Source organism: Nomascus leucogenys, chromosome 11 (assembly GCF_006542625.1).
Source record: "Nomascus leucogenys isolate Asia chromosome 11, Asia_NLE_v1, whole genome shotgun sequence".
NCBI lineage: Eukaryota > Metazoa > Chordata > Mammalia > Primates > Hylobatidae > Nomascus > Nomascus leucogenys.
Window position 1 is genome coordinate 56,319,905 of NC_044391.1, and position 142,808 is coordinate 56,462,712.

At 45.6% G+C, this 142,808-nt stretch overlaps 4 protein-coding genes across 7 annotated transcripts in view; 2 read left to right on the forward strand and 2 right to left on the reverse strand.

The window, feature by feature from the left end:
* The first annotated feature begins 19,235 nt into the window (after window positions 1-19,235).
* On the forward strand, window positions 19,236-28,688 carry PPP1R1A (protein phosphatase 1 regulatory inhibitor subunit 1A). Its single transcript, XM_030822500.1, has 7 exons — window positions 19,236-19,500; window positions 23,594-23,654; window positions 24,665-24,702; window positions 25,140-25,203; window positions 25,804-25,959; window positions 26,889-26,995; window positions 27,547-28,688. The coding sequence occupies exons 1-7, from the start codon at window positions 19,417-19,419 to the stop codon at window positions 27,550-27,552; spliced, it is 516 nt and encodes a 171-aa protein (XP_030678360.1). The 5' UTR covers window positions 19,236-19,416; the 3' UTR covers window positions 27,553-28,688.
* An 8-nt stretch (window positions 28,689-28,696) lies between these two features.
* Window positions 28,697-58,371, reverse strand: PDE1B (phosphodiesterase 1B). Of its 2 annotated transcripts, XM_003252868.3 has the most exons (16): window positions 58,160-58,371; window positions 57,947-58,072; window positions 40,885-40,998; window positions 38,561-38,743; window positions 38,315-38,381; window positions 37,569-37,685; window positions 35,172-35,312; window positions 34,667-34,767; window positions 34,435-34,560; window positions 34,206-34,307; window positions 32,709-32,829; window positions 32,295-32,376; window positions 31,830-31,938; window positions 31,228-31,358; window positions 30,589-30,709; window positions 28,697-30,080 (listed from the first exon to the last, which is right to left on the reverse strand). In XM_003252868.3, exons 2-15 carry the CDS (start codon window positions 58,057-58,059, stop codon window positions 30,606-30,608), a joined length of 1,611 nt encoding a protein of 536 aa, XP_003252916.1. In that variant the 5' UTR covers window positions 58,060-58,072; window positions 58,160-58,371; the 3' UTR covers window positions 28,697-30,080; window positions 30,589-30,605. The 2 variants fall into 2 exon arrangements, with proteins under 2 accessions (XP_003252916.1, XP_003252917.1); XM_003252869.3 differs by lacking the exons at window positions 57,947-58,072; window positions 58,160-58,371 and adding an exon at window positions 46,296-46,480.
* A 2,108-nt stretch (window positions 58,372-60,479) lies between these two features.
* Window positions 60,480-111,489, reverse strand: NCKAP1L (NCK associated protein 1 like). Of its 2 annotated transcripts, none has more exons than XM_030822501.1 (31): window positions 111,309-111,489; window positions 109,738-109,848; window positions 108,617-108,709; window positions 101,394-101,450; window positions 100,772-100,914; window positions 99,544-99,634; window positions 99,318-99,455; window positions 96,450-96,498; window positions 96,197-96,353; window positions 92,017-92,073; window positions 91,333-91,429; window positions 90,682-90,791; window positions 90,386-90,518; window positions 89,572-89,653; window positions 89,332-89,390; window positions 88,973-89,118; window positions 87,460-87,592; window positions 87,037-87,156; window positions 84,740-84,885; window positions 84,323-84,454; window positions 81,534-81,752; window positions 79,905-80,035; window positions 76,899-76,996; window positions 76,674-76,767; window positions 76,433-76,515; window positions 76,009-76,089; window positions 72,735-72,828; window positions 71,682-71,798; window positions 70,877-70,986; window positions 68,951-69,040; window positions 60,480-65,350 (listed from the first exon to the last, which is right to left on the reverse strand). In XM_030822501.1, exons 1-31 carry the CDS (start codon window positions 111,408-111,410, stop codon window positions 65,231-65,233), a joined length of 3,393 nt encoding a protein of 1,130 aa, XP_030678361.1. In that variant the 5' UTR covers window positions 111,411-111,489; the 3' UTR covers window positions 60,480-65,230. The 2 variants fall into 2 exon arrangements, with proteins under 2 accessions (XP_030678361.1, XP_030678362.1); XM_030822502.1 differs by lacking the exon at window positions 111,309-111,489 and adding an exon at window positions 110,364-110,415.
* A 22,678-nt stretch (window positions 111,490-134,167) lies between these two features.
* GTSF1 (gametocyte specific factor 1) overlaps window positions 134,168-142,808 on the forward strand; it is a 17,649-nt gene continuing 9,008 nt past the window's right edge. The window contains exons 1-3 of one of the 2 annotated variants that reach the window (XM_003252871.4): window positions 134,168-134,219; window positions 136,491-136,535; window positions 142,559-142,659. In XM_003252871.4, the coding sequence (XP_003252919.1) occupies window positions 134,174-134,219; window positions 136,491-136,535; window positions 142,559-142,659 (192 nt within the window). In that variant the 5' untranslated portion in view covers window positions 134,168-134,173. Of the gene's footprint in view, window positions 134,220-135,152; window positions 136,009-136,490; window positions 136,536-142,558; window positions 142,660-142,808 lie in introns of those variants that run through there. The other variant, XM_003252872.4, reaches the window with a different exon arrangement.

Genomic DNA, 142,808 nt, shown 5'->3' on the forward strand with positions numbered 1-142,808 from the left:
GCTCCTGTGCACACCTCATGCCCCTACAGTCTACCATCTGCACCCATCCAGCCTCCACAACTGCTCTCCAAAGAGTCACAAACATCAACAAATCCTGTGATGGCCTCTGTAGAACTGGACACAATTACCCCTTCTAGAAACTTCTCCTCACTAACTTTCCGGACCCTGCCCTCTCCTAGTTCTCCAAGTTCCCTATTCCTTTCCCAGCACATTTTTGGACTACACTCTGTGCTCCCAGCGTCTCATCCTGTAGCCTCTTGTCTTCTCTCCATCCTCTTCCTCTACACCCTCATCTGCCTAAACTTCTGCTTCACCACAGAGTGGATGACTCCCATTCCCCCACTCGACAAACACTCCCCATGTGCTTACTGTGTGCCAGGCGCATCTACCTAATATGTGCCAATCTCCTCCCAACCCTGGCCAGTTCTCACTGTAACAGCACATGAGATTCAATGGGTAAAGAAGAGCATGGGAAAAATGAAGGTTTCTGTCTTACAGATGAAGGGAAGCTGTCACTCAAGGGCAGGTAGGATGGCAGGAAGGGAAATACCTCTGATCTCTGGTGTCCTACCTCCAGGACACATAAAAAGATGTGCTCAGAAGATCAACAGAGCAAATGACCTACTGCAATGCAGAGCTGGTCTGTCCTGGCCCAGGAAAATCTGGAAATACGTTCAGACCTGGAGGCAGATAAAATAATCTATTTCCTCCCTTTGCTTTCTCCTAGTATAGAAAGTTGCCACATGTCCACTTTCCCTAGTTTACCCACCTTCCCCCCAGTGGAAGAACACACAACTCCACCAAAAACATCTCCCAGGCTAGATCGAAAGTTCTATTATGGGTCTTTCTCAAGATATAGCTTAAGATAAGGCAAAAATTATTTTCAAAATGACAGAAGAGGGAAGGTAGGAGCCTGTGGAATTCAGGGGAAAAAAATTGGAGGGAAGTTTCCTGAGTGGGTGATATTAGGAACATGGAAGTGTCTTGCAGATTAAGAAGCCCCAGATTCATTCTTTTGATCCTCCAGTTCAGTTTCTGTATTGACAGAAAAGGATATGAGAGTTGTTACCCAGTGAGGATCAAAGCATCCATCTTATTAATGGCTGGACAGCTGTGCCACAGCCCACAGCGCAGGGCTGTCTGTGGAAACTGGATCGGAGACCTCAGGCTAAAGGGCCCCTGCCCACATTCCGAACCCCAACTGACTCACTGAATGAACAGAAACAGGGCTGGAGAAGCCACTATCAGGCTCTCATCTGTAAGATCAACTACTCTTCCCCAGGGAGGAGTAAGGAAGGAATAGAAAGGTAGGCTGGGAAGTATTCCCTCCAACCTGCTCTTCTTGTTGGGAGGAGATAGGAAAGAACGCCCCCAACACAGAGTCACATTAAGAGAGAGAGCTTTCTCTCTTCTGAAGCCTTTGTGCTTAACAGGTGAGCCTGAGATCTGCGATCAGCCACAGCTGTGATTGGAGGGGTGAGGGAGAGAAGACCAGCAGCACATCAGAGTGGTCTTCTACCCTGCAGCTATTTGGCCATTTGTGGCCTTAAAAAGTGGCCTTACCATATGCCCACTGATTTAATATACAGTAGCTCCCACTATGTGGCAGGCCCTAGTTGCAAATGCTTTATACATATTTACCAATTTAGCCCTTGCAAAAGACTTAAAAAGTTTGTTATCTCTATTTTCAGATGAAAAAAATTAAAGTACAGCTCCTCACCACAGTTCTTTCCTCCTGAAATTGGTGGCTTGACAAGTTTACTGTTGGTACCCAAGCCTCTGAATTGAGTTCAAATAGGATACAAATTAACTCCAAGACTGTACCGTTCCCTAGACTCTATTTCCTCTCTCCAATCTGCTCAGTCGCGTTATTCAGTAGAGTTCACTTGAGGGTTACAAATAAGTACTATGTAGCAGCATAAAAGATCAAATAATTCCACACCAGCAAAAAAAAAAAAAGTCCTAAATTTGAACATAAACCCTCTTCTAATTTTTCTTTCTTTCTTTCTTGTTTTTTTTTTTTTTTTTTTTTTAGGCAGCATCTCATTCTGTCATTCTGTCACCCAAGCTGGAATGCAGTGGCACAATCTCTGCTCACTGCAACCTCTGCCTCATGGGCTCAAGCGATCCTCCTAATTTCAAAAGGAACAAAGAACAAAATTGAAATACACTCTTTCAATGCAAGAAAAGTAAAGTCCAAAATTCCTCCCCTCCCAATGTTTTACTCATCCTTAGCCCAGAGTCTCATTCAAAAGTCATCTAGGTATGTCCATTTGTCTAGACATCTCCATTGTTAAAGAAAATTCATTTCCCAGCCAGGCATGGTGGCTCTCGCCTGTAATCCCAACACTTTAGGAGGCCAAAGTGGTAGGATCACTTGAGGCCAGGAGTTTAAGAGCAGCCTGAGCAACACAGCAAGACCCCCATCCTTATTTAAAAAAAAAAAAAAAAAAAAAAAATATATATATATATATATATAAAACTAGCTGGGCATGGTGGTGCACACATGTAGTCCCAGCTACTTGGGTGGCTGACACAGAAGGGTCGCTTGAGCCCAGGAGTTCAATGCTGCTGTGAGCTATGATTGCGCCACTACCCTCCAGCCCAGGGTGACAGAGCAAGGCTATGTCTCTAAATAAATAAATAGAAAATCCATTCCCAAAAACTCATTCTCTGTCTCCCCCAACCAGCTGCCAGGCTCTGCCTGGGCCTTCAAACATGAAAAACTTTGTGACCTGTTGGGATGGGGTGGAGAGAGTGGTTTTGTTTTCTTTTTTCTTTTTCTTCTCTTTTTTCTCAGACGGAGTCTCTCTCTGTCACCAGGCTGGAGTGCAGTGGCGCGATCTCAGCTCACTGCAACCTCCACCTCCTGGGTTCAAGCAATTCTCCAGCCTCAGCCTCCCGAGTAGTTAGGACTACAGGCACGGGCCACCATTCCCAGCTAATTTTTGCATTTTTAGTAGAGACGGGGTTTCACCATGTTAGCCAGGATGGTCTCAATCTCTTGACCTCGTGATCCGCACGCCTGGGCCTCCCAAAGTGCTGAGATTACAGGCGTGAGCCACCGCGCCCAGCCTGGGAGTGGTTTTTGTCATTTTTGTTGCTCCAGCTGTTTGGTAGAATAAGATCTGGAAGGGAAAGGGGGGGTACACAAACTCTCCCTATCACTTTAGTTTCCCAATGTAGAGATAGGGTTAGGTACCTGCATCTCCATCCTCTCTCTGGCCTGGGGTGAGCCACCACCTAGACCTCTAAGGTGTGACTACGGGAAGGATCGTGCTGAAGCCTCACAAATCTGTAGAGGATGAGGAGGACACAGAGCCACCAGCATGGGGCATGTTCCCTGGGAGTCAGGGGAAAGGCTGCTATGCCTGGAGGCAGGGGACTAGCTACATCCTGGTCTTTTTCGCCCTGAAATGCGAGTAGCTCCTCTAGCATCTACAAGGTTGACTTAATCCAACCCCAAGGAGCTCATGGTTCCCTCCTTTTCAAAGTTAGAGTAACTAGGATACATGAAATACCACGAACCAGCTCCGCACCAACCAAACTCAAAAACACAAGCACATTCTCAGGCCCCAGAGCAATTACGTGCCCAGGCCCTAGTTCGTGGTTTTTTGTGGTGCTTTTAAGGGTTTTTTTTTTTTTTTTTTTTTTTTTGCAGGGGTAGAAGGTGGAAGAAAAAAAACCTTTTACACAGGTTCAAGGTGCAGGAGAAAGATGTCATGGAGGGCCAGTGCTCAGCCGCAGTGCCTCAGGTGTACCTGGCTCTATGCGGGTTCTCCAGCCACACTTCTGCTGCTGCTTGTGGGCCTCATCTCATCTGTACTCCTCCTACATGTCATTATCAGTGAGCAGCTCATGGCGGCATAGCGGGAGGAATTTGTCTTCCTTAGCCAGGGAAGGTTCAGTTGCAACGGAAGAGGGGATGGCAAGGCATCTCCATGTCGGTCTCCTCCTCAAGGCTCAAAAGACACATGGGGCACTTGAGCTGTGCAGGAATCCCATGGCTAATGCCAGCATCATGCTGTGGCAGAAACTAAGTGGTATCTGCAAGAAGAGTGAAAGCCTTGACTTCACAAGTGGGAGAAATCTCTCGTGGAGTGACTAATGTTGGCATTAAGTTTGCCTTCAGAGGTTGGGGTCATGTATACTGCCTCTTCTCTCAAAGTGGGGGCTTAGGATATTTCTATCATCTTATGATATTTAGAAGTTTAAGCTTGATTCAATCATACCACAATGTATACATATATTAAAACATCACATTGTACCCCTTAAATATATACAACTATGATTTGCCAATTAAAAAATTAAAAATGTTTGGAAAACAGACTCTCAGACGTGACTAGATCTATTTATTTCAACATGAATTCCCTTTAGAGTGTATTTCATCTTTTCAGTAATTCTGTGGCATGCTTCCTCAGGACATGGGCAATAACAGCCCCCAAACCCCCATTAAAAAACAAAAAACAAAAAAAAAACCTGCCTTCCTTTGAAACTTACCTAATAGTGTTTCACCACTAAACTTCCTGGTCGTCTTCCCTCACTCTGTGCAAGTGACTGGGTCAACGCTCCCTCTAGCGGCCTCAAACTGTTTTGCATCGTTGTTAAATCTCTCCGGGCCCCATTCACCCTCCCTGATCTAGAAATAAATAAATATTCTGCTCTCTTCTAGTTCCATCCTTGAAACTATTTAGGCATGGAGCCATTTCCCTTCTCTTTTAATGTATCTCAAGCATGGGCTCTATGAACTCAAACTTTCTCCTGAGAAAATCTCATCTTTTCTCCCAACTCAATCAACAGAACGGCCCTCTTTTTTCTTTTCCCTTTCTGTCTGACTTTTCTCACTATAAGACCAAGACTTGTACCTTATATGAACCCCACATTTCCTTGATTCTTAGGAAAATATGATTTCTAAAGAGTTTTCCAGGTACAGGACTTGTTCATTTCTCCCGTACTCTTCAAGTTTATAGTAATTCCATGGAGTTTTTCTTCACTTTCACCCAGTGACATTTCTTCCACATAAAGGATCCCATTATTTTTATCTGTATGAAGTTGACCACACCTCTGTGGTTAATCCCACGGTGGGACTCTGAAATCTGAAACCCTGGCTGGAGCTTCATAAATGTACAAGCCCAAGCCACTTTGAGACTACATGGTAGGAAAGAATCCCAGGAGCCTGTGATCAGGCCATAAACAAAATCCCTCCCGAGTCTTCCTGCCACCCTAAATGCAGTTCAAAACAAAGCAGACATTGGGACCTGCATCTGTGAGTGAGAAAAAAGAACAAGAGAAACATGTTAAATGAAAACTAGGAAAAAAAGTGAACAACGACATAAAAGAAACCAAACTAGACAATCAGTTGGACAGCCAACCTAGCATCACCTACTAAATATTAGCACACATCATCCAAAGCCAGAATTTCACAGCCTTATGCTGTGTACCCAAGTGGAATTGGAATAATTTCATTCCAGCCTCAGCTGCACCCACGCAGCTGCAGGTCAGAGTTACCTTTAGAGCGTTTGCTGTTAGAATCCACTGTATTTGGGTCCCCCAAGGCCAGTCTTTGGCTTCACCATCACAGCTCCAGGGAGGGCCACCAGCACGTCATCCCTCTGCCCCTCTGAGTCTGGCCAATGGAGAAGGTGTCCAGAGAACAGGGAGCAAAAAGGAAACCAAAGCATCGGTTGTATTAACAGCCAGAAAAGTGCCAGGGAACCCACAGCACTCTGACTTCTCTGGCAAGGCTGAGCTGGAGAATGCTATCGAGACAAAAGCCCAAAAGGGGCCTTCTCTCTGTCCTGCTGCCTGAGCCACTAAACAGTGAGAGAAACAGCAGGCATCCCCCAGGGGAGAGGTAGGAAGGTGAAGTCTTGTCCAAGTGTGCACCCTCGTGAGAGAGGGCAGGAGAGAAAGAGGCAAAGCTATTGAGGAACATTCCTGTTGATGCATTAACTCCACCCCCTGGTGAAACGTGGTATAATAAATGTTCTGTCTCACCAGCTGTCATAGCATCTCACCCTGCGGGAAGGAGCAGTCACCCAGAAGAGAGCCTTTCATCTTGTATTAATTTTCTAATTACAAATTACCACAAATTTACCAGCTTAAAACAACACAAATTAATTATTTTACAGTTCTGTAGTTCAGGAGTTCCAGATGGGTCTCACTGGGCTAAAATCAAGGCATGTCAGCAGGCAGGGCTGCGTTCCTTTCTGGAGCCTCTAGGGGAGAATTTATTTACTTGCCCTTTCCAGCTTCTAAAGGCTGTCCACAGTCTTTGGCCCATGGCCCCATTCCTCCATTTGCAAAGCCAGCCCCATCCGGCCAAGGCTTCTCACCCTGCCATCAATCTAGTTCTCTCTTTGGAGTCCTTTGTCCATATTTGCGGATGCTTGAGATTACACCGGGCCCACCCAGATAATCTAGGAGAATTTCCCTATTTTAAGACCAGCTGATTAGCAACCTCAGTTCAATCTGCAACCTTAATTCTCTGTTGTCAATGTAACCCAACACACTCACAGATTCTGTGATTTCCGATGTGGACATCTTTGTGGGGCCATTAGTTATTCTGCTCCCACACATCTCCCATGGGATTAGCCACCACTCACATTCCCCCTTAAGCCACAGGAATCAGTCACCAAAGGCCTTGAAACCATTCAGGTCAGCACCAAGTTCTATTCCTTGTCCTGATTCCTCTTGTAGAAAGGTGGGCAACCAAGATCCTCGGGTCCTGTCTCTCTGTTGACCACAGTCACTTCCAGGACCAAGCCAAAGCTTTCAGATATATTTGTCATCCAGAAACCCAACCCTGTTTGGCTCTGTCAGCCCCAAATCTAGCCCAATTCTCTCTGCCCAGTCTTTCTCTGCCCAGTCTCTCTCTGCCAAATCCTTTTACTATACCCTCTAGAACTCCTAATCGGTGGTCAGTAAATTCCTTGATATTCCCAATGTCTTGTTTTGAATTTTCTCTCTGTTGCTTAATCTCCCTTTTTTCTTCTTTCTTCTCCCATCTTTCAACCGATATTGCCTAATCTAAAATAACATTTTAAGGCCAGGTGTGGTGGCTCATGCCTGTAATTCTAGAGCTTTGGAAGGCCAAGGTGGGAGGATCGCTTGAGACCAGGTTTTCAAGACCAGACGAGGCAACATAGCAAGACCCTGTCTCTAAAATAAAAACAATTAGCTAGGCATGGTGGCACGTGCCTGTAGCCCCAGCTACTTCAGAGGCTGAGGCGGGAGGATCATGTAAGCCCAGGAATTCAAGGCTGCAGTGAGCTACAGTCATGCCACTGTACTCCAGCCTAGGTGAGAGAGTAAGAACCTGTCCTTTAAAAAATAATAATAATAATAATAATTTCAGATTTTCTGAGACTCTAACAACCTCTATTACACTCTCAAGTGGAAACTGCTTTCTCCTTTAGCCATCAACTGCCTCAGAATCAGAAGGTGGGAAGAAGGATTTTCCTCCTTGTTCTCTGCTGCCGCTTCTAAACCATTCCTCTTCTGTTCTAAAATCTCCCCTTCTTTGGAGCTCAGAATACATGCTGCCCCCTCCTACCAACCCCTCTCCCTTATAGGGAGCCTCTAACCTCAGCACCTGGTCTTCCTCTTCCCACTTGCTCCTGTCCTCATTTTTGAGGATGGTCAGTGTTCATGCCGATGACCCCCCCAACACTCTGGCTTCTCAGTCCTTAACCTTTGTACCTCAGCCTACGCGTCACTACAGCCACTTCCGAAATCCTAAATTCAAGAATTCCACCCTCTGTCCACCACTTCCTGCCCTTCCATCTCCATTACAGTAGAAGTCCAGTTGGAACAAGTCTTTGACCTGATCCGGACCTCCAATTCGCTGATCCTGCCATTTTTTCCATGTAGCTAATAACTGCATTTCCCAAGCTTCCTTACAGACAGATGTGGCCGTGTGACCAGGTTTCGGCCAGGAGGATATGAACAAATGCAATAAGGGCAAATTACGGGTGGTGTCCTCGACAGAAAGAGTGTGTCCTCCCTTTCTCCTTTCTAAATCCTTCATGCTGACTGGAATGAGATAAAGGCATAGGAGCTAGAGCAGCCTTCTTAGGCCACTAAATGGAAGCTACATGTTGAAAAGAAAGGGTAACAAGATAGAATGTCCAGAATATTGTGAAGCCACCATATTATCTCTGTTTAACTTCTGTTCTGTTGAAGCCGTCCCATTACAATCTTGTTACTACCCCCGAACTAATGCCTTAATAGGCCTATTCACCTCATCGTCCTGTCTCGTTAAGTATCACCTCCATATACTTAATTACTCTAACCAAAAACCTAAGAGTCAATCTTGATTTCTGCCTTTCCCTCAATCCCCACAATCAATTCACCAACAAGCCTATAGATTCTATCTCTGAAATATGTCCTGACTTCTCCCCTCTCTCCCCATCTCTCTGCCACCACCCTGTTTCCACTTCCATTGTTGACCACCCGAACCTCTGCAATGGCTTTCTGAGTAACCTCGCTGCCTCCACTCTCAGCCCGTACAATCCAGGCTCCATCAGTAATTAGACAAGTGGTGTTTTCAAAGTATATATCAGATCATGTCTGCTTCTTAAAATTATCAGGTGGTTCCCATTACACTTCAAATAAAATCCAAACTCTCTACCAGGGGTCTACAAGGCCCTGTGTGGTCTGGCTTCCAAATATCCCCCTAACCTCATCTCATTCTGCTCTCCTGCCCAATACAGCATGACCATGCTGGCGCCCTTCACGGTCCTTGGACACACCAGCCTCTTTCCCAGTTTCATCCTTGTTCACTCTGCTTAGAATCCTCTTCCTCTTGCTGTCTGCTTAGCTGACTCCCTCTCACCCTTCAGGTCTTGATTCAAATGTCGTCTTATCAGAGAGCTTCCCTGGCCACTCCCACCCATCCTCCCCCCAGTTACTTCTGCCCCCTCGCCTTGTTTATTCCCCTCATTGCATTTCCTATGCTCTGAAATTTTCCTATTTATACATTTATTTACTAGTTTATATACTTTTTTACCTCACAAAAATGTAAGCTCCGTGAAACCTGGGAACGTATCAATCATTATTATTCACTATTTTCTCTCCAGTACCTTAAACAGTAATTACTGGGCAAAGAGTTGAAGTTCAATGAATGAATTTGAATTGAATTCATGAGTGAATTGAATAAACAAATGAATGAGAGATCAGCAAAATTAGCTACTTTTTTTTCTAGAAAACAGCAAGTAAGGAACAGCAAGAGGCTAGAAGGGTTCACTCTGACACCCACCCCCGTGTGAGGAAGGGAACAAAGTCCTCCCCTCTAATGGAAATGGGCACAGGGAAGGGGCAGCAGATAAGGGTCTCCCTTTCCCAGAGTGGTTAGAAGAAAACGATGCTAGGAGGGGCTGAGAAGCCTTCTTGCTCAAAAGCCCAGTGCTCTCCCCCCTCACCTCTACAGGATTCCTGCAGAAGTGAGGAGAAGGTCACCTGCCCACAGAACCTAACCCGGCATCAGAGGAAGCCTGAAGTGAAGAAGCCTGAAGCTATAGCACAGAAAGGCCTTCTGAACATGAACACATGTTCAGGTAGGGGGACTCCAAAATGGGGACTTTCTCTTATTGCGGGTGGGAAAGGGTCTTATCAAAAAAAGAATGTCCCCCTTCACTCCCAAACTTCCTACACAGAATATGGAGTTCCATCACAGGGAGGTAGGAAGAGGGCCAGGACAGCCTCCATAGAGCCCCTCACAAGTCCTCCCTCGCCCAAGGAGACAAAACAGTTGAGGCCTCAGATTATGGGGCTCTCCACGAGCAAAGCACTGATTCTTTCTACTGCCAGCTCCTTCTCTCCTGTCTCAGGGGCCCTTTTCTTTCAAGTGGAATCACAGAATCTTTCACTTATAGACTGATGCATAATTTCAGAACAACCCAGGATCCCGAAGCATTGATTTGGAAAGAGCCCCCGGACAGCTTCTGCCTGGATCCCTCCACCAGCAGAAGAACTCCTTCTGCATGAGGCAGCTTCCTCCAGGCCCTGGTGGCTCAGATGGGGCCTTCTGCCTCCCTGCCAGTCAAACTTGTCTCCCTCTAACTTGTTCAGCCTGGTGGAGCAGCACAGGTAAGTGGGTTCTTATTTCCACAGGACAACCCTTAAAACATCTAAAGACGATCATTCTAATAATAAATAATATCATTTAATGAAAACTAACCAGGAACTGTGCTAAGAGTTTTGTGTATATTATCCCATTCAATACTTGAAACATCTCTAAGATGTAGGAATTATTATTATTCCTACTTCTTCGATAAGGAAATAAGCTCAGAGAAGTAAAGCAACCAGCCCAAGGTCACTGGAGTATTGGAATAATCAGGATTTGTTCCAAGGCCGGACTGACTCCATCTAAAGCCCATGCTCTCACTCCTTCTGTTATGCCAAGCTCACCCACTCAACTACACAACATTGAATCTTCTCTTCTCCCAGCTAAACAACATCGAATCCTTCAAGTGTTGCTTCTCTGAAGAGTTCAAGGCTCCCATCCCCCTCCATTTCTTCCAATAACCTCTAAGTTCAATAAAATCCTTGCAGCCCCAGAGCCTCAGACCCTCTTCCTGGAAACTGGGAGAGGAAAAGGAAGCTATTCTTCTGCTAAGGTGTCTCCCCAAGGGTCCCCCAAGACCCCAGTCTCCCCTTAGTCTCCAAATACTGCCCTAGCAGCACCACTCTTTGCTACCCTCTCTCCGCCTCCCTTGCTAATTTCACCTCCCTTGTCCACCAAAAATGTGTCAGTCTGCTTCCCCCTTATTCTCACATTATTCTTCCCTGAAGTCCTACTCAACTTTAAATTAAAAAAAAAAAAGAAGGCCTAACTCCAATTCGCCCTCCTCTGCAAACTTTCTCTACTTCCTTCAGGCTGCCCCTTCCTCAATGCTCCCAAAGTCCTTATTTCTGCCTCTACGACAGCAGTTACTATTTTGCAGCTCTTAGTGTCTGTTCACAAGTCTCCCTCACCAGCTGGGCTTCTCCAGGGCAGAGAGTATGGCTTTGATCTCTGCACTCATTGCAGCATAGGTGCTTAGTACCCGGCTGTTAGCATCAAATGCAGACTGATTCATTTTTGATACTTCAAAAAGGAAGAATGGTAGTTAGACTGCAGAGAGCCAGGAAGCGGGGCTAATGCCAGGGAACTGATTGAGATGCCATGAGAGCTGAGCCCCAGCACCTGGGGGATATGTGGCCTCTGGAGATTGAATGAAATAATCTAGCACCAATGAGTCCAAGGAGGGAAGCAGGGTTTTAAGCAGGATCTGCTGCCCTCTGCTGGCCATTCCACCTCTGGGATGGAATGTTTGTTTTGTGTCCAGCTTTCCCTGACAAAGAGAAGCAAAGTTGCTAGTGTAGACTTAGAGCCTGACACCCCTCCCTCCTGGCACAGTCTTAAACCCAGTTCCTTTTGTAAAAGGATATAAAAGTATAATTTCCAGGCGCCAAGATACAACAAAGGAAATTTCAAACCGAGGCACCAAATCATATGAAAAATTTTAAAAACTAGTTTCTAACCCCCTCAGCCAGATCAAGAATATAAAAGAGGGTCGTAGCATGGAGGGGAGGGAGGATTCTGCGAGGAGGCAATGTATGGAGAAAACTGTGCTGTTAGCCCCATCCCCTCCCTCCCAAGGAAGGAGAGAGGCGCCTACTCCCTTACAGCAAACCCAGTGAGATGCCTGCACGGGTTACCCGAAGAGCTGAGAATGTGGCCCCCAGCATTAGGAACAGAGTGTTCTGGAGTCTGGGTACTTCCCAGAAGTTTAGAAGGAGAGAGAGGACTGGGGACATGTGGGCATTCCAGCAGAGCTGCTGCTGAGACACCTTGCACCACACGGTTTGCCTAATCAGGGCAGAACCAGCTACGGGCCCCTGAGAAGAAGACCGGTGCATTCCCCTGGATCCATCTTGGATCCTGTGCAATAGGGCTACCTCAATGAACAAAAGGACCCCAGCAGCTGAGGAAGGAGTCTCAACTCCTGGGACACAGGTGAGGTGAACCCTGAGGACCCAGGAAAACCCCCGTCAGAGAATAATCACCAGAGAACACAGAGAAAAGGTCTGAGGGTGGTACCAGCTGGTGGAGGAGGCTGAGTACCCACTGATCTCAAAACTGATCTACCCCTGCCAGTCGGCTCTGCACCACCCCGCCCCTCACCAACACACCTCACTCTGAAACAGCTTCTAGTGAGGGCGGGGGAAAGGCCGGGCTGGGGGCAGAGCAGGAGGGAGAGCAGGACACAGAGGCAGAGCAGACCCAGCCACTCACTCCCTGCTTTCCCACACAAGCTTCTGACTGAAGCAGGGCCCAGCAACCTGGAGAAGTGACGCTAAATGCTTTCAGGTTTTGATTCATATATTGGCCTGGTTGTTGTAATTTCTGAAGAGAGACTATCCCTCACCTGAGAGCGAGCAGCAAGGTTCAGAGGCTTTCCTGGGTTTTCGCCCAGAAGCAAGGAAAACTTTACCCCTGTCCACCCCTGCAATAAAGTATAAAGGAATGCTGGGAAACAAGAAGTATCATGAAACCAAAATGCATCTTGGACTATGTAAGCAAAATGCAACTTCATTTTTTCATCATACGACAAGTTGTGATTGTTCATCACACATGTTACAGTCTCCCCTTCCACTGGGACTAAATTACAGGGACCCAAGGTTTTCCCTTCCAAGTCCTCCTCTCAGCCTTCTTTTCTCCAGTCTAGAACACTGCTGCTCCCATCTCTTCCCCCTCTTCACCACCAGTAGCCTCCTCTTTAAGGCCTCTTGAGACCAGCCCAACCCCAACCAGGGATTCTCAACACATCCTCCTCTTCTTGGGGAGGGGAGAGAGACAGAAGGCTACTGGCCTCCTATGCCTGCTCTGGCAGGACCCCCTATCCTAATCCTAGAGCACTCACCATCTCCCTGCCCTGTCACGCACTCTCACGATCTGTAGTGGGTTGATTAGTGTCTCCCAAAAGTTCATGTCCACCCAAAATCTCAGAATACAGAAATAAGTTCTTTGCTAATGTAATTAATTACAATTTCAAGATGAAATAATACTGGATTTGGGGTGGGCCCTAAATTCAATGACTGCGGTCCTTGTTAGAAGAGGAGAGAACACAGACACACAAGAGGGAAGAAGGACCGGGCGCAGTGGCTCACGCCTGTAATCCCAACACTTTAGGAGGCCAAGGTGGGTGGATCACCTGAGGTCAGGGGTTTGAGACCAGCCTGACAAACATGGTGAAAACCTGTCTCTCCTAAAAATACAAAATATAGCCAGGCGTGGTGGAGCATGCCTGTGGTCTCAGCTACTTGGGAGGCTGAGGGGGGCAGATCATGTGAACTGGAAGGCAGAGATTGCCGCGAGCTGAGATCACACCACTGCACTCACTCCTGCCTGGGCCACAGAGCAAGACCCTTTCTCAAAAAAAAAAAAAAAAAAAAAGAGGGAAGAAGGCTGCATGAAGATAGAGGCAGAAATCAGAGTTATGCTGCCATAAGCCAAGGAATACCAGAGCCACTAAAAGCTGAAAGAGGCACACGGAATTCTTCCCTAAAGTCTATGGCACTACTGATACCTTGAATTCAGACTCCTAGCCTCCGGAATTGTGAGAGAATTAATTTCTGTTCTTTAAGCCACCCAGTTAGTGGCACTTTGTTACAGCAGTCCTAGGGACTTCTCACTTCTCACCCCATGCTCCAGCCACAGCAACAAGCAATGGCTAACCCTTGGCAAGAGGAATGCAAGGTTTGGGCTGGGGCTGGGGCCCGGTACCCTCTGCCAAGCCTGCGAGGACCGGGGAAGGAGGGCTGGGCTGTAACTTTCAAATGACCCCCCTATACACACTCCCCTGCTGAGCAGCCCCAAGAGAAAAGCAGGCATCTGCTCCCCGGTCACCTAGAGGAACATGTCCAGAGCCCAAGGGGCCCTTGCCCTCCCATTCCTGGAAATCTACCCTCATCCCGTCCTGTGGCTGGGGAATTTTCCATCCTCCCACCCGCAAGTCAAAGTCATTAGATTTAATCATTAACAGGGCGGGTGTTAATTAGCAAAACAGGATGATTGTCCATGCTGATGAGGACACAGCTGGACATCAAGAATAGCTGATCCAACAAGGCTGGGGAGAAGCAGGACCTGGCTGAAAAGAGGCAGGAGCTGTGCTTCTGTAGACAACTTCCCTCCAAATTCTGAAAGCACTGAAATCCCCATTCTTCAGCCCTTTTTTTTTTCAAGAATCAAAGGAGAAAACAGTTGCAAGTGTTTAAGGGGCACTAAGCACATTATGGACATTATCTCATCCTACCTCTCACTATATATTATTAGTATAGGGATACCTATTGTTAATCCAGTTTTAAGGGTGAGAACGTTGAGGCTCAGAGACGTTAAGCACCTTGCCCAAAGTTACAAAGCTGCTAAGTGGCAGAGCTAGGATTTGGCCTTAGGCAGACTTCTCCAGAGGCTGGGTGTTTAACCACAATGCTGACAGGAGTTAGTGTGGAGGGGCAGAAGAGGGTCTCTGCAGTCAGAGGTCACGCTGACCTCCTTCCTGATGGCCCCGATTCTGTAGCATATTGTGCTTCCACTTTTGTAACTCGTGGCTGATCATGACTCACCCACCACTGCCCTGGCTCCTGCTAGGCCATAAGCTGTGTGTCAGTGGACAGACTATCTCTTTTATGCTCCACTGTATCCCCAGCACTTAGCATAATATCTGACACATAGGAATATCCAATAAATATTCGTTAAAAGAATAAATTTAACCTTTTAGAGGGTTGGGGATAGAAGGGGCTAGCTAGAAGCTAGCTACTAGCTAGGTATTGGGTCTTCTGGACTGCTGATGATCATAGTGTTAAAATGCATCTCCGAGACCATCCTGGCCAACATGGGAAAACCCCGTCTCTACTAAAAATACAAAAATTAGCTGGAGGTGGTGGCATGTGCCTGAAATCCCAGCTACTCGGGAGGCTGAAGCAGGAGAATCGCTTGAACCAGAGAGTCGGAGGTTGCATGAGCTGAGATCGCGCCACTGCACTCCAGCCTGGCTACAGAGTGAGACTGTCTCAAAAAAAAAAAAAAAGTGCATCTCAAGAGGTCATCTAGCCATGACCTTGCTTTAGGTTCAGCCATTACCCTGCCATAGCCACCAAATCTGGTTTACTGAGGAAAGTGCTGGCCTCGCTTCTGGTCCTTGGAAGAGCTGTTCCTCCCCATTGCCTTGATTTCTCCTCTCTAGCCTGAAGGGTTCAACTGGCTGTTCTTGAAGTCTCTTTCACCCTACCAGTGGATTTGGGGGTTCATGAAGAGGCAAAGCACTTTGAAAATGAGCATCCCCTCTGTTTGAATCACCAGCTCTGGCCCCATTCCCAAGACTGCCAGCTGCAGGGGAGGGGTGTGCACTCAAGCCTGACAGAATTGCAACTCTGGGCTTTTCTCACAGGCAAACCAGGATTTACACAGTCAGAGGAGGCTGGACTTCCAAGTCATCCCCTAGGAGGCCACCCATCTACTCCAATGCTGCTTCTGGGGCTCACGAGAAGCTCTGGAAATTTCTTGTAGGGGAGTCTTCTAGACGGGCTCAAACCCCCGCAGGACACACAGTCTCACTGCCCGGGACCCACATCTATTTTCCAGATGAAGGCTCACTCCCCACCTGGCCTCCCTCTGTCTTCACAAGGGTTGGCTCCTAAAGGCTCTTGGTCATTTCCAAAGGAGCAAAGCCACCCTAAAAGACAACGATTCACCCCCCATGGGGATTTTCAGAGCATATGCCTCAAACTCTGAGATGATTCCAAGAGTTTCCAGAAACGTTTGAGAAACTGTAGCATGTTGGCATGAGCATATGGCTTCCTGGGGGACCACTTGGATGGGGTCGCTGCTCCTTTGGGTGTATAACAGCAGTCTTTGCCCTTATCTCCTCAGAGCTGTGTGTATGAAAAGCATGTGTGCATCATGTTTTCAACAAGCCGGAGTGTGCCTCTGCCACACTGGCCAGGCAGGGAGAAAGGCAAAGATACAGATAAGGTCCTGGGGCTCCTGGGTTCTAACCCTGTTTCTGAGACATCCTGGCTGTGTGACAGGAGCACCCTCACTCAGAATAACAGAATATTAGAGCAGAAGAAATGTGCATAGTCACCTGGTCCCCTTCATTTTGAAGATAAGGAAACTGAGTCTGGTTGGGGGTTGGGGAGCAACCCCCGAGTCACCCAGAGAGTTGGTAGCAGATGGAGGAATTGAACCCTGACCTTTCATATCCTGGCCCAGGTGGCCCATCTTAGCAACACCTCTCTATACCACCCTCCCCTCGAGAAGCAAAATAAACACCCTAATACCTGCCCTCCCTCCTGGGTGGTTGTGAGGGTTAGGGGGGGTGAGAAGGGTGGATAGATAAAAGCAGAAAGTGCTGAGAGCGACAAAGAGCAGCCCCATTAACGCAGAGTCCAGCGCCGAAAATAGGGGAGGGTGAGAGTCATTAAGTGACTGCATCACCCAGTCACATCCCTGTAACTTTAAATATTTCATGGAGCCAGCAGTGCACCACATACAGCTACTGCTCCTCCAGCCCAGGCTGTGACTGCAGCAGGGCTGTGAACACAGGCGCCGAACATAGAAACATGCAAGCTGAGGGAAGGAGTTGGGATGAGGTAGGCTCTAACTCTTACTCACTCTAGGAAAGCTTCCAAGAGCAGGCGTCAGGCCCTTTGCAGTGCCCCAGGCCTGTGTGTGAGCAACCCATACCTTCATACACCCACCGGCCCAACAGGCACTCACATAGCTATGGACATAAATAAAAGTCAGAACGACAATAAACACGCACCTTCACAGACAGACCCACTCCAGCTTACCCGGCACCAAAGGCTGCACCCAGCCACACTCCACCTCCCTGCTACCCATAAATGCTTCGCCCACTTTCCCCAGTCTCCTCCTCCCAAAGCCAGTACTGGGAGCCATCCCTCTTCCCCCTCCCTCCTCTCTCTTCCACTGCCTCTACCCCAGCACCAGCTGCTGCCAGGACCCCTCTTCCCACGCAGCCCCTCATCAGCTATCTCTCCAGAGCTCAAGCTCTCTTGGTCTCTCTCCTTACCCGTGGCTTTCAGGACAAAGGACTCTGAGAATCTGGGACTTGAGAAGGCAACATAAGGGTGGGTGAGAGACTTGGGGAGGAATTTCCATGACCAGACCAAAGTTTGAGGGAGAGCAGGGAATACGAAAGAGGACTAGGCAGCCTGGATGTCTGGGGTGGGGGTGGACAGGTAACCACTCTGAGAGGTGACCACCCCTCAACTCTGCCGTCCTGCCAGGAGATAACAATAAAACCAGCAGCTACAATTAACCGAGACCTTCTATGCACCAGGTACTCTACCCGAGATGATACTCAACCCTAGAGGTGGGATCCTCTGTCTGTTTTACAAATGAGATGGAGGCTCATGAGAGAAGCCTGAGTCCCCAGACATAGGGATGCGGGAATCCTGGCTTCACATCCCACGGTCCTGGTAGAATGGGATGGGGAATAGACAAGTCACCTATTTAGAGGATATTTGGGATCCTGCTCTGTGGATGTGTGGTTAGGAGGTGGGGTGAGTAGGAAGGAGGCCAGAGCAAGCAACTGGGCCCTAATGGGCCAGGTATCTCCCTAGCCCCCAACCCTTGTCTTCTCTGCTTCAGGGCCTTCACGATCTCTTTCTCCACTGTCACTTCTTGTGGGGGGATCTGCGCAAAGGTTGGGAATGGAGACAGGGAAGCCCAACCAGCTGTTTTCCATCTGGCCCTGCCACACCAGAGAGCAAAGGGGCCCTGCAAGTGCAGGCTGGGTGTAAGGAGTCAATCCTGGAGTCCAAGTGACAGCAAAACAGGGGCCAGTTAACATGCAGACAGAGGTCCAGCTGGCCCACTGGGTCCCCATAACCCCAGCCTTACCCTGAGAAAACTGAGCCTGACGTGTAAAAAGATATGGCTGGGGGGAGGGCAGGACAAGTTATTTTGGGACGTTAGAGGGGAAGGGGCCTTGTGAAATCAAGGTCCGGGAAGGGCTGCCCAGGTGAGGAGGCAACTGAGGGTTGAGGCTGACACCTTAGAGGAGAAGATGATCATACGGTTCTCCAAGAACTAGGCATGAATCTGTATGGAACTTGCCAGTCGCTTGGTTTAAGGCTAAAGAGACAGACCCCTTCCCCTCTTCCAGGACTCCCTGTGCCCTCCTCCCCATCCCCAGTTCTTCTCTCCACCTTCTCCTCCCGAAAAGATGCATCCAACCCTACCCCTCCCCAGTGCCCAGCACATCCCCTCCCCCGTCTAGTGATCCCCAGTCCTTAGACCGAGCACACCAACTCCTGTGAATATCCTGTCTCCCTCACTGGCTCATATTGACTGGCATCTTAGTCTTCCACCAAACTAGTCAGTTCTTCCCATAGTCTAACCTCTATTCCTTCAGTTACAGCAGCTCGTTTTCAGTATCCTGCCAATAGTGAAATTGGAAACCAACCCTATCCGTAAACAAGCCACCCCACCAAAGGAGTTTCTCTCTCCATCCGCAGGCATTTTCCCCTTGCAGGCCTTTCACCTACTTTACCATCCCCTAATTTAGCAAGCAGAAAGTGAACTCGATTTCACAAGCAGGATTGGCTCCCCACCCTCGTTAGTCCTTTTGCCGAGTCCCAGATGGTCTTCTCTCCCCAAGCCCTCCACCCACTCCCACAGGCACTTCAGGAGACACGCGCCCTCCGGAGACCCTCTGAAGTCTTCAGTTTCCTCTCCCTGGCACTGAGGAAACACAGGACGGGTGTGCAGACTTCGTATTTCCCTCCAAGTTTTTACCTCCGCCTAGTGTTTTCCTTTCAAGGGAAAGTCCCTCTCGAAGTCTAACCTTAATCCCTCCTGCTGCATGCCTAAATCCCCTTTCCATCTTTTCTCTATAATACAACCCCCTTTAAAATCATAAATGCAATCTTCCTCTCGCGTTTACAGTCTCCTCTCCTGCAGCGCCCCTCTACTTTCCTAGCCCCGATAAGCTGCTCCGGCTAGGAGAAGTTCTTCCTAGCCACTCCCCACCCCAACGCCCTGCCCAAAACTCCGAGGACACAGGAATCTGCCTGAGCTGTCCACTACGACGGCTCCCGGGCCACGCCCGGACTCGGCGGCCCGCGGGGCGGTGACCCCCGCAGACGCCGGTGCAGCCACGACGGGGTTAAGATTCCGGGCTGGGGGAGGGGAGGGGGCCGGGAGGGGCGGGTGCGGAGCCAATCGGCGGCGGCAGAGTCCCCGGAGCCGCGAGCTGGGAGCGCTGTGCTGGGAGCCGGGAGCCGAGCGCGCCGGGCTGGGGCCGGGGCCGGAGCGGAGCGGAGAGGGAGCGCGCCCGCCCCAGCCCCGAGTCCCGCCGCCTTCCCTCCCGCCGCAGCGCGGGCCCAGCGGCCGCCGCCCCAGCCATGGAGCAAGACAACAGCCCCCGAAAGATCCAGTTCACGGTCCCGCTGCTGGAGCCGCACCTTGACCCCGAGGCGGCGGAGCAGGTGCGGAGCAGGGCGGGGCGGCAGGGCACTCGCCCAGCCAAGGACGAGGGACCCCTGGACTGGTGGGACCCAGGATCCCTGCCTAGTCCTCCCTTAGCAGTGCGCCCTTTTGAGGACGAACGCTCAGTTTGCTGGGCGCGGGTGGGGGGGGGGGGTCTTCTGTCCCCTCCCCCACCGTCGGAGCCACATCTCGAATCTGTGCTTCTTTGAGACTGACCGAAGGAAGAGCGCCTCCACTCGGTGCCTGGCCCCGCGACAGTCGCTCTCTTCCTCCCCAGCCCTGGGGGAGGGGGCCTGCTTGAGGACACGACCCCTCCCTCCTTAAACAACCCTGCATCCCCCACCCAGTCAACCCACACTAGAGTTTCTGAGCTTGGTGGTGGCGCTGAAGGGAATCAGCAGCAGTGCGGGAGGGGCCTGGGGAGGGGGTCGGTAATGGAGAGGAAGCCTAGAAGGAGGGGAGTTGGAAGAGGAGAAACAGCTCTCCCTGTCCCCTCCTAACTGGGGGCCACCTTGCTGGGCTCCGAAAGTGATAACAGGAAGGGACTGAGGGCTGGGGCTCCAGGGAGAGGGGAGACGGGTGGTCGAGTTGTAGGCTGAGGCTCCCTTCTTCAAGTCTCCGCACATGGCCCTTATTCCCAACTCCTGCCCTTTGGAGTGGGGAGTCCAGGTGGGACTGAGCCAGCAGCACTGGGAGGCCAGAGGTGGAGTCTTTCCAGGGGCTGGGGTCTGAGCTGAACAATATGCAAGGGAGAAGCACTGTGACAGCCTTGGCTCAAGGGGTGGGAGTCCAGGGCCCTGGCCCAGCCTCCTAGCCTGGTCTATTTTTAGCTCAGAGCAGCCTGGCAGAGGGGGCAGTGTATGAGAGTGTGTGAGCAAGTGTATGCCTCGGTGAGAGTGAGCGGTGAGAGTGAGCGTATGTGTGGAGAGGGTGGCCACCCGTGGTCCTTACTACTGCTTGTTTGCCAAATATTTGCTTATTTGCCTATTGCTCCATCTCTGTAATCTCTGTCCATTTGCCTAGACATTCCCATTCCTAAAGAATATCAGTTTCCCACAAGGTCAGTTCTCTGTTTCTCCCAACAAGCTGCCAGGCTCTGGCTGGCCACCCCCCACCTGAAAAAAACTTTGTGACCTCTTGGGATGAGGTGGAGAGAGTGTTTTTTGTCATTTTTGTTGCTCCAGCTGTTTGGTAGAGTAAGGTCTGATGTGAAGGGAGGGGGGCAGGGGTACACACTCTCCCTACCACTTCAGCTTCCCAATGTGGAGATAGGGTTAAGTACCTGCCTCTCCGTCCTCTCTCTGGCCTGGGGTGAGCCACCGCCTCAGAGCTCTAAGGTGTGACTATGGGAAGGATCTTGGTGAAGCCTCACAAATCTGTAGAGGATGAGGAGGACGGAGAGCCATCAGCATGGGTTGTGTTCCCTGGGAGTCAGGGGAAAGGCTGCTATGCCTGGAGGCAGAGCATCAGCCAGGATAACCTCAGACCCAGGAAAAAGGGCTCAAGAGTCTGGACTGTGGAGGTTGGGGATGCAGTTCCAAGGAGAACTGCCTCCCACTGGCACAGACAGGGCCTGACACCTGTATCTGTTGGGTGTTGGAGGAGGCAGGTGTAGTAGGTGGGTAGGGAGGAGGAGGGGGAAGGCCAGCCGGTTCAGAAATCTAGGAGACAAGGGAGGGGCACAAGGCAATCCTGAGGAGTCAGAGGGAAAAAAGAGAGCCAGGACTTGGGCCTACTTTCACTAATCTTCAGAATTTGTGTCTCTTAGGCCTGAAATTCTTCCTGTGGCCTAACCTCAGCCCCTCCTGCTGTGTTAGGCAAAAAGCTCCAGGCTTGGCAGGTGCTCCTAACCCAGACCAACATGGGAGGGCAAAAGGAGTTGGAAGCTCTGAGTTATACAGCACAGAGTGGCAGGCGGTGGAGGGGTGCCCACAGCTTCCAGATTCTTGGCATGACTGCTTTGGAAAGAAATCGAGGCGAAGTTATCACATGCTCCTGACAGCTAGGATTTGGGATAGGTATGAGAAAAAGAAAAGAGACCATCTACTTATTTCCCACTGGTTCAGGTGCCTGGGAGATACCTCGGGAAGTCTGACTTTCCTCCTATCTACTGTAAGGATATCACAATTCCCAAGGACTCTGAGTGCTTAGAAACCTTGCCCAAAGCAAAGGCATAGGTTAAGAAGTGACTTGTCCAAGACCAGACAGCCCTGCTGCCCTCTGTCATACTTGCAGTCTCTTTCTTGGGCACCCCACTCTGATGTTATCTCAACCCACTGATCACCACTCCACCCTCCCTGTCTCTTTCCTTCTTCTACCACCACCACACCCTGCCCCTCCAGGATGGAAAGAAGTAGAGGAGTCTTCTAGTTAAAGGATGGCCCCCACCCCATATACATGAAACAGATGGTCCCCAGCCCATGTGTATCAGGAATGTCCAGAGACGACTCACAGTTAATGTCTGTGCGGCTCATCCCTGTGCACACTCACACACATACACAAAGGACTGGTACTGCGGGGACCTTGAAATGTCACCAGAAACAGATGCCACTGAATTCTCCTGGGAAAATGATGCCCTGCCCCCACATACCCCCATTCTGTGCATCCTGTTTCTTCTTTGGAAAGAGTTCCCCCCTCAGGCTTAAACAGCCCATCTTACCATAGCCAGTACCCCCCGCTTTTCTGGGCATAGACAGGGGCAGTGTTCACCTCCGTCATCCCCACCACGGCCAGTGGTGATGATTCTAAATAATGGACATGCAAAGATAAGGGTTTGATCATTCAGTGTCCTCGCCCTACTCCTCTCAGCCCGGGATAATTTTAGCCCTTTTCCCAGCCCCATTTGCTTCCCTCCCCACTGCTAACCTAGAGGGTCATCCTCTAACCCCCATCCTTCCACTTGCTTCCAGGCCTCTAAAGCCTCCAGAGAAAGGGGAAAAACTACACCTCCCAGGAGTCCTTGAACTGACTTCAACAACAATCAACTTTATTGGCAGCATGACAAAAGAACAACAGTGGTGGGGAAAGGGGGCTCAGAGGCAGGGCAGTCAGTCAGCTTTATATGTTAATTTCTTAGACTAGGACCTGGAGCCTAGGATAAGATTTTTCAGCTAAGCTTTGGTCCCTGACCAGGGTCCTGCCTAGGGCTCCTCCTTGTATTGATATTGTATTTACCATGACAAGGATTCCCCCAACCCTATTTCTTGACAAATCAGAAAGGCAATGTATCCAAGGATAGAGAGGACATTAGGGAGTGAGGGGCACAGGCCAGAGGAGATGCACACTCAGATCCTCCTCTGTGCTGTCCTCCCAGGCTGGGGGGCGCTTGAAAAGGATGCTCTCTCCAGGCGCTGTCCCACAAAATGTTAACGTCTGCTTGGGGAGTGGGTTAGAACACTGAGAGAAAGCCCTGTGCCCTCTTAAGTTATTTCTGACCATTGATCCAGGATGGACGGAAGGACAGCAAGCCAGAGATCAATGCATCAGAGCAGATATGCTTAGATGGAGAGCTGGGGCCAGGACCAGGGGGAGGTGGAGAGACAGAACAGGGGAATGGGGGCATGCAGGGAGGGGAGGTGGTCTTCCGGATCCTTAGGATTAGCTCTCCCCAGAGGAGGAGGAGGAGCCCAGGGATGTTCACCCTGGTTCACCAGTGTAACATGGCATTTTTTTTTTCAACTTTTTTTTTAGATTCAGAGGGGTACATGTGCAAGTTTGTTACAAAGGTTTATTACATGGTGCTGAAGTCTGGGGTATGATTGACCCAGAGAGTAAACATAGTACCCAATAGGTAGTTTTTCAGCCCTTGCCCTCCTCCCTCCCTGTCTTGTATTTCCCAGTGTCTATTGTTCCTATCTTTATGTCCATGAGTACTCAATGTTTAGCTCCCACTTATAAGTGAGAACATGCAGTATTTGGTTTTCTGTTTCTGCATAAGTTTGCTTAGGATAATGGCCTCCAGCTGCATTAACATGGCATTTTTTGAAGTGTGTTAAGTAGGCTAGCCTGGATTATGTTACTGAGTGATTTTGGGTGGGACTTTGATGCTTCCACATGTACTTGACCTCTTCCCCATTTCCCACCTTCCCTCAGATTCGGAGGCGCCGCCCCACCCCTGCCACCCTCGTGCTGACCAGTGACCAGTCATCCCCAGGTAAGCCAAGGGATAGGTTGCTGAAGGGCGTGGGGGCCACTATGGCAGTGAGTCCCAATGAGAAGATGAGTACTAGATGGAAGAAGAACCGCTCTGAGAAGGCGGGGATGTCCTCAGTCCTGAAGGCAGGAAGGTGGTGGCTAGATTGCAGAATATCCTTTGCTTTTGGAAAGATGGAGCAGCACTAGGAAAGGGGGGGAGACCACCTGGCTCCTAAGCCCCCCAGGAGTTGGGGTGGTCAACCGAGTGCTGGTCGCTGCGACAACAGCCTTCCAGGTTTCTCCAGCAACTGAGATGCTGCCACCCCCACCCCCAGAGGCAGTGTCAGCTGCGAGGGGGAGGGACCGCCTCCACCAGCTCTTCACAGCCCCCAGAAGGGGAGGGGAAGGTTAGAAGCAGCTCAGGGAGCAGCTGAGATTCTGGTCACCAGCATCCCCATCAAGGTCTGGGGAGAAAACGAGTTCTCAGAGAATGGTAGAGAGCTTGACAGGAGTGTGGAAGAGAGGGGGTCAGGCTAAGAAGCGAGGCTGGGGTTCAGGATGCCAGGGTCTCCAGCTTGCCTCCAGCTATACCTTCCAGACCCTGCACAGAATAAATTGACTGTTCTCTATCACTGTTCCCTCCTATGCAGGGCTTAGTTCTGGCTGACCCTGGGGTGGGGAATGATTGGAAAGAGAAAGAGACATGGATACTTCAGAGGAAGAAAAAAAGCAAAAAGACTACAGATCCTGCCTTTGGGGATCTCCAGGTCTGAGGCAAAGATGCAGACGCAGATTGACCACAGAGCCAAGGACAGGACTAGATGCAGGGGGATGGAGGCAGCGGAAGCACAGGAGAGGAGCTTCGGGGAGGAGATCTGGGGCAGCCATGAGGGCCAAGGGCCTGGGGGCAGATGTGAGGGACAGATCAGGAGGAGCGTGGCTGCAGAATCCCCTCCCCTGAGAAGTCAGCTCTATGGGGATCCCTGGTTTCCTGTCCTTATCACCCTCTCCTTTCCCTGTTCCCTTCAGAGATAGATGAAGACCGGATCCCCAACCCACATCTCAAGGTGAGCTGGCCCATCCCACTAAGCCCAGCCCAAAGAACCCCCACATTCGTTAGGGGATTATTCCTTAAAACCCTGCCGCCCATCTCTAGGATCTTTTTGACTCCCACTTCCCTGTACCTCTATCCCCCAAATGTGCATGAGTGAACATATACACATGCACCACACACACACACACTCACACAGACACACACACTCTCATACACACACACTTACACACTCACAGTCTCCTTGCTCACCATTGTCAAGGTGGTTGAGGAAGCAGGAGTTTTCTTCCCCCACTTTTTGAAGCTCGCACCTACCCCAGGCTCCAATCCGAAAGCCTGGCAAGGCAGAGGAGGAAGGCAAGGGGGGCTGGAGGGCATGGGGGGTTAGAGGGCAGAGGGGAGCTGGAGAGCAAGGGGGGATTGGCACCCATCTGTGCTCTGTGCCCTTCACAGTCCACTTTGGCAATGTCTCCACGGCAACGGAAGAAGATGACAAGGCTCACACCCACAATGAAAGGTTTGCGAGACCCCTCCCATCCCTTTTTCTCTTCTGTGCCTGAAGCTGAAGAGGAGACCGAATGCCCTCTGGAAGGGAGGTCGTTAAATCTGCCTTTATTATGGTAGAACTGTTGCTAGAGGAACTGAGGCTGAAATCCCAGTTTTGCCACTGACTAGCTGGGTGACCTGGGAGAAACTGCTTACCTTACTGAGCCTTGAATACTACCTCATTATGGCAGATAAAATAATATATGTGAACTCACCGGCACAGTGCACAACACGTACAAGATACCCAAATTTTTCTTGAATCCAAATTGAGCCTTTCCACCTTCCCCCAGGGAAGAGCACGTATCCCAGCAAGTGAGGAGTATCCCTTGTTCTTAAAGGCCCTTCTCCTATGCCTCCCTTATCTGTGAAAAAGAGTACTTTTTATGGTCTAGTTTTCATTCCTCCTTATTGCCAGCTAATGTCCCCTCCTTGTTCAGATCTCAGTGGATGGGAAAGTCAAACACCCAGCAATGTGTGCTGAGCCTTTAGTGGGGCTGTTGAATCTGGGGGCCCACAGGGGAGACGCTAGGCAGTCGTATCCAGTGTTCCCTCCCTTTCTCTGTGTCCCCAGAGCTCCAGATGATGGTTGAACATCACCTGGGGCAACAGCAGCAAGGAGAGGAGCCTGAGGGGGCCGCTGAGAGCACAGGAACCCAGGAGTCCCGCCCACCTGGGATCCCAGACACAGAAGTGGAGTCAAGGCTGGGCACCTCTGGGACAGCAAAAAGTATGTTCAGGCTGGGGAGGGCCCCAGGCATCCTATTTCCCAGTCCAGCAGGAGGCAAGCCTTACCCACTGTGGGGAGGGGAAAGAGTTGGAGCCTGGGAGAGGCCTAGTAGTAGGCAAAAACTGTCTCAAGGATATGGATCTGTTTGCATGTTTGGCATACATTTGAATCTTCACTTTTCCTTACTGAGTGACACCAAGCCCTCCCAACTTGAACCTCAGAGCCCCACTGTGGCTACGTGGGGGAAACCCACCTTCATGGGAACAGCAATCACAGACTAGAATCCTGGCTCTGCCACTTGCTACCTTACCAGCCGAGAGGCCTTGAACGACTTAACCTCAGGGTATAAAATGATAATGAGGGTGCCTGTTGCACTGGGTTGTGTGTGACTATTAAATGAGACTGGCTCTTGGCACAGCACCTCACACATACAGAACATGCAATAAGTGGAAGCTGGTAGCAGTACGCTATGTCCCTTATCCTAGATATATTCCAGAATTCAGAACGCTTCCAATTTTATGAAGATATAGTACATAAACTGTGTATCGCATAGTATTCCCGGCAGAGAACCCTACAATCAAACACATAATATTTCTGCAATCCAGTGAATGGTCTCACTAAGCAGAATAAAGACTAAAAATAGCCTCCTATGAGTTCATGTCAGGTTTAGACACATACTGAGTTTTGTTTTTTAAACTGTTTGTAGAGGGTGTATTCTTTCCAATTTGATTGAAGATTTTTTAAAAGTGAACCTATAGTAGTAATTGTGATCAAAGAAAACCCTGTTGGTCTTGCCTGATTGCACCCAACTTGGTCCTGGGGCCCTCTCAGGGGCCACTGGGGTGTGGATGCAGTGAGGAGAAGCAGTTCCCTCCCCAACACCTTTATGAATGCCACCTCTTCCTCCCACCCCTATTTTCCCTCCCCAGAGCCTGCAGAATCCATCCCTAAAACTCAGGAGAGAGGCAGTAAGGAACCCAGCACAAAGGAAGCCTCAACCCATACACAACCATTGGATTCCAAGGGGGCCAACTCGGTAAGACCCCAGGGCTGGGCTGCCAGGTCACAGGAGAGGAGGCTAATATTGTCGACAAAGGCAAGGGGCTAATATTTGGAGTCTAGGAAAAGGAAAACAAAGAACCAGCTTCAGTCCCTAAAAAGTTATTCTTTATGGTAAAAGGACTTGTCTCTCCTCTGACAGACAAAAAGAAATGGATAGCTGCAGCAAGAAGGATTGAGATTAGACTTTGTGTAGGACTTCTGGCACCTGGAATGAGTGAGAGCAGTAGGCCATGGACTTTTTGATAAAGGGGATTTGGAACCCAAAGGGAGATCCTCACCTGCCCAGCTGAAGTGGGCAGTGGCTCTCCCTGCCTGGAGGATGCATTGATGAGATAACTTCCTGAGCTCTGATTTCATAATCCACAGCCCCCTGCATAGACTGGACACAGGAAGCACTGCTCTCAGACATCAGAACAAGCTTTCTGAGACATTAGATGTTGACAAATGGGATGGCCAGAAGGGGAAGGGACAAAATGACCCTCTGGCCTCTCACCTTCTCTTTCTGTCCCCTTTCCCCCATAACAGGTCTGAGAGAGGAGGAGGTATCTTGGGATCAAGACTGCAGTTTGGGAATGCATGGACACTGGATTTGTTTCTTACTCCTTCACTTTTGGGGAAAATCTCTTGTTTTTAAAAAGTGATAAATTTGGTGTTAGGTCCTTGGCACTTTCCTTCTTTCCCAACTGGGAGAATCCTTTCTCCCTGCCTTCTTGCCCTGCCCTCTCCGTAGCCCCCACCCTCCTGCCAAGCTGCCTCTGGGAAGGCAGAAACAGGAGCTAGGCAGAAGCCTTGAGCAGGGAAGAGTTCTTCCGTTAGCCCTGACTTCACTTGCTGTGGGAAGAGAGATGAGGGTCAGATAGATGGGAGGACTGATTTCCAGGGTGCCAAGAAGGAAGAAAAGCCCCAGGTTCTCTTTTCTTATTGAGGAACTATCCGACCACCTCACAGGCCTGCCCTGCAGCTGGAAGACTCGGCGCTGTAAGGCTTGTGCTGTGTCCAGCTGTGACTGTGCGGTGGGCTCCATCTGCTGGACAAAAGGGGAACTGCACCATGGCACTTGGCCCATGGGAAAGAGGGTGTGGTGGTGTGCGGATACCTCCTCGCCTGCCCTCCAAGCCTCAGCTGCCTTCCTTTTGGATTCCCAAGCTTCAGGATGTGTTCCCTCTTCCAGCTGTGGGACCGCTGTCCCTTATTTCAACCCGTTAGCAACAATGGATAGAGAACACAGTGGCTATTAATGAAGAGGCCCATGCTGGAGACTGGAAGGGTTCCCTTGTCCTAGACACTGAGGGGCCCAGATAAGACAAAAACCAAGCATAAGAGAAGAAACTGTCTCAGATCCACGGCCAGGCCTCTCTCCTGCTGCTGTTTTTGATTTTCCCAGGTAGTGGGAGAGAGGAAAGGAGGGAAGGCAAGATTCTTTCCCCCTCCCTGCTGAAGCATGTGGTACAGAGGAAAGAGCAGAGCCTGAGAAGCGTCAGGTCCCACTTCTGCCATGCAGCTACTGTGAGCCCTCAGGGCCTCCTCCTGGGCCTCAGCTTGCCCAGATACATACCTAAATATATATATATATATATGAGGGAGAACGCCTCACCCAGATTTTATCACGCTGGAAAGAGTGTATGTATGTGAAGATGCTTGGTCAACTTGCACCCAGTGAACACACACAGTCAGGCCTGGTCTCCCTTCTTTATTGTTCTCTGGCTATAGCAGGGGTCTGGGAGACCAAGGGCAGGGGTGAGTCACATGCGTCTCTGCCCTACTCGGGGTGGGGTAGGGTGGAAGTACCAGGGTAGCAGGTCTAGGAGACCATGGATGTGGATTTCGCATGAACAGGGCCCACTGTACAAATGCATGGTTGGTATTTACAAGAAAGAAGGAGGGCAGTCACCTGGACTTTGGCCTTTCCTGGGGCAAGGTGGGGGCAAGGAGGAGCCTGAGGAGAGGAAGGGGCACCGCGCCTGGCTGGGTTCTCTCCAGAGGACAGGAAGGCAGCAGCCCTGAGCCCCTCGTCCATCTGCCTTTCACCCACTACCCCTCACTTGTCTCAGGGGAGGAGCTTCTTAGTGCCTGCAGCTGGGCCAGCTCTGGGACGTGGACGGGAGGGGACAGATCCTCTCTTTTAGCAACGCAGGATTACTCACCCTCCCCAGGCACCCTTGACCCTAACCCAGCTGGTGTCGATACATTCTGAAGGTGCTTTGCTGGGGAGATCCTCAAAGCACTTTACAGACATTGGTCGGATGAAGCCTCCCAGCCCCAGGGGAGAGGAAGGAAGCAAAGGGCTCGGGACTCAGCCAGGGCAGGCGACAAGCCCCAGGGGCCCAGACCAGTCCCAAGGAAGGTCCCAGGAAAGGCCTCCCGCAGCCCCTGGTCACAATGGCTCCTTTTTCCCCAGTCACTCTATCAGAAAGGGAGAGAAGGAAGATTGCAGAGGATCAGGCTGGAGATGGGGCTGAAGCAGCGCAATTCTGGGGTGAAGAGGATGTCCTACCCACCCCATTCCCAGGTCCTAGAAAGGTACCATACCCTGGAGGAACCCACTCCCCTCCCCACACATAGGGCTCTGAAAACCCCCAGCTTTCTATCCTACTCCAGCCCTTCCCAGGGGAGGAAAAGGGGGACCCAGACCTGCCAGCTAAGATCTGGGGTGGGGGGCCGAGGGAACCCCCAAAATGTATTGCTTAGAAACTTGGAGGCAAAAAGGATGGGGGAGGTCCCAGGGGGCTGGCATCTCTGACCCTTCCCCAAGGCCCTGGGAAGCCTCCAGGAAGCTCCCCGCTCCCTGGCAGCCACCTGGCCATGAAGAGAATCCAGAGGCTGAGGGATGGGCACAGTGACCACTGGGAGCCTGAAGTTCCCCAGTCTTGCTGCCGGGACATTAAAGTGCACCCCAATGGGTGTCAGGTGGGGAGGGGCCCTTCCCCAACCCCAAATCTCTGGCATTTGGCCTTCAGGTGGGTTGTTTCTTCCACGACCACGCTCCCTTGGAGCAGATGGGGGAGCCAGTCCTGATGGATGGTGCTGATGACATCAAACACTTTGGACTCAATGAAGACCTGGGGAAAGAGGGAGAAACTTCAGTGCCCTGAGCTTTGCCTTCACCTCCAACCTGACCTTCCTTCTCCAAGTCCTGATCCCCACTCAGTCCCGAGTAGAGTTGTGCAAAAAATGCCCTTCAGAAGGGTGCCTAGCCAAGGGGGTGAATAGGGGCTGAAGTCGAAGTCACGTTCAGCTGCCCTCACTAAGCCATGTGCCCTGGCTGGGCTCCTTTTCCCTCACCCTCCCTAAGGTTAGCTGTCACCTGGCATGGGCCCACCCTGTTCTGCTGCTGTTCTGAGAAACGACCTCCTTTGTTCCTACAGGGAGGGACGGGGGGACAGAAGAGGGTGGGAGGATTTCCCTGCTCTACCCACACTTTGGCTCCATTCTATGTCTTCGCTCCCCCCATTTTACTGCTCAAAAGAGGGAGAGAGAATGTCGCATCCACTGGAGCCCAGAGACGACCCAACAAAAATGCCACGATAGACACCAGCTCTCCTACACCCTCCACCACAGCAGGCTCACCTGGGCCAGCCCCAGGGCTAATCCAGATTCCCATTTTGGTTGTGTTCATCTTCGGCAGAGGATGGGGGGGCCTCTTCTTCACAGGGGGACAGCTCGTCAATGGACATCTGGTTGGTGATGCCTGTAGAGGAGCATAAAGGAAGTATTAGGCCAAGAAGTATTCTTCCCCAGAACCCAAGGAGTATGTGGAGAAATGTAAGGGATTCTCATCCATCAACCTGCCTTCAAGCTGAACTACATTCAACCCATCCCCACTTGGGAAGAGCCTCTCTAGCCTGGCTGAAACTCAGAACCCTCAACACCACCCTACCACCCCCTCACACAGGAAGAGATTTCCCAGCCAGGGCCACCAAATCAGCCAAATCTACAGGGGCACCATTTACAGGGACCACAGTTGCACAGGGACCCTTGGGCTGTGGAATATCCGACTGTCTCTATCATCTCTACAGCCCCCATTCTTAGAACATTCCAGGCCACTCGGCCAGTCTTTCCTGTGATTTAACTGGTCTGATCAGCTCCATTCCTAACTCAAGGAGTCCAGCGAAGGGTTTCCCCAGGGGCTTAAGAAAAACGGACCTCCTAGTGCTCCATGATCCACTCACACAAGTTCTCACCCCTACCCTCTGCCACGGCACCCACCACTTGCCGCCCGTTCCTTCCATTTCTGCTTGTTCTCCTGAATACGCTTGACCCAGGTGGAACGAAAGCTGACCACATCAGGGTTGGGGTCTCCCACTTCCACATCCAGAGAGGGTTGGCGCCACTGAAAGCTAGAAGCAGAACCCCCCAACAACCCCAAGAGGTAAGCCCCAGCCCACTCCAGAACCACCTTAGCCCTGGGAGTGCAGGACATGGAAGACCAGGAGAAGGTTCCGGGAACTTTGTCTTCCTCTTTTCCTCTACTAGATATTCCCCAAGTCCCCGTCCCTCTCCCCATCATTTCACCCCTCCTTCTCCACATCTTCCCTCCTGGTAGAAGGAAAATTAAAACAAGATTAGCCAGAAGGCAGAAAGACAGCTAATGGAAGAAACAAAAATGTGATGAAGGGGAGCATAGGTACAGGTCACACCCTTCTGATCCCATTCTTCTGCCCCTGACGGCAGAGGGACTCCCAAGCTTGAAGCAGCCTGCCTCCCCACCACCCCACCGTGGCTGTGAGTCGGTCCTCTCTGTGAGTCCAAATCCCTCCCTACCACTGCCTTCCTGAATCAGGATATCTGGCTACCCCAGCCACCCTCACCTGGGCTGGTTTTTAGACTTGGAGTCCTCATCCGCCAGGGGCTGAACACTCTTCTCTGCCACGTCAGTCAGCACAGAGAATGTGGGCTCCACAATGAAGTCGATGAACCCTGCAGCGGAGGAGCAATGCCACGGAGATGTCTTACTATTATCTGGAGGGCTAGGCAGAGCATGCAGCTGGCATGGCCAGGACCCCGGGCTGCTTAGGAAAGAGGGTGGAGAGGTAACCTGGAGCTGAAAACTTCCCAGTGCAGGGCAGGCTTTGGGATGATGTCTTGGTGCCCCAGAGAGCTCCTCCCTGCCATTGCAGCCTCCTGGCCCCCTATCCCAGGACCCCATGCTCTAGCACAGTAGGCTTTCCTCTACAGGAAGAATGGTTTGGGGGGTTGAGGACTTGGAGCAATCCTGACCCAGGCAGCATCTTTTCCCCTTCCCAGTCCTCCCCTTCCTGCAGGAGGACACTCACCTATCTGAGACTGTGCCACTAGAGTGGAAGTGCGGTCACAGAGTGGAGAAAAGGGCAGGCCCAACTCTGCCTCCTTGTCACCCTAGAGGAGAGAACAGGGTAGGAAAGCTGGAGAGGATACCTCAGACCTACCAGATCTGGGGTACAGGTGGCAGGTGGCGGGGGTAGGGGGTTGTTGTGTGAAATTTCTGCACCGTTGACCTGGAAATTAGTAATATGCAAATGAAATATATGCAAATGAAATGCAACTATTGTTAGGCTTTTAGGATAATGGGATTTTACTCCAAGGATTTGGGATCCGGTCAGAGACTACAGGTAGCAAAAGAAGGATGTGGAATAGGAGTGGGGAGCTTGGAGGGCAAAAGGGGAGAGAAGGCCCCCATAGGCACAGGGAAGGCAAAGATGCCATGCTACCTGACGGAAGAATTCCTCCATGAGGGCCTTGGTCCAACGGCTGTGGACCAACCACTGCTTGGTTGGGTGGCTGATGTCAGCAGCATGGAGCAGTAGAGACAGGGCCTTGGGCTTGTCAATCCTGGTTGGGGCAGATGGCAAGGGAAGGGAGACTGATCTTTTAGGAAAAGGAAGTTAGGACCATTCCCTAACTTCCCATGCACACCCTATCACATAACTTCTTCCTTTTTTTTTTTTTTTTTTTTTTTTTTGAGACAGGGTCTCACTCTGTTGCCCGGGCTGGAGTGCAGTGACACAATCTCAGCTCACTGCAACCTCTGTCACCTGGGTTCAAGTGATTCTCCCACCTCAGCCTTCCGAATAGCTGGGACTACAGGCGTGCATGCCACCACACCCAGCTAATTTTTGTATTTTTTTGGTAGAGACAGGGTTTCACCGTGTTGGCCAGGCTGGTCTCAAATTCCTGACCTCAAGCTATCCACCTGCCTCGGCCTCCCAAAGTGCTGGAATTATAGGCATGAGCCACCACGCCCGGCCTCACATAACTTCAAACACCCTCCAAAGCTACACACACACACACACACACACCCCACACACAGACACACGCACACTTATATATGTTTAGGTAGCAGCACAGGTTAGTAGCTGAGAGCCAAGGTTCTTAGAATCAAAGGGCCTGGGTTCACATCTATACCTACCACATGTTAGCTGTGTGACACTGAGCAAGTAACTTAAAATTTCCATATTTCATTTTCTTCAACTCTAAAATGGAAATAACAACCCTACCACATATCGAGTGGTTCTGAGAATTAAGTGACAAACAACAAATAAGTATTCAGGAGATATTGTCTAGCACATAATAAGTGCTCAGTAGATATTATTTAGCATAGTAGTAATTATTATTATACCCTCAACAATGACCCGCTGTGACACTGCATCCCACACATAAACACCATACACAGAGATTAACACACACCTTCAGGACACACACACACACACAGTCCACTCTCACACACATTTATACATTCCCACTCACTTTTAAGCAACATTAGATGTAATTATGGCATTTGTTCTATGCATTTTTTTAAACCTCATATGACTCTCCCAATAGCCCTATGAGACTAGGAACTAGGGGCAAGCTGTTGTTGGGGGAGGCCTATCATTTTCACCATTTCAGAGGTAATAAAACTGGGGCAGAAGGGTTGAATGAATTTCCCAACATTCCAGAGTAAGCCTGTCCCAGAGCTGTGATGAGAACCCCCATCTTAGATTCCCAGCCCAAAGCACTCTCCAGTGGATCAGCTACCAAGGCTGTGAGTAAACGTAAGGACACACACACACACACACTCTTACACAGAGATGCAGTCTGATACCTGAAGCCAGTGGAGTCTCTACAGCCAGGTAAAGACCTGGCACACCAACTACCCTTGTGTATACCCCTCAGTTCACACACCCCTCCCTCTGGCCTGGCCCCAGCCACACCCCACCAGATGCCACCTCTCCAGCTGTTGCAAGGCTGTCTTCATGGTCTTCACTTGCTGGAAGTGGCAGGACATGTCTGTGGCCAACACCATCTCAATGACCAGGGCCCGGAGCTCTCTGAGTGGACATAAAAAGATAAGCAATCAGCCCCCTCAACGCTGCTGGGCAGGAGGTCCAGGAAGTGGAAAATGGAGTTTGTGGCAAGGGAGTCTCTTAGGGATGCCAAGTACTGGCTTCTGCTCACACAAACTCATCCTTGGTGAGGTTGATGAAAATGTTCATCTCATCATCCTGCATCAATCGGAAAACAGAGCTGATGTGGTGATTCTCCAGCACTGAACGATCATTGTACAGGATGGCACATTCCGACCTACAAAGCCAAAGGTCATCATGGCCACCCCCTGTAAGGAGGGACTCTGGCAACCTCTCCACCTCCGCTTGGCCCCTCCTGCCCCTGCCACATCCCCGCCCCTCACTTGGTCTGGATGTGGAAGCTGTTGGTAGTGCCCGTGTGCTCATAATCATGGATAGCTGCAGCAAAGATGATGGCCAGGAGCTCAATCTCCGACAGGCAGTGCTACAGGAGGAAAGAGAAAGAATGAGAGAGGGGTGACGCCTGCTGGTCACTGCCCAAGAACCTCCACACACAGGCTAGATCACTCATCCCATCCCTTCCATGCTTCCAGGCCAGCTCTTGGTTAATGCAGCCAGGTTTCTCAGCTCCTGGAATGGCCAAGGACCTTCCTCCATCAGAACCTGCAACATTCCCACTGCATCCCAGCACATGTCCCTAGCACTGTCCAACAACTTTTAGTCTACCTGGGAATTCTCTAGAGTGAGTTAATCCAGTTTGACTCTGTAAAGGCTTTGGAGTGCCCAAGAAGAACCAGAGGAGAAATGGAAATGGAAGTACAGTCTAGACCTCCCAGTTCTGTAGCCATAGGCCCTGAATCACAGAAGAATCATCTCCAGGGCACCTACCACCATCCCTGTGCGGAGCAAGAAGCAATGGACTGTCTGGGTAACATCGGCTGCGTGGATCTGGTTGTGGTAAGGATTCTTGTACTTCCCGTAGCCTGTCTCCAAGGCATCCAGGAAACTCATCAAAAACACAGTGGGAATCTGCGGGGGGTTGGGGGAAATGGAGATATATCAGGGATCCGCAGGAATGGTGGTGACTACAGACCAAGATCAACAACTTTCTTTAGAAGGCAGTGTGGCATAGGGAGAGAGCACAGGACTAGTTAGGTGAATCTGGCTCATATCCTGCCTCTACCACCTGCTGGCTGTGCAACCTTGGACAAGTCACATGCCTCTCTGTGCCTCAGATACTTAATTGCAGAATGAAGATAATACCACCTACCTGGAAATTAATGAGATAAGTACAAGGCATTTAGTAAATGCTCTCTAAAGAATAGCTATAATTATTATTATTTCCCTGGAGATTTCCAAGAAAATGAAAGAAAACTTCCCTCCTACCTTCCAAACACCCCACTCCATCCCCAAACCCAAAACCATGAAGAAGGGCTCGGAAGTAAGGGAATGAAGAAGATGACCTAGAGAGGACTCTTCCAGCCAAATGTGGGTTACCCTCTCCTTTGAGAAGCCCTCCCTGACCACCTACCCTCGACATGCACCAGTACCCGCACCCTCAGTCCCACAGAACACACACAAAAGCACCAGGAGCCAGAGCTCTGTCCAGCTACTCTGCATTCGGTCCCTGTCTCTGTGTATGCCCTTAGGGTGTCTGCCTCCTTCAAAAGGCTCAAGACTCCCAGAGGACAGGACTGGTGATCTGTCCCTGAATCTGTTGAGGCTAGGAGGGGACGAAGGTTCAGGACTCGGGAGGTTTCTGTAGAGATGAGCAATACAGTGACAGCGACACAGAAGAAGCACCACTAGTCAGTCAGACCCTAACATCCCCCACCCGCACCCCTGGAGGGCTGTGCCCCAAATTCAGGAAATTTTAAAGGACTGTTTCCATGACAACTGCCCTTGCTTTTGCGTTGCCATGGTGTCCCTGGAGGGAAGGGAAGAAAAATGGAGGAGTAGGGGAGGGGCTAAGTGCCCAGGAAGAGAATGTGGAGTTTGAGAAGGGCAGCTGCTACTGGCCCTACCATCAGAGAAAACTAAAACAAGAAGCACCCCCTCCTTCCTCTAACTGCCTTGGAGCAAAGCAGACTGGGACTGGGCCAAACCTCACCCAAAACAGCTACTCTTGAGGTCCCCCAAACCCAGTCCTTCCAGGTAAGGAGGCAGAGTTTAGGAGAATCTAGTGACTGAAGTCTGAGAGCCAGTTTGGGGAAACATGAGCTGGGAAAAGTCTTAGGAAAAAGAGAGCCCTACTATTCTCTGTCCTGGAAAGGGCAGGATTGGAAAGAAGAAAGTAAAATTGCAGAACAGGCTTCCAGAAGGCCCTTAAGAAAATTTCAACTGAGCATCTCAGGAAAGTTTTGGAAACTCCCTGGGGAGTTGTTGTAAAAGGAGGAGTCAAGGGTGAAGGAAGGGCTCACATGCACAAATAATTTGTTCTGGTGAAGTGGGGGCAGAGGATGGATGGAATGACCTCCCGAAGCTGGCCTGGGAGGGGACCCTCCACCTGGACTCCTTTGACCACCTCTCTCTATGGCCCTTCAGATCATCCACATTTCCCTTCACCTTTAACATCTACTGCTCCCCAAAGTGCTGACCCAATATCCCCATTATGGCTCTTCAACCTCTCTCACCCTCTACTTCCAAATGTGATTTGTCCATGTGAAAGTGTTTTGTTTTTTTCCTGGCACTTTTTCCCTCCCAAAAGATGCTCCCTCCCGGTACAGGATCTAGGAAGGACTTTAATCTCATATAATTCTTCCCATCCAGACAAGCTGAAGAGCAAATGAAGTTCACACACCGTCCCCCTGTCATACAAGCCCACCCCAGCCCTGTCAAGAGCTGACCTTCTCCATATAATTCCTTGCACAGAGACCAGAACTGGGGGACAGGGGAAGGAGTGGCCAATTTTATCCAGGAAACACATGGATTCTAGTCCCAAAGGGCACTGGCTGACAGCATGTGAACCCCAGGCCTCCAGTGTCCACACTGCAAGTCAGCCTAGAGAGGACAAGCTGGGGGGAAAAAGCGAAGCGGGAGAGAGCAGAATCCCAGGCTAGATGGTTACAGACCTAGAGTCTCCCCCTAGAAAGCAATTAATGAAGTCTGGAACTAAGACTGCAGCGAGAGAAAGAAAGGCTAGGCTGGGCGTGGGTGTGGGGAGACTTCCCTGATGTTGAGACTGAGTGAGGGGATCTATGGAATCTGTTTGTTGGGAGGCTTTTAGAACAGGCATGAGAGGAGTGGAGAATCCTGCCTGGAGGTAGAGGTAGGATGCTGCCCAACCTTGAAGCGGCTGATGAGGTTATGCCGAGTCAGCAACTCAAAAACAATGGTCCTCAGGGCATGGTCATCTGCTGCCCGGTTCAAGGAAAAGACATCAAAGCACCAGAGATCCAGGTTCTGTGGAAAAACAATAGAGTATGTTGCTTTCCAGCAGCAGCAAGGGTTGAAGTTAGACTTCAAGAAGGACTTCCCATGAGTACAAAGTCTTGGTAAATAGGAAAGCAAAGAGATGGTGAAGTGTGCCTCTTTCTTCCCATATCTCTCTCAGTACGGGAGAGACAGGAAGGCAGGCGTTTGCTCCTATACTGGGCAAAAGCAGTTTTGATGAATGTGGGAACAACAGTTAAAAGGGAAGGCAGGCTGGGCGCAGTGGCTCACGCCTGTAATCCCAATACTTTGGGAGGCCGAGGTGGGCAGAACACTTGAGGTCAAGAGTTCAAGACCAGCCTGGCCAACATGATGAAACCCCATCTCCACTAAAACTACAAAAATTAGCTGGGCGTGGTGGCAGCCACCTGCAATCCCAGCTACTCAGGAGGCTGAGGCAGGAGAATCACTTGCAGGGAGGCAGAGGCTGCAGTGAGCCGAGATCACGTCACTGCACTCCAACCTGAGTGACAAGAGCGAGACTCCATCTCAAAAAAAAAAAAGGGCAGGCAAAAATCATGCCATAAACAGGGTCTAGAAGTCCCAGTGGCTATTCCATCCCCTAACCTTCTCCTCTTTCCCAAAAACCCAGAGATCACCTTGAGACAGTTGAGAACCGCAGTAGAGTAAGTGGGGCCCACAGAGGTGTATGTTCTCCGGAACATCCTAAGAGAGAACAATGAGAAGAAGCTCACATATGAAGGTCTGGGAGTGGAGGTCTGGCCAGCTGGGGATGTGGGGATGAGCCATGGGATCATACGGCTGGTGGTCATGGAAGACCAGGGTGGCTGGGAAAGAGGGGCACAGCTAAAGGCAGAGGGAGGCTGAGTGTGGGCGAGCCTCACCGTTCCACGAAGATCCCAGCCTGCACAGCGTGCACAATGCTTCGGAACTTGGGCTTCTCCTCTGCTCGGCGGCCTTTGGCCCGGGCCTGCTGGGTGAAGGTGGAGGCCAGCCAGTCCCGCACCTCCGAAGGCACCGCATCTGACCGCAGCTCCTGCAGCTCGTCCTCCGTGTCCAAGATTTGCCTGAGACCCCAGAAGGGGAGTCACAGAGGAAAGACAGCAGGTGCTTCCACAGCCTAGAGACCCTGTACCCAGCCATACCCCACATTTAGTAACTCTCATGCCAGCTCTCTGTCTTCAACCCTGTTTCCTTTCTTTTTCTATATCTTTTTATTTCTTTATCTAACATCTCCAATAATGAAACAGGTCTCTATGTGAGGTAGTGAGCAACCCAACTATGGGAGTGTTTAAGCAGGAAATGGAATGCATCTTTCAGGGATGCTATAGAGCAGCACCATCCAATAGAAATAAAATGCAAGCTGCATATATGAAATTTTAAATTGTCTAGTAGGCCACATTAAAAAGGAAAAGAGAAACAGGTGAAATTCACTTTAATGATAATTTTTTTTTTTTTTGAGACGGAGTCTCACTCCGTTGCCCAGGCCGGAGTGCAGTGGCGCGATCTTGGCTCACTGCAACCTCCGCCTCCCGGGTTCAAGCGATTCTCCTGCCTCAGCCTCCTGAGTAGCTGGGATTACAGGTGCCCACCACCACCCCAGGCTGGTCTTAAACTCCTGACCTCAGTTGATCCATGGGCCTCGGCCTCCCAAAGTGCTGGGATTATAGGCGTGAGCCACCGTGCCCAGCAATAAATTTTATTTTACCTAATACCGCCAAAATATCACTTCGACATGAAACCAACTGTGTGTGTGTGTGTGTGTTTGTGTGTGTGTGTGTGTGTGTGTGTGTGTGTATTTTTAGACAGGGTTTCATTTTATCACCCAGACTGGAGTGCAGTGGTGTGATCACAGCTCACTGCAACCTCAACCTCCCCAGATTCAGGTGATCCTCCCCTCTCAGCCTCCCAAGTAGCGGGGACTACAGGTGCACGCCACCATGCCCAGCTAATTCTTTAATTTTTTGTAGAGACAGGGTTTCATCATGTTGCCCAGGCTGGTCTCGAATTCCTGGGCTCAAGCAATCAGCCTGCCTCAACTTGCCAAAGTGCTGGGATTACAGGCATGAGCCATCACGCCCAGCCTTATAAAATATATTAATGAGATATCAGCTGGGCGCAGTAGCTCATGCCTGTAATCCCAGGACTTTGGGAGGCCAAGGCGGGCAGATCACCTGAGGTTGGGAGTTCGAGACCAGCCTGACCAACATGGAGAAACCCCATCTCTACTAAAAATGCAAAAATTAGCTGGGTGTAGTGGCACATGCCTGTAATCCCAGCTACTCAGGAGGCTGAGGCAGGAGAATTGCTTGAACCCCGGAGGCGGAGGTTGCAGTGAGCCAAGATCGCACCATTGCCCTTCAGCCTGGGCAACAAGAGTAAACTTTGTCTCAAAACAAAAACAAAAAAAAACCATATATATATATATATATGAATATCTTACATTCTTTTTTGTAAGTCTTTGAAATCCGTCATGTATTTTACGTACACATCTCAGTTCATACTTGCCACATTTGAGGTGCTCAATAGCCACCCAGAATGGTGGCTCCCATGTTGGGCAGCACACATCTAGAGGTATTCCACAGTGGAACAGATGAGCTTTAAGGTCCCTTCCAACTCTGAAGCAGTCTTCTGTCCTTCTTGATATCTGCGTTTGTCTCTATCTCTGCATCTCTATGTCTGCCTCTGCTTCTTTATCTCTTACCACTATTTCTCCCTGGATACCTGGAGCTCTTTATTTATTTATTTATTTATTTATTTATTTATTTTTGAGACAGAGTCTTGCTCTGTCACCCAGGCTGGAGTGCAGCAGCTCAATCTCAGCTCACTGCAACCTCTGCCTCCTGGGCTCAAGCCTCCTGGGCTCAAGCCATCCTTCCACCTCAGCCTCCCGAGTAGCTAGAACTACAAGAGCATGCCACCATGCCTGGCTAATTTCTTTTTTTTTTTTGTATTTTTTGTAGAAACAGGGTCTCACCATGTTGCCCAGGCTGGTCTCAAACTCCTGGGCTCAAAGAATCCACCCACCTTGGCCTCCAAAGTGCTAGGATTACAGGTGTGAGCCACTACCTAGAGCTCTTTATATCTGGTCCACCCTCTCTCTTTCTTCCGGTCTCTGTCCATGCCACATGTGTCTATCTTTGTCTTAACCCCTCTCTCTGGAACACTATGTCTGACATCTTTCTCCTTCTCTGTCAGTCTCTCTCACCGTGTCTCATCTATGTAGACGGCTTCCAGCAGAGAAGCTGTGTACTCCAGATTTTTCTTCAGCTCCTCAATGTTTATCTCCCCATTCTCCAACTGCTTCACCATGTAGCGCAGTCTGCAGGGAGCAGATACAGAGAGGCTGCTTAGGCACAGCTACCTTATCATGAGAACAGGATACTCCCTAATAAGGTACATTTTACAGAGACATCCTCAGTCTTTCGTAAATAGTTAGTCATTCTAACATTAATAATAATAGCAGCTAATGTTTCTTTTTTAATCTCAGGCTATTTGCCACTGCCTGTATTGTTTATCTACACCCAAAGTTTAGTGCCAGGTTTTCCTGACTCCACCATCCCCACCACCATCTGACTTCTCCAAACGCGCTCTTTAGTCAGTGTTTAGTCTTGTTTAAAATACCAGGGCCCAGCAGAATTAGGCAGGTACAAGCCCCTGGAGGGATGTTTTTAGGATGATCTGTTTCATAGCCTGAATAACCAAGAGTTGAAACTGCTTATTTCCCCCATGGGAGAGGGCTTTGGGATCAATAGCAATCAAGATAGCCCCCAAGAGTATTTCATTGTCTCTTGGTCATGGTGTGGGGGGTGGGGGTTACATGTCCACAGCCCCTCTGTGCCTGGCAGGGATGGCAAAAGCACAGAACAAAGACAAATCTGAATGCTTTCGCCTGGCCTCTCTCCACGCAGGCAAAGCTAATGGATTATGATTCCAGAATCCATCAACCAGGACAAAGCCGGGTTAACCCCTGCCTTTCCAGTCTTACACCAGAGAGAACCTCTGACAGAGTTACTGTACCCACTCCCTGCCTCTGTCCCCACTGAAGCTTCTTCCAGGATAAAAGTGGTGGGGTGAGCCCAGGGATCTCATTCACTGGATGCTTTGCCTGAAGGAACCTCATGTTTTACACTTATTAATTCTGGGGTTTGTTGATTAACTGGGAGACTTCTTAGAAGCCTGGTGAGTTCAGCCCAGGCAGTCACAAAGCAAACAAAGCTCTTCAGATGGTGATTTTAATGAAAGCAGTTAAACATTCCTTTCTCTCCTTTCCCTCACCCTGCCCCACCCACCTAAAACCAACCCAGGGCTGAAATGGTGGCCATCATAATTCCCCACTGAGAGGGGCTTCAAAAACCCAAGGTCACCCTATGAGTCAGGGAGGAGAAGAGAATGAGTCAGGGATCAGAGGCTGAAATTAGCATCAATTCCCAGGGATGCCGGGGGAGGGAGAACAATGGCGTTCCTGAACAGAAGTAGCTCTAGAATCCCGGGGTCTCGGCAGCTTTGGAATGGGGTGCCCAAAATAGCCAGCCCCAGGAAGCATCACAGGCCAGTCCTCACCTCAGGGCCTAGCAGTCCTGGATGACACGTCTGAGAGCAAATGGGACAGAAGGGAAAGTGATAAAGAAGTTGGAGGACGGCACTGCAGCCTCCTTGGTTGGCTATCCTCAAATCTCACTTTCAGCCTTCCTGCTGCACCATCTCCATGTGGAAACAGCAGGTTGTTTAACAAGTAAGAGGATGATTTTAGTAAAGCTCAGCCCCAGCTCCAGCTTCATTAGGGAGGAGGAATAGAGGCGAGATATCATAAAAGGCTTTCCCAGCTAAATGAGCTGGAAAGGGGCTATGAGCCAGTGTCTCCCAGAGTACCCCACCCAGAGATCACAGAACAAAGACGTATGCTTTGCCTTTGGTGCCCAGGCACAAGCTGGGGCTTTCCCTCTGCCGATCAGTCCCCATAGCCAGGGACCCTCAAATCTGGGGACATAAGACCCAAAAAGGAAGGAGGGCCTCTTCTTCTGCCTATAGTTTTCTCTCCCCCAGATTCCCACCCCAGCCTTCTGCTTCATTCGGCCCTTTTTACAAAAACTTTCCCCAGGGGTCAATGCCCATCACCAAAGTCCTTCCAGTTCCCTTCTCGACCCACCTTTTGAAACCCACATCCCAGCACTGGCTCCCAAAGTGAGCAGCCACACCCACGGCACTCATTTGCATATATTTGCATAATCGCTAACAATGCTGCCAGCTCTACATTTTTAAAAGCGCTTTCTCCTACATTATCTCATTTTATCCTCACAATGGGCCTATGAAGGAGGGAGGCGGGGAAGGAATTGCCATTTCCATTTACAATGCAGAAACCAAGGCTCAGGAGGCAGCTTTGGTGAGATGTATCCAGCAGCAGCACCAGTCTGGGAGGCAGGAATCCTGCATTCAAAGCTAGTACTTCCTGCTGTGAGCCTTTGAACAAGTCACTAACTCTTAATCAGTACTTTTTAAAATGTGGTCTGTAGCCCACTAGCATCAGAATCACCTTGGATCCGTGTAAACAATATAGATCCTAGGTCTCATTCCACAGCTGCTGAATCAGCATTTCTGAGGATACAGTCCAGGGATCTGCTTTTTTTTTTTTTTTACTTTGAGACAGGATCTCACTTTGTCGCCCAGGCTGGAGTGCATTGGCACAACTGCCTCCACCTCCCGGGCTTAATCAATCCTCCTGCCTCAGCCTCCTGAGTAGCTCGGACTACAGGCATGTGCTACCATGCCCGGCTAATTTTTTTTTATTTTTTGTAGAGATGAGGTCCTGCTATGTTGCCCAGGTTGTTCTCAAACTTCTGGCCTCAAGTGATCCTCCCACCTCATCCTCCCAAAGTGCTGGGATTACAGACACGAGCCACTGCACCCAGCCTGCTTTTTTTTTTTTTTTTTTAAGGGACAAGGTCACCCAGATCATAGCTCTGGACTTCCTGCAGAAGAACAGTGAGGTGAGGACTTTGAGTGGGTCTGGGGAGGTCTTAACTCCAAAAGACTTTACAATAAGAGAAGGTCCTGCCAGGCCAGAATGTATGGGTGTGGGGGGTGTTTTTTGACTTCGGGAGGGTACAGTTCAGCACCTGGATCCTTTCAGCCACTTTAGTCCAGATCCTCTTCTTAGACTTCTCATTTGTCATATTTATTCTTTAATCTTCCTTTCCCTCCCTCCCCACCTCCTTCTGGTGTCTGGATCATGTTTGGTTCAACAGATTTCAACAGAAGCTATACAAGAGCTCCTGGACAAGATCTAGAAGTGGCATGATCATAGCTCACTGTAACCTCAAGCTCCTGGGCTTAAGCAATCCTCAGCTTGAGGCCTCCCAAAGTGTTAGCATTACAGGTGTGAGCCACAGTTCCCAGCCCAATCTGCATTTTAAAAACACCCCAGGTTATTCTAATATACACTAAACTTTGAGAATGTTTATCTTAGAGCCTCAACTTGTTCATCTATAAAATGGTAAGGATGCTAATAAACATTTCACAGGGCTAGTAATAAGAGGATTAAGTGATATAATACATTAAAAGGCCTGGCACATACAAAAGGTCTCCATAAATGTAATTTGAATAGGAATTGACTGATCAACATCAAATCATGGTGGTCCTAACCCAGCTCACACCACACTCCCTTCAAGTCCAACAAGTACCTTTTCTCTCCCAAGTCCAGATGGAGAAGACTGAGTTGGTTTGGATTGAGGCTGGTAATTAGGAAGCCCCCTAACAGAGGGAATGGGAGAAAGATAATAGCCATGATCTTTCCTTTACAATTACAAACTTCATTTAATCTTCACAAGCTCCTTATGATGGAGGTTAAGTGACTTGTCTAAGGTCACACAACTCATCCATCTCAGGCAGGTTGCCAAGGCCTACAACTCAAGCTAATGGAACCTAACCGTGTCCCCAAACAATGAAGCTGTTAAGGCAGAACAAACCTAATCATGCAGTTAGCTTAGAGAGAGGCTGGAACCCATTCCACCATAGCTTCTGCAGTCTCAGCCCGTCCAACCTTAATTAATTCTGTCGGTTGGCCCATAGGAGACTGTGAGTGTCTTGATGACGCTGACAGTGGCTTGTTTATCTTGGCCTCCATCCTCAGAGCACACAGAACGTGCTCAGTAAAAGTTCATTAAATAAATAAAACGGAAAGGGGAAAATTAATCAGGTGTGAGGCTATCTCCCAGAGCTCACAATGGAGATTTCTGAGCCAGGGTTTCTAAAAATAACAGTGAGCCTGAGAAGAGTAAGGTTGTAGGTTGACTTCAAGCACAGGCTTCCCTCCGAGTTTCTCCTCCCTCACTTACAGATCTTGTCCAGGAGCTCTTGTATAGCTTCTGTTGAAATCTGAACCAAACACAATCCAGACACCAGAAGGAGGCAGGGAGGGAGGGGAAAAAAGATTAAAGAATAAATTTGACAAATGAGAAGTCTAAGAAGAGGACCTGGACTCAAGCAGCTGAAAGGATCCAGGTGCTGAACTGCACCCTCCTGAAGTCAAATAACCCACCCCGCACACACACCCCATACTTTCTGGCCTGCCAGGACCCGCTCTTATTCTAAAGTCCTTTAGAGTTAGGATCTCCCCAGACCACTCAAAGTCCTCACCTCACTGTTCTTCTGCAGGAAGTCCTTCTATCCCACCAACATCAGTTTTAATCCAAGCCCTCTGTTTCAGCCATCACGGAATCTGGCACAGTAAAAGTACCTTTCCCTGTAGAACAGGATGCTCAACCCTGTCCAGTCCTCACCTGGCCCCAATGAAAACTGGCAGCTTCCCCCAACTTTCCTTCCACCTCCATCTCTGCCCGTTTCACCACCACTTCCTTCTGCTTTACCTTCAGTCCCTGCATGATTGGAAAAGCCTCAGATCCCTACTCCTGGAAGTCCACAGTCTCTCCTAGCTCTAAGCAGCCGTTGGGAGGAAAAGACTCTGGCAGTTATAACCCCAACACCTCAGAAGAGCTCAGCTTCTCCAGCTTCTACAGTTCATTTCTTTGGTTCACCATGGCTGGTGTTCTGGGGATTTCCAAAGTCCCCTGCCTCTGCTTCCAGCACCCACATTCCCAAAAAGATCACCATAAGTAGGGGGCTTAGGACAGGGAAGCCAGAGAAGGACTTCCTGCAGAAGAACAGTGAGATGAAGACTTTGAGTGGGTCTGGGGAGATCCTAACTCTGAAGGACTTTAGAATAAGATGGGGGATGGGAGTCAGGAGAAGAATTCTATTTCCAGTTTGGGTTCTTAAGACCAGATGAAATTTCAAAGGAATGTGAGGTCCTAAGGATGTTGGGAGTCGGGAAGGAGAGAAAAGGAAGAAACACTGATAAGTCACCTGCCATAGTCAAGAAGAAGCGATTTTAAAAAGGGAGGGGGGGATGGAAATGGGAGGAGAATAAGGTAAAGGGCAAGATGCACAGAGTAAAAGGTGAAGTTGGCACGCACACACACACACACACACACGCACAAAACATATGGGGGACTGCCAGGTCTTTATCTCTCCACTTCACTAAACTACAACTGGTGGATCCATGAGCAACCTGTCCTGTCCTCTCCCTCCTCCCCCCTTTCTCTTCTCATCCCTGGCACCTACCTGAGGATGGGGCCCTGGAGGTGGCTCCTCTGAACAGGAACAGGGTTTGCCATGGGAATCAAAGTTTCCTGCTTCAGAGTATCAGAATCCTGACCCCGGGAGCCCCAGGGCCCCCAAGGGGGGACAACTTCCTCTTTGGCCCCTGCCTTCCTCCTCCAGGTCCCAGTAGAACTGAGCAACTGACCAGAGAGAACTTTGGGGAGGGGCCTGGCTGCAGGAAGAAGAGAGTGGGGAGGCAGAGACCCAGCCTACCGGAACTGGGTGAGAGGGGAGGCTGCGGGAAAAGTTTCACATCTGAATCAGACGGAAAACAAGAATCTGTTCTCAGAAGAGGCCCAGAAAGGACAGAAATAGCACAGGCCAGGCCCTTGCTCTGAGGAGGTGGGGCTCCTCTTTTGGGAAAAAGGGGGTTAGCAAGAGGCTTAAGGGTGCAGGGACAGGGAACCATCCTGAATCTGTCACGGAGAGGAAGTCTGTAGCGGGAGGGGAAGGTGCCCTGCAAGAACCCCCAAAAGGAGCTAAGCAGATTCAGCTCCCTCTCAGGGTCTTTTTCTGGGGCCATTCGTCAAAACGAGCTTTAACCCACCTCACAGAATGGAAGCAAGACAGGGGGATGAACTTCCCACAGAATATAAGAAACTGTAGGGAGGGGCTTCCTGAAGCTAGGTGTCAGGGGATCCTTATCCAGAGACCGGCTCAACAGGGAGGGAAGGGCCTTGCTGACCCGCAAGCAGAGAATGCAAGTCAAGAGAACTCGCTCATAGAAACCAAGGGGTTGGGCAAATTAACACCCCCAGCCCCAGTTTTCTCATTTGTAAAATGGAAATTGGGGAATAACCATGAATTAACCAGAGAGAGGTCAATCCGGCTCAGAGGTAAGGAGAAGCCATGAGATGGCCCAGGAGGGGCCAAAAGAGGCCCCCAGAAGGGGTCTGAGGACCAGGACCCCCTCTCCCGCCTTCAGACTTTGCTTTCGCAAAGGTTGGGGAGGGAAGAACCCAGCCTCTGCAGCTCCAAGTGGACGTGCGCACACAGTCCCAGCCCGCCTCCTGATTGGCTGGGAGATGACATCACCAATACATGTACGCTGGGGCCATGATTGGTCGGCTGAGGAGCTGGGCGGGGCTAAGGAGAAGGGCCGGCGGGCGAAGCCGAACGCATTGGGGAAAAGAGTTCAGGGATCTGCAGTCTCTTAGATGTAGGTCTATGGCTGAGGGTGATGTGGTAAAGAGGAGAAGGAACTAATGGGGTTGAGCATGTCAGCAGAAAGGGAAAAGAGAAGACACAGGCCAAGAGCTAGGATTTTATGACAGGAAGTTTTCCCTTTACCCCTACCCGTCAAAAGCAGGAAGAAATTAAAATACCTTGTCATTATGCCAAAGCCTTGAAGAATTAGAAATAAATGAAGTTTGGGAACCTGCTGTTTCTCAGCTCCACTGAGTACTGGGACAAGTGGAAGTGGGCTTCGATCTCAACAAGAGGAGTGGAAGTCAAATATGTTAAGGCTGTTCTCTAGTGAACACCTGGTAGCCGTGATGAAGCAGGGCTGCTGCGGATCTTGGGAGAGAAGAAACCCACTTTCTCTGTACCCATCTCTTTCTCTCTGTGTCCCACCACCACCCTCCCCACAATGACCACAAGCTGATGAGTATTTTTAGACAGAAAGGACTAGACCCAGTGTCAGAGACCCTGAATGCCACCCAGGAGATGAGGACAGGTCATTTGGCATGTTCTGTGGACATGCTTGCGTTGCAGGATGGGGCTGGGAGTGGGGGCAGATGGCAGCACACAGCCTGAAATACTAATAACCTCCAACCCAGGCCAGCTTCCCTGCCTCGTCTTGTACCCTCACTCCAGACCCTGCCACTCTAGCCAAGTAAGTGCTAACCTCAACTCTCCTAATGAAAAGTAAAGATTTCTTAGACTACAAAAGCCTCGAAGAGGATATCTTGTCCATTCCTCTCCTCTCTTATCCATTAGAACCAAAGCTGGTTGGACGAATGGCTGCTCACCACTTCAGCCCACGTATGCATGCTGCATACTTTGCCCTAGCCTGTTATTATTATTTACTCTTCCTAATAAGGAGGGATAATGATCAATCATCATCCCTTCCTGAGGAAAAATTTCAAACATAGACACTTACCCACACATATACACACACCCCACACTCTACCTCTAAGGAGACTGTCACCTGGCTGGCAGGCAGGACATAAATGTGATGACCTCAACAAAGGGTCCAGTATGGATTTTCCTTTAGCGCTTAAATGTAGTTTAAAAACAGAAAGGAACCCAAGTCTAATGCCTGCCCAGCCTGCAGTGAAGAATAAGGTTGAGGTAGGAAACAAAGGATGGGAGACTCTGCCTCTGGTAAGAGAAAAGGGGTGGGGGTGGGTGGGGGTAAAGGGATGGATGCTTGGAAAGGAATTCACTGGCTGACTTCAAAGCCCTAAAAGCTCAGAAATTGAAAGAACCAAGGAAATCATCTAATTCCAATAGAAAGAGGGCGTAAGTTTAAAATCAGGAGACTTTTCTGGCTAGCTCAGTTGAAAAGAAAAAACTGAATTTAAAAAGAAATCACAAACTTTTGCCTAGATTTTATTACTATGTGTGACCTTGGGAAAGTCACTCTGAGCTTCAGTTTCCTGGTCTATAAAGTGGGTAAATAATACATGCTTCACAGAATTTTCACAAGGACCTAATGAGATATGGTATGAGAACACCTTGGGAACCCTAAAGTGATACATGAATGTGAAGGATAATTATTTAGTCCAAATCTTTAGTTAGTTCAGCAAATATTCATTGAGTCATTCATAAACAAAGTCCCATATGCCCACTCTTACAGCCAGGACCCCTGACTTTCCACCCAGGCCTCAGATGGCACCTGGCTATTTGTGGGAAAGCTCTAGTCTCCCTGATGCCACCACTCTGGACATTTAGGGCTTCTCTCTGGCTTCTTATTCCAGAGGCCCTGGGGAGGCAGTGGAGGCAGAGGCTGCAGAGTATGTAGAGCATGAAGCTCCAGAAACCAAGAACAACCAGCTCTCCACCTCACCCGAGCATTCCCACTCCCCCACTCCCCTGGCTTCTGGCTTCCATTGCTATACAGACAGCCCCAGTTCTGGCAGCTGGCTGGGCATTGTGGCGGGGGTGGCTCCACAGATAAAAATAGCCCCCCGGTGGCAAAGCTGGGTTGCCATCCTGGGAGGCACTGTTGACATGGCAGCAGTGGTGAGAGAGCCCTCAGCACTGGACAGAGGAGCTACGGGTGGGGGTGGGATGAGGAAAGGGAATGGGGCAGGGCCTAGGGAAGGTTGGAAGATAGTGGGGGAAGGGCAGAAACCAGGAGGGTGGAGGGAGATGAGGAAGAGGGGTAGGAGGTATTAAGGGGGCAGGGAGGAAAGGAAAGGAGATTTGAAAGGTGCTGCATTAGAGAAGCTGGGAACACACTGAAGAAGTGGGAGCGACTGCTTTCAGACTCCTCCTGTGCCTGTGCCTTCTGACCAGAAGCCGTTTCTAACAGGTGTTCCTAGCAACAACCCAGCACAACTCAGATCACACGAGGAAGGGAATAATCTAAGCTTGAGCCTCAGCCCAGACCAATAAGAACCCAGGTGTCCCAGCTCCCAGCCAAGAACACAAATGAGTCACCTTTCCATCAGACTTCAGCCCTTGAGAGAGGGAGGAATTGGGAGGGGTGGGTGAGAAGGTCAGAGGAAGGCAAACTGAAGAGGAGGCTCCCAGTACCCAGTCCAGAAGAACTCTTTCTCTGGTTCATTTGTCCACCCCTCTTCTCCCTCCCTACACCATTTGATTTTGCTCATTAACCACCTCCACATGGACCACCCCACCAGCCCTCCAAACCACATCCCAACAGCTGTTCCCAGCAGATGCCCTGCTTCCATGGGGCCTAACAGATGTTGAAGGTAGTCTGGGATGGGAAAGTAAATTAAAAGCTTGGCAAGAGTCTGACTGCAAGTGTGATGAGGGCAGCATGAGATTATGGATCAGCAGGATTTGGGTCTGGTCCCAGCACTGCCCCAATTTTACTATCTCTGGGGATCTGTTCCTCCTCTGTAGCCTTTATGGTTCTCAGATTCAGGAACTGGGTTGGAGACACTGGGGAAGTAAGATGCTTGGGCCTCAATTTCCCAGTGCCAGAGTTCATCCTTTCTGACTGGCTCACTGCTTCCCCAAATCAGCTCTAACCCAGTGCTTAAAGGAGAAGGGTAGATTTTTTCTTTATCAGAGAAAGGCCACAGTCTAACCTCCATGAACTTTCCAGGAAGTTCTCCTGCATATCTGTCTGCAATTTATTTCACTGCAATTTAAAAAACAACAGCAAATTTTCTTGGCATTTCAAAGAAGAGCAGAAAGGGAGAGAACAGGAGGGACCAAGAAGTCTTTGAGGTGTCTAGTGCAATTTGACTTATTATACATCTTCCAGATTGGAATTTCTAAAGCAATTGCTTAGTAGAGAGATGCTCACGGTTTAGGAAGTTTGGCAATACTGTTGGCATGTGTGTTCACTCAGTCCAGGCCACAAGAAGTTTCCAAACAAGGTGGGCACAGAGGAGAGAACTAGAGACATGGTGCCAAGCAGATATGCAAGAGCGGATAAACAGGGGAGCAGGGAAGCCAACAAATAGGAATAAAAGGAAAAACTTCCCCCAGGTCCTGCCTGCCAGAGAATCACTCAGCCTCTCCCCACAACCAGCCCCCAGCCCCCAGCCCTCAACCCCCCACCAGCCAAGTTCCCTTCCCAACCTAAATGGTGCCAACACCAGCTGGCAGCCTAATCACCCCACTGTAGCCACCATAATTATTTGCAAATCTGACTTCTCACTGCAGCTGTGGAATCAACTGACCTGGAAGTCTGGCTCTACCCAACAGCAACACCTGAAGCACCCCCTTTCTAGCTCTTCTCCATGCCCTATGCCCCCAGGCTTTACCCCAAAAACAACCTGACCCTTTTTCCACCAAGCCTTCCTCTCTACCAAAACCCCAACACAGCTCCCTCAGTGCACCTTTGCCAGGTCTGAGTGCTGAAGTGGAATCTGAACCTGGTGTTTTCTTCTCAGACAGCGATAAGCTCCATAGATGCAACCCCAGCTGAGGGGAGAGGAGCAGTTGCAGGATTGGGGGATACTAGGGCAGAGGGGCAAGAGCAGGGGCACTAGGGACCTCCCTGCATTGAATGGATAACAAGTTGATTTTATCCTTTTCCCTTCTCAGTCACTCTTTTTTTCCCTGCTCAATTCCCATCTATGCCCCTTCCCAAAGGAACGAAGGAATGGTCCTCCAGTTCTCTCAGACCATGTAGTCTTGCTCCCTTAGGGGACAATTTCATTATCTAACAACTTCCATTCTCCCCAGTTGTCTCAACTCCACCCCACCTGCTGCCCTGGTTTTGCCCCTCTTTCTCTGCTGCTATCCTGAAGATAGTTGGAAAATAGCTACTCAACTTCCGTGCCTGAGAAAAATCAGCCCCTTGAGATTCAAAGGCAATTACTTGGCTTCCTCCCCAGAGGGACTAGGAGGATGAGGTCACTGAGAAGGCAAAAGACACGCCTTGCAGAAGACAGGAGTCGGGGCTGGACTCCTAAGGCCCCAGAGGGCACCTATAGCCAGCTTATCCTGTACCATCACCACAGCAACCCCTCGGTGAGGGAGGGAGCCACGGGGATTTTCTGACTCCTAGCCAAGATGAGGGAGGAGAAGTACTGATGGCAAGAGCAAAAGGGTAAGTCAAAAGGAATGGGACAGAGAGAGGAAGTGGGACAAGGGAGAAGAGCAAAAGGGAGCCTCACAGCGAAAGAGAACCCAGAGAAAGATGAGGCAAAGGAGAAGATGGAATAATCAAAGAAGAGAAAATGAGAGAGAGCAGAGGAGTTGGACACAAATTCCCAGGGATTCCTTTAAAGACTCAAAAAGAGAGGGAAGACCTGTTTTCAAGGTTTGCTGCTCCTCCATCCCAGTCTGAAGGTGGCAGAAAGATTTTTTTTAAAAAAAGGTCAGGGGAATCTGGGAGGTAGGGAAGCTACCATTCCTTTGATTTCAGGAACTCCCAGGCAGGATGTAGTTATAGATGTGCAGGCTTCTTTCCTACTGAGCATCTCACCTGGCCTTCTAGTCCAATGCATCCCCAACCTCTTTCACCTTCCTCTGGGCAAAAGTGGCAAATGCAACCTCAAATGTGGAATCCTCTGCCTTTTTTCAAACCACCTCCTGAGGCTCCTGGACAAGCAGAGTGATGTTTGGATTCTAAGAGACTTCAGTGATTTTCTAAAATAGGATGTGGTATACCCGATGATACTCTCAGGCCTAGGGACTTGGGATAAATGTCAGAAGGGAATTCCCAATGTTCATAGAACCCACCTATGGCAGCCCCTGGGCTTCCCACACTCACCATGTCTCAGAACTGCAATTGTTCCATCCACTTCCAGTTTGACCACTGGGAAAAAACGATAAGGAGGAAGTTCCTCTCCTTTCTTTTGACCTCAGTGGCCCACATCCTTCATAATATTGCCTTCCTCTAGCCCCACCTATCCTTCTGGTCTCTAAGTTCAGACACATGCCTTCACTCCTTCCAGATAACCATCAACAAGACTCCTTCAATCACGGCTCAAACCTATTCAGTAATTCATATTCCTACCTCTTGAATCTTTGTCTCCCTCATCCCAGCCAATAGTTGCCCATCCATTCCCATTTCCCTGCCTCTTCACAAAGCAAGCTCTCCCATGATGAAAAAGACCTTCAGGCTTTATCATTTAAAAGTTACTGTTACATGATGATATTAAATGAAGAACTGAGACTCAGAGAGACTATGTGACTTAAAGATTACACAGTGGTAATTGTTAGAGCAGAATGTGAACTCGAACTCAAGTCTCCCAAAATTCCCCATGCCCTTCCGCTACCACCACTCTGCCTCCCTACTTCCTTCCCTCCAGCCACCTATCCTGACCAGAGGTTTGTGAAGTTCTTCCTTGGGGCTGAATTTGATCCCCTACCTCTGCACCTTCCCTTCAACTTAAGGCAGGAATTTTCTACCCTCTACCTTCCCAGAGATACCACACAGTCCTCATTCAAGACAAAGCTGATGGAGGAAATAGAGACAGGAGACATTTGATGGAAAAGTGGGGTATGAAACCGAGGGAGGAGAGATTCCCTTTGCTATGGCTGGAAGCAGAGGAGGAAGGACTAATCCACTGAGGATAGCACTAAAAAACTATCCCCACCAAGGCATGAGAAAAATGGCACTCCTTTTTCTCCAGAGGTCCAGGGAACCATAGTTTATGCTGCAATCTTCACAGCAGCTCCACATCCACGGACAGAAAAAGGAGAATGGCAGCATGATTTTCAAAACTGGTAAGAACCATAGAAGATCACTCCATGGAGCATATAAAAAAGAGGGCAAAAGCCAGAGTTAAATCAATGAGGCACCCAGCCTCAGCTTCTTCCTCCCATCCACTGGATCTCCCCAGGAATGTCAAAAAATCTCAGTGTCACAAATACATACACAAGATCACACATAGGTATTATCCCATTACCTACAAACACACATACATCATCTCATAACTAGGACAATTTCAGGTATTCAGGTAAGTGCACACCTTCCCAACATATTTATTATTACACATGCCACTTATAAAAACAGACACATCTTCATGGAGCTCTGTCCCCAGGATACATATCAACCTTTACCCAAACACATATGTATACATGTCAGGCAGGCATTCACAATTTCGTCCTAACATATTTCATTCACACAATCCAAACGCCACAGTTTCTGGATCCTCTCTGTAACTCCTTCAGTTCCAGGCTCTGTCCTGAGGTCCCTAAACCCCATACCTTTTAAGCATCACCCTCTCAAAAAAACAACATCATCATCATCTCCCTTACCTCCACCTCCATTTCCTACTCCTCCCCCCGCCACTCAACAAACACGGAGGTATACACGCACCACAGAATCAGAGACAGAACTGGACCTCGTAACATATGTACATGTATTCACTATTTCATTTGTTCATTCCTTTATTTAACAGCATTTACTGAGTGCCTGTTATGTTCAAGGTATCACACTAGACTCTGATGAAACAAAGCAAAAATAATCCCCAGTGGGGTCCCTGCTCCAGCTCATCTATGATGACCTTGAACCACAGCATAGAACACTGAGCCTAGGCTTTGAGGGTCCTGAGTGCGTACCATGTGGGGAAAGAAGAAGAGAAAGGGACTATGTCTATACTGTCCCAAAGGAAGGGGGAAGTTCTATCTGTAAAATGTAAAATTCCCAGAGAAACTGGAGCAGAGAAAAGAGAGTGATGTTTGTACCATCTTGAGAAAAAGAGAACGCATATTTATGCTTTTCCTATGTATATAACCCCCCTAAAGAAAAAATGAGGCAGAAACCCAGAGTGGTAGAATTTCATCACTTGGGTGGGTGTAGCAAAACAGGGAATACAGAGCCCCCTGCCTCTCTACACCACTTGATGGAGTTGAAGCAGATTACAAGCTCTGTAGGAACAGGGACTATGTCTGTTTCGTCCACCACGGACTGTATCCTCGGCATCCAGCATGCCACCTGGTCCATAGAAGGCACTCAAGAAATAGTTGTTGGATAAATAAATGAGCTGAGGATGGCAAACCAATGTCCGCTCATCATTTTTCTTGATTCACAAAAGACACAGAAAATCATTTCTATCTCTTCTGGTCTTCTTCCTGTTCCCTAAAGCCCTCTGATCTCAGAGAAGGGTGGACAGCCAAGTCAAATACTTCCTCTTAGGGTGAGAGATGCTGAAAATCATCCTGGCTGACTCATCATCTCCAGATGGCCTCTTTCACCCTCTCTCATGCCTCAGTTTATGAGTTTGCTTAATTAGAGAAATTGTCCTGAAGATAGAGGTAAAATCACACAGTTAAGAGATTCTCTTCAGCTCATATGATCCAGATTAGATTCTGAATTTATTTTTGACATGGTCTTAGTGTGGGAAACAGAATTCTTGGATGCTCTTCCCAATAAAAAATTGCCCTGCACGAGTATATTAGTGTGGGCTTTTTATCCAGAGTCAAAAACACCAGGCCTAGTCTCTCTGTAGAAAGTCTGGATGTCCTAATTAGAAATTAAAATGGTAGAGGGTGGGAAATACGATGTGTTGAGTAGAAGAATCTAGATAGATAGTTAGATAAATACATACAAGTATATATGCCATGTTTCCATTTCCACGCAGTACCCAGTCCTAAGATAATCATGTCTATTTCCTATTTCCAGACTTAGCAACCCCTTCCCACCTTGACCAAAAGGGCAGGGGGATCTTTATTTCCACTTAAAAGGGGGAACATCTCCTTTCTCACCTATTCAGAAACCATCCCATTGAGACAGTTGGGAAACTCCCACCTCTTACCCAGCAAAGCCCTAAATCCTCTTATTTCCCTTCATCTGACAGTCAAAGCCTCCCCAATATTCAAAAAGGCAAAATCCAGTAGGCCATCAACATAGATCAAGTTGGCATCTACCTTGATATCAAGGTCTTTCTCTGCTTTAAGGACATGAGACTGGGAATCTATTCCTGCCAATTAATAATCAGGAGATTGTACTTTTTTGGGTAAGTTATATTACATGTAGCTAGCTTTATTTTTTACTCGTAAATTTATTGTACAAAGCTAGCATTCTTAAGGACCAGACTGCTGAAGTGAGTGAAGACCAGAATGATCTAATCAACAAGAATAGGGATCCTTGTCCATCCTAATCTCATGTAAGGACATCTCAGCTAAGGCACTCTGGAGAGATAGCTGCCTCTACTCCCTTCTCTTCCCAGGTTTCATGCCTCCCTCTGGGAATCCTCTTCTCTCACCACTGAGCACTTCTCACACTAAAGGAAGAAACAATAATTCATTTTCAGGAAACGCTTTTGGTTAGAAATGTGTGGGAGATAGTGAAACTAGTAATACTCACTCTTTTGCAGGGCCCTGTTACCTGGAATAGAGGCAAGGTAAGTATGATGAGCCACTAGTGTTAAGGGAGCCATCCTGAATTCTCCCATTTATGGACATGGGGCCCTTCTTTACCTTTCAACTACTTCCTTATCTGCCCCTTTCCCCAGCTCATTTACCATTAACACAGCGTCATTTTCTGTCAAGAATCACACAGTGCTCCTCCCAACAAAAGAATCACACAGTGCTCCTCCCAACAAAAAATCAATTCAATCTGGTTTTCCATTTCTTCATCCCAGAACTCATTCCAAGGCTGCGCTTCATAGAGCCCAGCAAATTGGATTGGCCAGAGGCAGCCAAGGAGGAGGATTGAGAAGTACATTTGGATTCCAAGCCTTGTTGCCCACTATGCCTCAGTTCTCCCTAAGGCCTCTCCAAGTAGCTAGTGTATAAATCAGATCCATCTGCCATAAAAAGGTGTCATCTTATCACCATAGGTGAAGTATTTAAAGAACAATACAACATAAGCATCTATCCATCCCCTACCCCCATCTCTCCCTCTCCCAGAACCCAGAAATAGAAAGCTTCGGTGCTCACTATGGAGAACATTGAGGAGGAACTGGGTTCAGGGCTATGTTTACTGTGTTTCCCCTCTAAACATCCATAGTCTCCTATCTGTTTCCTCTTTCCTGGGGCCATGGATTCATCTCGGAGAGAGGGACATCTTCTCTTGTTCCCTAATTAAGAATCAACAGACTGAGGAGACTTCCCAATGGCAGCAGCTGACTGGGAGATAAACATGGTGCATGGCTTGTCTTTGACCCAATCCTCTTTTTTTTCTAAGGAGCAGGGGAAAAGTTCCTTTCCTTCCCTGGGACTGGAGTATCAGATACCTGAGTTCTTCCTTCCCCCATTTATTCCTCCCCACATGCCCTGGTACTGCAACAATAGGAAAAGATGCCCAAATGTGCTTGGAGATCCTGGAAGACCCTACATTTAAAAAAAGGCTTCGATTAAGCCAGTTACCTTGCCTTTGTCAATCAATATTTCTTCACCATCATCACCTCTTTCAGCTTCCAGGTGGGGGCTCCAACACCCCTCCAGATTGCAGGTGGGTCCCCTCATCATTAATACATAGAGTGAGTTTCCAGGCCCCAAGAGATGAGCAGCTCAGGCATGGGATGCCCCCCACCCCACTCCCTGTGCAGGAGGCAGAAACTACCAATCCCAACTGAGATACATATGACCCACAGGTTGGCACAAGTATTCCCATGCAGTAGATCTACAGCTGTGTGCAATCACTCCACATACCTCTGCGACCCACGGTCACTCATGCACACACGTGTCATGTGGCTCACATCTGCACAACTCTGCACATGGATATGTGTGAGTCAGCCTGGCACCTCTACTGCCCTCCTGCAGCCCTGCCACACTGCATATACTGTGCTGCCTCTAAGCGCTGCGTGTGTCAGCCTGGGGTCCACAGGCACAGGCACATCGTTACCTTTGCAACTCCTAAGCCCGCTCCAACTGGCCGGCTTGCTCTGCACATGCCTTGCACATGTGGCCTGGCCACGCGTGTCAGGGACGTGCTTCCTCGCACCTGCCAACATGTGTGCCAAAGAGAATCTACCAGCCCACAGCCCCGCTCCAGTTATCCCCCCTCCTCCTCCTGCTCAGGATCCCTAAGGTCCCTTCCCCCCATTCCCGGGCCAGGGACTTACAGAGACCGAAGCTTAATCCACATCTTCTTGCTGGGGGCTGACTTCAGCTCCAGGGGTGACGGGCAATCCGACTCCTCCAGCATCTCCGGAGGACTGCGGGGGGACAGCTCCATGCTCAGCCACGGTCTACGGAACAGAGGGAGGAGACAGCACCTCGGCTCAGCTCCAGCCCCAGCCGAGAGACCCTCAGCCCCCATCCCAGGCCCTTCCCACCTGCGGCTGGCGTGGACCAGCCAGGCCGGTGTCTCTAGGCTCGGCCCAAGCTGGCAGAGCTGCAGCTCCTGCGGCTCCTCCTCTCCCGCTGCCCAGCCGAGCTTTGGGCTCCCAGTCCAAGCTCTCCGCACCGCCGCTGCTGCTGCCGCTACCGCCGCCGCCGCCGCGCGCTGCCAGAGCCGCCTCCTCGCCTCTCTCCTCCTCCCCCGGCCGGGTTCCCCCCTCCCTCCGCTCTCCCTCCCTTCTCCTCAGCCTGCCCGCCAGTCTCTCACTCCTCACAGCCACTCCTCCCCCTCCCAAAGGAACGATTGGAAGCCGGGGGCACACAGAGACAGAAGCGCCCAAGGGCGAGCGCACGCACACAAGCGCCGGGGACGAGTGGCTGCGTGTGCCCTGTACTGGCGGATGTGAGTGCGTGTTTACAGAGTGCAGCGGAGGCGGCGGGCAGGACTTCGGTGTGGGTGGTTGTGTGGGTTCTCTCCGTGTGTTTTGAGTTGCTGTGTATGTGGTTGTGGTTCCATGTATCCACGTGTGCCTAGCTGCCTATGTGTACCGTGTGTGAGTGCGGGGTAGGGGATGAGCACACATCTTTCCCTGCTAGACCTGGACTCGGAACCCAGTCAGACCAGACCCCACCTGTGCTCCTGTCTTGGTAAAGTTCAGGGTGTGCCCTGAGCTGTGATGGCATCCCACACTTGGCCTCAGGTCCGTCAGCTTGATCTTCCCCACCTGTCTCCAAGACTGTGGCCTTCCCCATGGTACTTCTGCCTGCCTGCCTAGCAGATAGGAATTTCTTCCAAGTTCAAAGCTCTCCAGAGCAGGCAGCACCACATCTTTTTTTGTTGTTGCTTTGGTTTTTTTTTTTTTTTTTGAGAAGGAGTCTCTGTCTCCCAGGCTGGAGTGCAGTGGCGCGATCTCGGCTCACTGCAACCTCCGCCTCCCCAGTTCCAGCGATTCTCCTGCCTCAGCCTCCCGAGTAGCTGGGACTACAGGGGCGGGCCACCACGCTGGCTAATTTTTGTATTTTTTAGTAGAGATGGGGTTTCACCATATTAGCCAGGCTGGTCTCAAACTCCTGACCTCGTGATCCACCCACTTCGGCCTCCCAAAGTGGTGGGATTACAGGTGTGAGCCACTGCACCCGGCTTAACATCTTCTTCTTTGACTAGGTAATAACTCTACACAGCCAGGAAAGCATTCCTGATATCAAAACCCCTCCTGAAGCACTTCCAGCTCATTTTTTCTGTTCTGTCTTCAGAGAAAGAAATCTAGGAGCTAAAGGCCCAGCACAAAACAGCCTAGCTGGTTAATAAACATGTGTGGAAGGAGTGAACTGGAATTTGAACTCAAGACCTTGTAAAAGGGCAAAGCCTCCTCCATCCAACCGAGTCCTACCTAGGACTCGCAGGAACCATCTCTCTTGCTCCATATTGCTCTCTCCCTTAATGACCACCTGCTTTGGCACTGGGGAAACTCCTATGTCAACAGAAAGTGGAGATATATTCACTAACTGCTAAATCCAAAACAGGCCACTAATCCAGGATCCCAGAATGTGAATTTTAATTTCAAAAAATTCTGGAGGTTAGAAGGAGGAGTGATCAGGAGAAGGTATTTACTCTGTTCTAAATACTGAGTGGAGGCTCCCCCTCTCCCAGTCAAAGAAGGAGAAAAGAAGTGAAATGGAAGGGCGAAGAAGCGGATGGACGGTCACAGCTAAGACTCCTAACATAAAAGAATTGCCAAGTTAGGTCAGCATTTAGATTCAGCAGAAGTATCAGCAGAACCAGCTCCCGGAAAGTGCAGAAGCAGAAAGAGATGGCAGAGTCAGAGATGGAGAAAAAAGTGGAAGGAATAATGGGACTTCCCACCCTCTGTGCATCTACCTTTAGCACACATCCCCCTTTTCCCTTCTTGCTGGAAGAACAGACCCAGCCAAGAAATGGCCGCATCTGAGACCCTAGTCACACTCCTACACAGTCCATTTCTGAAAATTTGGGAGCAATCTCCTCCTTATCAACTGAAAATGAAATGGGCTGGAAACTACAAAAGAATTGCAAATTAGGATGGTGCTAAAGAGTTCTAATTAGTAAATTAGGATTAGAGCTAAGGAGTTTCCAATTTTAGGCAGATCTTTAAACTAGAATAGGTGGGAAAGAGGCAAGACGTACATCCAGAGGGCTCTCTCAACATTTCTTGTTAACACAGTGGCACATCCTGCTCTCCCAAGACCCCCTGCTCCTGATTCATTTTAAGGCTAATTCACACACACACACACACACACACACAAAGTTATTCATGAAAGAGACATTAGAATTCATCTACTCTAATTCCCTTCATTGAATAAATGGGAAAACTTCATAGACAACACAGTTTGATGGAAAAAGTAAAAATAAAAATAAATGAGAACTAAACTAACCCAGAAAAATTATATGGTCCCACAGAGAGTAAGTGATAAAACCAGAGCCAAGTCTACCAGCCTTTTTCACTCTGTGGTTCCTTTCACTTTCTTTAGTCACCAATCCTGGTGTTTAGTCTCAACCTCATTCCTCTTGTTGCAATACAATCCCATTTCTACCTTGCTGCATCTCTAAAGAGATAAGAATTGGGTATACTTGTTCCACTCAGAGGCTCAAAAGACAACTATTCTCTCCCTGTCTTTTCCTCTTGTCATCAACCCCCACCTTTCCCAGGCTCCTTCTCATTCCTCTCCTTTTCAGCTTCTAAACTGCCCCCTACCCCTAGGAGGCTCTGCCTCCTCACTCCCCTAACCCCACAATCCTTTCCAACAAGCTTTGAGTTTGATAGAGACCAAAAATGATGCTTTGGCAGTAGGTGACGGATGGATGTGATCTGCCTCCTACGGGAATGCTATTTAAAGGGGCAGCCTCACAATCCTCTCCTTCCAAAGTGACAAGAGAAAAGTCTGCTCCTCAATCTCTCCAGAGCTGCAAACTCAGCTCAAGTTAACTTCTGACTTCCTCAACCTGCAACCTGGCCTGCTGCTCCTGCTTCCTATTCAAGTGGGAGGGAGAGTACTTGACAACTCATTGAGGTGTGGGGGCTGAAGGGGGATTCATCTTCATCTCCTTTGATGACAGGTACTTAGGAGAAGCAGGAGGCCCTGTGGGGAGGAGGACTGGAAGAACACTCTTCCCCCAACCGCGTGAGTGCATTTCAGCCATGTGCCAGCTTCTTCTCAAAGTCAAACTTTGTTGGAGAAGAACTGATATAAGCATGAGGACCTAAGGTTAAGGAAGTCTTGTCCCTAGCTGGGACCTCCCTCCCTCCTGGATCCTGGTATTCACAGCAGAGCTGTTCTCTTCCTGCAAAGAAAAGTGCTACAGGGCATCATCCCCTTGGCCAGGCCCTGGACCTTCTGCACCCTTTTTTTTTTTTTTTTTTGAGACAGGGTCTGGCTCTGTCGCCCAGACTGGAGTGCAATGGCATCATCTTGGCTCACTGCAACCTCTGCCTCCCAGACTCAAGCGACCCTCCCCACTTCAGCCTTCCAAGTGTCTAGGACTACAAGCAAGAGCCACTATGCCCAGCTAATTTTTGTAATTTTGTAGAGACAGAGTTCGCCATGTTGACCAGGCTGGTCTCAACCTCCTTAGCTCAAGAGATCCACTGCCCTCGGCCTCCCAAAGTGTTGGGATTACAGGCAACAGCCACCATGCCCAGCTAATTTTTTGTATTTTTGTAGAGATGGGGTTTCACTATGTTGCCCAGAGTGGTCTCAAACTCCTGGGTTCAAGCGATCTGCCTGCCTCCCAAAGTGCTGGGATTACAGGGGTGAGCCACCACACCCAGTTCCTTCTGCACTTTGAAGTTGGCCCACCTGCCAACTGGATTGAACACCGTGGCAGGGGAGGCAGTGTTTCTACTGTCCAAACAAAAGGGAGCACCTTTGCAAGTATCTTGCCCCAGGCCTTGTGGGAGGGATAATTCCATCTCATTGCTGCAAGCAAGTTAATGGAGATTTTAATGAAAACACTACATTAATGAAAATGCTGAGGCTAGAACCTACTCTGAGCCTGTAAGACAAACAATTGGGGTGAGATTTCTGATATCCATTCTTTAGTTCCTTTGGGCCTAAGTAAAGCAAACTTACAACCTGGGACACAACTTATTGTGTCCCAGGTTGTAAGAGGACAGAGACCCTCCTGGTAAAGGAAGCAAATTGCCTGAAATGCTGATGGGTCCTGTTACTTCTCTGTCCCTTCACCTCTGGACATTCACTTTTTGCTTCTGGTGGTAAAGGCCATCATGTCCTCACCTTCTCCAATTTGCTCCTTCTAAGGTCTCTGGATTCTAAAACCCAAGTCTTCCCTTGTGAAGGGGCAGACCGGGCAAGTAGAAAAGGTCTAGGACTGAACATCATCAGACTTGGGTCCCAGTTCTAGTTCTACTGCTAAACATGTGACCTTCATTAAGTCATTTAATATTTCTAAATCTGTTTTCTGACCTGAAATAGGAAAGCCTTCCCTGGCTACCTTGCAGAATTGCTATAAGGATGTGAAAGCACTTTGAAAAAGTATAAGTGGTAGAGAAATATGTGTGTATAATTATATGTTTACAAAAAGATATATCAAATGACAAAATTTTAGAAATAGAGAATATATCTGTGTTACCAGGAGCTAGAGATGGGGAAGGGGGTTGTGGGAGGGGAAAATTGCTATAAAAGAGCAATACGAGGGATCCTTGTGGTGATGGAACTGTTCTCTATCTTTTTTTTAATTATTATTTATTTTTTGAGAGAGAGTCTCACTCTGTCACTCAGCCTGGAGTGCTGTGGCAGGATCTCAGCTTACTGCAACCTCCGCCTCCCAGGATCAAGTGATTCTGCTGCCTCAGCCTCCTGAATAGTGGGACTACAGGCACGCACCACCACGCCTTGCTAGTTTTTGTATTTTTAGTACAGACAGTGTTTTGCTATATTGGCCAGGCTGCTCTCAAACCCCTGACCTCAGGTGATCCACCTGCCTTGGCCTCCCAAAGTGCTGGGATTACAGGCGTGAGCCACTGCACCCGGCCTGTTCTGTATCTTGACTGTAGTGGCAGATACACAAACCTACAAATGATAAAGCTGTATAGAAATAGATAACACACATATGTGCACACACACAGAGAGAGAAATGAACATAAGCAAAACTGGGGAGGGAAATCTGAACAAGATCAGTAGATTATATCAATGTCAGTTATCCTGGTTGTGGCAGTATACTATAGTTTTGCTAGATGTTACCATTCAGTGAAACTGTGTAAAGGAAAATAGAATTTCTCTGTATTATTTCTTACAAGTGCAGGTAGATTAACTATCTCAATAAAATTTTCAGTTTTAAAAAAAGGCATTCTGTCTACCCTCCATCCCCCCGCAGCAACTTGTCTTGCTGTCCTCTGGGAGGCTCCTTTTAAGCAGTTCTACATGCAGATGCAGATGGAGGAGGGATCTCTATCCCCTCAAGCAGAAAAATATAAGCATATAGCATAGTTGTTCAGATACTTCTGAGCCTTCTCTTCCTCATCAACTTTACTCTCAGTCTCATAAGCCTGACACTGAATCACCCTTTAGAACATAAGTCCTTCCCATAGCAAGGAAGGAGGATTAGCTGATGCACGAAGCAGGATTCTCTATCGCTTCCTTCCTAAAGAGCAGACAATTGTTGCTAAGAAAAATTTGTATGTTGATTATGAGTGCCAAGTTAAGAAAGTATTGACTAAGCCTGGGTCTCAAGAAATAAAAAGCAAACACATGTACAAAACCCCAAAACAGCTATCAAATAGGCTTAATGAAGGCTGAATCGTTTTTGCTGAAAACCAACAACTGCTTCCCTTTCATCATGAAAGTATGGACATGACCCTAATTAATCAACTAGCTAATTATATTTGTCAATTCCAACCACTCTAGACCTGTGACATATATGATCTGTTTCTCCACTTCTCCCTGGCAGTGGGTGCACAGAAGTGATGCATGGGGGCCACTATTTCCTGCCAAGGAGTTAAGTAAACCTAGTTTAGTGCTATCTTGAATGCCCCAGGCTCTGTGACACTTGAAATTCTAATTAGCGCAGAAAAGGGCTAAGTTGAAACAGCTTGTACTCCCTCAAGGATACCCACTCTCAGGGCCGTACAACCTAATGAGGTCTGTGAAACTGAAGATCCAGAAGAGAAATCCCTGCCTGGAGCAACAGCTGTACCCAGGCTGACAAAAGGATTTGGGGTTAAATTAGTCCCTCCCAATAAAAGGCAGAGTACCCCCAAATGGTACAGGAGTGAAAAACCCACCTGAGTCTGCGCCAATCATGTGACCCAGAATTGATGGAGACTAACTGACCCTCTGCTCTGGGTTGTGGAGATATCAAAGCAGGAGAAGTTAAAGCAAGAGAGAACTTGTAACAATGTAGTAGAGCAGATGGGCCGTGAACATCTCTGAAGGGCACTTCCTCCTTGCCCCAGTAGGAAACGCAGTCAAGCTGGGGGCAAAGGAAGAGACCCAATGACTCCTCTCGAAGAGCCCCACAAAGGAAAAGAGGGGCTCTTTTGCTGCTACTCTGCAGTAGGAGCAGGCTGAATGTTTGCTGAACACATTTGAAAAAGGAAGAAAGAAGATAATGGTCTTAATGAATGTGCAGGAGACAATAGCAGCTCCAGTGGGAGGATTATAAGCTCATTACGGTTTAATATGATGATTGATCATCTCTGCCCGCCAGCATTTTCCTAAGAATAGTGATGAAGGTCGGAGAGGCCCATGCCTGTCAGAGCTCAAGCTCAAGTCACCAGAAGATAGAAAATATACTTGTACATTAGTCCTTTTCTCATTGTAAAATTCACACATGTGGCCCCATGCCCTAACTTTTTCCATAAACTGTCCTCCATGCCCCCAGCCTGCCTCACTGCTCTACGATTTCTCAGCCCTGGATTATTCTTCCACAGATCTGTTGATCAACTCTGGCTCCTGACCCTCTCCTTAGTGACCCCACCCCATTCCCACCCCTTGAGAAAGTGAACACAGCTTCCACTATGGCAAGGGTTTAGGAAGGTCCAAAGGGCTCTTCAGTGGGTACTGGCAGGCACTCAGTGGCTTCCGTTTAGGTGGAAGGCCCGGGACACCTCCCGATAGGCATTTCGAAGCAGGACATAAGGGAAACAGGACTCCAGCATGTCCAGGGTCAGGAAGGATGACTCCTCCACCACCTGGAAGAGATCGGGCCAAGAGATGAGAACCTCAGGTAGGGCATTTGTCTGTGACACCCTGTTCCTTTTGCATAGTTCCCAGGCCCTCTGAGGCCCTAAGAGTTACAAGTGAACAGGGTTCCAAATCACACCCCCCTCTTCCTCCCTCACTTGGTTTGGCTCCAAGAAGGCAATGTGGCATCTTCAGCTCCATTATCATTGACCCTGACCCCCTCATCAGGACTATGTGAAGGGCGCAGAAGCAGAAGGCAGGAGAGAACCACTTTCCTAGTGGCAGCAAAACCCATTCTCTCCCATTCTAGATGCTAAATCACATGTGGGTGGGCAGCATACAGATGCAGGTAAAGATGTATAAAAGTGCTAATTACAAAGCTTTGCAGCGAGAGAAACAAACACCACTGCAGGCCATGGAAGGGGGCCTGGAATTCACATGGGTCCTCTTGTGTTGGGCCTCAGTCTCCTCCCTCTCTCAGTACAGTGCTTAGGGAACAGTAAGGATGCTGCATAAAGGAGCAGGCATGATTAATTAGTTTAATTAGAAGCCTGTGTGCTGCGGTAATCCCAGCAGCCCCCACAGCCAAGCAGGAAGATAGATCAAGATGCCTGGAGAAGAATGAGAGTGGGGGTGGGGGTGGAGAGGGGGAGGTGGGTGGACAGGGCATGTTCATGAAGAGCAGCATAGCCTAGTGGTGGACTGGAGGGTCCCCATCCCTGAGGAAGGAGCAGGGTGTATTTCCTTCAGTGCCTTGCTTATCCAAGAGGTAATGAGACTAAAAAACACACTCTGGAGAGGTGTCCCATATCCTCTGGCAATTCACACAGATGGGTTCTCCACAATATATCTGGTACTCCAAGTCCTGAAAATTCACTAAGGAAAGAGCATCTACCATATCCACTCTAACGTGTTTCTCTCTCTGAAGTCCTTTCAAGTTTTAAAACATGTAAGATTTTCCTATTCTCAAACACATCCACACACAACAGCTGCAAAAGAGTGGAAACTGCAGGCTGAAGGCAGGGAAACCTGCTGGTAAAACTGTAGCCCTGATGGTAGGTCAAATATCAAAACATTTCTTGCTAGGCAAGACTTTCAAACCTTCAGCTGGGAAAGAGATGAGCTGTCTTCTCCAAGGTGCTACCCTCAGGTACCGGGAAATGAATAATGACTTCAAGCAAATCCACTGGCCCAAGACTTTCTATTCTCCATAAAGCACAAGAAAATAACAGGGCTCCCAAGTGGCAGAAGTTTACAGGAGTGGAACCAGCCCTAGAGGGATGGCCAAGAAACCTGGGTTCCAGTCCCAAATCTGCCATATATTTTAGGGGAGACCTTGATTGTCATCTTTCCCTCCCTGTTCTTCAGTTTCCTCATCTATGACTTGTAAGTACTGGACTAATTGCCAGGATCTGGTCTGGTTCTGGCATTTAGGATTCCACGATTCTGTAAGAGCCATGTCTTTCCCCAGGAAACCTGTGCCAGGAACAGACTGGCAACACTGAGGTGCGGGCACGGCCCAGGCTTGACGGCCAAAACAGAAAGACCCCGGGGACAGAAGTGCTGGTCAGAATTTGAGGCTACATGAGTAGCCTCTTAACTCAGAATACAGCTCCTTCACCTTCAGTCATTTCCAATTTCTCTGTGGAAACATTTGCATTTAAATTGCTTTGCAGCAACTAGTCCCTCTAGTTTCTCCCTCCAACAAAAAGTACCTGATCCTAGCTCTGTTCCTGTCACTCTGTTGGCCTCACTGGAAGGCCACAGGGGCAAACACTTTCCACATTTTGGGGTGCTGGAAGGGGTCTAAGCAGAAGGAGGTAAGAATACAGGTGGGTAATACAGAATCACCTCCAACCTGACAGGGGTGAAAACTACCCGAGGAAGTGAAGAGTCATGCCAAAATCATCCAGAACCTAAAATGAGCAGCAGACAGCAGGAACTAACATTTGCTGAGCATCTACTATGTACTAGGCACTTTCACGCATAATATCTTATGAACGCTAACCACTCTGTCATAAGGATTCTTACCCACTTCAATGGATAGAGAGCCGAAGTCTCAGAAGAGTTCATTGCCTTGCCAGGGCCATGCTGCTGCTGTATGTATTGTGCCCCACATTGCCCACCACCACTGGCACTGCCCTTACTCTGCCGTCATCTACCTCCTCTGCCCTCTTGCCTCACCACACACATCCCACACAAATACATCCACCCCCATGTCCATTCTCCTCTCTCTCATAATCTTTAACCAGCCCAGCCTAGGCCTTTTTCTAGCTGGAGAAACTAAGGCATAAATACCACTCAGTGCCTGTGTATTTCAAGAAGGAGACCTGGAGGGAATCCCAGGAATCCCTGGCCCCTAGCATTTCTGGGCCTGGGACAAGAATACAGATGGAGGTCCGCATACCACATGACTAATTAAATCAAGCTAACAAACTAGTATATTCTAGCTTTCAACCTTCACAATGTACCTTTGTAGTCTTATGGAAGCCCAGGTTTGAATTAAGAATTTTTGAACTCCTCCAAGTTCTGCACCAGAACAGGGTGAAGGGAAGAAACAAGCTTCCAGCCCAGTCCCCCTTCTCCTCCCACCCTCAGTTAGAGGGATTTTCTGTGCACTTGTAGACTTCCTCATCTGCATATCTAAACTCCAGCCATACGTCCCTTGGGCACTAGAGGTATATCCACCAGTAGGACGGTCCACCTCAGTAGGAAGAAGTTTAACACAGGCCCTACAAGTGGGCTGAAGCTGCTTAGCAAAGTATTTTGGAGCCCCAGATATCTCTCCTATGGGCCTCAAGGTGGGGTACAGGCTCCACCCCTTCCCATTCACCAGAGGAGGGCCCCAGAACACTCTACTAGAGGAAGGCCCAAGAAGGGCCTTTTAAACACTGGGCCCAGGGCAAGAGCCCTTCCTGTCCATATCTAAGTGCATTACTAACATGGAGAATCAGAGCAAAAGAGTGAGTAAGAGTGTTGAAGAGGGAAACAGGGTCATGAGGAAAAAAACTTTTAAAGTTAACTGAGTCAGAGTTCCCAAAACTTTCTGCCAGAGTAGAGAGAAGCCCACAGCTTGGGAAGCAAGGAGAAGAGACAGCAGGAGCTCCCTGATTCATGGCCCACCAGGCTCCCTGCCTTACAGCCTTTTAACTAAAATCCTTTCCCTCCTCTGAGACCCCACCCCTCAACCTCTGAGTTCAGCTCTGTGTTATCCAGCACTCTTTTCATAGTACTCTTAAAAACAAGAATGCAGTGGTAGAAAATTGTCAAGTAAGACTAAACATGTACTGGACAGGTAATTACCAATAAGGGGCACAGCTGCCCTATCAGGTCAGATTCAGAACATTGCAGGACATGGGCCCAGCCAGCTTAGGGGCCAGGAAGGCCCTGTCTTGCAGAAGTCCTTGAAGACTCTACTCTGGGATTATAGGACAAGTTTAGAATGTTAATCAGAATGTGAGGACTAGACTCAGAGGGTTATGCAGAATTAAGTCCTTAGTTAATGCTTTTGGGTGACAAGAATGGCAAGGATGCAAACACCTTGAAGAGGAGTCTCCCTCTGGCCCTTCCGCTCCTTGTTCTCAGACCAACTTAAATAAGATACTTACCAAGCGCATGAGCAGAGAAACGGATTCTCGATTTCTGGTTTTAAGCTTGTCAGTCTCTTGGCCCAGCTGCAAGAGGCTGACAGAGGCCACCTGTAAGGGAAGAATTTGTAAAGCAGATTTTTATAGAGGTCAGTATCAAACGGCTTCAGGCTGCAGGAAGTTAAGAAAAGATCAAGGAGGAGAGTTAAGAAGTGCTAGAATGTTCCTGAAGACTCAGAGTGGGAAAGTGGCAAATCTCCTAGGTTTCAGAGATACATGCTGCCTATAAGCCAGCCTGGATCTCACTGACCTCCCAGTGCAGACAACAGGTTGCCAGGAGCGCTAGGGGAGAGATTGCAAGGGGCAGGGAAACAACCTAGAGCAAAGGAGGTGATGTATGCCAGGAGATTAACCTCTCTTTTCCTAGGCAGCCTCCAGACACCACTGTCATCAGGCTGTTTACGGCTGACTCCCCATCTGACTAGAGGCAGTGAGCCTCTGATTCAGACACAGCGCTGGCTCGTGGTATTCTCCCGTCAATTCCCAAATGGCTGTCATCTCCATCATCCCCAAACCCCCAGAGGATCAAAGAAGAAACATGATTCATTGTATCCCAGGCCCAGGTGACCTGCATTTAGCAAACAAAGAGGATAAAAGGGAAGGCAAGGGTGGGGGATTCCCTTCTCACCCATTCTCAGAGATCTGGTGTGAATCCTCTTTGCATTTAAGATGCTCAGAGCCAGGTCTATCTGGTTGGGTGCCTCAGCTTAAATAGAGACACACCAACCAAGCTTATGATCCCTGACATGTACTTCTCAGGATGAGGGTATAATTCCTGAGAGAACAATATGATCCGCTGTGTTTCCTCCTGGAAGGAGACAGATGAGGCCCTGGTTCTTATATCGGGACCATACTTTGCAAAGAAATAAGCTCTCTTGTTACTGAGAATGCTCAAGCAGGCAGAGGGGAATGGACCATGTATCAGAAGTATATGAACAAAATTCCTCCGTGGAGGATTTAGAATGGAAAATTCTAGGGCCTATTGTATTTGTTCTGAGTTTTCCCAGAGGCAAAACTCAGATCCATGGTGAGAGTTACAGGAAGTCAAATTTTGGCTAAGATTTTTAACATTTTTTTCAAAGAAATTGGATATGACCTACAGTGGAATCTGCTGCCTAGTTTTAAGCTCCAGTCCCTAGAAATCTAGACCATTGGTTCTAGTGAGATCCCCAGACAAGCACCATCAAGATTACCTGGGAACAGAAATGCACATTATTCAGCCCCACCCTAATCTACTAAGGTAGAAACTCTCCAGGTGATTCTGATTTACATTAAAGCTTGAGAAGTGGTCATTGATCATTTGTCTGTACAGAGTTAGAAAGGGCCTTAGAGATGATAAAACTCAGTGTCTCTGCAACTTGAATGTGCATCTGATCTCCCAGAGGCCTTATTAAAAACACAGAGGCCTAGATTTACCCTACAATATTCTAACTCAGTAGGTCTGGTGTAAAGATCAGGAATATGTATTTTAACAAGCTCCCCAAGATACTCTGATGCATAACAAGGTGCATGGATTCGGTTTAATCTGAATTCATGGGTTCAGTTTAATCTCACTGTTTTATATTTGAAAATACCGAGGCCCCAAAATCTTGGCACTTCAGAGGTCACACAACTACTTAATGGCAGATCAAAAATCAGAAAACTCAGATTTTCTGACTCTTTGTCCAACGATCTTTCCAAATATTCAAGCAGAGGCTGAAACACCAGCTGTTAGGAAATTTAGAAGAAACTCTTGCTTTTCATATAGTAGCTTCTCACTCTTTACTGAATGAATTAGGTGGGAAGTTAGACTCAAAAGCCTGTTCAACCATAATTGTCTACAGATTTAAGGCAAACCAATTCCAGCCCTTTGCAATCTTCCATTCTTTATAACCTGGACCCACTCACCACTAGAAATTCCTTGAGGTGAGTTTCAATGTTCTTGTTGTAGAGCGTGAAGAGGGCAGCAGACACCTGGATGATGGCTTTGGTCAAGCAATGAATATTGTTGTTGTAACCTAGGTTATTATTGATATAGATGGAGAGAAAAAAAAGGAAATGACAAAGTAAGCCACTCCAGGATGACCCAAATTGGTAATTTCTCATGTTTTCAGGCTGAGCCACCAGTATTTGACACCAAAAGGATGAGAAGGCATTTTGAGATTAGAGGCAGGATATTCCTATGAAATCTTATTGAAATCGAATTACGCATAGTTCATTCTCTCATTCTCAAGGGTTTTGTTTTGTTTTGTTTTTCAGGATAGGGGGTGTTTTCTTCCTCTTTTTTTTTTTTTTTTTTTAAAGACAGGGTCTTGCTCTGTCACCATGCTGGAGTGCAGTGGCACAATCATGGCTCACTGCATCCTTGACCCCTTGGGCTCAAGCCATCCTCCTACCTCAGCCTCCCAGGTAGCTGGGACTACAGGCCACCCTGCCTGGCTAGTTTGTTTATTTTTGTAGAAACAGGGTTTCACCACGTTGCCTAGGCTGGGCTGGAACTCATGGGCTCAAGTGATCTGCCTACCTCACCTTGGCCTCCCAAAGTGCTAGGATTACAGGCGTGAGCCACCATGTCCAGCCTTCAAGTGCTTTTTGAAATAGAACTTTACACCCAAGTCAGAAGTCTATATTTTCCAGTGTCTCTTGTCTCCTCTGTCTACCCCAGAACACTAACTTGAATAGCACTGGTCTCTCAAACCTACCCCTTACTTACCATCCTTCTCAATGCTATAAAAGGAAGAAGGGTCAGGGGCAAGGAGTGGGAGGGAAACTGCCAGAAAGATCAAGAGCAGGCAGGCCACCTTATATTCCTCCTCAGGAGATGAAGTATCTGGTGAGAGGGAAAAAGGAAAAGAGGAAAAGTGAATAAAGTCAGCAAACAGGAGTTATCTGTTACAGGGGTCCTACTTCACAGAATTGCTGCGAGGATCACAGGAGAAAATATCTATGAAAACACTTTATAAAGCCCTATGGGCAAGTTATTACTTAATTTTCCTGAAGAAACAGGACTAGCATCCACCTATAGTGAAGGGCCTGAGTCCTGGAGGCCTCCCTGGCAACAGGGCAGAACTTTCAGCCAAGGGCTCTGCTGATGCACAATGCAACCCTAGGATGCCTGTCCACTGCCTGATAGGGTGGAGAGGCAGGAAGAAGAGGAAAGGTTCTCACCCACCATGAGAAAAGAAGAAGGGTAAGTCTGGCCATTTTGAAAGGCCTTAATAATCCTAGCCCCTTGGTTCATCCTGTTCTGAGTGTGTATAGGTGTGAATGTAATCAGAGGAAATGTGTAATGGAAAATATAAGTGTTAAGTGTGAGATGGGAAGAAATAAACAGTGTCAAGGTGATTATGTGGAGGGAGAAATCACAAAATCACTATGGGGAATTTGGGTGCTATACCACACAACCCACTATTTTGTATTGTTCTCTCATTGTTTCATTTGCATTAATCTTATTTTCCCAACCAGATTGTAAATGCCTTTGAGCACTTGCAGAGCACCAAACAGACTCTCACTTAGTACTTTTTAGCTGATTGGTAGATCAACTAGTTGGAACCTGAGGATGTAGATCAACTAGTTGAAACCTGAGGACAAATCTAAATTGCCTGTGTAAGTATTTTCTGAAGGTTAGGGTTCTTCCTTCACTCCCAGCTTATATCCTCTGAATATATAATCTCAAATAAAGGCTTCTTTGACACTGACATTTTTCCACCCAAAATAAGGCCCAAGCCCTCCTTTCCCAAATCTTGCCCCCTTTCCCCAATCTTACCAGCTTTCAGATTAGCAATGGCAGCCACCAAGGCTGGGTCAATGTCACAGCCCACACCTGCAGCAGATGCCAGCTCGAAGATACTCAGGGTCACCTGGAGAGAAGAAAATAACATTCTAGAGAAGATTCACGGGACATAATGGCTTGACAGAGGGAATGCGCAGCCAGGACTCTTGGATCACAGATTTAATTCTTTTTATTTTTTTAAAAGATACTTTTATATATATGTAGAGAAAGAGAGAGAGTCTCACTATTTTGTCCAGGCTGGTTTCAAACTCCTAGGCTCAAGAAATCCTCCTGCCTCAGCCTCCCGAAGTGCTGGGATTACAGGCATGAGCCACAGTGCCCAGCTAATCATAGATTTTAAACTTCTGGTTTATTGTTATCTTTTCTATATATTCCCTTCATAGCTCTCCCTATCCTACAGGGAAAATAACCCTTTGGGACACTCCATCGTACACATTTACTTTTTCAACTTCATTTTCCTAAATACTTCCTTTATTCGATGCTGCCAGGATAATTTATTCACTGTCCCCAAACTACAACTTCCTCTCCCATACTCTGGTTCAGGTGCTTCCCTCTTTTGAGGGTCCTTTTTTCTGCTCTATTTGTATCTATGTTACGTCCATCCCTTAGATCTCATCTTCTCTGTGAAGCACTACCTGATTACTTCAGCCCAAACCCAGCTCTTCCCTCCTTACATTGGTACCACTGACTTAGCATTGATCACACACAGCATCTGGTGTTAGTTATCTTTTTAGATAGAATGCAAGACTCATCTCCTTATCTTGCCAAATAGATAGCTTTTTAAAACCTCATGGCATAGTGAAGGGAGAAAAAAGCTTTGGAGTGAGATAGATCTGGGTTCAAGTCCTAGCAACACCACTTATTAAGTGTGTGACCTTGACTAAAAGTTACTTAACCTCTTTGATCCCTCGTTTTCCCATCTATAAAACTGGCATAATAACATTTACCTCACATAGTTGTGAATATTAAATTAGACCACACATGTAAAGCATCGACCCTAGAGACTAACAGAGAAAATGTGATGCCTTTACATCCTCTTCTTTTATCTTTTTTTTTTTTTCTTTGAGACGGAGTCTCGCTTTGTCACCCAGGCTGGAGTGCAGTGGCATGATCTCGGCTCACTGCAAGCTCTGCCTCCCGGGTTCACGCCATTCTCCTGCCTCAGCATCCTGAGTAGCTGGGACTACAGGTGCCCGCCACCACGCCTGGCTAATTTTTTTGTATTTTTAGTAGAGACGGGGTTTCACCGTGTTAGCCAGGATGGTCTTGATCTCCTAACCTCGTGATCCACCCACCTCGGCCTCCCAAAGTGCTGGGATTACAGGCGTGAGCCACTGCGCCCGGCCTTCCTTTATCTTAAAGTCAGGAGTTTTGCATTTCTCTTTATCTTCTCTAGTGTTTAACATAACGCTGAGCACATAGAAGGCATTCAATAAATACTGATTGATTGACACCTGAATCTCTCATTGTACTTATAATCAGGTTCTCAGAACACAGCCCCTACTCCCATACTAAGTACCTAGACCCTTTTTAGATTAAAAAAAATGTTTTTTGAAAGAACAAGGATAATTGTTTTAATACTGGACAACTAAGTACCTTATCCAAGTAATCCCACAGACTGGCCAGAACAATGGCTCATGCCTGTAATCCCAGCACTTTGGGAGGCCAAGGTGGGCGGATCACTTGAGTCCAGGAGTTGGAGATAAGCGTGGCCCACCTGGTGAAACCCTGTCTTTACTAAAAATACAAAAATTAACCAGGTGTGGTGGCATGAACCTGAAGTTCCAGGAAGAACTCGGGAGGCTGATGCATGAGAATTGCCTGAATCCAGGAGGTAGAGGTTGCAGTGAACTGAGATTGCACCACTGCACTCCAGCCTGGGCAACACAGCGAGACTCTGTCTCAAGAAAAAAAAAAAAGAATCCCACAGACATACCAACATACATACACTTTGCCTGTGGTACTGATACAGAAGCCAAATCTTTGCCACCTTCTGTTCTGCCCTTATTTAAATCCCCTACTACCTAAATGACTGTTTGTGGAACCACGGCCTTGGAGATAAGGAACCTGGTTCATGAGGTTTTCTGGAGGAAGAAAGGGATGGTTGAAGGGATTTTATCTTTTCTTCTTCTAATCTTCTTGCTCCTCTGAGGCAGTAACAGCATCTCTGATGGACAGTCCATCCTCCCTCTCTGCCCCTACCTGCTTATTTTCACAGGCAGGCAGAGCCTAAAGATTGGAGCTACCCAGGAGATATCAGCTAGACAAGCTCCTGACAGCCTAGAGCATTTGGACCAACATCAGCAAGTGCCAGAAACCCAGGCTCAGCTTAAAATCAAAGATCTTTCAAGAGGGGCAGCTATCCCAGTGAAACACTACCCCCTCACTGCCCCCACAGTCACTTGCCCCTCAAGATTTTAGGCAGATAGAGGGGGAAATTTCACAACTCTTTTGATCTCAAAGTAAGGAAGATTTTCTTAACACAGAACTTTAATTCTTCCTGCTAACCAGTTTCCTGTTATCACAGACCACTCTCCGTTAAAGGAATCAATTATAAGAGAAGGAGCCTGCCCTATGCATTTGAAGGATTCTATTCCTAGGCTTTAGTTGTATTTCCTGCCATAGCATACTTCTTAGTTCCAGATGATTCAAAAGACGAGATGACTCAAAGGTGGGAGATGGGTGGGAAATGGATGCTTAACTTATATTGTCTGCGGAAGCCCTTCTTCCTCTCACCATCTCCTGTAGTAAATGGGGGTCTGAGGCAGATGATACAGACATAGAGGAACCAGAAAGCTTAAGGATGGGAGGAAGAAAAGGCCAGGAAAATAAAAGACTGAGGGCAGACAGGGTGGGTGGGAATGAAAGGAACAAATCTTCCCACAAACAGTACCTAACCTCAAGACTAAAGAGCGGACTTGTTTGCACATAGTTTATCTAATTTGCACAGTGCTCATGTCAGGTGAAAACCTACAGATGCTATCCTAGGTCTTACCCCTCCCCCTCCAGTAATGTCTCCCCAACCCTCACAGTGTCTCCCAGCCTCCCACTTCTCTCCATCCCCCTACATCTTGCCAGCTCTGCTCTTTCTCTCCAAGAATATTCATCTGACCAGTTTTCCTATTCAAACCCTCGCCCTTATCCCTATGGTGTTCTTCAGAACCCGCTCTCCCTTACAAGATCCTAGCTACCTCCTTTTCAACAACAAAAGTCTCCTAATTAGATTCTACTTTGCACTCCCCCATACCTTGATGTCTGTGTCTGGAGTGACAAACTCCTTCAAGCACTCAATGGGACCCATAAGAAATGGGCAATGGGAGGAGAAAACCTGGAGGAAAGAGAAGATAAATGAGTCCACAAGACCATGACCAATGCCTTCAAAAATAGGTAGAAATAAAAAAAAAAAAAAGGAGGGGCACTCAGCTTAGATAAGAACCTAGCCAGCTTTCCAAGCCATCCCTCTCCTTATGCCTCTAGGTTTCCTAAGCTCATTTATTCCTAGGCATCTTCTAGGATCTCTGCCAAACTACGCTCCCTCTTCTCAATGCTCACCAACCCCTTCTGAAGCAGAAGTTAAAACTGATTCCCACAATACTTCCACAAATTCTCATACAAACCCCACCCACAGAGGTATCTGTGACTCTGTGACAGACCCCTCCCCACCAACTCACCTCCCGAAGTCCCTCTTGGGCCATGGCCCTGAAACTGAGGATAACCCCAATGATGGTCATGCGCTTTAGCACATTTTCAGCCCCTGAGGAGAAAGAAGGGTGTTAGAAAAGATAATTTAGAGAGGGATTGGTGATGATTTTGATGCTACAGACCCAGCCTAGCCTCCAGATTCCTGAAAACCCTGTCATCTGCAATGTGATTCCACAGCTCCTTCTCACTATAGGGGAAGAGGATGCTTACCTGTCAGCTGGGGCAGCAGGGAAGCCATCAAGTCCGGCTTGCTAAAGTTGGATCTGATCTGAACAAGTATGTCCATGTTTTCCACCACCAGCTTCTGCAGTCCAGGAACACAGAGACAATAAGCAGGAAAAGAAGAGACCAATGTTACATCTTCCCCCCAGTCTCCTATACCCACCCTCTTTCCTCAAGGTAGGATCTTTTCCCCAAGGGATTGTTTCCATATACCTTCAGCTCCACAATCTGAGATGTCACATGCCACATCAGGTTTTCACTCAGGAACTTCATGCCATAGGGGCCCAGGAGTTCAGCCAAGGCCCGCATCTCTGGAACAGAATTACAGAGGCCCCAGATGGGACTCAGAAGGCACTGGAGTATTTGTACAACAGCTATAGGGTAATTTGAATATTTAAAATGTTTTCCAGAAAGGAAAGAAAATGAGAAGTCAAGGAGCAAAAATGGCCTAAAATCCTACATTCAAGTGACAAGTCTGGCAAGTCCGTGGGACATTTACCCTCTCTCCACTGGTACTCACACCGAGACTTACCACAAATGATAACTAATTACTTTACTTTCCTATAAGAATCTATACTTTCCCGTATTCCTTTATATGACACTTGGGTTTTACTCTTGCTGTACTAGCTATACTAGTTTTATTAGACGTAAGACCTTAAGTCAGTCTTACCTCTCTGACTTAAGGAAAAGTCAACCTCTCTGAGCCTGGTTTACTTCTCTGTAAAATGAGGATATGAATATCTGCCATGAACAACTCACAGAATTGATGTGAGAGTAAATAAGATACATTATAAAAACTTTGGAAAATATATGGATAAAGGATTATTATGATGATGTTATGAGTCCTCTGAATTATGTGGCATAGGAAGGATCATCATGGTTTTACAGACAAGGGGATTAAGTGCTTGTCCAAGGCCACTTAACCACAGCAGGGGCTGGTACTGGAAGCCTAGTGCAATGTCTTACTGCCCCTTACTGCATCCCAGCAGATACAACTATTTCCTCATCTAAGATCTGATGTTTTTTGTATGTTTTTCCCTTTACTTCCCTTACTTAGTGTCCCACTGGCCAAATTTCCCTCTCCTTGAGTTACCTTTTCTTTTTTCATAATCAACACACATCCCCCAGAGTCTCAGTTCTTTATTCCTCTAAATCCTTCTTTTCTCTAGTCAGTCCCAGTGCTTTATCCCTTGCCACCCAGCCTGCTCTGGCCCTTTGTGAATTAAATAAAACCTGCCTGGGGAAATCCCATGTTAGAAACACTAGTGACAAATCCAGATAGGAAGGAGCTCTAGCTATGATCTCTGGCTGTGGGCCATCCCAGCAGGGAAAACCATGAAAGACCAGAAGTAACAACAACAAGAGAACAGTAGAAGAAAGGCAAGTTTAATATCGCTAATAAAAGTTCAGAGAGAAATGGAAGTCAAGGCTCCACACTCAAGTCTTTCAAGGCAGGACCAGTGATCTCCATTTTCATCAATGTCAGAGGAAATGGAACTGGTCACAGCCACTGACACAGAGTCTTGTCCACAGTAGATGTTAGACATTTTTAGAGTCAACCTGTTTTAATAGGAAGAACTGAGCTGAGAATTATGAAAGGATTTCCGGACCGATCAACTTGGATAATGCCGCAATGGCTGACAGAGAGGAAGAAGAGCTGAATCGCCCTCTGTAGCTGACGGAGAGGAGACACACTGATCTACCAGTTTGGATCTGCCAAAGCTCCTTACTCCAGTCTTCTCTACCCCCAGCTAGCAACCCTAGGGCATCCTTCTCTTTCCATCTATCTATTTTTGCAGTAGCATTGCCCCATCACTATGGCAACCCAGGGAAATTGGGGTGGGGGTGGTAGAAGGGGGAATCAGCATTACCTCCTGCTGCTTGTCATTTGTCAGCCAGACCTAAAGCTGACTTTAGAGGCTGCCTACAGTTTGTGGGTAGAGTTGATGAGAAGGGGACATCTGAAACCTGCAGCAGGTAAAGCGTAGGGTCAGCTTACTGATGGAGGCGGGATGATGGGAAGGAGGCAGAACTGGAAAACAGAGCTGTATACTTTGGCTTTCTTAGCACCCCCCAAAGAAGAAGACTGGAGAGGACAGCATCGCTGGAACATCTTCTCCCTGTCCCAGATACTATGCAGCATCCCCGATTTATATGGAGGTGAGAGGAAGGAGAAAGAAGTAGGATAGTTCATGAATTAGTTGGTAAAAACAAATCTATTAAAAAGGATCTGTATGGTTTCAAACCCTCTTGAGAAAGGGAAAGGCTTCCCATCTCATTCACTACACACTCCTTACCTGCCTCCCCCTGAGACACAAAAGCACTTCTAGACACTGGAAGGCAGCACTGTACAGTGCTTAAGCCCCCAGGTCCTGGAGTTTGACTGCCTGGAGTTGAACTCCAAGTCCTACTATTTATGAATGTGTGGACTTAGGCAAGTTCCTTAAACTCTCTGTGTCCCAGTGTCCTCTTCTGAAAAACGGGAATAAGTGTATCTATTATACCTCAAGGCTGTTATGAGGATTAAGTGAGTTAATATGTATAAACACTTAGAACTTAGCCCACAATAAATGCCATGTATCATCTCATCATCGTTATTATTAAACATCAGCAATCCAAACACTGGCTAAGACTCTAAAATGTATCCCTAAAGCATAAGACGCTGGCTGGGCATGGTGGCTCATGCCTGTAATCCCAGCACTTTGGGAGGCTGAGGCGGGCAGATCACGAGGTCAGCAGATCAAGACCATCCTGGCTAACATGGTGAAACCCCATCTCTACTAAAAATATATATATATATAAAAAATTAGTCCGGCATGGTGGCATGTGCCTGTAGTCCCAGCTATTCGAGAGGCTGAGGCGGGAGAATTGCTTGAACCCGGGAGGCGGAGGTTGCAGTGAGCCAAGGTCGTGCTGCTGCACTCCACCCTGGGCAACAGAGCGAGACTCCATCTCAAAAAAAAAAGAAGAAAGAGAAGAAGAAGATGCCATGACAGCAGACCACTATTTAATAATTCCAAACAGGAGAATGTCCTCCTTACACTTTATCCCTTACCCTTTACTATTACGTTGATGCAAAAGTAACTGTGGTTTTTGCAATGAAAAGTAATTGCAAAAATTACTTTTGCACCAACCTAAATACATGTCCTAGTCTTTTCTTCTCTGTGCATTGAAGGAAGGGCTCAGCTCCTTGACAAGAAGACCAGGCCCTGAGCTCACCAGAGATGTCAGAGAACTCCTCTGCACTGAAGTTCCGCTCCCCTTCTCTGGGCAGGCTGACGAAGGCCTGCATGGCTGGGGAGAGGATGATGGTCCCACTGCTTGCCTGTCTAAGCAGACTTTCCAAGTACCTACAGGGTTGGCCAAGAAAACATAGATTAGGGTCCAATCCCTTCTCCCTACCAGCATTCCCTACTACTACCACTGAGCTCAGAAAGAAAAACTCTGCAAAAGACTGGGGTAGGGAGAAGAAACTCAAAGAAGATGGCACAATGTTCTAATTAACACCCCAAGCTGTTGGATCAAAAACAACTGGCAGTACTGGAATTCCACTTCGCCTCTAACCTGGAGGGTATTTTGCTATACCGTCAAATGCAATAGCATGCACTCCCTTCCCTCAACCACTGCTCTTTTCCAACAGCTGTATTCCCCTCACCCTTACCCTCTGTCAGGTAAGACAGGCTCAACCTGGCAAGAAAAAAGTCACTACTTAATTAGACTCCTTTGAAATATACTCTCAAACCTCCTGGGCAAAGAGGTACCTGTGAGTACAGGTCATCAGTCTCCAAATATTTCCTCCTGACCTCTGGGCAAACTTAAAGGAGCTGGGCTGCAGCCAATGTGGGCTGAGGAGGGCTTGACCAACCTGCCTCTCCCAGGCACGTGCTCTGGGTCTGTATCTAATAGACATCACAAGCTAACTGCCAGTGGGCCAAACCCAGTCGAACTTTTTTTTTTCCTTTGAATTTATGCTGAAACAGCTGACGGGGAAAGAGGGGCTGAATCACCTTCTCTGGTACCTATGGAAAATTCTTTGTCAAAATTTTGAAACAGATTTTTACATAAAAAATAAGGATTTAGTAGGGTAGCAATCAGGTGGAGCTAAGCAGTGGCTGTTCCCTTTAGAGGGGTATTCTCTCTCCAACTCCTCAAAGTCTCTGCCTGGCCCATGTGGCACATCCATTTACCTTTCCTGCCTGGCCCCAACTGGCATTTGCATTTGCAAACTTTGTTTCCCCTTGTTCTGGGGGGTTCTTTGCAGCCTGTCCCCTACTGAGCAGATTTTGGGTTAAGAGCGCCACCCAGTGGCTTGGGGAGGTAGGAATCCAGCTCTTTTCCATTCCTTAGCATGTCAAAGGAAACAGTGCTGATTCCCACCTTCTCCAGTTGCCGGGAGGAGGCCCCCTTCTCTATTAAGAACAATAGTCACATCTGGGGACAAGGAGACGTTCCAGAGAGATGGTAGTAGGCAGATGGTTTTCAGAAGGAGAAGTGAGGGCAAAAAGAGAAATAAGAGAACTTTGGAAAGAGGAAGAGAGATCATTTGAAATTGAAACAGTAAGAATCCAAAAAAGAAAGGTTAAGAATTGGATATTAGAGGGAAAAGGTCAAATAACTGCAGGGTAGGCCAAAGGATGTTCCATTGAAGGTGAGAAGGAAACTTCATGGTGGACAGAAGGGGATCTGGGCTTGTCTCAGGTTATTGCTCCATTCCTCAAGGAGAAGCAACCCTCCATTTGGGAGTCTATGACCCTGGGAGCTAAAATGCTCGGGCCCTCAGGTCCTACTGTGTAAAGGAAAAAGTGCCAACACAAAGTGAGGCAGTGGGAAAGCCTAAGCAACACTGACCAGTTTGTGTAGAGAGTGGTGATTGTCTGTTCCCCACAGGAATCCAGTGGTTGTGTCTGCTGCAGGAGGGCGTTGCGGATGACTCTGGAAGCATCTGCACCCAAAAACTGGGCCAGTGACTGTATGAAACCAATGTATGCTTTGACTCCTGCCAACAGCTCAGAAGGCCGTACGATCTCCTGGGTCGTGGCATTGTAACCAGCCAGCCACACAATGGCTCTAGGTGATTAAAAAAAAAAAATTAGAATTACAATCATAATGGCAAATACAGCAACAATTATTGAGTGTATATTGTATTCCAGGTGCTGTGCTAGGATTTTACTACACATATTATCTCATGTAAACCTCATAGTAACCTAATAAGCTAGAGACAGTTATTATCCTCATTTTTATAGATGAGGAAACTGAGACACAGAGATAATAAATCATTGCTGAAGACCACACAGCTGGCAGTGGCAGAGCTGGGACTTGATTCCAGTAACATTTGATCCCTAATTACTGTGCTTTTCTTCCTCCTCTGGAGAAATAGCTCAGGTATTAGAAGACCTGGGCTCTCTAATTCCATCTAACTCTGCCTGAGAGTTCACACCCTCTGCATTCCCAGTGCCAGTATTTATCTTTTCTCCTTGAAAAGAATTAGTTCCGATCACTGTCAGAAACGGAAAACCATGCTTAGAAATCCTTGGAGGTATAGTAGAATCCTGAGTAGCCATGGCACGCCAGGGCTGAATAGAGATCATGCATGGCTGGCATGCAGCTATAGGCAACATTAGAGAGGGTAGAATAACTATCCACACTATATTATTGTAGGGGCACACCAGCAAGACCCCTCACCACTGGACCCCCAACTCCTTTCAAAATACCTTCCCCAGGTATGTGAGATTTCACAATTAGAGTCAGTCCTCTGACTAAGGACTTTTTTCCTTGTTAAAATGTAAACCACAGAGGAAAGAGGAGTTTTTTGTTTGTTTTGTGTTTTTTGGCAAAATGCTTATGGCAGGGGGAGGGGATGGGAAAGTGGGGGCTGGTCTGCTCCGCAAATGAAAGGGAAAAGGCTCTCAAGTACCACTTGAGGGCAAATAATACAGAAGGGACAGACTAAGGGCAAGACTAATCTAATTTAGAGTTAACACTGAGGCCAAACCTCTAGGCCAACCCTAGGGCTTTGGGAACAACGATGTCAGTGAAGCAAGTATCAGAGATTATTCGGGTAAAACTTGATGTCACACTCATGCTGCTCCAGGGCCTGGAAACCACCACCAGCATCTGAAGGCTTGCACATGGGCCATTATCAAACTGTCATCTTCCTGACATTGTGTATGCAACTGAGACACTTTCTTCCTTATAGTTAATGTGTATGTAATGAAAACAAACTAATTTAACTTCACCCAAGCAAAAACCTCAATTGAAAAATAAATTTGCTTCTCTGACAATCAAAACATAGATTCATAACTGGTTTCCCTGCTTCTGTCCTTGCCCCCGCTAATGTAGCCAGAGTAAAATATTGAGTCAAGTCTAATTACTACAGCTTTGCACAAAAACCGCCAAGGCTCCCCATCTCCCATCTCACTCAGAATAAAAGCCAAAGTCCTTACAATGACATATAAGCACATACACTATCTGCCACTTTTCTGACCTCCCTCACCTTACATCCTACCAGTCTCTCCCAGGCTCATAGTGCTGCAGACACACTGTCTTCCTCCATGTCCCTCGAACCTAGAAGGCATGTTCGAGCCTCAGAGCCTTTGCACTTGCTGTTTCCTCTACCTAGAATGCTCTTTCCCCAATAGTCACGTGCCTGGCTTTCTCAGTGTCCTCACAGGTTTACTTAAATGTTACTTTCTCAAAGAGGCCTTTCCTGGCCACTCCATCTAAAACTGCAACACCTACTTCTGCCACCACCACCACCAGCACCAGCACCGCACATACTTCCTATCTCCCTTTCCCGCTTTATTTTTCTGCTTGGCCCTTATCACTATCTAATCTACTATGTATTCTGCTTTCTCATTTTGTTTATCTATCTTCTCCACTAGAAGTAAGCATGGAGGCAGAGGTTTTTATTTGTTTTGTATATTGCTGTATAAACAGCTTTTAGAATACTCCTGACACATAGCAGGTGTTCAATAAATATTTGTTGAATGAATGAATAAGCTACATACTCCGAAAGAAAACACAGAAGTGTTGAGACTTATAATAATTCTTCCTCCCATTCACCCACTTGCAGACTGTAGTGCCCAATTCCAGTGTGCCTCTTACTTTACGGGGCAATGGAGTGAGGGGCAAAGTGGAGGCAAGGGATGTATTTTATTAAAGCCTAACATATGTCAGGAGCTTTGCACTCATTACTAACTTTAATTCTCTACCAATTCTCAATTACGGGTAATTCTCAATTATTCCATAAGTAAGGTAAATACCATTATCCTTACTTTACAAGGAAGGAAACTGGTTCAAATAAGTTGGACAACCTGCTCCAATGTCTTAGCTAATCACCAGATTGTCAACACAGGTCTGCTCACTGCAAAGGCCTTGCTAATTCTACTAAACCAGTGGTTTCAATTTTGGGTGTTCATCAAAACCACCTATAGAGGTTTGGGGTTCCTTTTGTTTGCTTTTAATAGAGATGCTTGGGACCTATGCTAGACTGACTGCATCAGAATCTCCACCGTGTGGCATGACCACCAGGATGAATGTAATGGGACCCAACTTTGAAGACCAGCATACTATACATAGAGGTATATGGTATGGTATGAGGACTACTGTCCAAACAGAGGACAAGGAAAGAGTGATACCTGTTGAGTCTGGCCTCCAGGTGGCTGCTGAGGTACTCAGAAGGGAAGATAGCATGTTCAAACACGGAGAAACTGTATACATGATTCATTGTCACTGCCAATTCTGTCAAGTTTTGGTGTAGCTTGTCCATGCTAGAAAGTAAAATGAGCCTGGATTACAGGTCTGGCACTGTCTGCTAATGTCTAGGAAGGACGTGTTGGGCCCATGACCCAGTTTCTAGGGATACTCAGCCTAGAAGAGTACACATTGATGTAGACTTCAAAGGCAAAGTAGGAAATTCACATTTAAGTGCTTTTCCATGCCCCTCATTCCCCACCATGACTTGTGCTCTTTTTTTTCTGCATCACCTTCCCTCTTTCCTTTCCTGCCTTCTTTGATGCAGTACCCAGCTGGCCGTCTAGGGCCCAGGTCCTCACTTGGTGACAATGCTGCGGTTCTTCCGGTGACTCTCAGCTCCTGGCTTGTCCCTCTCGGGCTCTCCTTTTCTGGGAGTCTGCCTCTGCTTCATGGTTTTCTTGTTCTTGGCTTTGCTGATTGTAGTGGCACAGTGCTTAGGTAGAAGCTTCAGAAACAAACACAGGTAAATGGAGAAAGGAGACTTGTTGCTAAAACGGCATCTGACAGTTATAAAAAGGTTGTTGTCCATTGTTGTCTGTTATTTTATCTTTCTGCCTTCCTCTCTCTTTCCTTCCATGCACCTCTTTCTTTAATGGGGGCCTATTCAGAATGTGCTCACCTCTTTCAGTTGTCATAAATATCTCTGCGTGTACAGGCTCTAAGTCTCAAGATGACAGTGTCTTTCGGGGATCAGAACCTCACTCCCACACCCACATCCTGAGAGAACCTTTCTTAATGGAAAAACTCAAGTATAAAGAACAAGATCTAAAAGTCTCACTCAATTGTCCTTTGCAGGGTCTTCCAACATGGGGAAACAGTTATTTTTTGCTAGATGGAACAATTATCTCATGTACTACATCCCTTCCTATTCTATCTCATGAGACAATTACCCACATCACCACAGCCCTCCAAAGATTTGGAGTTCACAATGCAGCCAGCATTGTCTTTCCACTTTTTTTTTTAACATCATATTTCTTGCTAATTAGCTTAAACGTCAACCCGGCATCTCTTGTCTTCACTCAGACATCCTAGTCAGGCATCTCCTTCAAGGTGACTGGAATTCTCTCCATTTACTCCAGAGCTGCTGAGCATGAGCAGGGCATGTCTGGAAGCTCTTCAGTTGAAATCACTCTGAGAGCAGCATAAGAGCCACACAAGGAAACCAGTTTTGTTACTTTATAGTCACGCCTTCTTTTTTTAAATCCAAACTCTTGGCTGTTTCAAAAAACTCAAGTCCACCTTGATGGAAAAAGATGTGTCAACCCTGAGATTATGCAAAAGATTCTGAAAGCAGTTCCAAAATATGTAATTCCACTAGTAATGGCAATGCCACTAATTATTTAACTCAGAATGTTAACTTTAGAAAGCCTATACTCATTTGGCTGCAAAAGTTCTGGTATGTGTGAAAATTATTCACATCAAGTTTTAGTCATCCCTGAGACAGCATAGAGCAAATCTCTTTACCAGTGTTCTTGCATGTAGTAGTCATTCATATTGACTGATGAGCTCTTCTTGGCTTTCTCAGCCTTTTGGCTGAGATTAAGCGTATTGAGTAATGAATACACCTGCAATTATACTCATTTGCATATCTTCTTGCATTAATTATTTAAATTTCTTTCAAACATGTATTTGTACTCCCTTTTCTCTTAAACTGGGACATTCCCCAAGGGCAGGAATTGTGTACCTTCCTTCTGGGTCCCCACCCAAAAACCCAGCACAGGGCTTTGTGCCCAGTAAGTACCAACTAATATAACAGGTAACATTTATTGAGCGCTGTATATCAAATATTAAATGTACTCTATTTCATCCTTATGACACTTCTGTGAAGAAAGTATTTTTATCCCCATTGTATGGAATTTGCATATGAAAAATAAAAAGGTTAAGTAATAATGTAACTGTGCATCTGTATACACACACACACACGCACACGTGCACACACACACACACACACATACACACACTCCCCATTACCAAGCCTGACTCAAAACCAGGAAAGGTGGGTAGTCTGGAAAACCCAAAAGACTCCCAGGCAACAGCAAAACAAGCTTCTCATTTTCAAATTTTCTGAAATTTAGGTTGAACTAATTATGACGAGGTGCTAAGAGTCAGTCAAGGGAGGAGAGGGGAAAAATAAGAAGAAAAAGGCAAGAAAGCAGCCTTGAGGATAAACACAGAAGAGGTGCCTCAAAATGTCCAGATAGCCACAGATTAGGATGCAGATAGATAGAAAGATGAGACAAGACAGGTGACCTGGGGGCCACTGTCCTTAGTATGTGTATGCAGGGCAAAGAGATGAGGGGTAAATTAGAAAGTTAACTCATCTCTCAGAACTCTTCAAGTGAGAGCACAGATTTTGTTGGAGTGCAGCTGTTCAAATAAGAGTATTTTTAGACACCTCTATCCAGTCCTAAGGGAGGAAAGACTGAAGGGACTACACTAAGAAAAGAATTCTGCCATAAACTCAAGTACAGAAAGGCCCTAGCCCTACTTCAGAGAAAGAGTTACTGAGCTTGGCATCTGAGAGGGAAACAAAGTTAGAGGGGAAGGCACTGAGGGCCGGCAGAGGGAAGAGTGAAATAGAGAGGGCTGAGCCTACCTGCTCGCTCAGGTTTCGCTGCTCAGCACAGATCTCCAGGACGCAATTGCTGGTCTGCTTGGCCAACTCTTCCAGGAAGGAGTTGCAGTGGTGAAGACCATGGTTCTTCAGGTGGGGGTACTATGGGAAAGAGGGACCAAAAAAGGGACTGTCATCACCAGCACGGCCACTTCTTCCTCGCAATACTGCTCTCATCCCTTGCCTGAATCTTACAGAAGATTCCTACCCATTCCTACGGAAGAAGAAACTGAGGCCCAGAGACAGGATACATTCTACATCAAGCTGAGATATTTAGAGACTCATATCATACATCTGTGTTTATACCCTTTCTGGGATCAAAATCAATCCTTGGAATTGTGTTTTGGGTGATAAGGATGAGATGTGACTAGAAAGATGACAGGGTCTGGAGATCAGGATACCTACCTCCTCTGGGCACATCTCATGAGTGCAGTGGACAAAGTGAGCACAAATCAGGGGGAAAGCAATGGCGTAACGCAACATGGTAGGTTCCTCCAAGGTCATGGCAAACATCTTCTCAAAGATACGGAGATGAAAGCTGCAGAGAAATGGGAAGACTTTAAATCAGGATTTAGATCTTGTTAGTAAAGTGGTGAGTGAAAAATAAAGGAAAAGAAAAATAGAGTTTAAGAGCTAGTCCCTTTGAGGTGGAGTGAATATTCATTTTTTCAAAAAACATTTACCGATATTTGCCACTCCCTCCTTAATTTCCCTAACCCTTAAGATAGAAGGGAACCCAAGAAACTTTATCCTTCCAGACTTTTATAAAGGACCCCAGGCAAGTGTAATGATAATCTTCTTCCCTTTCCTTGCACAAAATTTGCTATTCTTCCCTTAGAACCTTGGCATGATTTGGGCCATTCCCCCTAATTTAGAAGTCCTTCAGTAGTGTTAATTCACATTCCTCTCAAAATTTAACACTCAGGCTCCAGAAAATCTTCTCAAATTAATCCCATGAGACTGATCTTTCCTCAACCCATGTCCTCTCAACTTCATGTACTCTTTTACACTTTCTTACATTTGCAAGTATTATGTTGATATCCTTTTCACCTATAGGTATTATATCTCCCCAACTACATTGCTTACAGAAGGCAGAGACAGCACATTGTATTTTGTTGAATGAATGAATAAGCTACATACTCCTTGTTTAATCCTTCAAAGGGTGGAATTATGTACAACAGTGGTCACCTAGAAACGTCCAGTGCTATCTAAGGAAGACAAAATCATTCAGCTCATTCTCCAAAGTCCCTATTCTCTAGGTCTCTCACTTATTTTCACTCCTGTCCACTAAAACTCAAAGTTTTTCCTGTTTCTTTTAAATCACAATGTTCCTAGAGTAAAAAAAAAAAAAAAAAAAAAAAAAAAAAAAAAAAAAAAACTGAAGAAGTTTCCAAAGAGAGGAGATTGAAACTAGACATAGGGGCTAACTACCCCAGAGAAGGGAAGACTATGTAAAATCCAAATGGCTTTCCGCAGAAGAACAAAAGGGAATACGGAACAAAAGGGAATCAACTTCAAATTCCTGTCACTTAAGATTATTGGTAAAAAGCTGACACAAGTGAGCTGTGGAGTTTAGGCACCTTAGGGAGATCTCAAAAAAAGTAACACTTCCCAATTGTCTAGGGGAATGACAGTTCTCCACAGAGGACAGGCAAGAGAGCAAATGAATTGATAAAGAGCTCTAGTTCAGAGCTTGGTGGCTCTTGCCTGTAATCCCAGCTACTCAGGAGGCTGAGGTAGGAGGACTGCTTGAGGCCAGGAGTTCAAGACCAGCCTGGGCAACATAGTGAGACCTGTCTCTCTGGAAAAAAAAAAAAAAACTTAAAAAAAATTCCTTGAAGTAAGTGGCATAATGGAGAAAAAAATGAAAAAAGGAAACAATAAAACTTTTTAAAGAGCGCTCTGAACCAAGACATACCAGAAAGTAGACAGATCAGAAGTTTCCACCAGCAGTTTTTCTACTGAGTCCAGCATTCGGGAGTGGAAGACAATGAGGTTCATCACCTTGGCTAGGTCAGGGTTCTCATGCAGGTGCAGAGGGGCCTTAGCCACGCTAGTGTACGCCTGCAGTTGGAGTTGGGAAAGGTGGAGAAAAATAAGATGAATGAAAAGGGCCCCCAGCCTTGGAATTACACTTTGGCCTGAATCTGTCTTGTCCAATTGGCAGTTTTCAAAGTTGACTCACTCCATAAAGCAAATTTAGGAGATAAAAAGAGAAGGGATTGTGGGGGAGGAAGAATCTGAGGCTGGGAATCTTTAATAGGAACAGATCATTACCTGTAGGCGGAACCAGTCCAGCCTCAATCCTGAGAATTCAAATTTCTCTCCATTATCAACTGCAAGAAAAACAGAAGTATAAAAGGAAACAATAAACAGCACACCAATATCCAACTGCATAGAATGGTAGATCCTCTTCAAAAATATCTTGTCCTACTTCCTGGCTCAAAGGTCAATATTTCCAGATAAAAGATGTTCATCCTCACATATGTCCTGCCTCCCCCACCTCCCTCCAGTTACCTTGTTTGAGATTCAGAGAGGAGAGGGTACTGACGAATGAGGACATGATGATGGACTCCTCCTCTGGACACACAGACAAGTTCTAAAAGAGGAGCTGCAGTTACTGTCAAGTGGGCATAGGTTCCCCAGGACAGAAACTAGGACCATGAGGCTCAGTCAGCATGTAAAGGTAGAAAGAATTGCTAAGTGCCAAAAACAGAGAGAAAATGCCAAGCAAGAGATGGAGGAAACTTCCTGGGTTCCCTGCCTTCTAACATCCAATTTCTTTTTATTTTTCTCCCCTATTTCTATGTAATTTCACTTAGTGGGGAAAAAAAGACTGCTGAGATTATTAGTCCTTTCTTTTTCTTTTAACAAATATGAAGGGCAGATTGGACCTTTTTTTGTTTGTTTGTTTTGGTTTTTTCTTTTGAGATGGAGTCTTGCTCTGTCGCCCAGGCTGGAGTGCAGTGGCGCGATCTTGGCTCACTGCAAGCTCTGCCTCTCGGGTTCACTCCATTCTCCTGCCTCAGCCTCCCGAGTAGCTGGGACTACAGGTGCCTGCCACCATGCCCAGCGAATTTTTTTTGCATTTTTAGTAGAGACGGGGTTTCACCGTGTTAGCCAGGATGGTCTCGATCTCCTGACCTCGTGATCCGCCCGCCTCGGCCTCCCAAAGTGCTGGGATTACAGGCATGAGCCACCGTGCCTGGCCTAGATTGGACCTTTTGACACCCAATTTACAGAGCATGAGATTCAGCCAGAGTGGTTTCAATAGGAAAATCACTAGGGATCATCCTGAAATTTCCAAAGTATAATCAATTAAACATCATACCTGAATGATGTCACTGAGCACAAGAGCATCAAATCTTGCCAAGTACTGAAGGTGGTATTGCTGTATCACTTTGATGTGTCTTCGGACCAGAGACCTAATCCCCTCCAACAAGAAAAGAAGCTCTGCAATGCTCCTATAAAGTTTAGGATGAGAACAGAGATGAATAAGACTAGAAATATGAACTGAGACAAACACAGTGATAACAGGGCAGAAACTGAGACCTCCTGAGGTCATCTGATGCCTCCCTGTCCCCAGTCCCTCTAAGGACAAGGTTCTTAGCCATGTCGAGTACTAACGAGTCAGCATAGTCCTCAGGTGTCTTTGTCTTGGTGACATTCTCTGTGTGGCGAACCAGCCAGGTGACTTCATCACGAATGAAGGACAGGGCCATGAAAGCAAAAAGAGCCTATGGAGAGGGTAGAGACTATTAGAATTTTCAACTTTAAAAATGGATTTCAAAGCACAGAGAAAACTACCCTGATAATATAGGTATGGATGTAATTGTGTAGCCACAACCGTGTCAATAATAAACATTCAGACTCACCGAAAAACCTCAACTATATAACACACGATCAGACAGGTACACATGTTGACACTGGATCACAGTTAGTACCCTTCTCTCCCTATCAAATTAAGTTTTAGAAATATTTACTGGGCATTTATGTGGTTTGAAACAAAAAAACAAGCTCTGTCTCCAATTAGTTCACACTCAAATAGAGGATAAGACAAGTATAAAAGTAGCTATAATACACGACATACTATGTATAGTGCCAAAAAAAGAGATACAAAAGGTTTTGGGGTACTCCAAGAATGTTCAAGGGAACCAGCATATATACATACAAACAAATCAAAAAAGACTCAGAAAGGCAAAATCTCATGAATGCCATGTAGCTACACAGTCTCTTATCACTGGCCATCATCCCCCTCCCAACATTTCTTCCTCTTGCCTTGGGACCCAGTAGTCCTGGTTCATCAGCCAACACGGTCTCCAGCTCCTTCACTGCCATCCGCAGAAATTGCCGCCGTTGACAATGAAACTGGCCACTAAGGAAGTAAAGGGGAACATGACTGTCACCTCTCCCACCCTTAAAAACCCTCCACAGGCAGCACAGAAGAAAGCTATATTTAGGAAGGGATGTCAGGCAGAAGGAAGGTTCAATGCTCAAGTTAGACTTGGTTTAAAAAACAAAAAAGGGCCAGGAGTGGTGGCTCTTGCCTATAATTCCAGCACTTTGGGAGGCCGAGGTGGGCAGATCACCTGAGGTCAGGAGTTGGAGACCAGCACGGCCAACATGGCGAAACCCTGTCTCTACTAAAAATACAAAAATTAGCTGGGCGTGGTGGTGGGTGCCTGTAATCCCAGCTACTCAGAAGGCTGAGGCAGGAGAATCACTTGAACCCAGGAGGTGGAGGTTGCAGTGAGCCGAGATCATGCCATTGCACCCAGCGTGGGCAACAGAGCGAGACTCCATCTCAAAAAAAAAAAGAAAAAAGAATTTATGGGGCAGCAGCAAGTTCTTGGGTTGAGGCAATAAAGCTGTACAGAAACTAAGCATGGCTTAGGTGAGAACAAAAGTGAGAAGAAATTCCTATTCCATCCCCTCTCAGAGAGTGCATTCACCACCCTTTACCTGTTTGCAATTACGTGTTCCTTGCTCTCCTTTATGTCTGCCACTCGCTTGCCGTACCTGAGGATTGACACAAGCACAGTGGGGTTGACCATACTACCCATTAGGGCCCTTGCCTCACCTTCCCAGTCCTCAGAGACTCCAGCCTATACCCTGGTGGGAGCATGGGCAGCCCTCACGGGCAGGATCTTTCCAAACCCTACTTCTCACTCTAGCCTATTAATAAAAGACTCACAGCTTAGAGATCATTCAACTCCACCTCATAATTTTACAGATACAGAAAATAATACCTAGGGAAGGGAAATGACTTGTCAAGGTCACATAGGGCTTTAATGGCAAAGCTGGGGCTAGACTTCTCTTCCTGTGCTCCTGCCTTGACTCCTTCAAATCAAGGCACTCTTCCAGGTTTGAGGGGGATAAACGGAGCAGTGTATAAATATAACACAGGCCCTGCTCTCAAGTAAAAGTAGTTACTCAATCTCTACCTTGGGTCCCATTCCCACCAACTTCCTTTTAGAATTTCTCTTTATCAGTTATCTTTTTTAATACTTTAATCTCTCCTTCTCCACTGGCTTATTCTCTTCTCCCAACAAATAATTTCAAAGCCTCCCTTATTCTAAGAAGACCCTTGCCTGACCCTGACAATCCACCGAATTCTGCTTATCTTCCCACACCACCAAACTTCTCCAAAGAGACACCTATACTCTCTCTACTTCCTCACCTCTCACTGACCCTTGAATCCCACAAAGCCTTCAGCACTAAGCAGCTGCTCTCTCTAAAGTCAATGTGAACTTTTGAATCACCAAATTAGAAGGCCTTTTCATTGTTTTTAATTTTCTGCAATATTTGATTCTCCTAACCACATCTCCTTTTTTCTACTAGTGACCCATGCTCAGAATCCCAGCATTGTCTTAGACTCTTTCCTCTCTATGTTCCTTATATTTGTTTTCGCTTGTCCTGTATCACTATTGCCACCACATTATTGGGACTTCATCACCTCTCATTTCCCTTCTCCAAACCACTAGTTTATTGAACTAGCACAAAATCAAAGAAGTTTGGAGTTGGAAAGTATCTTAATTAAATCAAGACTCAACTTCACAGCAATCCTGTTGGATAATTATTTTAATCTCTGCATAGCACAATGGAAAGAGAAAAGATTAAGAGTCCAGAAACCTGGAATTGTGTCCTAATTTCACCTCTTTTTGAGTGACACTGAGACTGAGCCTCCATTTTCTCATTTATAAAAAAAGATATTAATACTTATTCTTGAATTTTCCTGAAGATAAATTAGATCATTTATGTCAAAGAATTCCCTAAACTATAAATCATACAAGTTAGTTGCTGCTCTTAGTGATGGAGAACTGAACACCATTCGAACATCTCTTCCATTCCTTAGAAGCAGTACTCAATGCCCAAATCCACCTCCTGTAATTTCTAATTATTAATCTCAGATTTACTCTTTCTAACTCTGGCAATGGTTTTTAATGATAATACTTTGTTGTTGAGCGTGTGAGAAATCAGTATTCTTATAGGCTCTTGATAATAACTGGTTAGAGTGCAATTTGGTAAGAGCCATTAAAATTTGAAATGCACATACCCTTTACTTTAGCAATTCCACTTCTAAGAATTTAGCCTATAGAAATATTCACAGATTCAAGGCCAGGTGTGGTGGCTCACGCCTGTAATCCCAGCACTTTGGGAGACCGAGGTGGGTGGATCACCTGAGATCAGGAGTTCGCGACCAGCCTGGCCAACATGGTAAAACCCCGTCTCTACTAAAAATACAAAAAATTAGCCAGGGGTGGTGGTACATGCCTGTAATCCCAGCTACTTGGAAGGCTGAAACAGAAGAAGCGCTCGAACCCGGGAGGTGGAGGTTACAGTGAGCCAAGATGGCACCATTGCACTCCAGCCTGGGCAACAAGGGCAAAACTCAAGTCTCAAAAAAAAAAAAAAAAAAAAAGAAAGAAAAGAAAAAAATATTCACAGATTCACAAAGATATATGTCTAAGAATGTTCATTATAGCATTGTTTATAATGATTTTTTAAAATGGAAACAGTTTAAATATCCATCAATAGAGGATTTTGTAAATAAATTATGTTACAACCACATAATGTAATATTATTCAACTGTTAAAAATAATAAGTCTCTATAGACTGATATTCAAAGATATCCAAAACATAGTAAGTTTTTTTAAGCAAACCATAGAACATAATATAGAGTGTGGATCCATTGCTTTTTAAAAATTCCTTTCATAAGGTTGAAAATACATGCCACCTTTATGTGTTTATACACACACACACACACACACACATCTGGAGGATGCACATCAAAATGTTCTGGGAGGTGATAGTGTAGTCAACTTCCACTTTGCACTTTTTACATTTCTGGATGTTTTATTTGCAACCAGAAAAAAAAAAATTGGTATTTTGACCCTTTCCTTAAACCCACTCCTCCTTCTCATTTTACCTCTCTCTATTCTTCTCTTTACAGTCAAACTTTGGAAGAGTTGTTTATTAAATTCCACATCTCTCACTTGCTCCTAAACTCACTGCAGCCCAGCTTTCAACTTTACCACTCCGGTTGTTCACAAGAAGGGCACTAAAACCATCTTTAGAGCCAAATCCAATGAACATTTTTTCAATTCTTATTTTATTTGATCTCTCAACATCATCTAACAGATCACTGGTCCTTCCTTCTAGGAATGCTTTCTTTGTTGCCTTCTCTTTTCCCTCTTCTTTTCAATATCTCCCACTGATTTCTCTGGCCCTCAAATACCAACATATGCGGAGGTTTATCCCATTCGGTTCTCACTCCGCATGTGCTCCTGAGTAATCTCAAGTACTCTCCTGGCTTTAATTACCGACTCAGCAATCTTTATCTGAATCCAGACCTCACTCCCAAGTTTCAGAACCATAAAATAGAAGGCCTAACACATCTATCTTCAGTGTCCCACAGACATTTCAAAGTCAACCTGTTTAAAACTAACCACACAATCTTTCCCCCACAAACTTGCTTTTATCACATGCTCTCTTATCTCAAGGAATGCCAGATATCCACGTCAGAAACCTCCACATCATCCTCAATTCGTCCTAATTTACTTAATTCATCTCTGCCTCTAGTTTTGCCCATCTAATTTCTTTTCTTCCATGCAGCCAGAATGATCTTTTCTAAAATGCAAATATGATCATGTCACTCCCCTGTCTGAAATCACTCAATAGTTCCCCATCCTCTTTGGGATGGATTCAAACTCCATAGCAAACCATAAAACATCCTAATTTACCTCTCCAAATTCATCTCTCAACATCTTCATTTCTATAACCCAGCTGCCCATGCACTGAACTACATGAACTTCTCAGAACTTGCCATTCTCTTTGTTGCCTCAAAAATCTTGATAGTTTCTCTGCCTAGAATATCTTTCTTTGCCTCAAGCAACTCCCCTACCTTTCTACCCAACGCGCAGGCGCAGGCACACACACACACAATTACTCACGCACACACACACACACACACATACACACATACACACACTCTTCAACTGTTTAGCCTTTCAGATCTACCTGTCTCCAGGTTTTTCCAGATCCTGAGAGGCCAGTTTAAGTGTCCTTCTAAATGCTTCCACAGTACTTTGTGTTTACACATTATAATCTCTTACTCTATCAAACAATTTGTTTATTTTCTACCAATTCATAGACTCCTCGAGAGCAGAAACTGTCTTTTTTTTTTCTTTAACAAGTACATGGCACTTACAATGTACCAGGAACTTTTCTACCTGCTTTACAAATAATAACCCTTTTATTCTTCACAACAACCCTATGAGGTAGGCCATAGGGAGGTACTACTATTATCCACGTTTTATAGATGAGGAAATTGAGGTAATGGCATGGGAAATTTGATCAACTTGCCCAAGGCCACACGACTAGTGGTAGAGCCTGAATTCAAACCCAAGCAATCTGGTTTCAGAGTCTATGCTCTTAACCTCCATGTTATCTTATTCATTATTGTATCCCTAAAACCCAGTGAAGCACTTAGCTAATAGTAGGTATTTAATGTATACTTCTTCAATAGTTAGAATTAATCATTACCACCTGTATCTGGGAACACTTGTGGAGACTGAAAAAGGATGTTGGGAGGGGCTAAAAACTATTCAAGGAAGATCAGTTTGGCTCTCGTGTTTCTCACCCTTTCAAACTGCTAAACAGGTCCTCGGTGACTTTGTGCACCTGCAGCACATCCTCACGGATAAGGGTGATGTACAGGGAGCCCTGCAGACACAGCTTCCACAGCTTCTGGCACTGGCTATTGGAGTTGAGGCACCCATGACAGAGAAGAAACCCAACTGTAGGTGGGAAAACAGTGCAGAGAAGACTTTTAGAACTTGTTCTTCATGTAACATGCTGCTTCATCCACTCCCATGTAATCCCACTAAACTTACTGATAATCCAGCGCTCCATTACTTCCACAGACAGATACTCACAGGCCATCTGTGAGAAGAGAAGATGATCAGTTATTTAACTTGGCCTTCCTCTAAAGGAGAAAGGACAAGCTAGAATATGAGTATCAAAACTAACTTTTGGCCAGGAGTGGTGGCTAACGCTTTTAATCCCAACACTTTGGGAGGCAGGGGCAGGAGGATAGCTTGAGGCCAGGAGTTCAAGACCAGCCTGGGCAACACAGTGTGACCTTGTCTCTACAAAAAATTTAAAAATTAGCCAGACATGGCGGTGTGCACCTGTAGTCCTAGGTACTCAGGAGGAGGAGATAGGAGGATCTCTTGGACCCAGGAGGTCAAGGCTGCAGTGAGCTGTGATTGTATCACTGCACTCCAGCCTAGGCAACAGAGCAAAACCCTGTCTCTAAATTTTTTTTAAAAACTAACTTTTATTTTACCAGACTAGTTTAGGGCACATTGATAAACCAACAGCAGGGAAGCCTGCCAATAATGGAGGTGATGAGGCACGGGAAGTGGAGTGAGGGAAAAACAATACAGTTGAGAAAAGAAAGAGGAACTTGGGCTGGAAGTCAGAACAAGCAAAAGGTTTAACATAACTTCTCTTCAACAGTTCAGATATTTTTAATAACAATGAAATGAGGAGAGCAAGACTCAAAAACCTTCTCATGATTTCTCCCTGTGATGGTTAACCTTTGGGTTCTTTCACCGCTTAAAGTGTAAATCACTAGTTTGGCACTTATCACTAATCATGTACCATCAGTTGTATTTTTATGACTACATGGCATATATTCCCTACCAGACTATAAGTTCTTTGAGGGAAGGACTTTGAGCCCACAGTCATCAAACAAAAACATTAATTAATTAATTAATTGATTGATTCCTGGCCAGGCACAGTGGCTCACACATATAATCCAGCACTTTGGGAGGCCAAGGCAGGAGGATCACTTGAGCCCAGGAGTTCAAGACCAGCCTGGGCAACATAGTGATACCTCGTCTCTACAAAAAAATAAACAGGCTGGGCACGGTGGCTCATGCCTGTAATCCCAGCACTTTGGGAGGCCAAGACACACAGATCACTTGAGGTCAGGAGTTCAAGACCAGCCTGGCCAACATGGTGAAACCCTGTCTCTACTAAAGATACAAAAAAAAAAAAAATTACCCAGGTGTGGCAGCACGTGCCTGTAGTCCCAGCTACTTGGGAGGCTGAGACAGAAGAATTGCTTGAACCAGGATGGGGAGGTTGCAGTGAGCCAAGATCAAGCCACTGCACTCCAGCCTGGGTGACAGAGTGAGACGCTGTCTCAAAAATAAAAATTAAAATTAAATAAAATAAAATCAGCCAACCATGGTGGCACACATACCTGTAGTCCCAGCTACTCAGGAGGCTGAAGTGGGAGGATCACTTGAGCCCAGGAGGTGGAGGCTGGAGTAAGCAGTGATCATGCCAGTGTACTCCAGCCTGGGTGACAGAGTAACACAGTGTCTCAAAAAAATAAAAATAAGTTAATTGATTCCTAAAATCAAGTTGCTGCTAGGCTTAATAGGTGCCTAATGACTCTGTTTCATCCATTCATTCATTCTATGAATATTTACTAAATTCCTTCTATGGACAGGCTAACTGCTTATAGATCACTTTTGTTAAACCACTAACCCTGATCCAAACAAAAGCCCCAAACCAACCACGATTTTTTAGCTACAAGAAGTGCTCAACTTAGAGGCATACCCTAGAAGAAGACTAAAGCATTCTTTAGTACTGATATTTCCTGAAAGAAGCACCCTCTACAGAGATGATGGCCTTGGCAAAGAGAATGCTTCCACTAAAAAAGAGGAAAAGCCTTTCTTTCTTTTTCTTTCTTTCTTTCTTTCTTTCTTTCTTTCTTTCTTTCTTTCTTTCTTTCTTTCTTCTTTCTTTCTCTTTCTTTCTTTCTTTTCTTTTCTTTCTTTTTTCTGTTGAGACAGTCTCCCTCTGTTGCCCAGGCTGGAGTGCAGCGGCATAATCTCGGCTCACTGCAACCTCCCTGCCTCGGGCTCCCATGATTCTCCTGCCTCGGCCTGCCGAATATCTGGGATTGCAGGCGCACACCACCACACCTGGCTGGTTTTTGTATTTTTGGTGGAGACAGGGTTTCGCCGTGTTGACCAGGCTGGTCTCCAACTCCTGACCTCGAGTGATCTGCCCGCCTCGGTCTCCTGAAGTGCTGGGATTACAGACGGAGTCTCGCTCACTCAGTGCTCAATGTTGCCCAGGCTGGAGTGCAGTGGCGTGATCTCGGCTCGCTACAACCTCCACCTCCCAGCTGCCTGCCTTGATTACGGCCTCTGCCCGGCCGCCACTCCGTCTAGGAAGTGAGGAGCGTCTCTGCCTGGCCGCCCCGTCTGAGAAGTGAGGAGCACCTCTGCCCGGCCGCCCATCGTCTGGGAAGTGAGGAGCGCCTCTGCCCAGCCGCCCCATCTGGGAAGTGAGGAGCCCCTCTGCCAGGCCGCTGTGCAACCTTCCAAGTGTGAAGTGACAGCCTTCGTTGTAGAATGAATGAAGACACTGGCACTGATTATATAACACCTTGGCAGCTATCTCAAGTCGTTAATGGTGGAGGTATTGGAATTATAGAAGAAAGCAAACACACAAATTTGACTAAAGGTGATTTTGTGACTTCTTTCTATTGGCCCTGGCAAACCAAGGTTATTCTGGATGGAAATAGCCTTGAAAAGGTGATATATATATGAACGTATCTGATTTTTTTCCCCGTATAATTCTTACTTTGTCATTTGATATTCGGTTGTGTTTGTAATCATGGAAAAATAAAAGCATATATATATAAAATAAAAATAAAAAAGGAAAAGGGTACTCACTGTATCTGAATTAGCAGGGTTAATCATGGCTGGGGGGTTGCTGATGAGGCTTAGAAGTTGGGCACTGCGCCACTGCTCAGCCCCCTGGTTCCTTCGGACAAAGAGGAAATGCAAAGAGAGGAGGGCTCCACTCACAGCCTGTGGGGAAAAGCAAATGAAACCTTAGCGGCAATCATGAGGACAATATACTTCTGCCTGAGGAATTCTCCACTGTCAGGGAACCTGCCTTTGTGTGAGGCCCAAACTCTTCTGTCAGCTTCTTCAGAGGGTGGTCATACTCCAAGACCATCTGACCCAGACGGGCAAAACTGGGGTCACTAGAAGAAAGCAGAAGAGGGGGGTTACAGCCCTCCCTTACCCATGACTTGAACTCTTATGTTTGCATATAGGATAAAGATATGTGCATAGGCTGGCACTCCCCACCACCTCCAAAGATATACATACTACACTGTAAATTACATATAAAGATACCCCACTCCAGGCTCAGGTTACTAAGCTATGGCTAAATAGAACCATTTCATTTTGGGCAGGTCCTTGAAATTTTCTTCCTTTTAAGCACCAAAAATAGGGTTGGACACATGATAGGTACTCTATAAATCTGTTAATTAGTTCAAAATCAAGTAATATGCCTAGATCCAAATAGTTATACAACCCAAAAGGATATATAAATATTCAAAGCTAATAGGTAAGGCATGTGTCTAGGTATCCACGTAGGCACATGGGAATACACATCATCATAGAACGATGTGCCACAACCCACTCTGATCCCTCCAGTCTTCATTTTTTCAGCCCTTAAATACTTACATTTGCACTAATGGAGGGGGACAGAACTGCAGACAATTCAAAATCCATTTATATTTGGCTTCAAATGTATTATCATGCATTAGTTACCTGTAATGGATTTATCTTACTAATATTATTCCTACCAACACTAAAAAGAATTTCCTTTGCCTTTTGTAATAACCTGAAAATCAGAGTAGAAGCCAGCCCAGGATTAAAAATTGTTCAGAGATGATGCAAATTGAATAATCCACTAGCAGATATTCAAGAGTTAGCCACAGTTGTCTCTCATTATAGCAGGGAGATTGGTTCCAAGACTCCCACGTATGCCAATATCCCATGCATACTGAAGTCCCGCAGTCAGTCCTGCGGAACCCACACCATTTAAAAAGCTAGCCCTCTGTATAGGTGGATTTCACATCCCATGAACACTACATTTTCAATCCATGTTTGGTTGAAAAAAATCCATGTATAAAGTAGACCTGCGTAGTTCAAACCCGTGTTGTTTCAGAGTCAACTGAACATGTAAAAGTGTACCTTATTTTGCCTGGGTCAATGTAGATTATAGGTTCTCATATAAGAAATCATGGCATCAATTTCCTTTGCATGAGGGACTCTCTACATCATAGCACCACGTATGAGACTCTTCATATAATGCTCTCGCCTTAACTCACCCATGCCCATGCAGCATCTCATGGGCACAATTGTACATGCCAATCAGTATCCGTCGATCTTCAATCCGTGACAGAAGTAAAATGACTGAGGTGTAAGTCACAATCAAGTCCAGGTAACTCCGAGTGAAATCAAAGTTGAGATTCTACAAGAAAAATACATAGGAACCCAAGGACAGCATGGCCAATTAACCTGGATGCCCTTCTTTCCCCAACCACTCTGGGCAGTGCTCAATAGATTCCGAGTGAATCTATTTAGAAGTAGGAACTGACAGGATTGAAAAGACGAATAAGAAAATTGGAACAAAAGTCAGGGGCTAAAAGTGAGCTCAAGATCCAAGGAGGCCAGGAAATAAGGTAGCTTTTAGGAGATGGAAAAGGTGAAGAAGATTTTTATGTAATTTTTTAATTAATTAAATCACATTGCCGATCTGCTTAACATGTAAATATATTTTCACTTCAGCACTTTTTACAAAACAATTATAGTAGTCCTGAGAAGGAATAAATGAAATAGCCATCCTTCCAGTCCCTTCCCACCCCATCCTGTGACTAGACCTAGACCTCCCAACCTAGACCTGGCCTTGTCTTTGACTCTACGATAGAAGAGGATTGCAAAGGATCTTACGATATCAAAATGGCACTGGCAGGCATCAATGGTGTTGAGAAGTTCATATACATGATCCTGGGGGTGGAAGTGAAGACAAGAATTAATAAAAAAAACAAAGAGAAGGTGACGTACTACCAGAACTTGAGGGAAAGGGACCTCTCCCTTAGAGGTCCTAGCAAGCCACCAAGTAACAGAGAAAAGTCACTGTCAAAAAGAGGGAGGAAATTCCTCCTCAGTAAGCCACCAGTGGGCCCCTATCAGCTACACTGCCAAATGCCTACATTTCCACAGGCACAAGTCTCTATTATATCACACACACTTTTCCTGAGCTTATCATCCCTGTGTGCCAATCCTCCAAATTAAAAAAGGTTGTAAAATGTAGATTATCTAATAGGTAGCTTCAAAAATGCCAAAAATCAAACCATTTGTATTGACAAACCACAAAGTAAGTCTGTTCCTGGATTCTATCTCCTTTTCTCAGGAGTTAATCATTAACAAATCGGAATACTATCCAATTTTCCATGAGTTTCTATTTACTGACAGTTCACTATGTGCGAGGTACTTACCAAGTAATTTGCATATACTTCATTTAACTCTCATTCTAGTATGATAGGGATTCTTTTCCTTTTCACACATAGTTTTACCTAAATTAATATGCACTTTTATTGCAGACATTTCTTTCCCCCAACATCAGCACCCACCCTCCATCCTGAAGAACGCCCAGGTAAACCACTTTAACACCTGATATTATTTTATTTTTCTTACAATATTTTCTTATTTTTCTCTCTATTTATATAATACTATGAGATTATAAAAGGAAAAGGGAGAGAGAGAAACAGGTTTTTTGGTCACTATTTGTGTTATAAAATTGAGATAATATTATTCCCTGCTGGTAATTTTGCTTTGCTCATTCACTCCTACTTGCCAAAAGTCCTCAGAGTCATCTCCTAGAGCATGAATGCATTCTTTTTCATAGCTGCATAATAGCCCATGGTATACCACAATTCATTCAGCCTTTCTTCCACTGATTCATTTTGTTCCTAGTTCCTAGCCTTATCCACTGAATATTGGTACTTTCATTTCTAAAAAAGTAAAATTGATAGATTAAAGAATATATATATATATACATTTTTTAATATGTTGCCAAAAGATTTGAACAGGAACTTAATACCATAAAAAAAATATGATGCCAAGCATGGTGGTTCACACCTGTAATCCCAGCATTTTGGAAGGCTGAAGTGGGAGGATCACTTGAGGCCAGGAGTTCAAGAGAGCCTGGCCAACATGACAAAACCCCGTCTCTACTAAAAATAAATAAAAAAAAAAATTAGCTGAGTGTGGCGGCACATGCCTGTAATCACAGCCACCCAAGAGGCTGAGGCACGAGAATTGTTTGAGCCTGGGAGGCAGAGGTTGCAGTAAGCTGAGAGGCGGAGGTTGCAGTGAGCTGAGATCATGCCACTGCACTCCAGCCTGGGTGACAGAGCAAGACTGTGTCTCAAAAAAAAAATATATATATATATGTATATATATATAATAAGCACATGAAAAGATGCTCAATGATATTAGCCATCAGGGAAATGCAAATTTAAACCACAATAAGATACCATGACAAACCCACTGGAATAACTAAAATGTAAGTCTAATAATAGCAAGTGCTGATGAGAATATAGAGAAACTGAAGCTCTCATATATTACTGGTGGGAGGATAAAATGGAACAACTCTGAAAAAAGGTTTGGCGGTTTCTTATAAAATTAAATATACTCTTACCATACGATTCAGCAATTCAACTTCTAGATTTACCCAAGTGAAATGAAAAATATGTCCCCACAAAGATTTGTACTTGAAAGTTTGTAGCAACTTACGCATAATGGCCTAAAACTAGAAACAACTCAAATGTCTATCAACAGGTAAATGGATAAATAAATTGTACCCATACAATGGGATAGTTCTCAGCAAAAAGGGGGACTGAGGCCAGGCGCCGTGGCTCCCGCCTGTAATCCCAGCACTTTGGGAGGGCAGATCACCTGAGGTCGGGAGTTCAAGACCAGCCTGACCAACATGGAGAAACCCCATCTCTACTAAAAATACAAAATTAGCCGGGTGTGGTGGCGCATTCCTGTAATCCCAGCTACTCAGGAGGCTGAGGCAGGAGAATTGCTTGAACCCCAGAGGCGGAGGTTGCAGTGAGCCAAGATCGCACCATTGCACTCCAGCCTGGGCAACAAGAGTGAAACTCCATCTCAAAAAAAAAAAAAAAAGGGAGGACGGGGGTACTGAATCACTGATACATGCAACAACGTAGATCAATCTCAGAAACATGATGCTGAGTGAGAGGAGCCAGACACAAAAGAATACATGCTGTATAGATTCCATTTATTTGAACTGCTAGAAAAGAAAAATCTGTTCTAGAAAGTAGATCAGTGGTTGCCTGGGGCCAGGAGTGAAGGGTAGGGATTGGCTGAAGGAAAAAAAAAAAAAAAAAAAAGGCACAAGGAACCCTTGGGGTGATGGAAATATTCAATACTTTGTAGTGGTGGTTACACAGGCATATACACTTGTCAAAATTTATTAAAATGTGTAGGAAAAGTGCTTCTTACTTATCTTCCAAAAAAAGGCTGTGTCTAAATTAACAGATAAGGAAACCAAGGCCAAGAGCAGTTAAGAAACTTGCCTAACACACCAGACAGGGTAGTTGTCCCCCAAAATGTGCCCTGTGCAGGCAGTGCCCCGTCTCTATGCTTGTTTCCCCAGTGTGGCAGGGAGCCAGGTGACATCATAAATACTTGCTGAATTAATGCAGAAAAAAAAAAAAAAAAGAAACTTGCCTAAGATCCTAGAGCTAGTAAGAAATGGTACTAGAACTTGAACCCAGAGCTTTTGATTTTCCCTGTATGCTACATGACCTCTGTCTAGGTCTATACTTCCTCATTTGCTAGGAATGCCTTTCTACAACTCCAGCCTACACCCAAATTCCAGTGGAATATAGCTGAAATTCACTTTCAGCCACTCACGCAACCAATGCCACTACGCAGGTCTTATTCTCTACAGACAAGAATCAGAAGGGAATGGAAATAACATGTGTTGGTCTATTGCCTTACTATATGCTAAACACCAAGCTAGATGTTGTCCATGCATTATCTCATTTAATTCTCACAGACGCCTCACATAGTAAATCTAATTTCCCCATTTTATAGATAAGGAAACTGGAATTTAAAGAGTTTCTTATCTAAAGTCATACAGTTTGTAAGTGGTAAAGCTCAGATTTGAAACCAAGTCTGTCTAATTCAGGGCCTACTTAACAATGCATCATACTTCAATGTTCCTATTTCCCCTCCTTTCCTAAGCAAGCCATACCAAACACCTTGGGCTCAGAACTTTATTTACCACTGCAGCAACCAGAAAGTGTTCTAAAATCTCCTTTGCCCTTCAACTTTTCTCAGTAAGAGACTTTTTTTATGTGCTTCCAGCATTCTTCCCCCACCAGCGCCTACCCTCTTGCTAACCACTACTCTCAGTTCCACAATGAGTACTCTCTGACTTGACCCTCGTTCATACATTACAGTCCTTCTTGTCCTCACTTCTCTCTTCACTATGTGATCTACTGAATATCCTGGATTTGCTTCCTAGGGTAGGCAAAGAACACATTATTCTTGTATCATCTGAAAAAATACTATAACACCACCGCAAGCTTGGGTTGCTCAGAGGGCTAAAATTTGCATTATTTCTTGAATACATAAATAATGCATTTATTGTAGAAAAAACTAGAAAATACCGACAAGTTTAATTTTAACTAGTTTTTTTAAACTGTAATCCCACCAATCAGAAATTCCAATCTTCTTTATATGTATATTTACCTATGTAAATATACATTTTAGGGACATCTTACATCTTACATCTGTCTTAAACTGTCTTACTGCAATGTGCTTTTACATTAAACAACATATGATGAACATTTTCTATACCAATTAATATAAAAAATATATTACTGGCTGGGTGCAGTGGCTCATGCCTGTAATCCCAGCACTTTGGGAGGCCGAGGCAGGTGGATCATTGGAGGTCAGGAGTTCAAGGCCAGCTTGGCCAACATGGTGAGACCCCCATCTCTACTAAAAATACAAAAATTAACCAGGCGTGGTGGCATGTGCCTGTAATCCCAGCCACTCAGGAGGCTGAGGCAGGAGACTAGCTTCAACCCGAAGGCGGAGGCGGCCGTGAGCCAAGATCACGCCACTGTACTCCAGCCTGGGCAATACAGTGAGACTCTGCCTCAAAAAAAAAAAAAAAAGAAAAAAGAAAAGAAAAAATATCTATGTATAAATATATATATGTATACTTTAACAGCTACAGAATATTCATTTGTGGGCACATACTCTGAACTTTTAACCAAACCTTTATTTATTGGATATATCAATTATCACATTATAACTATCATAAATAATGCAATGGAGTATATTCTTATACATATGTCTTTGCATTTGTTTCCTTTTTTTATTTCCCCATGAAAAAATTCTGTTTCCCTATGACAAATTTCTAAAGGTAAAATTACTACATTAATTTTTAAAATTTTAATAATACCTTATCAATTTTTCTTTCAAAAACATCATATTAAATAATTTTTATTTTTTATGTTTATAAAAATAATACATGCTCATTGTTTAAAATTCAAATAAAATATCATCCATGTAGTATTGCTCCCAAAAACTATGAACAATAAGACAAATTCAGATTGAAGGATATTCTCAAAAATAACTAGCCTGGACTCTTCAAAAAGGTCAGTGTCATACAAGACAAAGGCTGGAAATCATTCTAGATTAAAGACAAAGGAGACATAACTAAATCCAATGTATTATCCTTGAGACAACTGGAGAAATGTGAATATGGGCTGTATATTAGTTTGGGTGGGTTTTTTTTTTTTTTGAGACAAAGTCTCACTGTGTCACCCAGGCTGGAGTACAGTGGCCAGTGGCACAATCAGGGCTAACTACAGCCTTGACTTCCCAGGTTCAAGTGATCCTCCTGCCTCAGCCTCCTAAGCAGCTGGGACTACAGGCACTCACTACCACGCCCAGCTAATTTTTTTTTTCTTTTTTTTCGTGTAGATTAGGTTTCACGATGTTGCCCAGGCTGGTCTCAAACTCCTGGGCTCAAGCAATTCATCCCCCTCAGCCTCCCAAAGTGTTGGGATTACAGGCGTGAGCCACAGCACCCAGCCATAATGTTATATTTCCTGAGTATGATAATTATATTAGGGTTGGGCAAGAAAATATTCTTGCTCTTAGCAAATGTATGCTTAAGTATTTGGGAAAGGAAATGTCATGATGTATGAGGCTAACTCAAATAGTTCATTAAAAAATAGAGAAGGATAAGAAAATGTGGCAAAATACTAACAATTAGGAGATCCAGGAGAAGAGTATAACAATATTCATTGTACTATACTAGAAATTTTACAGTAGGTTTGTAATAAAATATTGTGGAAAAATACTTGAAATTTTTAAAGCTCAAATAATGCAGAGATATATAGCTTATACAGGTTGAGCTTCCCTAACCCGAAAATCCAAAATGCTCTAAAATCTGAAACCTGTTGAGCACCAACATGACACTCAAAGGAAATGCTCGTTGAAACATTTCAAATTTCAGACTTTCAGATTAGGGATGCTCAACTGCCTAATGCAAATATTCTGAAATCTGAAAACATATGAAATTCAAAACACTTCTGGTCTCAAGAATTTTCCATAAGGAATACTCAACCTGTATAGAGAACTCCTAAGTCTCAACACACACACAAAATCCAATTCAAAAATGGTCAAAGAATGAAACAGACATTTCTTCAAAGAAGATATATAAATGGCCAATAAGCCCACGAAAAATGCTCATTATCACTAATCATTAGCAAAAATGCAAATAAAAACTTAGATGAGATAATACCTCACACCCATTGGGATGGCTGTTCTCAAAAAAATGAAATAACAGTTGTTGGCGAGGATGTGGAGGAATTATAGCCCTTATGCACTGTTGGTGAGAATGTAAAACAGTACAGCCACTGTTGAAAACAGTATAGCAGTTCCTCAAAAAGTTAAAAATAGGCCGGCACAGTCCAGCCTTTGGGAGGCCGAGGTGGGTGGATAGCTTGAGCCCAGGAGTTTGAGACCACCCTGGCCAAGATGGGGATACTCCATCTCTACAAAAAATACAAAAAATTAGCCAGGTGTGGTGGCATGTGCCTTTAGCCCCAGCTACTCAAGAGGCTGAGGTGGGAGGATCACCTGAGCCCAGGAGGTCGAGGCAGCAGTGAGCTGTGATTGCACCACTACACTCCAGCCTGGGCAACAGAGTGAGACCCTATCTCAAAAAAAAAAAAAATAGAATTATCATATGATCCAGCATTTCCACTTCCATGTTTATAATCAAAAGAATTGAAAGTAGGGTTTTGAAGATATATTTGTACACCCACGTTCATAGCAGCATCATTTACAATAACTAAAACTTGGAAGCAACCTAAGTGTCCATCAGCATACGATCAGATAAGCAAAATATAGTGTAATCATACAATGGAATATTATTTAGCTTAAAAAGGAAATTCTACAATATGCTACAACAGGGATGAACCTTAAGGACATTAGGCTGATGAAATAAGCCAGTCACAAAAAGACAAATGCTTTATGATTCCACTTACATAAGGTACTTAGAATAGTCAAAATCACAGAAACAAAGTAGAATTGAGATGGCAAGGGGCCGAGGAGAAAGGGAAATGGGGAATTATTGCATAAAGGGCAGAGAGTTTCAGGTTTACATGATGAAAAGATGGTTGCATTATTAATATACTTAGTACCACTGAACTGTATACTTAAAAATGGTTAAGATGGTAAATTTTATGTTATGTGTATTTTACCACAATTTTTAAAATAGAAAAAATATGCATAGCGTAGTAAATTGAAGCCAGTCATAATCAGTCCCCAAAGGTAGTTATTTTTAACAGTTTAATGTAAAATATTCCGGATCTTTCCTAGGTATTTACTAAATACATATACGTATATACTCTTTTAAAATAGAAATGTGATGTATCATATACTATTTTGAAATTTGCTTTCATTTAACAATACAACTTAGATATCTTTCCATGTTAGTACATCTCTCTCGTTTTTTCAGGAACTTGTTTTAAGCAAATACATGAACATCTAAAGAAAGAATAGCCTCTGAAAGACCTTGCCTATGTTGGAAAGGGCTCAAGAGAGCTCACCCGAAATTCCATGACATCCACAAATGACTGGTAGTAGTTGGTGAGGAATCTAATTATCTCGGCTTTTTCACGATGTACTGGTCCTAAATGTTGCTGAGGGAAACACAAAACAAAACAATATAAAAAGTGCAAAATAAGACAATTGATCCAAATAACTTAAGAAGAACAGTGGTTATACCTAAAACATTCTTAAAGAGGGTTGAGGCCGGGCGCAGTGGCTCACGCCTGTAATCCCAGCACTTTGGGAGGCCAAGGCAGGTGGATCACCTGAGGTCAGGAGTTCAAGACCAGCCTGGCCAACATGGTGAAACCCCGTCTCTATTAAAAATACAAAAATTAGCTGGGTGTGGTGGTGGGCGCCTGTAATCCCAGCTACTCAAGAGGCTGAGTCAGAAGAATCACTTGAACCTGGGAAGCAGAGGTTGCAGTGAGCCAAGATTGTGCTACTGCACTCCAGCCTGGGTGACAGAGTGAGACTCCATCTCAAAAAATAAAATAAAATAAAAAGAAAGAGGGTTGAAATATACTGACAAAGGAAGTTAGAAACGCTTCAGTGCTCTGAAGGTCTTTAAACAAAGGAGATTGTCTATCTAGGTAGAATGGTTGCATGTGATCCTGACTAGAGGACTCTTTCAGATGAACAGATATACTATTTATATCAAAGTCAAAAGAAACAGAATGCAAAGATGCTACAAAGATGGGTGAAAAATCTAGGGTTAACATTTAATAAGGGAAAAGTAGAGATATCCCATTAGATGCATAAATCTAAGACAAACAGCAAGGAAACAATGAGTGGGAAACAGAAACAATAAAATACATGTACCCTGCTGGGTTGATAGAGCTGTCTGGTACAAAAACAATGTTTTCCCATGAATCTTGCAATGGAAAAGGGGTAATGATTCACTCCAGCTTATGCTGGAAGAATCCCATCTTATCTCAAAATGCTCAAGACTTAAAGCTCTACAACAACCTGAAGCCCTGTGGTTGAGCCTTGGAAAACTATTAATAAAAGAGACTACTCCATCCCCTGCCAAGTTTGAAGACAGGCATCAAAAGAGGAGAATTTCAGCCTCTCAAGCAGAGAATTATTCAGAGAAAGGAGAGAAGGACCAAGTTCTCACCGTGCTGTTTCGGACATCTATGATGGGAAATTTCTTGTTGATATACTTGAGAGATGGTTCCATGGACTTTTCCAGTAAGAAAGGTGGCTTAGATTTGGGGTCTGAACAAGTCTGCAGAGAGAAACCATATATATTTCAACCCTTTCTCCTCCTCCTCAGAAACATACCTCTTCTTGCACCATTCATTCTCATAATCCGTCTTAGGAAAAGGCAACCTGGGAATTAATTTAAAAAGCATGAGAGGCCGGGTGCAGCGGCTCACATCTGTAATCCCAGCACTTCGGGAGGCCGAGGCAGGCGGATCACGAGGTCAGGAGTTCGAGACCAGCCTGGCCAACATGGTGAAACCCCGTCTCTACTAAAAATATAAAAATTAGCTGGGCATGGTGGTGCACACCTGTAGTCCCAGGTACTTGAGAGGCTGAGGCAGGAGAATCGCTTGAACCCAGGAGGCGGAGGTTGCAGTGAGCCAAGATCGTGCCACTGCGCTCCAGCCTGGGCGACAGAGCGAGACTCCGAAAATAAATAAATAAATAAATAAATATAAATATAAATAAAAAGCATGAGAGTAGGTCAAGAAAAAATTCCAAGACATTAAGCCAAGTATCTAAGAGCAAAATAACAACCTGGGCATTTTGTCTTGATGGGTAGAGTTTAATGCCTGCTTGGCCCCAGCACAAAGAGGAAGCTGTTTCCCCGCCCCTCAACTGAAGCCGGAAGGAACAAGAAAAGCAGCTGCTCAGGAGTTAGACTTTGTACAAGATTCAGTGTCACAGTTTTGTTCACTATGTAAGTATCTCATCCCAAGGGCATTTACAGGATTCATGGTGACAGAGAAACCATGTTCCTGGTGATTTGTTTTATCACAAAAGACACAAAAGCTCCCTCCCCAAAGTCCCCAATTTTCTATGCCAGGAACTCCCCATAAACACCCCTGTCTTTATCTCTTTACTTCCTATGGTTTGCCCAGCCCCTAGCCCACCTCTTGTCACCAGCTTCTTTCAATTCCTCAGTTCCTATTCTAAACACACACACACACACACACACACACACACACACACCAACAACCACAGCATGAACTACCCCAGGAGCAGCTCAGAAGACACCTACCCTTTTTAATCTAAATAGCTAATTATCTAATTTTTTTTCCTTTTAGGGAAGCACTTCCACAGACAAGTTTTTGCCAGAGACCCAGCTTCAGATCTCTTCAGAGTGTAGAGGATCAACAATAAATAATAAAACCCAGAAGGTTGGACCCCACACCTTTATCCAAGTCGCTCGGAATACAACTGTTGTTTCCCTATCCCCACCCTCACCCCCATCCCCAGAGGAAAGCAGATGCCGTCATTTGGGCAAGAATCGTATCTAGAAAGGGGAAGCCTTGAAAAGAAGCTTCCACTTCTGCCTTCCTGAACTGGCTGGCCTATATAATCTGAGTGATTATGTAGATTATAGTCAGTGGAAAAGCAGTGGAAAAAAGATGGGAGTCTAACTGCTGCGCCTGCCACCTCAGGGTTCCCTGTCCTATTATTGTTGGAATAATCAGTACTAGTCCCATTGTTCATGCTTACCTTCTTGATGTTATACATACGGATGAGAACCCCCTGACCGCGATCATTCAGGATAGTGAGCTTCTCTGCTAATTTATGCTGGTAAGCAGATGTCAAAGACATGATGGCCACTGAGAGAGGAGCACCAGACAGCAATGTCTGATCTCCCCAGACACTTTCAGCTTAGATGGTGACACCCTCTGGCGGAGGGACCCAGCCTGGTTGGTACGCTGGTCTTCCGTTGCCTCTGCAATTGGCTCATGGGTGAAATCAGTCATTATGGCTCACAGGCCCTCAGAGCCTTCTTGTGCTTCCTCTTACACACTTAGCAGGGGAGACTTCCTCTTTCTGGCTGTGCAGCACTTTTGGTAAGGGAGTGGGTGGAGCTGAGGAGAAGGACAGACTTTCAAGGCTCTTCACAGACTGCACCAACCTTTTTGGTCTTATGCCCCCATAAGTGTCCTAGACAAAGCTCTATACCAGGCTGGGCGTGGTGGCTCACACCTGTAATCCCAGCACTTTGGAAGGACAAGGTGGGAGGATCCATTGAGCTCAGGAGTTCCAGACCAGCCTGGGCAACATAGCAAGACCCCATCTCTATAAAAAATAAAAATAAAAAGCTCTAAGCTAGATAAACAAGTACCTACCACCCCACCCCTGTACACCTCTATATTTTCCTTCTTTTATATCCAAGAATGCCTATGAACCTTCGGCCTCATCATCTTTTAGTACCCAGATCAAATCCCATCTTCTCCTAAAGACCTCATCAATGTCAAATATTATATTGTATTATATTTTATATTGTCAAATACATAGATTCCTTGTTATATGTTTATAGTGTACGTTGTATCTCCCCCAAGTACAGCATAAGCTCCTTAATGACAGGAATTGTATCCAATACTTTTTTTTCTTTTTCTTTTTTTTTTTTTTTTGAAACAGAGTTCCACTCTTGTTGCCCAGGCTGGAGTGCAATGGCATGATCTCTGCTCACTACAACCTCCACCTCCCTGGCTCAAGCAATTCTCCAGCCTCGGCCTCTAGAGTAGCTGCGGTTACAGGCGCCCACCACCACGCCTCGCTAATTTTTGTATTTTTAGTAGAGACGGAGTTTCACCGTGTTGGCCAGGCTGCTCTCGAACTCCTGACCTCAGGTGACTCGCCCGCCACAGCTTCCCAAAATACTGGAATTACAGGCATGAGCCACCATGCCCGGCCTCTAATACTTTTTTATATTTCTCACAATGCTCTACTACTGTGCATTGTACTTCTACAGTACATAATATTCTCAAAGTAATTCTCAAGAAGTACATAGTAATTCTCAAAATGTGATCCAGCATCACCCGGAAACTTGTTAGAGATGCAAATTCTTAGGACCCACCCCAGACCACTGAATCCAAAATTCTGGGGTGAGTCCAGGCACTCTGTGTTTTAACAAACCCTCCAGGTGATTCCCATGCACACTCAAGTTTGAGAACCAGTGCTCTAGTACCATGATATTTATGGATGCTTGAGAAACAGATCAATCCCTGCCCTCTGAGATTAGCATTGGTAGGTAGGCGAGTCTGTTGTGGGGCCTAGAAGTCTGTACTTATATAAGCACTGTTGTAGGAGGTTTGGGTACAAATATTCCATGCTGAAAAACACTGATCTAGAAAAAAACCTCTTGGACACAGTAGTCACTCAATAAATATGCTGGTTTATTTGTTGAATTATTAAGACTAAATTAGGAAATAGGCCCCATGAAGAAGAACCAAATTAATCAAGATTAAAAAGAGGAAATTAGTAATCACCCTTAAATCTTAAGAGATTGAATGAATTTTAGCATTAAAATATTCTTGCCATTCCAATGAGCCTTAACTCCATAACTCAAGAAAATTTTCAACTCTATTTCAACTTTCTTTCAAGACACAAAGCAAAAGATCCTAGGAAAAATTATAAATCAAAAAGAGTTCTCTTCATTTCCACCACCTTGCCAATTCCTTTTCTCGGGTTTTCAATCATTCCCATTTTCCATATCCAGAGTTCCCATTGTCCCAGTAAATTCTAGGGAGTGGGAGAAAAGAGACAAGGCTGATCAGCATCATTACTTAAGAAGCTGGGGCCAAGTGAAGTGGCTCATGCTTATAATCCCAGCACTTTGGGAGGCAAAGGTAGAAGGATTGCTTGAAGCCAGGAGTTCAAGACCAGCCTGGGCAACATTGTGAGACCTTCCCCCACCCCTCTACAGATAAAATAAAACAAATTAGCCTGGTGTGGTGGTACATGGCTGTAGTCCCAGCTCCTCAGGAGGCCGAGGTGGGAGGGTCGCTTGAGCCCAGGAGTTCAACACCGCACTCCAGCCTGGTCGATAGAGCAAGACTCTGTCTCTAAATAAATAAATAAATAAAGGAAAGAAAGAAAAAGAAACTTGAGTACCATGTTCGCTACTTGGGCATGGGTGATGGGTTCATTAGAAGCCCAAATCTCAGCATCACACAATATACCCATGTAACAAACCTGCACGTGTATCACCTGAATCTAAATGTTTTTTAATTTTAAAAAGAAACTTAACATCCATGCTCCAAAGAGAATGTATTTTTAAAAGAAGCAGCAAGATGGCAACACTTAACGCATGAAATTTCAAATACCTCTAAGGTAGAATTTGCGTTTTAGGAATATAGAATCTGCCTTCCATTCTATTTGCTAGACTGGGTTCCTAGAAAGCTATGGGCTCGAGGTAATGTGAGCTTGGTCCTGAAGATTTGAATCACCTGCTGTTATCAAAGAAACCCAGGTTTTACTAAAGCAATTTGTAGGATTTCTACTGGTCTTTTACCTTTACCAAGGAGAATATGGAGCAGGCAGTAAGAGGCCAACATCCAGGAAGCTTAGCAGCAGCATAGCACCGGTCTTCGTGGGGTTAGTATAATTCTATCGGCTCTTTCTCACTTGCATTCTTTTTTTTTTTTTTTTTTTTTTTCCTGAGACAAGCTCTCGCTCTGTTGCCCAGGCTTGAGTGCAGTAGCGCTATCATGGCTCACTGCAGCCTTGACCTCCCAGGCTCAAGAGGTCCTCTCACTTCAGCCTCCTGAGTAGTTGGGACTTCAGGGGCAGGCCACCACATCTGGCTAATTTTTGTATTTTTTGTGAGCCACCTCACTTGAATTTCTTGTCTTTATCCTGAAAGTGTGGCTGAAGACTCTGCGTCCCAGGCCAATCTCATTTTCTGCTCCTTAATAGATACTCCCCAACATGGTGGGGACCATCTTCTCAGCCTGCTGTGAATGTGCTATGTTCATGTCTGCCTCTCTGACTTCACCTACGCATGCTTTCCTTCTTGCTTACCCAAATCCTAGTCAATCTTCAGGATCTAGCTCAACATTGCCAAGTCTAGGTTTTGCCAAACTCCCACAACACTTGGTCTATACTACATACTTTACATCTAAATCAGGTTCTGTCCTTAACTGCCCATTTCATATAATACTGCCCAACCAGCTGAACCAAAAGATTGTTGAAACCTGGAAACACTTACTCCCCTGCACTTGGTATATGGGAAAAGCCTACACTTTGTTATCAGACAGAATTTGACTCAAGTGTAGTTGAGTACAGTGGGCTGAGCCTTGTGATTTAGTGACCAAGAACCAGATATCTTGAGTTCACATCCTATTTATCCTGTCTGTAAAATAAAGATGATATCGATAATACTTCCTATGTCATGGAGCTATTGTGCATATTTTAAAAGTTAGGGCATAGTTACTTACTCTGTACATGTAAAGCATTTGAAGTACTATAAGCACTCAAGCTTACATGTATTACCTCGATTAATATTAATAATGCTAAACACTTACTAGCTTTGTAACTTTAGCTATCTATCACCACTGAGTTGTTTCCTAATCTATAAAACGGTGGTAATCCCTCATACAACTGTGGAACTGATGAAATAACATGGCATATGTAAATGTTCGGTTCAAGACCTGCTACATTGGATTAGGAATGTCAACAGTAAAGTTGGGACAGGGTTTTGCTTTGTCTTTTGATCTTTGAGTGTGTAGTGAGCTTGTTTTGTCCCTTTCTGTGGATTCTATTTGACACTCACAAAGAAAAACTCTAGGTTTAAAAATGGAACTAGGCCGGGCGCAGTGGCTCACACCTATAACCCCAGCACTTTGGGAGGCTGAGGCAGGCAGATGGCTTGAGCCCAGGAGTTCAAGACCAACCTGGGAAACATAGTGAATCTCCATCCCTACAAAAAATACATAAATTAGCCAGGCATGGTGGCACACACCTGTAGTCCCAGCTACTCGGGAGGCTGTGGCAGGAGGATTGCTTGAGCCCAGGAGGTTGAGGCTACAGTGAGCTGTGATTGCACCATTGCACTCCAGCCTGAGAGACAAAGCAAAACCCTGTCCCAAAAAAAATTTGGCTCACACCTGTAATCCCAGCACTTTGGGAGGCCGAGGTGGGTGGATTATGTGAGGTCAGGAGTTCAAGACCAGCTGGCTAACATGGAGAAACCTCATTTCTACTAAAAATACAAAAAAATAGCCAGGCATGGTGGCGCATGCCTGTAATCCCAGCTACTCAGGAGGCTGAGGCAGGAGAATTGCTTGAACCCGGGAGGCAAAGGTTGCAGTGAGCCGAGATCATGCCATTGCACCCCAGCTTGGACAACAAGAGCAAAACTCCATCTCAAAAAACAAAATTTAATGTAACTATGCCAACAGGTAGTTTTTAGAGAAACTTATTGAAAAGATCATTCAGCAGTTTCTCCCATAAACTGGAGGAACCCTTCTAAAAGTACTTAATTATTCCCAAAGTACAGCCTGGTAGCCCTAGCTGCAAATTAGAATCCCCTGTAGAGCTCTTTCTTCTTTTTTTTTTTTTTTTTTGAGACGGAGTCTCACTCTGTCACCCAGGCTGGAGTGCAGTGGCACAATCTCGGCTCACTACAAGCTCTGCCTCCCGGGTTCACGCCATTCTCCTGCCTCAGACTCCCCAGCAGCTGGGACTACAGGCACCCGCCACCATACACAGCTAATTTTTTTGTATTTTTAGTAGAGATGAGGTTTCACCATGTTAGCCAGGATGGTCTCGATCTCCTGACCTCATGATCCGCCCGCCTCGGCCTCCCAAAGTGCTGGGATTACAGGCGTGAGCCACTGCGCCCAGCCTTTTTTTTTTTTTTTTTAATAGAGACAGGGTCTTGCTCTGATGCTCAGGATGGAGTGCAATTGTGTCATGATAGCTCACTGCAGCTTTGAACTCCTGGGCTCAAGTGATCCTCCTGCCTCAGCCTCCCGTGTAGCTGGGACTACAGGCACACGCTACCACACCAAGATAATTTTTTAAATGTTTTTGTAGAGATGGGGGTCTCACTACGTCACCTAGGCTGGTCTCAAAAATCTGGCCTCAAGCAATCTGTCTACCTCAGCCTCCCAAAGTGCTAGAATTATAAGTGTGAGTCACTGTGCCAGACCTGTGGAACTCTTAAAGCCACAGTTAGCCAGAGCCCATTCTTGAAGATTCTGATCCAGTAGTTTTGGAGTGTGACCAAAGGACCTGCCACTTTAAAACTACTCAGTGATTCTCATGAACAATCAGGATTGAGAGCCATTTCTCTAAGACTTAACTATGACATCAAAAATTTCCGAACCTCTGAGAAATCATAGAACATATGGTGGGAAGAGAGGAATTGAGTAGCTTGAATGGAAAGTTGATTCACATCACCTGACTAAAAGGTACTGTGCTTTCCCTCTCCTCAAACTTCAGCCATTTGTCTTATTTTTGTCTTACCAAAGGATCATCTTCGTCCTCAAGTCACACTTGCCTTCAGATTCTTGACAGACACTGCTTCAAGAATAAGGTAGGTCTCAAGATCCTTTAGGCTAGGTTTAAGTGTCAAGGTGGCACCAAGGTTGGGAATACTTTGGCCATGTCTAACATATATCAAACGAAATGGTCTTAGCCTCCATTCAGCTATCCATAATCAGGTGAATAACCCAGCGTCACCAATTCTCACCACCTATTCTAAAGCAGTCTTCATTTATTAAGACCAGCCTTATCAGTCTGGTCAAACTTCATACTTTTCTAGGCTGCTGGCCAAAATGAGAGTTTGGGGTTGTCTAAAGACTACATTTGGGTTATTGAAGATATTTTTCCATTACCTTTAAAAATCTAAAGATAGCTGTATACAACATTGAATTATACTGCAGCCTTTATTTTCCAGAGAGCCAATTCACTTTATAATAAGGATTCATGGCTCTAATATAATCATTAATATGCAGTGAAAGCTTTAAACAACTACCCTGGCTTGTATTCCTGAAAGGTACCTGAGTCTAAATCCCTGGATTTAGTCACCAAAATGCCCTCAGGAAAATCTGACATTTAGTAGTCTAGCTCTGTACCCTTTATCTATGCCCTAGGCATGATGCAAAGCAGAATTGAAATGGACTATTCTAAGGCACTTTTCTATCCCTACTGCTTATTCCAGTCTGCCTTGATCTTATTTTTCCCCCATCAAACTATACTGTCCATGCTTTGCAGAAATCTTGGTGTAGCTGTTGCCTGGAAACTTGAGAGTCCTTAATATGAAAGTCTGCTAGGATAGCTAAAGACAGCTAGCCATGGAAGAAAGTAGGCCTTATATTGGCAGTAAAATGCAGCAGATTTGAGATGGTATATTCTTGGATGACTTCTAGGAGTCTTCATATATTAATACCTACAACTTTAGAAATTTGAGACTGACATTCTCAGGTAACTATAAAGTAGCCCAAGATGGGCATGTTGGCATGTACCTGTAGTCCCAGCCACTCAGGAGGCTGAGGGAGGAGGATTGCTTGAGCCCAGGAGTTTGAGGCTGTCATGTGCTATGATCACACCTGTGAATAGCCACTGCACTCCAGCCTGGGCAACATCAAGGCCCCATCTCTAAAAAATAATTATTATAATTATAAAGTAGCCTAAACTTAAGCATTGTACTGTTCGTACTTCAGATTCCTTTTTATCGAAAGTGGCTATGCTGACCTATCTGACAATTAGCATCTTTCCCTGGCAAAGAGCTTAATTTAGGTAAGTTGGAGAAGGGATGGAGGGACCAATGCTGAATAGTAAAGGAACCAGCTGTCCCAGCCTTTCTTTCTCCAGCACTCAAGCTTACAGTATTAAATTTCATCGGCTTGGCGCGGTGGCTCATGCCTGTAATCCCAACACTTTGGGAGGCCAAGGCAGGCAGATCACCTGAGGTCGGGAGTTCAAGACCAGCGTGACTAGCATGGAGAAACTCCGTCTCTAATGAAAATTTAAAATTAGCCAGGCGTGGCGCATGCCTGTAATCCCAGCTACTCGGGAGGCTGAGGTAGGAGAATTGCTTCAACCCGGGAGGCTGAGGTAGGAGAATTGCTTCAACCCGGGAGGCAGAGGTTGTGGTGAGCCGAGATCATGCCATTGCACTCCAGCCTGGCCAACAAGAGCGAAACAGTCTTAAAAAAAAAAAAAAAAAAAAAAAAAATTCCTCTTACTCCAGACTATGAGTTTTCCAAGGATCTTTGCCTGTTTAATACTTTATTTGAGAGACAAGCACTTTATCTCACACAACTTATAAGACTCAAGATATATACAAATGTTAATTTTTTGCCTTCCAAAGCAGGGAAGCAGTGAATTTCCCCTACTATCTAACTGGCTATGCTATTGCTTTGGTTACTCGAAACTTTCATAGGTAAGACTTGAGATACTCCTATCTTTCATATTACTTTTGTTTTGATAATAGAAAATAGGTCTATGCCAAGACTACCTGATCTTAAATGTCAGTCTTTTTATTTGACAACCTGTGGTTCCTGCCATTTAGTCCTCATGGAGCCAAAAGCCTTAGAAATATGTCCTTATGACCCAAACCGCAGGAGGCTAGCCAGCAGATTACAGTACCACCTGTCATGCAGAAGAGTAAGTTTTCCTGATAAGAACTGTAAGCCACTAGAGGGAGAAAATAACCTCAGAAATAAAAAGTTAACGTTTAAAAAAAAAAAAAAAATCAGGCTGCATGCAGTGGGTCACACCTGTAATCCTAGCACCTTGGAAGGCCGAGGTGGGAGGATTGCTTGAGGCCAGGAGTTTAAGACCAGCCTGGACAACATGGCAAGACCTCATCTCTAAAAATAAAAAATAAAAATAGGCCAGGCACTGTGTCTCACGCCTGTAATCCCAGCACTTTGGGAGGCCAAGGTGGGCGGGTCACCAGGTCAGGAGATCGAGACCATCCTAGCTAACATGGTGAAACCCTGTCTCTACTAAAAAAAAAAAATACAAAAAATTAGCCGGGCGTGGTGGCGGGCGCCTGGAGTCCCAGCTACTTGGGAGGCTGAGGCAGGAGAATGGCGTGAACCCGGGAGGTGGAGCTTGCAGTGAGCCGAGATTGCGCCACTGCACTCCAGCCTGGGTGACAGAGCAAGACTCCATCTCAAATAAATAAATAAATAAAAATAAACAAGCTTCTGACCATATGTAGCACCTGGCAGTTCTTAATGTTGGAACATGGTATCTCTTCAGCATTTCCAGAAAGGGGTGGAGGATGAAATACAGGGAAAAACCTAGAACTTTTTCCTTCTAGAAAAATCCAAAGATGGTTAAAAATGATGGCTAACTGAAAAAATAATGCTAGCCATGTGGTCCCAATAAAAAGGATCAAGGAGGCCGGGCACGATGGCTCACTCCTGTAATCCCAGCACTTTGGGAGGCCGAGACTGGCGGATCACGAAGTCAGGAGATAGAGACCATCCTGGCTAACACGGTGAAACCCCGTCTCTACTAAAAAATACAAAAAATTAGCCAGGTGTGGTGGCGGGCGCCTGTAGTCCCAGCTACTTGGGAGGCTGAGGCAGGAGAATGTCCTGAACCCGGGAGACAGAGCTTGCAGTGAGCCGAGATCGTGCCACTGCACTCCAGCCTGGGCGACAGAGCAAGACTCCGTGTCAAAAAAAAAAGGCCAAGGAACATGAGGCTGTGTCAACAGAACTGCTGTAGATGATTGTAAGTTTTTCATTTTGGGAGCAGATTAGTGGCATAAAATTCTATCGCTTCCTTTCCCACTCCAATATCGCATAGCTATGGAAGCCTTACAAACAAGAGGAAGAAAAAACAAAAATAAGTTCCTACTCTACTTCTATAACTTGTGGTCTGCTTTATTTCAGAGCCATTTAATCTTCCAAAGGTTATTTCTCCAAGTTTAGGACTAAATGAAAAACTTTCTAATGCTGACAGATTCCTGACCTTGATGTCTGGAATATAGGTGAACAAAGGTGAAACAGTGAATATACTCATGAATTAAGGCCTGGACCCTAAGCCCTTCATAGTAATAAGTACTAAAGCCCTGAAGACTTAAGTCTTAATACTCTTCCCACGAAATCCTTCACAAGAACAATCAAAATAGTAAATCTAAGAATATCACCTGTCTCTAGAGAGGCAACCCAGTAAAAAGGAATCTAACTAAAATCTAAAATCATTTAGAACACTTAAAAGATTCTTCTTATCATACCAATATCTGGTCACTTTCCTATCCATAAAAAAAATTACTGGTATAAACTGAAACTTGTAATCCGAAAGGGTGGGATTTGTCTTATCTCCAGTGATCTCTTTCTCTAAGATGCAGCATGTTATAATGGAGACCTCATTAGCCTTCAGTCAGATCTAGGTTTGACTCTCTGCTCTGACCTTAACGGAAGTTACTTCCCTTTTTTTTTTCCTTTTGACTTTTATTTAAGGTTCAGTGTCTAGGTTTAGGTTCACTGTACAGGTTTGTTACATGGGTGAATTTTGTGTCACTGGTGTTTGGTGTACGAATGATCCCCTTACTCAGGAAATGAGCACAGTACCCAATAGTTTTCTAACCCTCACCTCCCTTCCAACCTACCCCCTATATTAGTTCCCAGTGTCTATTTTTCTCATCTTTGTGTCCATGTGTACTCAATGTTTAGCTCCCACTTAAACATGAGAACATGTGGTATTTGGTTTTCTGTTCCTGTGCTAATTCCCTTTGAATGATGGCCTCCAGCTGCATACATGTTGCTGCAAAGTACATAATTTCATTCTTTTTATGGCTGCATAGTAGGGAAGTTACTTCTTAAGCACATATTCTTCATCTGTACAAGGCTGCCTCACAATCACCCTCACAAGGGTGACTAATATTAAATACAGATACACGTGTGTGTTAGAGCAATGCTAGCTTCTATATATGAATTCCAAATTGTGTTAATATCATGGCTTAAAACAAGAGAAGTTTTCTTGTATAAATCCCAACACAAGTATTCAGTGGGTGGTAGTGACTTGAGGACACAGGCTCTTTCCATCTTGTGAGTGTCACCTTCCACACTTGGCTTCCAAAGCTGCCACAAAGGGAATGGAGAAGGTGCAACTGCCTTTCAACCACCTCAGCCTGGAAAAGAATACTTTCATTCATGTTCCATTGGCAAAACTAGTCATGTGATGATAACTAAATGTAAGGGAGGTGGCAAAGCAACCACTCCTCAGCAACAACTATGGAAGGAAGACTCAAATCTCTGCTACCATCTAACCTTCTCTACAAACATATAAAAATACTAAGTACTTGTGTTACTTCTTCCTTCTTTCTAGGTAATATGCATCATATGCCATTTTTTTCTTAAGACTTTTGCTCCAAAAATGCTGGTTTGTGAAAGGTAAGGTAAGCCATCTTTTCATTGTTGGAAGAGAGAGCAGAATACCTTTAAACCTGGATTTTTTTTTTTTTTTTTTTTTTTTTTGAGACAGAGAGAGTGCAATGGCGTGATCTCGGCTCACTGTAACCTCCACCTCCTGGGTTCCAGCGATTCTCCTGCCTCAGCCTCCCAAGTAGCTGGGATTACAGGCACCAGCCACCACGCCCAGTTAATTTTTGTATTTTTAGTAGAGACGGGGTTTCACCATGTTGGCCAGGCTGGTCTTGAACTCCTGACCTTAGGTTATCTGCCCCCCTCGGCCTCCCAAAGTGCTGGGATTACAGGCATGAGCTACTGCACCTGGCCTAAACCTGGGTTCTTAAAGTGAGACAGCCATCAGGTCCTAGGCATAGCAGATGCCTAACCTTCGATTACGAATGTAAAAGATCTGTATTGGTGGGCCCTGAGTACTTCCATTCCTTCTCAAGGGCTCCGCTTCAGACTGTATCCCATCAAGGACTTGCATACACAACATTCTTGATTCTGTGTAAGATTTTCAAAGAATGAAAGACCAATTTCCAAAACTGTGAAGGGAAAAGAATAAGCATATTGTACATGAAGGAAGTGAGGATTGCCAACTAAACAAGCTTGAAGGGCACATCCAAGAGTTATAGGAGTCATTCATGGAGTTACCTGCCACAATCACAGGAAGATGGGAAAGTGCAAAATAATTATACAAAACAGAAGTAAGCAAAAAAAAAAAAAAATCAATGATTTCTACTCTGACATTTAGTAATATCAATTACATTTGATAGAGTAACTTTAATCTCCTATAATTGATTATCTAGATTAATTCTCCAGTACTGGATTCCAACTAATTTTCCTCTTATAGTCATCACCTACAACGACTCAAGAGACCTAAGGAAAAATAGAGGCTATGGGTGATAAACATCCTAAAAACAAGTCCTGGAGAAAAGACAAAATAATTTTTTTAAAAAACTGATGTCATAGTTTTAACTAATATCACTAATGTATCCTAAGCTTTTAAAGATTCTTAGACAAACCTTTCTTCTTAAAAAAATTAAACCATATTTTCTATTTCAGTTTCCTATTTCACCTACAACAGAATGCAGGGAAAGTCCTGATGGCTTTAAATTAGTCTTAGGAGAAAGGGCTGTCTAGGGATCTATTTGAAATGCTACTAACCAACACACATCAAGCTTAGATCTTCCACAAAAACACTTGCAGCTGGGCATAGTGGCTCAGGCCTGTAATCCCAGCACTTTGGGAGGCTGAGGCAGGAGGACTGCATGAGCCCAAGAGTTCAAAATCAGCCTGGGCAACAACGTGAGACCTCTGTCTCCACAAAAAAATCAAAAAATTAGGCAGACAGGGTAATAGCCAGGCCTGTGGTCCCACAAGAGGCTGAGGCAGGAGGATCGCTTGAGCCCAGGAGGTTGAGGCTGCAGTGAACTGTGTTCATGCCACTGTACTCCAGCCTAGGTGACAGAGTGAAACCTCATTTCAGAAAAATACGCACAAAAAAAACACTTGCCATCAAAATGACACTACCTCAGTCTTCTCTTTCCCCCCGCAAATCAGAAAAAGTGATGTAGAAGTTGTAGATTAAATAGCCAGCAGACAAAATATTTATTTTTGAGTCTTTTTTTAAACTTCAGGGAAATCTTAACTAGCATGTTTTAGGTAACAACTCTTGGTACTGTTGGCATCTTAACACGATTTTATTTATTTAAATAAAGAATATTTTTCCTGGCCAGGTGCCGTGGCTCATGCCTGTAATCCCAACACCTTGGGAGGCCAAAGTGGGAGGATCACTTGAGGGCAGGAGTTCAAGACCAGCCTGGCCAACATAGCAAGACTCTGTCTCTACAAAAATAAAAATAATTTAAAAATTAGCCAGGCAAGGTGGCACACACCTGTAGTCCCAGCTACTCCAGAGGCTGAGGTGGGAGAATCACTTTAGTCTAGGAGTTCAAGGCTGCAGTAACACTGTACTCCAATCTGGGCAATAGACAGAGACCCTGCCTCTAAAAAATGTTTAAAATTTTAAAAATTTTTTAATTTCTATGACAAGCTTCATTTGATTTTTTAAATTCTTCCTTGTTTTTATATTTTCATTTGCCAACCAAAAGTCTGGAGGGCTTATTTGCCTGTTTCTGTTATTAGTAGGGGAAATCTTGTCATGTGGGCTATAATGCTATTCCATAATGAGGTTCTTCATCTTTCAATTGCTTTTTCTTCGAGTCACTTACTATATGACCGTCAGATTATTCTTCAATCAGTTCTCTACACAAAACTTTCCATGCTTAAAGGATAGCGTTTTATAGAAAGCTGAGTCTGGAACATGGCTCTAAATGTACCTTCCTAACTCTGTAACAGGCAACTTACACCCATCTTAAATATGCCTTATTCTTTGTCACTCTGCTCATTTTTAAATGTCACCCCTTACCCTTCAATCGTTTAAATTCCTGTTCTAGCCTTTTTTTTTTTAATCCAACTCTTATTCCTCACCTCATTTAAACCTTCCCTATCTTCTTTAGTGATTTCTATCATGGCAGTTAAATATAGACAATTTTCTCCAACCTCAACCATACCACAAACCCTCACGAGGGAAGTCAGAATCATGTGTTGCTTTGTACTTGTTACATCACTAGTCTGCTGCTGTGCATCTAGTAGATATTGAAATACTTGATGCTTAAACTTCATGCTTAAAAGACCCAATTTATGACAGGCCAAAATCTCTGAAGCCATAATTGTTTTTTTTTATTGGAGCTAGCTAAGCCTTTTAAAATAATGATACGGTTTTTTTGCTTAGTTTAGTGATTGTTTCAGGTGTATTCAGATTTACAATTAAAGGAAGTTATAGTCAGCTGAATATTTTATGCCCTTAGGAGGCTAATCCTTACTTATTTTCTAGAATAATCTTCTTACTTTATCATTTTTTTTTTTTTTTGAGTCAGGTCTTTACCTGTCACCTAGGCAAGAGTGCAATGGGGCAATCTCGGCTCACTTCAACCTCCACCTCCTGGGCTCAAGTAATTCTTCCACTTCAGTCTCCTGAGTAGCTGGAACTACAGGCACACCCCACCACACCCGGCTAATTTTTTGTAGAGACAGGGTGCTGGGATTACAGGCACGAGCCACTGTACCTGGCCTACTTTCATCTCCTGACTAAGGCCTTACACATATTTTCAGTTTTTAAAATTATCCTTTGGTATATCGACACCACATTATAAAAACAAAAAAAAAGTTCCCTAAGAATAACGACCCAATATCATCAAATGTCTTTCTTTTTTTTTTTTTTTTTTTTTTTTTGAGATGGAGTGTCACTCTGTCGCCGAGGCTGGAGTACAATGGCGCAATCTCGGCTCACTGCAACCTCCACCTCCCGGGTTGAAGCAATTCTCGTGCCTCAGCCTCCAAAGTAGCTGGGATCACAAGCATGCGTCACCACGCCTGGCTAATTTTTGTATTTTTAGTAGAGACTGGGTTTCACCATGTTAGTCAGGCTGGTCTCGAACTCCTGACCTCGTGATCTGCCCACCTCAGCCTCCCAAAGGGCTGGGATTACAGGCGTGAGCCACCGCACCTGGCCCATCAAATGTCTTTCTTTATCATATTTTACGTATAGAGAATCTTCCCTTAAAAGGCCATACAGTCTTATTTGACGTGACCACAATGATTTTGTTTTTCCAAACGAGGATACTTTTGAGTATGAAAGGGCTCACTATCAATAATTATCCTGCCTGTAATCCCAGTACTTTGGGAGGCCAAGGAGGGTGGATCACCTGCGATCAGGAGTTCGAGACCAGCCTGGCCAACACGGCAAAACTCTGTCTCTACAAAAAATTAAGAAATTAGCCAGGTGTGGTGGCGTGTGCCTATAATCCCAGCTACTCTGGAGGCTGAGGCAGGAGAACTGCTTGAACCTAGGAGGCAGAGGTTGCAGTGAGCCAAGATCACACCACTGCACTCCAGCCTGGGTGACAGAGCAAGACTCCATCTCAAAAAAAATAAAAATAATGATACTGGGACAACCAGACTAATCAGGTTGGCCACCCTAGTCTTCAGAGAAAAAAACATCATTTATTAGGCAACTGTGTCATTCAAAATACGGGTGCCAGAACTACTCAAATCTTTAAGAAATTCTGAGGCCTTCGGAAGAAAGCATAATAGAAGTTAAAACATCACTTTGTGGCTTCTGACATAACATTTGGTCACAGTTTCAAGAAAGACCAAATAAACTTATGGAAAAAAAATAAAAGCCCATGCATTTTTTTTAGTAGAGTTTAAAAGTAATTACCTCAAAGCCTTCCTAGAATTCCCAAAGCCTAAACTATTCCCCCATGTTCCCATAACAGGAGGCTCATGTCTCCAAATAACCTTTCATTCCACTTTATTCTTGTTAAGCTACAGGACACTTTAAGATAGGTATGATCTTGACTATGTAGTCATCCTGTACCTACAAGCAAGATTGCTGAATGTGGAGAATCTATATTTTATCAATGGGATAAAAAAAAGACTCAGTAGTCTGGGCTAAATATTTCTCTCTTTTCTGTCTTTTTTTCTTTACTTCATGTGGAGAATACCGCAAGGTCTTGCTATGTTGTCCAGGCAGGTTTCAAACTCCTGGGCACAAGCTATCCTCCCACCTGTGCTTCCCTAAGTGTTGGAATTACAGGCGTGAGCCACTGCCACCCAACCTGGGCTAAATATTTCTATCAGAATAAATCAACCTTTCAAAAACTTTGGTAACCAGGTTCTCTTCTCTAAAAAAGTTCTATTAGCTCAGCATGGTAGCATGTACCTATGGCCCCATCTACTCAGGAGGCTGAGGAAGGAGGATCACTTGAACCCAGGAGGTCAAGGCTGCAGTGAACTGTGTTAACGCCACTGCACTCCAGCAGCCTCAAGGACAGAGCAAGACCCTGTCTCAAAATAAAATAAAATAATAAGTTCTACTAAGGTAATTTAAGGCCAGGCACGGTGGCTCATGCCCGTAATCGCAGCACTTTGGGAGGCCAAGGCATGAGTGTTCCTTGAGCCCAGGAGTTCAAGACCAGCCTGGGCAACATGGCAAGACCCCATCTCTAACAAAAAAAATTTAAAATTAGCCAGGTATGGTGGCGAGTGCCTGTGGTCCCAGCTACTCAAGAGACTGAGGTGGGAGGATCGATGGAGCTCAGAAAGTTGAGGCTGCAGTGAGCCGAGATTGGCCACTGCTGGGCAACACAGTGTGACCCTGTCTCAAAAAAAAATGGCAATTTAAGTTGTATTTCTGGAATAGTAAAGAATTTCCGGCTTTAAAGTTTATCCCCTAAAATCAGGTTTTAAGGTTTAAACCCTTACACTCATAGTATGAACTACAAGGGAAAAAATTGCTAAGGCCCATTACTCATGTCCCAGATATGCACCAAAATATGCACCAAAACATATCCCATTGGTTCCACATCTTTATCTATCCTGTGGTTGGTCCATACATTATAGGCCTTTTGCTCTGTCTTTCCAAGTAGCTGCAGTACAAAACAGGCTCAAAAAAACCTAATTATTTTAGTCTCTTTTTCCCCTATGCTCTTCACAAGATAGATGATGTCATATAGTTGCTGCAGCACCTGAAAAAATATACCTGTTCTCAAGTCAAATAATCAAATATCTACTATGTTACTACTTAAGAACTGTAGTGTATTGGGGGAAATACGGAGATAGATGTTGGTGAAAAGGTACAAATATTCAGTTTAAGACGAATAAGTTCTAAAGACCTAATGTACTGCATGGTAACTATAGTTAATAATAATGTATTACATACTTGAAATTTGCTAAGGGAATAGATCTTAAGTATTCTCACCACACACACACAAAAAAGATAACTGTGTCAGATAATAGATTTGTTAATTAGTTCAATTGTGGAAATCATTACAAAAGGTATACTTGGATCAAAACACCATGTTGTACACCTTAAATATATACAATTTATTTGCCAATCACCTCAATTTAAAAAAAAAACTGTAGTGGCCATGGTCCATTATTGGGGAACAATGTTGACAACTATAGTATAGGGTAATAGTTCTCAAACTTTATTGGATATTAAAATTATTTGTAGGGCTTATTAAAGCAGACTGTAGGGCACCTCAGCCCCCAGAGTTTCTGATTCAGTTGGTCTGTAATGGGGCCCAAAATGTGCATTTCCTCAAATCCCAGGTGACGCCGATGCTGCTGGTCTATGCACCACACTGTAAGAGCTACTGGTGTCAGGGACAGTTTCAGTGCTGGGAGGATAGGAGGGTGGAGGAAGATTACAAGAAAATATAAGGATTTGGGGCTGGGCCCGGTGGCTTCTGCCTTTAATGTCAGCACTTCGGGGGGCCAAGGCAGGAGAATGCCTTGAGCTCAAGAGTTCGGGACCAGCCTGGGCAACATGGCAAAACCCTGTGGAGACAAGAAAAAAAGAAAGGGAAAGGGAAGGGAAAGGGGAGAAAGGAAGGAAGGAAGGAAGGAAGGAAGGAAGGAAGGAAGGAAGGAAGGAGAGGGAGGGAGGGAGGGGAAAGGAAGGAAAAAGAAAAGAAGGAAGGAAGGAAGGAGAGGGAGGGAGGGAGGGGAAAGGAAGGAAAAAGAAAAGAAATAGGAAGGTAGGAAGGAAGGAAGGAAGGAAGGAAGGAAGGAAGGAAGGAGAGAGAGGGAGGGAGGGAGGGGAAAGGAAGGAAAAAGAAAAGAAAAAGAAAAGAAGGAAGGAAGGAAGGAAGGAGAGGGAGGGAGGGAGGGGAAAGGAAGGAAAAAGAAAAGAAATAGGAAGGAAGGAAGGAAGGAAGGAAGGAAGGAAGGAAGGACGGAAGGAAAAATGTAAGGACTAATCCCAATAAAGGTTAAAAGAAGGCTTCACAGAGAAAATAAACCTTGGATTTAAACATTTGATATGCCTTAAAATAATAGATCCACAAAACAGCAGTGTTAGAATTTTAGAATTGTTCTATGGAAGACCAGTCCTTTATAGAACTTTTAGTAAGGGTTTTTTAAGTATAATTCTGCCCTTCTACCATCTTTCTTTTTTTTTTTCAATATAATCCATAGGTTCACACCTCCTACCATCTTTTCAACAGTCTTTTAAGAAGTTACCAAAGTGATGCTTATGAACTTTGGCTTACAATTTACATCTTAGGTGCCAGCACTAGAAAGAGAGTAAGGAGATATTTGTTGCTGAGTCCTGGGGAAAGAACTATATATGTAAAGGAAAAACATAAAGAATAGATTTCTCAGGTATACTGGTAACTATTACAGGCAATGTGGATTACAGAAATATGTAACATTTACATGTTAGAACATAGAATGACTCTAGGACAAACAAAATATCACTACCAGTTTTTTTTCACTCATCCTGTATTTTGCTTTAGCTTTCTAGAACTGAATGTTGGCTCTTCTTGGCAAGTCCTCATTAGCAACTCTTTTTTAAACATAAATTTATTTTCATTGGCTCTCACTACCTCTCCCTGCTACTTTTCCTGAACAATTGTAACCAACCCCATATTTTAACCCTTCCCTAAAGCAATATTTCCTAATCTATTCTCACTTATTCTCACCAAGAAGAATATCTATTATGTTATCCCATAGAGCCTCTCTTCTTTTTTTTTTTTTTTTTTTTTTTTGAGACGACGTCTTGCTCTTCACCCAGGCTGGAGTGCAGTGGCGCGATCTCGGCTCACTGCAAGCTCCACCTCCCGGGTTCACGCCATTCTCCTGCCTCGGCCTCTCCAAGTAGCTGGGACTACAGGCGCCCGCCACCACGCCCGGCTAATTTTTTCTGTATTTTTAGTAGAGACAGGGTTTCACTGTGGTCTTGATCTCCTGACCTCGCGATCCGCCCGCCTCGGCCTCCCAAAGTGCTGGGATTACAAGCGTGAGCCACCGCGCCCGGCCTTTTTTTTTCTTTTTTTTTTGTATTTTTAGCAGAGATGGGGTTTCACTATGTTGACCAGACTGGTCTCAAACTCCCGATCTCAGGTGATCTGCCCATCTCGGTCTCCTAAAGTGCTAGGATTACAGGCGTGAGCCACCACGCCCAGCTGAACCCTTATTTTGAAAGAATTTGCAACTGAATTTATCGAATAATTTTTCCATTTTTAATTATACACTCAACTGCCAAACAGAAATCATAATTAGTTGAGAGAAAAATTAATTAATAACTAGCTGAGAGAACCAGGACTTGATTAATAAAACCGAAGCCAGAAACAAAAAAATACATTTTGGTCTTTTGACGTGCAAAAGTTTAAGTTTTATTAGGGTTGTCTGAAAACTGAAAGTTTCTAAAGAACCTCGAGGACTACTGGAATGCCTTCAATCCTAAAATCTGAGAAAACTATTTTCCTAACAAAGGGTTTTTTCCAATAACTAAGAATAGATCTATTTATTCATTAGTTCAGATATTTTATTTTTACTATTATTAATTCTTTTGTTTTAAATTTTTCTTCGAGACAGAGTCTTACTCTGTCGCCCAGTCTGGAGTACAGTGCTGCACTCCACAATGAACTGCAAACTCAGCTCACTGCAGTCTTGACCTCCTGGGCTCAAGGAATCCTCCCACCTCAGCTTCCCAAGTAGCTGTGACTACAGGCACCCACCATCAGGCCTAGCTAATTTTTGTATTTAGAGAAACAGAGTCTCATCATCTTGCCAAGGCTGGTCTCAAACTACTGAGCTCAATCAATCCACCCGCCTCAGCCTCCCAAAGTGCTGAGATTACAGGCATGTGCCATTGCACCCAGCCAACTATTATTAATTCTAAGAATATAATCTATAGGAGGCTGGGGGTGGTGGCTCACACCTGTAATCTCAGCAACTCTGGAGGCTGAGGTGGGAGAATCACTTGAGGCCAGCAGTTCGATACCAGCCTGGACAATATAGCGAGATCCCCACCCCCAATCTCTACAAAAAATGTACACACACACACACACACACACACACACACACACAAACATTTAAGGGTAAATGCTAGTATATACACAGATAGAACCAGCATGGATCAGATTCAGTTTAGGGTCTTAATTCCCAATAGCTCCTAGAATGACCCTTGTATAAAATGCCTTGTCTCATTGTTTTCTTTTTTTTTTTTCCTTTTCAAATATGATCAACCTGGCTGGAAAACCAGTCTAAAAGAAAGCTAAGCAGGGACCTCAGACAAAGCAGAAAATTTATGGTTAGAAAGGAATGAACAAAGCACTTAAGAATAGGAAGAATAGGCCGGGCGCGGTGGCTCAAGCCTGTAATCCCAGCACTTTGGGAGGCCGAGGCGGGCGGATCACGAGGTCAGGAGATCGAGACCATCCTGGCTAACACGGTGAAACCCCGTCTCTACTAAAAATACAAAAAAATTAGCCCGGCATGTTGGCGGGCGCCTGTAGTCCCAGCTACTCGGAGAGGCTGAGGCAGGAGAATGGCGTGAACCCGGGAGGCTAAGCTTGCAGTGAGCGGAGATCGCGCCACTGCACTCCAGCCTGGGGGACAGAGAAAGACTCCGTCTCAAAAAAAAAAAAGAATAGAAAGAATAGATGTGTGGTGCATTTTTATTTCAAAATCACCATTGAAAAACAGGTTTGATTTTTGCTTGTTTGAAAGTTGGTTGGCTTGTTCACAGGTGCTAAATGAAACAGCATTATCAGTGAAGGATCCTGTCAAGGCATTACTAATGAATGCACTGAAGCCTGACTTTGGATTCTGGTTTGGTAACCATTCCCCTATCCTCTCAAGCCCTTAGCTCTTTCTTCCTCAGAAATTTCAATCTGCGGGTATCTGAATAAAAAGTATTTATGGGTCACAGTAGCACTGTCAACAATTTCACCAGATTACTGCAATGTAAAGCCTGAAAAAATATTTCATTTCAAATCACACTGGCCCCACCAATCTGCATTAACGATACTGTGATAAAATCAGAGGTTTAGGATTTCATGAAAATTGTTTAAAAATATTTCCTAACAATCTAAAACTGATTTGCCAAAACAACTTTTTCTAAAATGATTAGTGCTAAGCTTGCAATGAAGCTTTCCTATTTAGCAATTATCTTTCACAAAGCACTTTAACAGTTTGCTCCTCCTTCAAATGAATCATCCAGGCCATCCGGGTGAAAGAATGGCTTTTTAAATTTCAAAACAATGCCTAGGTCAGTTGTTCTCAGCCCTGGCCACACATTAAAATCATTTGGGTAGATTTTTAAAAATAATTATGCCTGGCTCTTTCACATTAGTTGGTGTGGGATGGGAAGTTGGCATGGTATGTCTTAAAAGCTCCCCTGATGATTCTAAGGTGCAGACAAGATTAAGAACCACTAGCCTACAAGAATGGCTTGAGCCTGGCTTCCATCAACACTTGGTTCTTTTTAGTGTCTTAATCCGAACTGATGGCTGTGGAACAAACTCTCTTCTAGTAGGAAAAAAAGGTCGGGGAGGGGGTGCGGAGGGAGTAACAACAATAGACGCTCACAAATTAATCATGTAAAACGAAAACGTCCCTTGCCTGGCACAGTGGATCACACCTGTAATCTCAGCACTTTGGGAGGCCAAGGCAGGCGGATCACCTGAGGTCAGGAGTTTGACACCAGCCTGGCCAACATGGTGAAACCCCCGTCTCTACTTAAAAAAAAAAAAAAAAAAGCCGGGTATGGTAGTGCCTGCCTGTAGTTCCAGCTTCTCAGGAGGCTGAGGCAGGAGAATCACTTGAACCCAGGAGGCGGATGTTGCAGTGAGCCGAGATCACGCCACTGCTCTCCAGCATGGGCGACAGAGCGAGACTCCATCTCAAAAAAAAAAAAAAAAAAAGAAAAGAAAAAGAAAATGCCCCACTGATCCTTTTTTACCAAAGCTACGTTCAGTTTTTGTCAGGATAGTCCTCTCAAGTCCTATTTGGGCTCTACACCACTGAAATGCTGTAGAAATCCCAGTATTTCACCGCCCAGACTAATCTCGCAGACTGCCTCCTACACCTTGAACAGCACAGAAGGTTTTGTCACATCTTTTACTTCCTGGTTTTGAAAAGTATTACCACCAGATCTACTTGTAGTGTCAATATCTTCCTTTTTTTGTCTAACCTTCAAAGGCTACAAGTCCCTTTTCTCTATAATGCCTTCCCAGGTCATTTCAGGCCCCATTAATTTTTTTCCTTATAGGAATTTACAGTCTCTACCACTTTTTTTGGCATTTTTTGTACTGCTATTAAACCTTTCATCCACTTTGGGAGTCGTTTTTCTAAGCACTTTGGGGACAAGAACTGCAGCTTACACTTTTTTTCCCCCAGAACAAAGCCTCACACTACGTTTGGTTTTCCCTTATCAAGTTGTAACCTTCCGGCCTTCTTGTCCTCCCCAACTCTTCATTGAGCTCTCTCTCCCCAACTCTAAAACTCACTTTTATCAGACAGCAACAACCATCACCCTACCAAGCATTCTCAGATAGTTAGTGCCTTCTGAATTTTGGGATTTTACAACACATTCTAAACAAGAACAGCCAGACACAAAATTCCTGTCCTTGGTGATTGTTTTGTGACTGTACTGCCTATCTCCTTTATAATTCTTCTCTTCCCTCAAAATCTAAATTACCTTCCTATCTAGACAACTTCCACAAACAAGGCTTCTTTCTGGGCAGCTCCCCACCTCTAACCAGTCCATCAGTCCCATTTCCTCAGGTGCCCTTTTTTTTTTCTGAGACGGAGTCTCACTCTGTCGCCCAGGCTGGAGTGCAGTGGCGCAATCTCGGCTCACTGCAACCTCCGCCTCCCGGGTTCAAGCAATTCTCCTGCCTCAGCCTCCCGAGTAGCTGGGATTACAGGTGCCTGCCCCCACGCCCAGCCAATTTTTGTATTTTTAGTAGAGACGAGGTTTCACCATGTTGGCCAGGCTGGTCTTGAACTCCTGAGGTAATCCCAGGTGCCCATTTCTAAGTGCTCATCTGCCTTTTCTAAGATGGCCGCCACAAAACCCGGGGAAAGAAATGCGAGTTCCACCCTCTCAAGGCCACTGTTGTTCTGGGGGCCAGGGGAGGATGGGCCCAAAGACAGGGTGCCCAAGGAGGAGATCCTCGTGGGAAAGGGTCATCAGGGAGCTGACCCTAGGGGCTCACAGGTGAGCTCCACAGCTGAGCCACCCTGCCCTACATTCGGCCAGAGCCGAGACTGCTAGTCACAGGAAGTGCCGGCCCCTCGCCCCACCTCCCAACGTTAGGCGCCGGAAGTAGCCGTTGCTGGGGCATGCGTGGGAGGAAGGTGACTGTGAGGAAGGTGTGTGTCCACCAAGGTAAAGAAAGGCATCCCAGGGCGCCCCTAAGCAATTCCTCTTTTGCGTACCGGGATACCTTCACCTTCTAATATCCTCTTTTCGCTTTTCTGCCGGTAGCCTTCAGCCTTGTGGGCTCTCAATGCAGCTGTTACTGGCTACCAACCAGTTTCGCTGCATTGCCCACTCGAGGGCCTCCTTGGCGCCTTTTCTACGTTCTTTTTAAGTTAACCACCTCCCCCACTTTCTCTTATTTAGTTTCATTGATTAAGTCTGCTGTGATTTTGTTGTTGTTTTGTTGTTGTTGTTGCTGCTGTTTAAAGGAAGAAAAATGATTCTTTTACTAAGGCCCGGAATTCTGTTAAGCGTTTAACCAATAGCCGCTGACTACATCCATCCCCTAAACTTGATTGCTTCCGCGTAGCTTGTCTATTTCACCGTGATCTAGTAGTAGCGAAAAGGTAAAGAATCCCGTTAACAGTTTGATGCAGAAGATACTTAAAACGGACACGGCCAAATGATGGTACTGTGAATTACAGTGCCCCTAGTGTACTGCAATTCGTCCTTTTGTCCGGGAAGAATAGGTTGGCTTCCTACAAGCTGCTGAATCTGGTGCTCATCACTTAAAATCAAGAAACATACTTGGTTCTTCCTTCCAAAACTCTTATTTTTAATGAAAAAGTATGAAGTAACTATGTATGAGTGAAATATGTCCAAAAAGACGGTGGGGATTTCTTGATCCAAACATAAACATGAAAAATATTTTTAAGACAAATTCACTAATGATTGTCATTAACAAATGGGCTCTGCAGCAAAAAAACTAGAGTTCTAGCTGATCACTTGTATTTCCTAACAAAGGTTCCAACGCTGCTTATGTCATAGAATGGGGGGAGGGGTGGTGAGGAGTGCAGAATTGTGTGAGGGGCCAAAGGAGAGCATGCTCTAGAGACAGACAATTTTCAGAAGTTTCGTATGGGGATGGTTTTATATAAATTTAGGTTTTTCCCACAATAATAAATTTATTTTGTCTCGGTGCTCAATAGAAGAGATTTCTAATAGAAGAGGATTCCAACTATGAAACCATTTCTCTTTTAATGTTTCACATTCCTGTTACAGATTTGTTCTCTTGTGACTCTGTTATCCATAATATGGACAGTTCTTGAGTCCTAACATTCAGAGGTTTTCCCTCAGTACATAGAAGGAATGAGTATTAATTGGAGAAGCTTAAGGTATTGCCACTTTAGCACTGAAGACTGGGACGAGAGGAGGTGAAACCCCACTAAAAAAAGGGACAATGTTAGTGTGGCCCTTCCTGATCATGTTTAAGAAAAGTAATGAAAATGGTGAACTAGTGTTTCCAAGCATATTGGAAGGGTTAAGAGTATACTGTCTGTCAAAGACTTCCAGCATTTCCAGGTCCTAGAGAGGAACAAGACTGGTAACCTGCCTATCTGTATTTTTAAGAACCCGAGAGGAAAGCTTTATAATAGAACATTATTTCTGTGTTTATGTATAAGGGGTTGTTTTTTTAAAGACAGGATATCACTCCATTGTCCAGGCCAGAGTGCAATGGCACGAACCTCATAGCTCCTAGGCTCAAGTGATCTTCCTGCCTTTGCCTCCTGAGTAGCTGGGACTACGGGCACGTGCCCCCATGCCTGGCTAAGTTTGTTTTTTTGTTTGTTTGTTTGAGGGGGGCATTATTTTGTTTTTTGTAGAGATGTAGTCTTGCTTTGTTGCCAGGCTAGTCTCAAACTCCTGGCTTCAAGTGATCCTCCTGCCTCAGCCTCCCAAAGTGCTAGGATTACACGTGTGAGCAACCACGCCCGGCCCTTATGCATAAGTTTAAATGACAGTATTCTTGTGGTCTTGACTTGCCCCCTCTAATGTTAAATATTATATTAATATTTATATTATAATCACTATTGTATTAATAGTGTCAAACCCTAATAGATGCTAAACAGTGACAGGCACTTAAGTAATAGCACTTAAGGTAGACATCTTGTCACCCAAATACAGCTTAAATTTGAACTATAGGAGTCATATTTGGTTTTTCTTAACTATTTGGTAGGCCCTAGAATTTATTCCAAGAATGTGAATTAGGCCATGATGTTAAAATGATTCCAAGAAGAATGCTTTAAAGAGAAGAAAATACTGGGGGGAGTGGGGAGAGTAAGGGTTTCTTATACTGAACTTGGGTAGTTTCAAATCCAGAAGCGACTCCACTTCTTAGGGTTGCCTTTTGGTACATTTTATTTCTGATTTCCTGAATCATACTTTTGTTTTTTCCAGCACTTGGATTCAGCTCCTTCATTTCCAACATGGAAGAAACTTACAGTATGTACTCCTTGTTGCTTTTAGAAAATAAGTTAAATCATTTACATATAGTTTTATATCCGACAAGACTTTTAGTGTGCTGGGAAAAAGTCAGACTTCTCAACTGCTGAGGAGGAAAAGTCTATATGGTATTGCCCAAATTTGAAATAAGATACTTGAAAATTAAGAAAAGAGGTATGAGAAGTCATAAAGCTTTGAAAAGGCCACAGTTAGGACACCTTTGTTAAACTATTAAATGAGTCAGGACTTCACCTTCTTGTATGTATGACACAGGGATAGTAACTTCTACTTTCTATTTTGAGGAGTAATATACTTATATAATAATGTTGATGTACATTAGTTTTTAGGATAAGAAATCTGGGAAGGATTCTTATTTCTCAGGTGATCCAGGAACCTTAAGTGGCCCAAGAAATCAAAGCAGAGCCAGCACCTAGAATCATACAAGTGTAGAACCAAAAGGGACTTGAAAAATCATTTATTACAACAGAGACAACAGAACCTGAATTAATTAATTTGCCCAAGTTTACATAGTTAGGGACAGAGTCAGAACCGGAGTCTTCTATATTGTTTATAACTAGTACCCTACATGACACCACAGGCTCTGATTTCTAGGCTCTGACTAAATTTGAGGAATATCTGAGTGTATGCCTGTGGATAAAACTTGTCAACAGTACCTACTTTTTCTTCCTACTTTGCTGTCTTGTTCAGAAACTCATTATAATTAAAAGTTCCAACTAAAGGATATTTCAGTCCCATTCTACCCTCTAGGAAGAGTCCAGTGGAGAGCTAGATCTCCAAAATACAGAAACTACATGGAAATAATCTTTATTAAATATCTAGAACACAGTAGTTCTCAAACTTGTTAACATGCAGCAGAATCACCTGGAAAGCTTGTTGAAACAGATTGCTGGGTCCCACCTGCAGAATTTCTGATTCAAAAGGTCTGGTATTTGAGAATTTGCATTTCTAACAAGTTACCAGGTGATGTTGATCTGAGGACCACACTTTTGAGAAAAGAGATCCCCTGCCCCTTAATTTTTCTTAAAGTTTTTTTTTTCTTTTATTTGAAACAGTGTCTTGCTCTGTCACCCAGGCTGGAGTGCAGTGGCGCGATCTCGGCTCATTGCAACCTCCACCTCCCGGGTTCAAGTGATTCTTCTGCCTCAGCCTCCTGAGTAGCTGGGGTTATAGGCGCATGCCACCATGCCCAGCTAATTTTTGTATTTTAGTAGAGATGGGGTTTCACCATGTTGGCCGGGCTGGTCTTGAACTCCTGACCTCGTGATCCACCTGGCTTGGCCTCCCAAAGTGCTGGAATTACAGGCGTGAGCCACCGCATCCAGCCTTCTTAAAGTGTTTTTACTTAAGATGTGAAATTCCTGAGCCAGGTGCGGTGGCTCATGCATGTATTCCCAGCTACTCAGGCAGCTGAGGCAGGAGGATCACTTGAGCCTAGGAGTTAGAGATTACAGTGAGCTATGATCACACCACTGCACCCCAGGCTGGGTGACAGAGCGAGACCCTGTCTTTTTTTTGTTTTCTTTTTTTTTTTTTTTTTTTTTTTTTGAGAAGGAGTCTCGCTCTGTCACCCAGGATGGAGTGCAACGGTACGATCTCAGCTCACTCCAACCTCTGCCTCCTGGGTTCAAGCGATTATCCTGCCTCAGCTTCCCGAGTAGCTGGTACTACAGGTGCATGCCACAATGCCTGGCTAATTTTTATATTTTTAGTAGAGATGGGGTTTCGCCATGTTGGCCAGGCTGGTCTTGAACTCCTGGCCTCAAGTGATCCACCCACCTCAGCCTCTCAAAAGTGCTGGGATTACAGGCATGAGCCACTACGCCCGGCCGACCATGTCTCTTAAAAAGAAAAAAAAAAGGCTGGGCGCGGTGGCTCATGCCTGTAATCCCAGCACTTTGGGAGGCCAAGGCAGGTGGATCACAAGGTCAAAAGATCAAGACCATCCTGCCCAACATAGTGAAACCCCATCTCTACTAAAAATACAAAAATTAGCTGGGCCTGGTGGCACTCACCTGTAGTCCCAGCTACTCGGGAGGCTGAGGCAGGAGAATTGCTTGGACCCAGGAGGTGGAGGTTGCAGTGAACCAAGATCACGCCACTGCACTCCAGCCTGGCAACAGACAAAGACTCCGTCTCAAAAAAAGAAAAAAGAAGAATGTGAAGTCCCTGTATGGTATACATACACTTATTCTTGGAAGCGTACTACTCTCTATTAAATTAGAAAACAGCGTCTCCCCTTTCTGTCTCTTAGTTCTTCGTTACTTTCTTCAGCCACATTTTTTTTTCTTAAATATCACGTGGGAGTGTGTTAGAAATGGACAATCTCAGGCCTCATCCCAGACCTACTGAATCAGAATCAGCACTTTAACACAGTCCCTAAGTGATGTAACACCTGGAGAGTAAGTTAAAGTTTGAGAAACACTGCCTTAGACTATATTTTCCCAAATTGACCTGGATTTCCAGCTTAATCTTATAGATTCCTGAACATCTCTGTCTTCTCTCTTTGGACTGTACCTCTTAGCTGATGATACTTTTGTCAGGCCTAGTTCCTTATTTCCATGAAGTTTGCTCCATTTCTCACCATGGGTTCTGGTCCCTACCCAAATCTGAGTAACAGCTGAGTCTGTGCTTTTAGAGGAAGCTTGTCAAATAGACCTACTTTGTTTTCCAAAGTAAGTTATATTCCCAGGAAGCCAGACAAAAATTTGTAGAGCAGTTTGATAGTATTTACTACAACTTTTAATGCACAGACACTTCAATGCAATACTCTTAGGTGTTTATCCAAGGGAAATACTCATACATTGGCCGGGCACGGTGGCTCATGCCTGTAATCCCACCACATTGGGTGGCCGAGGTGGGTAGATCACAGGAGGCTAGGAGTTCGAGACCAGCCTAACCAACATGGCAAAACCCTGTCTCTACTAAAAATACAAAAAATTAGACAGGTGTGCCTGTAATCCCAGCTACTTGGGGGGTGGAGGCACAAGAATCACTTGTACCCAGGAAAGCAGAGGTTGCAATGAGCCAAGATCACACCACTGCACTGTCCAGCCTGGGCAACAGAGCAAGACCCTGTCTCAAAAAAGAAAAGAAATACTCATACATGCAAAAAGAAGAATACACCAGATTGTTAGTCACAGCATTGTATATAATAGTAAAAACTTGGCCAGGCGCGATGGCTCACACGTGTAATCCTAGCACTTTGGGAGGCTGAGGCAGGTGGATCACCTGAGGTTGGGAGTTCGAGACCAGCCTGGCCAGTCCGTACTAAAAATACAAAAAAATTAGCCAAGCATGGTGGCGGGCGCCTGTAATCCCAGCTACTTGGGAGGCTGAGGCAGGAGAATCGCTTGAACCTGGGAGGCGGAGGTTGCAGTGAGCCGAGATTGTGCCATTGCACTCCAGCCTGAGCAACAAGAATGAAACTCCGTCTCAAAAAAAAAAAAAAAACCTGGAAACAGTCTAAATGTCCATTAATAAGAAAATCAATTAAAAATTTGATACATCCATATGCAGCAATGAAATACTTCTTGTATGTACTGACTTGGAAGGAACTCCAAGATACATTAAGTGAAAAGAAAAAAAAGCAAATTGCAAGATAGAAGATAAAGGAAATGGCCGAGTGTGGTGGCTCACACCTGTAATCCCAGCACTTGGGGAGGCCGAGGTGGGCGGATCACCTGAGGTCAGGAGTTCAAGACCAACCTGACCAACATGATGAAACCCCGTCTCTACTAAAAATACAAAAATTAGCTGAGCGTGGTGGCGGACACCTGTAATCCCAGCTACTCAAGAGGCTGAGGCAGGAGAGCTGCATGAACTCAGGCGGTGGAGGTTGCAGTGAGCCAAGATCGTGCCACTGCACTCCAGCCTGGGTGACAGAGTGAGACTCTTGTCTCAAAAAAAAAACAAATACAGGAAGTTCTGTCACATGCTATAACATGGATAAACCTTGAGGACCTTAGGCTAAGTGAAATAGGCTAGTCACAAAAAGCAAAAGACTACGATTTCACATATATGATGTATCTAGTCAAACTCTCCAAAACAAAAAGTAGAATGGTGGTTGCCAGGAGCTGGGGGCAGTGGGGAATGGAGAGCTGATGGTTAATGGGTATAGAGTTTCAGTTTAGTAAAACAAACTTTTGGAGACTAGTTGCACAACAACGGGAATATATTAATACTTAACACTATTGAACTGTATGCTTAAAATTCATTAGCATGGTAAATTTTATTGTGTTTTTAATCACAGTTAAAGATTTTTGTCCCAGCTACTCCGGGGACTGAGGCACAAGAATCGCTCAAACCCAGGAGGCGAAGGTTGCAGTGAGACGAGATCGCGCCAGTTCATTCCAGCCTGGGCAACAGAATAAGACTCTGTCTAAAAAAAAAAAAAAAAAGAATGATTTTTAAATCAAAAAAATTTTTTCAATCTAGAAAGCCGGGTTAAAGTTGACCTAAAGTGCTGGAGACCAGGAAGTAAAGCATTACAATGAGAAGCTCTCATCAACTCTGACATATGCTACTATATGGGCAGTATAATATATATGAATCGTAAGGTACCATCCAGTCTGTCAGCTGCTGACATGGCCTAACATTTGCTAGTGATGGGAATGGATTAAATGAGGGGAAACTAACAAGAATTTAATCTGTAAATTCTCCCTGGTTGTCCTGAAGCTTCAGAAATATGAAGACATTGCTGGTCAAGAAGAGCCTCGTTGGCATAATAAGCCTGCCTGTCCTTTAAGACTTTTCCTTCCTATTCATTCTGTCCTTCAAGTCACCTTTCTGGCTCATTTGCATCACGATCATGGTTGGCAATTTATTCCATGTTTACCACTCTTCCAGTGAAACTGTCTGTTTCAATTCCCCACTGGCTTCTGATTTTCATAGCAGTCTCCTGGTTTATAAGCTTCTTATCAAATGTGAATTGTTTATCTTATTTCACTTTTATCATTGCCTTCAGGGGTGGCAAGAGCAATTTATTAGGTTGCCTCTTGTCTTCATAATATACCAGAATGTGCTTAACCATTTAATTTCCTTTCCTTAACCAGGCTTGTTAAAATTTGGGGCTCAGCCTAGGCATCTTGTATAGCCTAAGGGTTGTTTTAAATAGCATTTTATAGGTTAGGGGCTTTCTTTCACACAGCAGTTCCATATGTCTGCAGTTGTCTTAACCTCAGGAGGTTCTGTTTTTGCACATTGTTCTATTTTTTTAGCTGGCTAATGTAGTAGTCACTAGATTAAAGAATTCTCTATTTTGTTCTCACCTGTGTTCCAAAATATGAAAAGTAAAAACTACCTGTCTGATAACAGTATTGTTTTCATTTGAGAGGTAATTAGAGTAACCAAGATTGGGAACTACTTATAGGAGTAAGTTAAAGGAGACAGATGAAAAAGAAATCTATCCACTAATATTTTTCAAGCTTCCATAAAACATATAACTGATATAGGGCAGTGCTTACCAACTTTTTTCATGTCACAGGACACTAGTAATAGATGAAGATGCTAGTGAAGGGGATTAACTACCCCCAACTTGCCTGTGGAAATGGGGGGTAGGGGATGACTTGAACTAGCCATGGGCCCCCAAATCAGTGTATTAGCACACTAGCTATCCATTTCAACTTCAGCATACTGGTTGGGAGGCTCTGGGTAGACTAGCTAGAGAATAGGAATAACCCTGAATTAGCACTTTTAGAAAAGGAAAAGAGGATGACATTTTATTTAACTTTTTGTTTTATAATAAGGGTAACCAGCAACGAAAACAATATATTCAATTCAATATGAAACTGAGACTTCACCCTGAGATTTCTGGTTCTGCTGAACTTACTAAGATTCAGAAATATTTTAAATGTGTAGTCACCCTTTTTTTTAATCCAAGTTTTCTTTAGACTATATTGTTCTATTATTACAGAGGCTCTTGAAAAAATCCAGTGTGCCTGGAATGCTGTAGTTTTATAAGGGCCTGTTATCGTTTTACCTACTGAAATACTTCTCTCTTTCAGCCGACTCCCTGGACCCTGAGAAGCTATTGCAATGCCCCTATGACAAAAACCATCAAATCAGGGCTTGCAGGTTTCCTTATCATCTTATCAAGTGCAGAAAGGTAGGGTCATAATTTGCCCTTTAACACCCTCCTGAGTTCTTTTAAAAGGCCGTGTTTTATAAATATCAAATAATTGTATCATGTTTTAATTGATTGCCAGAATTGTTTTGGGAATCTACCTCTCTTAAATACCAACATTTATAGAAAGG

Excerpts from the sequence above, each read along its gene's own strand:
- PPP1R1A (XM_030822500.1), top strand. The coding sequence starts at position 19,417 with ATGGAGCAAGACAACAGCCCCCGAAAGATCCAGTTCACGGTCCCGCTG. Across the intron at positions 19,501-23,593 it reads ACCCCGAGGCGGCGGAGCAG|ATTCGGAGGCGCCGCCCCAC; the intron begins GTGCGGAGCAGG and ends ACCTTCCCTCAG. Across the intron at positions 24,703-25,139 it reads TCCCCAACCCACATCTCAAG|TCCACTTTGGCAATGTCTCC; the intron begins GTGAGCTGGCCC and ends TGCCCTTCACAG.
- PDE1B (XM_003252868.3), bottom strand. The coding sequence starts at position 58,059 with ATGGAGCTGTCCCCCCGCAGTCCTCCGGAGATGCTGGAGGAGTCGGAT. Across the intron at positions 37,686-38,314 it reads CGGTTCTCAACTGTCTCAAG|AACCTGGATCTCTGGTGCTT; the intron begins GTGATCTCTGGG and ends GTTTTTCCACAG. Across the intron at positions 32,830-34,205 it reads GCCTTGCAACAGCTGGAGAG|GATTGACAAGCCCAAGGCCC; the intron begins GTGGCATCTGGT and ends TGCCCCAACCAG.
- NCKAP1L (XM_030822501.1), bottom strand. The coding sequence starts at position 111,410 with ATGTCTTTGACATCTGCTTACCAGCATAAATTAGCAGAGAAGCTCACT. Across the intron at positions 80,036-81,533 it reads ACCACTCTCTACACAAACTG|GTACTTGGAAAGTCTGCTTA; the intron begins GTCAGTGTTGCT and ends CCAACCCTGTAG. Across the intron at positions 76,997-79,904 it reads GGAGTTCTCTGACATCTCTG|AGATGCGGGCCTTGGCTGAA; the intron begins GTGAGCTCAGGG and ends ATTCTGTTCCAG.